The 144,179-nt window shown below is 37.5% G+C and overlaps 1 protein-coding gene and 1 non-coding gene across 2 annotated transcripts; one reads left to right on the top strand and one right to left on the bottom strand.

The window, feature by feature from the left end:
- Window positions 1–21,615: 21,615 nt before the first annotated feature.
- LOC111751862 (U6 spliceosomal RNA) lies at window positions 21,616–21,722 on the bottom strand. The gene has a single exon (XR_002786923.1). It is a non-coding gene; the product is annotated as a U6 spliceosomal RNA (small nuclear RNA).
- A 16,682-nt stretch (window positions 21,723–38,404) lies between these two features.
- SLC27A6 (solute carrier family 27 member 6) lies at window positions 38,405–104,395 on the top strand. Its single transcript, XM_003404463.3, has 10 exons — window positions 38,405–38,915; window positions 48,932–49,135; window positions 62,186–62,344; window positions 68,351–68,475; window positions 86,552–86,746; window positions 92,362–92,452; window positions 95,377–95,572; window positions 97,492–97,589; window positions 99,390–99,520; window positions 103,841–104,395. The coding sequence occupies exons 1-10, from the start codon at window positions 38,435–38,437 to the stop codon at window positions 104,015–104,017; spliced, it is 1,857 nt and encodes a 618-aa protein (XP_003404511.1). The 5' UTR covers window positions 38,405–38,434; the 3' UTR covers window positions 104,018–104,395.
- Window positions 104,396–144,179: the final 39,784 nt, after the last annotated feature.

The raw sequence follows: 144,179 nt of genomic DNA, 5'->3' as shown, positions 1-144,179 counted from the left end.
GTGTTTATAGAAATTTAATAGTTCTAATATACCAGAAATTGATGAAAGTGAATTCATTCAGAAAAAGGTTTTTATGTTTTGTAATACGTTGACTTAAAAGTAGTTTCCAAGATCTTTTCAAATAATTTAGGCTAGATTAAGTATATGGGATATGTTTGTTCAGGGAAAAAGAGTAATTTTGTCCTAAGGTTTAAAAAAAAAAAAACTGGTTGTTCCAGAATGAGAAAAAGAGAAGCATAAGACACAACCTAGACGAAAATAAAAGTTAGAAGGGTTAAAAGGTTAAAAGAAAAAAAGAAAGGTAGGTTTATCTATAAGACTGTTAAAGAAAATATTGTTTTTAAGAAGAGAAGGCTAAAATGATTACTAAGAGAATAGTAAAGAAAAGAAAAAGCCAAGTGATATCTCCCAACAGGGTAAATATCTTTTAAGAATAATAAAAAATAGGGTAAATGAGATGAACATTGATGAGTGTTAAAATAAGAATAAATGCTGTCTTGATACAGTTAACAGAAATTGGATGGGTAGCCAGCATTAAAGAACCATAAACAAGTTCTTTCTATTGCAGAGAAATCTTAAAAAGCCAGAAGATAAAAATCACAATGAAATACACCTGAAATTGCCTGGGGGAAATATTTCCATCTGTAGCCAAAGATTTAATGCTATATCTACACCAAAGAATTAGTCAGGTTGAGCAGTGAGTTTGAGTCCAAAGATCACTTGATAAAAATCTTAAAATGTCTAAAGTTAGACTGGAAAAAATGGGACAAGGTAAAAGTTTAAAAGAAGATTTAGAATAAACAAAGATTATTTCAGTAGTAATTATGTTTCAAGATCTTTAGGTAATTTACTGATATTAAATTGAGTTAATGGCTATTCATTATAATTTAATTTTATATACTTTTTACTTTTTCTGACGCAGGGAAAGGGTGTATATACATTTGGGTCTGCAAAAGAATGTGTTCATTTTCCCACTTAGAAGGTTGTACTTGAGGGATACGTGACAAAGAAAAAATCTGAAAGGTTTATGAAAAAAAGGGAAATTCTATTTGATATGTCAAAGTTTTTATCTGGCTAAAATTTCATGGGTCAATTTATGAGATTTTTAAGAAGCTTTAGTGCCAAATAGTATATAAAGGTAAAAAAAAAAATTTTCTGTTAAAATAATGAAATTTTTTTAAATTACTGGATTGAAGGGTTAATTTTATCTTCTGTGTAATCTGTCTGGAAGGCAGAGGGTCTATGTCACATTAGAATAAGGTCCTGAGTTCATGTTGAAAACTAAATCTCATGACTTTGACTTTGAAAAGCTAAAATTTTACTTTTTAAAATCTTTTTCTGTCACTTTTGTTGAATAGCTATCCAAGTATTGTCTCACAGTGACCTACGATAAACTCCTGACAACTTTGAAACTTCATAAAGAGCCACAAAAAATTTGTCCCTGGTTTTATAAGGAGAATAATGCTAGAAATAATAAGATTTATTAAAAATGTTATGGGTTGCATGAGAAATGTTGCTAAATCAAGAGAAGTATCTAATTTTCTTTCAGTCCAAAATTTATATGAATTTTAGTGTCTCATGTTTTGTTTAATATTAGACAAGATTTTTAAGCTGCTAACTTGGTTGCAGCTTTATTTCTTTCATTTAAATCTAGCATCATAAGTTCCAAATGAGGATTTATTGTTATTTTTACACAAATAACGTAGGTGTCATATGGTTTTTTGCCAACTGCACAACACCCTAGTGCATTATTTTCTATGACGTGCTAGTCGTGTTATACGTTTGGGCGCATTATCTACGCAGGCACATTATTTTTGAAAAATACTGTATTCTGCTTGCCAATAGAACTTTATTGACATTCAGATGTTTGGAAATTTGATAATCTTCATATATTCTTGGTATGTCCTAACTATATGCTTTATATTCACATTATGCTGTGCCTCAGGGTTATTATATGTTGTACCTAGAGTTCTTTTCTCTCTCAGGATTGTGGTCATCCATTTTAATAAATTAGATGTAACATCCACTTTGAAAATAAGGTTAATCATAATGTTTAGAAATATTTGGCCAATTTTGGGGGGGATGATTTTGCTGTGTAGTTCACTGCCAATGTACTGCTTCAACCACTTTTGAACTATCTTCAGCAAAATTTTTCTTGGGTGAGATATTAATGATGTTGTTTGATAATTTACACATTCTGTTGGATCACATTTCTTAGGGATGGGCACAAATATGGATCTCTTCAGTCATTTGGCCAAGTAGCTGTCTTCCAAATTTGTTGGCATAGACGAGTGAGTGCTTCCAGCATTGCATCGTTTATTGAAACAATATTAGTATTCTGTCACTTTCTGGAGCCTTGTGTTTCACCAATGCCTTCAGTGCAGCTTGAAAGTCCTTCAATACTTTTCATTTTTGATCATATGCTACTTTCTGAAATGGTTAAATGTTGACAATTCCTTTTGGCACAGTGACTCTGTGTATTCCTTCCATCTTATTTTGATACTTCCTGTTGTTCGATATTTTACCCATAGAATCCTTAAATATTGCAACTTGAAGCTTGAATTTTTTCTTCAGTTCTGGCAGCTTGAGAAATGCGGAGTGTGTCCTTCCCTTTTGGTTGTCTAACTCCAGGTCTATATACACACACACACATTTCATTATAATACTTCATCTTCTCGAGCTGCCCTTTGAAATCTTCCGTTCAGCTCTTTTTCTTCATTATTCCTTTTGCTTTGTCTACTATACATTCAAGAGCAAGTTTCAGAGCCTCTTCTGACATCAATTTTGGTCTTTTCTTTCTTTCCTGTCTTTTTTAATGACACCTTTCTTCATGTTTTATGTCCTTGATGTCATTCCACATCAGTCATTAGTGTTCAGTGCGGCAAATCTATTCTTGAGATGGTCTCTAAATTCAGGTGGGATATACCCAAGGTCGTACTTTGGCTCTCACAAACTTGTTCTAATTTTTTTCAGTTTCAATGTGAACTTGCATAAGAGGAACTGAGAATCTGTTCTGCAGTCAGCCACTGGCCTTGTTCTGATAATATTGGTCTTCTCCATTGTCTCTTTCCGCAGATGTTGATTGGACTTCTGTGTATTCCGTCTAGCGAGGTCCACGTGTATAGTCACCATTTATGTTGTTGAAAAAAGATATTTGTGATGAATAAGTCATTGCTTTTGCAGAATTCTATCATATGATATCTGGCATCATTTCTACTACCAAGGCTATATTTTCCGACTACAGATCTTTCTCCTTTGTTTCCAACTTTCATATTCCATTCACCAGTAATTATCAATGCATCTTAACTACATGTTTGATCAATTTCAAACTGCAGAAGTTGGTAAGTGTCAATTTCTTCATCATTGGTATTAGTGATTGGTGTGTAAAGTTGAATAATAGTCACACTATACGCCTTCCTTATAGGTGAATCAATATTATCCTATCATTGACAGCTTTGTATTTCAGGATAGATCTTGAAATATTCTTTTTGACAATGAATGTGTTGCCATTCCTCTTCAGTTTGTCATTCCCAGTATAATAGACCATGTGATTGATTCAAAATGGCTAATACCAGGTCATTTCAGCTCACTGATGCCTGGAATGGAGCTCTGGTGGCGTGGTTAAGAGCTCTGCTGCTAACCAAAAGGTCAGCAGTTTGAATCCACCAGCCACTACTTAGAAACCCTATGAGGCAATTCTACTCTGTCCTATAGGGTCACTATGAGTCAGAATCGACTGGATGACAATGGCTTTTTTTTAATGCCTAGAATATCGATCTGTATGCATTCCATTTCATTTTTGCTGATTTCCAATTTTTCCAGATGCATACTTTGTACATTCCATGTTGCAATTATTAATGGATGTTTGCAGCTGTTTCTTCTAATTTTGTGTCATGCTACATAAGCAATTAAACATGCCAAAAGCTTTACTCCATACCTGTCATTAAGGCTGACTCTACTTTGAGTCTTCAGAATATGATTGTTCCCCAGTCATATTTTGGATGTCTTCCAACCTGAGGGCCTCATCTTCTGGCACTATATCAGACAATGTTCCACAGCTATTCATAAGTTTTCACTGGTGAATTTTTTAGAAGTAGATTGCCAGGTCCTTCTTCCTGGTTTGTCTTACTCTATAAGCTCTGCAGAAACCTGTCCACCATGGGTGACTCTACTGGTACGTGAAGTTCCAGAGGCATAGCTTCCAGCTTCACAGCAACACACAAGCCACCACAGTATGACCATCACTTGTCTCTCAGGCTGTGTTTATGCAAACCAAAATGAAACATTTATTTTTTCTCCCTGTCTGATCCCTCCAGAATGGGAAAACTCTTAATGAGTGTTCTTATTTTTAGGGAAATATAATTATTTTCATATTCTCAATAAGAACTTGCCCTCCTTGTTAATAGGGCATTACAGGAAATCTTGGTTATATAACCAAGCCTTGACTGGAACATCATGTTTGAGAATGGTACTCAGAGAATCATGTCTGACCAGATATTTTTTAGAAACCAAGATTGACTTTATGGAGCCAAAGCATACAAAACCTTCCCAGGAAATCTAAGCTGGTATAAGATTCCCAGTCTTACAGGTCAGTTAGCAATATCACTTTCTGGAAGGCCCAGAAACCTTATGATATTTTGGGACCTCAAAAAAAGAGGAACTCACCCAAACCTTGGGTACTATTGGTGAAACTGAGTGGCAATTCTTGGCTTGGCTTCCTGGCCTTGAGAGACTGTTAGAAGTTTAATCTGAAGATCCTTAAGAGAACTTCCAGCAAAGCAGATTTAAAAAGGCTATAAGTTACCACTCTTGCTGCACCAATGTAAATAATAATGAACAGCCATATTTTAGATCAAGAAAAACTTTGTTTTGAGATTGACTCTTGATTTTGAGGGAAGTGATGCAGAAAGAAATTTTATGTTTCAGTAGGAAATTTTGGCAAGCCATTGTGTGCTATAAAATTCTGATTTTTGTTCATTGTCTTTGAGTCTGGTTTTTTTTTTTTTTTTGGAAACCATAGACAACTAATGAGCTTGCTCTTTATTTGCAGCTTGGCCTTATTCTTATTACATAGTTTATGCTGTTCTTTATGCGTGTAGACATTGTCAGTTACCCAAAGGGAAAACTATAAATATAAGAGAGGCAGAAAATAATAGGACTGTGAACAGCCCATCAAAGAACTGACTTAGTGGATATCAAATCATGGTCCATTGACAAAGGGAGCATTACTGTATTTTTACGAAAATAATGTACACCTCAAAAAAAAAAAAACTCACATGGTGGTGCTTATGAAAATACCTCACCAGGGGAGGGAGCAGCTGGCAAACAAATGTAAATGGTGTGCGTTACTTATGTAAGATATGATCGTTGCCTGTTTTATAACAGTCATGGTCCCCTTAGTTACTGGAATTGGTTTAACCTATGTAAAAATATATATATATTTTAAGGAGGCAAATGATATTAGACAAGTTAGCTCTAGAATTAGATGGCTCTGTTAACAATCTAGGCAATGCTATATCCTGTCTTTCTACTGAAGCAGCACAGAAAAAGATAATTAAAATATAGACTAGCTTTTGATTATTTACCTGCTTCCTAAGGAGAAGTTTGTGCTTTGGTAAAAGCAAATTGCTGTGTTTGTGTTAATGACACCTAAACAGAAGTACATTGAGATATAGTTTTAGCAGAAGCACATGCTAGAGATGCAGTGCGTGCTGCAGATGCTCCTCTTGCATCTTCTTGCGATTTGTTTTCATGGTTAGGAAATTTGGGTTCATGGGCCAGACAAGCCTTTCAGACCATACATCTCCTCATTTTAGTCCTTTATATTATTTAGCTACTAAGATGCTTGGTGTCTGGCATCTTAAAATCTTGTAAACAGCCATCTGAGGTACAGCAAATGGTCTCCATCTGACTAGATGAACAATGAAGAGAAGAAGCTAAGAAACCAACTGAAATAACATATGTTTCACAAAAAAGTACACCATAAAGTGGAACCTACTAAAATGCAAAGATGATGCCCAGCCAACTCTTAGTTGATCAAAGAGTCTAACTGAATCATGATCAACAGGGGGGATACATGAAAGAAAAAAAATTAATAACAGACATCTTACTTTGATTTTAAGGTTTTTTTTTTTTTCTTACCCATGAAACAAAGAATTAACAGTAAAAGCCTGATCCCCAAAAGTGTATAACTATGACTTGTTTCTTTTTTTATCACTTTTTATGGGTTGTTAATAATAAGGAAACTGAGACCCAGTTTAACACAGTGATTAAATATCTGCAAACCCCTTTGTGAAAAGATATTTGCTAACCATAAGTTAGCTCAGAGTTTATCTAATACCAAAAAAAAAAGTAATTTTAGGCTATTTCTCTTGCTTCCTGAGAGATGAAGTAGCTTTTATGATTTTAAACCTCCAGACTACACTTAATGATTTCTGCAAATGAGTGAGGAAGGGGCAGCCAGGCAGAGACCACCTAGTAGTAACCTGATATCAGCTGATCTAAGTAAGAGGAGACGTTGTTCAATCAGTCACATTAAGATTATCCAAAGGTTGATTTTCTATTCTTCTACCTCGTCTTTATAAGCTCCGTTGCAATTAGCCTACATCAAGCCTTTTGTTTTTGTTGTTGTTTTAGAATTAGAATGGCCTCTCTATATGCATATAGAATAATTGTTTGAAATAAACCTTATGTTTTGATTTCTTTGAGTTTTGATTTTTTTTTTTTAATAACAGGTGTCATAGTTTCAAAGTACATGATGACTCCCAAATTTATATCTCCAGCTAGGACTTCCTCCCTCCAGTTCAAACCTCAGTACTCACTGAATACCTCTAACTGAAGGTCTCATAGGCTTCTCAAACCTAGCATGCTTAAAACTGAACTTCTGTCAATTCCATCTTTCTAGTCATTTGGGTCAAAAACCTTGGGGCTGTCCATGTCTTCTTTCTTTCTCTCACTCCCTACCTCTATTTCATCAGCATCTACTGTCAACTCCATTGTCTTAATAAATCCAAACTCTGATCACTTTTTTATCATCTCCACTATTGCCTGCCAGGTCTAAGATTCTCTCATTGCTGGAGTATATGGATGCAACAGCCTCCTAACTGGTTTCTCTGTTTTGCCATTGTTCCATCAGTCTATTCTTAACCCAACGACCAAGGTGAACTTGTTAAAATGTAAGTATGATCATATCTGTCTTCTGCCTTCAAACCTCAGTGGCACCCCATCTGACTTAAAAAAAAAAAGTTAAAGCCCTAAGAATAGCCTCAGTGCTCTATGACATGTGTCCCTGTCCCTTACCTTTCTAGTCTCATCTTGTTCTAATTCCCTTTCCCCTCTCCTCTTTCACACACTGGCTCTTCTTCTTTTTCACAAACCCAGCTTTTGCTGTTGTTTAAGTATACCAGCCAAATATTTCCACTGGGGCCTTTGCACCTGCCTGGAACAGCCTTCCCTTGGATACCTTCTTTGCCCATACCACACCCTCGCCTCCTTCATGTTGATGCTGTTTTGTCACACCTTCAGAGAGTTCTTTTCTGACCACCCTATTTAAAATTTAAACTCCATTTCCTGCATTATTTTTCTCTAATTCACGTGACCACTATTTAACTTGGTATGTATCTTACTTGTTTATTTTTTTTATTGTTTTTCTTTTGTCCACCAGAACAGAAGCTCCATAAGCATAAATGGTTACTTTTGCTTTCTTAACATAGCACTGGCGATCATTGAAAAGGCTGACACTCTACTTCCTTCATCTGCCAAGAAAAATCACAAATCAAACATTAGAAATTTCTGTGTACAGTTAAACATACAACATTTTATTACAATTTATCGTATATGTATATGTTTTTCTTACTAGAGGTGAACTGCTTGAGTTATTTTATTTCTATTTCTGTCCCCTGCATGGTGCCTGGAGGGTGATAGTACTGTGTTTTTGCAAATAGCATACATGTGCATAAAACGCTCACAGCACTCATAGGAAAATAATGCTCAAGGGGGTTGTGTAGTTGGCAAAAATGTATAGTGTGTGTTATTCGTGTAAAAACACAGTAAGTATTTTAACCAAAAGGGACCAAGTAAAAACACATGCAGTCATGGCATATGTCTGGAATGTAACCATAACGTTAATAAACACACCAGAACACACGAGTATTTCTTTTTTAGTCTTTAATAAAGTCTCCTTTGGAAGCCAGAAGCATTCTCACAATGTGTCTTTGCCCTTTTTTTTGGAACTCTTCCATTGAAATTGCCTTCAATGTCTGCAACAATTTTTACAAATATTGCCAATAATGTCATATTATCTTTTGAAAGTAGATTCGTTTAGGGAAAAATTCAGTTTGGAGCTAAGGTTAGTGAATTAAAAAAAAAAAAAAATTTTTTTCTTTTTTTTTTTTTTTTGTGGCTGTTATTTGGAGTCCAAAATGAATTATGATGAAAATATAATTTTTTTTTCACATAACATGGAAAATGGCTCTGATTACGTATTTTAAAAAGCTATTTCAATGATGGTGTCTGGGCAATTATAGTCTCTCAAAGAAAACATGTGACAAGAAAAGACTTAGTTGGAAGTTTAAATCTATTATTATTTCCTTAAAAGTTGGTAGCAGTATTTCAGGCACAACTTGAAACAATTTTATTTTTTTCCAAATAGTCAAAATGAGGTGATAGCAGGCACGATTAAATGTTATCTGCAATCTCAAGGGAAAACATACTGAAAACAGTAGATCCTGCAGAAAGTAGTCTCATCCAAATATTTATTGAGATACTGAAGATGTGCGATTTCCTACTAGTATACATTGCCTCTGGTCTTACATATAGGAAATCAATAGCTATTGTATGTTGTATATTTCATGGACCTATAATAAGTCAGAGATCTAACATTACTTTTAATTTTACTTAGATCACTGTGCTTGAACTTCCTCTCTCAAAAGAATATGAGCAAAATTATAAGGTGGAAAGCAAATAAAAGTTCTCACATACGGCAGTTATTATCATTTAAAAATCTAGTTAACCCTCAAATAATAACAAAATAAGGACATATAAAATTAGATGCTAAAATAAGCAGACAAGAAAACATGTGGTACAAGAATTCAGATACGTGTATGCTTAAAATACTGTTTTTTGGGTTTTTTTTTTAAGAAATTGGACTTGAGCTAATTAATTGACAGTTTGGAAAGGGTCAGTGGCATGAAAACATGAAGAAGACTTGAAGTTGGAAATGGGCGGTTTGGGGCAAAAAGCAGTACTGGGAATTCATGGAAGATATGATTGAACAGTTGTGTGTGTGGAGAGGGAGCAGTTTAGAGAGCATGATGTAGCCAGGATGAGAGGTTTGAGTGCTATCTTACACAACATGGAGGGTGGCTGAGCATACTTGAGGAAGAGAATGACCTAGACTTGTTGTTTTAAGAATATTAATATGGCTGAAGAATGAGAAATGGATTGGAATAGGGAGAAACTATAAAAAGGAATTCTAAGTAAGAGACTATTGCTGAAATCATTGATTGCCCTTGTCTGACTCCACCAGTTGAGCCTCCACAACCATGACTATGCATGTTTAGGTTCTGTTTCATCTTTCATTAAAACGTGACACGCACAGATGTTTCCCAGACCCTACACTAGAAGTCTGAAACACAGGCAGTTTTCAAAAACGTGTAGTAGATTGGGTAGCACATAAGACTAGGTTGGGTGATGCATTTTGTATTTATAGCTGACTCTGTCTACTACTTACCTTGTTGTTAGGTGTCGTAGAGTCTTTCGACTCATAGCAACCGTATGTACAACAGAACAAAACACTGCCTGGTCCTGCACTCTCCTCACAATCATTGCTAAGTTTGAGCCTATTGTTCTAGCCACGTGTCAATCGATCTCATCAAGCGTCTTCCTCTTTTTGGATGACCGTCTACTTTACCAAGCATGATGTCCTTCTCCATGACCGGTCCCTCCTGATTACATGTCCAAAGTACGTGAGATGAAGTCTTGCCATCCTTGCTTCCAAGGAGCACTCTGGCTATATTTCTTCCAAGACAGACATGTTCATTCTTCTGGCAGTCCATTCAATAGTCTTTGCCAACACCATAATTCAAAGGCATCAATTCATCTTTGGTCTTCCTTTATTTATTGCCCAGCGTTCACGTGCGTACAAGGCAACTGAAAATATCATGGCTTGGGTCTATTTACTTTAATTCTTAAACATAAAAAAGGGACTCATCTCTATTCATTAATCTAACTTATTATAAAGAGTGATATTCATCTGATGAAATTAATATACTCATTTCTCATAAGAATATTTTCTAAAATCCTTAGACTTACCATTGCCTTCTTGGTACAAAATACATTCATTAAACATGACCAGTATTTGTGTAACTTGAGATCAATGATTAAGTTAAATTATACTTTTATGAGAAGAAAGAAAAGGATACAAGATACAGCAATGCTGATTAGAAAAACTGTCAAATAATCATAAAGTCGTAGTGATTTTTTAGATTCTGAGAATTATTCCCATGTGCCTTGGAAATATCATGATAACAATTATAACCGAACTTGGTCAAAAATGATTTTCTTGTAGCTTTCCTTTGTTAAAGAAGAGTTGACTTTATTAGATTCATCCAAATAATAAAGTGGCCCAGATGTGACATCTGGATTAAATCCTTTTGTTGTTAGAATTTCTTTCAACACTTGAAAGTTGGTGTTGTCTTCATAAGTTCCCTAAAATTACAGTTAACAAAAGTTTTAAAATTAGCAATATCTCTTTCAGTATTGCTTTTGTAGCTTTAAAAAAAAAAAACAACTTTATTTTAACCCACTTTCTTGTGATCCTTACCAAACTGAAAACTGAAGAAACGAGTTTAAGTTATTCCAACAAATGATAGACAGATCTGGAGCATACCTGTAGTACAGGGTACTAGGGCAATGGAGATTCTCCCTCAAAAAGCAGCTAGGACTGAATTATTATGCATTCTTTAGAAAGCAGGAGATTAGTTACAATGTTAAAGCATCCTGTGTTTCACCTCTACTTTTTAAACCTGCTAATTTATCTAATTCAGTTGTGCAAACAGACATAAGGACAGCCATCTTGGGTTGTGTGCCAAGTAAGGTAACTTTATAAACACAACATTAGTACACATGAGAAAAGACTGACAATCATAGGTCATCCACACTAAGGTGGTTGATGGACATTAAGACATGGAGACCAAGAGAAGCACTGATATTGCGGGTATTAATAATTTATTTTGACCACTCTGATTTACTGTATTTCTTTGAATAATTTAACCTGTAAGAAAGCTCTTTTTTTCCAAATAGTGTGCAGAAATGTTTCCCATGGCCAAACTTACATGGTAGCTGAAATATACCAGACTTGTATTTTGTGACTTCACAGTTAATGAAAATGTCTACAGTTCCCAGACGTCTTCTAGTCTAAATTAGACTTAAAAAAAAAAAAAATACACATGAGCTTTATATTTTGGTAAAAAGCAAACACTAACTGCTGCATAGCACTCCACAGAGTACCTCCAGTGCGTTCCCCATGATAACCAGTTGTCCCTGTCCTCACATAATGCCGTAGTAAACATCCTTGTAGATGATCATTATAGACCTTTGAAAGAATTCTTTTGGGCTACAATTCCAGAAGCCCCACTGTGAACTGATGCTGCCAGATGGTTCTCCAAAATGGCTGCTGTGGTGGTTATGGTTTTGTGTCAACTTGGCTGGGCCATGATTCTCAATGGTTTGGCAGTCGTATGATGTTGTGATTACTTTTGTGATGAGATTTGATATAATGTGATTACCTCCATGATTGTATCTTCTGTGAGTAGCCAATCAGTTGAAAGGGAGTTTTCTTGGGCATGTGGCCTGAATCAAATATAAGTGGACATTCTGGCAAGGCTCGTGGACTTTTTGCTTGTACCAGATCCTGCAGCTGGCTCCTGTTCATCTGACCGCCAGTTCTTGGGACTTGAGCTAGCAGCTTAGCTTACTTGTGGTCTTGCCTGCCAATCTTGGGATTCATCAATCTTCACAGCCTGAGAGCAAGAGCCCTGCTCTATGATCTGCTGATTTTGGGTTTGCCGGCCCCTGCCGCTACATGAAATCAGGAGAAGCCTCCATACTGACCCACAAACTTGGGATGTTTCAGCCTCTACAATCATATAAGCAATTTCCTTGATATAACTCTCTATATATTTATATGCTTTACTGGTTTTGCTTCTTTAGAGAACCCAGCCTAAGAGAGCTGTCCAGTAAAGACACCTGCTGGAGTACACGCAAGCTCCTATATCCTTGTACCTCAACCAGTTTTTTTTGCCCTAGTCATCATTTTAAATTTTACCAGTCTAGTAAATGTAACATTTTATCATATTGATTTTTAGTTGGTTTTTTTTATTACAAATAAATTTGAAAATCTTTTCACGTGTTTTCTAGTCTTTTCAGTTTTCAATGTTTCTAACATTGGATCATTTTTGAACTGTAATTTTAGTCTTATATTTGTTGACTTGCAGTGTCTTCTTGTATACACAAGATATTAGTTGCCTATTTGTTTTTGTCTATTCAATGCACATGACTTTGTCTGGTAATGTGTTTTGAATAGATCCTAGTCAGTAACCCTGCTGGTGACTTTAAGGGAAGGAATGAGCTAAATGTTACCCAAAGCACCACCAAACCATTTCTGCTCAAACCATTTGCTGTCATACCAATAGAAGATGGGTGGGAATTCACTAGGAAACTCTTAGAAAGATGAGCATCCTGGGGAAGCTCTTCAGGTTTGCATTCACCAGGCCTGGGTTAGGTGGAATGGGAGATGACTGAGGGTGAGTAATACAGCCCATGCCTATTTTCATTAAGAACTTCTAGTACCCTCATATACCCCAGCAGCACAATGTTACTCAAATGTCCTCATTTTTCTCCTGTGAAAAACATTATAAAGGGGAGAGACAAGGTTGCCTTTTGTTTAACCTCTTGGTGCAGTGGTTAGGCATTTGGCTGCTAACTAAAAGTTTGGCAGTTTGAATTCACCAGCTGCTCCTTGGAAAACATATGGGGCGGTTCTACTCTGTCCTATAGGGTTGCTATCAGTCTGAATCGACTCAATTGCAAACAGTTTGGTTGTTTTTGGCTTTAGAAAAAAAGAAAAGAGACTTATTCCCAATAAAGCAGTAATGCAGCAAATGTCTTAATATGAGTTCTGTATTTTGGTGATTCAAGTTCACTTGACCTAGAATTCTTCCTCTTGTACAGATCAAGTAAATATTTAGTAGGTTTCCCATCTATTTCACTCATAGGGACACCATGACTAAGTAGCCAATGTCATAAGTCCATGCAAGTCAGGCTATTCTGACTACTGCTTTGACTCTGCTTCAGTTGGCACTGTAATTCAGCCACTCTTAGGATAAGACTCTGGGTTTGGTTTTCAGCAATATCAGCTGTTACTACAAGAAATAAGGCTTTCTTTCAGGACACAAATAACAACCTTCAGGTCTTTTATGAGGCACTTGAGCTGGGACTCTGAAGCCCTGAGCTCATCCTCTTCTTTCTCTACTATGTCTAGCAAAAGTAAGACCAACCAGCCAGCTTCATTATACTTCTCAGTTTGACAAAAATGTTGAAAAATATCAAATACACAATCGCCCAAAGCCTTGTCTCTCACAAATATTTGATCCAATGGTGGTGATATTTTGTGTATTTTTATTGCCACATCACACGATACTGCCCTCTTTACAACTAGAAACAGCAGTTGTTGTTGTTGTCAGGTGCCATTGAGTAGGTTCCAACTCATAGGGACCCTATGCACAGCAGAATGAAACACTGTCTGGTCCTGCGCCATCCTTACAATCTTTGTTATGCTTGACCTCATTGTTGCAGCCACTGTGTCAATCCACCTCGTTGATGGTCTTCCTCTTTTCCGCTGACCCTGTACTCTGCCAAGCATGATGTCCTTCTCCAGGGATTGATCCCTCCTGTCAACATGTCCATAGCATGTAAGATGCAGTCTCGCTATCCTTGACTCTAAGGAGCATTCTGGCCACACTTCTTCCAAGACAGATTTGTTTGTTCTTTTGGCAGTTCGTGGTATATTCAATATTCTTCGCCAACACCACAATTCAAAGGCATCAACTCTTCTTCGGTCTTCTTTATTCATTGTCCAGCTTTCACATACATATGCTGTGATTGAAAATACCATGGCTTGGGTCAGGCGCACCCTAGTCTTCAGGGTGATGTCTTTGCTCTTCAACACTTTGAAGAGGTCCTTTGCAGCAGATTTACCCAATGCAATGCATCTTTTGATTTCTTGACTGCTGCTTCCATGGCTGTTGATTGTGGGTCCAAGTAAAAAGAAATCCTTGACAACTTCAATCTTTTCTCTGTTTATCATGATGTTGTTGCTCTTTGGTCCAGTTGTGAGGATTTTTGCTTTATGTTGAGGTGTAATCCATACTGAAGGCTGTGGTCTTTGATCTTCATTAGGAAGTGCTTCAAGTCCTCTTCACTTTCAGCAAGCAAGGTTGTGTCATTTGCATAATGCAGGTTGTTAATGAGTCTTTCTCCAATCTTGATGCCCCATTCTTCTTCATATAGTCCAGCTTCTCGTATTATTTGTTCAGCATACAGATTAAATAAGTATGGTGAAAGAATACAACCCTGACACACATCTTTCCTGATTTTAAACCAATCAGTATCCCCTTGTTCTGTCTGAACAACTGCCTCTTGATCTATGTAAAGGTTCCTCATGAGCACAATTAAGTGTTTTGGAATTTCCATTCTTCGCAGCGTTATCCATAGTTCGTTATGATCCATACAGTCGAATGCCTTTGCATAGCCAATAAAACACAGGTAAACATCCTTCTGGTATTCTCTGCTTTTAGCCAGGATCCATCTGACCTCAGCAATGGTATCCCTGGTTCCACGTCCTCTTCTGAATCCAGCCTGAATTTCTGGCAATTCTCTTTCGAAATACTGCTGCAGCCGTTTTTGAATGATCTTCAGCAAAATTTTGCTTGCATGTGATATTAATGATATTGTTCTGTAATTTCCACATTTGGTTGGATCACCTTTCTTGGGAATAGGCATAAATATGGGTCTCTTCCAGTCAGTTGGCCAGGAAGCTGTCTTCCATATTTCTTGGCATAGATGAGTGAGCACCTCCAGTGCTGCATCTGTTTGTTGAAACATCTCAATTGATATCCCATCAATTCCTGGAGCCTTGTTTTTCGCCAGTGCCTTCAGAGCAGCTTGGACTTCTTCCTTCAGATTTGCCCAATGCAATGCATCTTTTGATTTCTTGACTGCTTCTTCCACAGCTGTTGATTGTGGATCCAAGTAAAATGAAATCCTTGACAACTTCAATCTTTTCTCCATTTATCATGATGTTGCTCATTGGTCCAGTTGTGACGATTTTTGTTTTCTTTATGTTGAGGTGCAATCCATACTGAAGGCTGTGGTCTTCGATCTTCATTAGTAAGTGCTTCAAGTCCTCTTCACTTTCAGCAGCGGAACAGTCATTAGTGCCTTTAAATCTAGCTAGATTTGAGAATCAATTCAGAAAACTCATCCTTAAGATTTTGTTACTCTAGACCCACTCTCAGTACCACTCTCGGCTTTGGCATGGTATAATTTTAATTGAAGGAGAGAAAAAGAGATCAAAGTCTATAAGAGTCTGGAAAAGACATAGTGGCTTCCAGATAGTGAAAACAAAGATCAAGAGATGACACTTATCAGCTAATGAAGAAGATTGTGCCTAAGAACAAAGAAGAAAAGAACAAACAGACTAGCTTCTGTTGAAAAACTACCCTGTGAGCCTCTCAAATATTTGAATTCCTGTTTGAAAACTACACTGTGAAACAGAAAAGAGTTGGCTGTTCCCAGTGAATCCTTTTTAAACACAGCTTATTCAAACTATTAATGGTCTGTATCAACTGAAAATAAGAATAGTGTTCCTTATGGGGTGGTCATTGCTGTGAGTAGTACTTGACTAAACTTATCACAAAAGGAAAGATACTGAAATAGAAAGAACTTTATTATATAATGATCACCCCAAGAGGCAATCACGTGGCTGGGACCTCAGCAAACATGATATGTGGAAAGATTATGGTTTAAGTTTAGGCTTATGCACGACATGTTGAATATAATTTTCAGAAGGCGCATGATACCATTATTTCTAAGAACGTCTCCAGTTCTATCCTTCCTCATCTCTGTACTTTTAGAGAAAATGAATTACCTGAATCGACCCCCCAGTCAGTTCCTGTACAGAAATCCATCTTGGGTTATCAAGAACAGGTCCCTGGAATTCTAACACTAATCTTCTTTCACAAATACATTGTTTAGGAGTTTGCTTTAAGTATCCTTCTCATTTGTATCATATCTGAGGAATGGGTGATTTGGGATAACTTGGGATCTGCAAAAGCCAATCTATCCTAAAAGATTCGCCTTGGAAGAAGTACAGACTGATTCCTATGAGGCAGAGGTCAGACGTGTCTCCACCCTCCAAACTTTTTAGCAATTCTCATACCAACCATTCCTTCCACTTTCTACTTATCTGCTTAGTTTGATAATTCATTGCAATGGCCACACAGAACTCACACACAATACTCACGGTTATGGGGTTTATTAGGGAAGTAACAGGTTACAATTTAGATTCAGGAAATCTCAGAGATACAGTTCTTCAATCAGGGCAGCCTTTTCTCAGCCATTCCCACAGGCAAGCCTCTCTCTGGGCCCTCAGCCTCTCCCCCGCTCAGGCAAGTGTTACAAAGCTCTTTTAGTTCTGCGGATAAGTGTCCCAAGACATCCTACTCCACCAGTAAGACTCAGTCAAAGGTGCTCAGCTCTAGCTCAGTGTGCCAGCAAACCTAGCCCCACCAAGTGCCCTGAGACACCCTACTCCATCAGCAAGCCTACTCCTTGAAGGCACTCTGCTTTTTCCAAACCGTAAGCCTGGGGAGCTCACCACACTATCTTCCACCTTTGCTGCCGCGATTTCTCTCTGTCTTCGGTATTACAGCTCTCTCTCTTTTGGTCTCCTGGTTCTAGGAACTTCTAGGTGCAGGGACCCTGGGTTTAAAGACACACTCCACTCCTGGCTCTTCTTCCTTGGTGGTGGTGAGATCCTCTCCTCCCACCTCTGGGATGGCTCATTTTAAGCCTAGCAGGATGCCAAAATTGACCAATCCCTTCAATAGGGTTCCATATAATTTATTTTCATAGTCCCACTAATCACTGAGTATGAGTCACAAAGACTAGAGCTAGAAGGAGCCATATTAAGCAAGTCATTGCACTGCAGATAGCGAGATTTTGTCTCATTTACTTTTTCTTTTATTGTGTTTTAAGTGCAAGTATACAAATCAAGTCAGTCTGTCATACAAAAACTTATACACACCTTGCTATGTATCCCTAGCTGCTCTCCCCCTAATGTGACAGCACACTCCTCCTCTCCACCCTGTATTCCCCATGTCCATTCAACTAGCTTCTGTCACCCTCTGCCTTCTCATCTCATCTCTAGGCAGGAGTTGCCCAGATAGTCTCCCGTGTCTACTTGAGCCAAGAAGTTCACTCCTCACCAGTATCATTTTCTGTCTTATAGTCCAGTTCAATCCCTGTCTGAAGAGTTGGCTTCAGGAATGGTTCCAGTCTTGGTCTAACAGAGGGTTTGGGGGTCATGACTTCCAATCTCAGTCAGACCATTAAGTCCGGTCTTTTTATGTATCTCACTTACTTTGGACATGTTATCAGGAGGGACCAATTCCTGGAGAAGGACATCATGCTTGGTAAAGTAGAGGATCAGCAAAAGAGAGGCATACCATCAATGAAATGGATTGACACAGTGGCTTCAACAGTATGCTCTAGTGTAGCAATGATTGTGAGGATAGCACAGGACAAGGCAACATTTTGTTCTGTTATACATAGGGTCATTATGAATCGGAATGGACTTGATAGCACCTAACAACAAAAACATCCTGAGAGATAAAAGAAAAGAAAAATAATATTTGCCATCTTATCCTTGCCATATAGGAACTTACAGACTGAGATTTCGAAAATGCATTTTTCTCATTAATCCTAAAGGAATCATTGTCATCATTAGTAAGAAATAGTCCTTGTTGAAATTGCACTAAAGTGAAGGACTATAACTAATCCCAGGATATTTAATAAGTTTGCCATAGACAGAAAACCAGTTGGCTTACACATTAAACAGCTTTAGTGCAACTTCACATAATCCTTCCATTAGGGATAGGCTCGTCATAGTAGAAAAATCTCCTTTAGGAAATGGGTCATATTTGGGCACTACAGTTTTAACAGGTATCTGGTGTGAAGGTGGGAAACCTGATGGAAGCAGGAGAAAGAGTCATAGAAATTCTCAATGTCCTCTTGCCCTGTGATTCTATTATTCATGAGAATATATAGGGTCACTACGAGTCGGAATCGACTTGACGGCATTGACGGCACTGGGTTTGGCTTTTGGTTTTGGATCCTCTAGGAAGAAACGGTGACCAGAACTTGAGGCCCTCAGGTATATTTGCCAAACATTACAGAATTATAATACATTTCAAGTTGTTAAGATTTGTTTACTAGAAACTATATAGTGAATATATTTGTTATGTATATATATTTTTTGGAAAGTGTTTTTGTTTCTTAGGGCAGCCATGACAATTAGTACAAATCTGGTGGCTTAAAAGAATAAAACTTTATTTTCTCATAGTTCTGGAGGCCCCATCCACTTCAAAAAAAGTTCTGGAGGCCAGAAGCCCCAAGTCAAAGTGTTAGAAGGGCTGCACTTCCTCCAGAGGCTCTAGGGGTGAATCTGTTCCATAACTCTTCTAACTTTTGATAGTTGGTTGGCTTCCTTGGCTTGTGACCACATCACTCCAATCTCTGCCTCCATCTTCACACTGCCTTTTCCTCTGTATTTGTGTGTATCTTCTCCTCTGTGGGTTTCTTATAAAGACACTTGTCAGTGGATCTGGAGCCACGCAGATGATCCGGGATGATCCACTCATTTCAAGATCCTTAGCTTAATTATATCTACAAAGATCCCTTTTCCAAATAAGCCTACATTCACAGATTCCTGGGATTAGGAAGGACATGGAAGATATGAACATATCTTTTTGGAGGTCACCATTCAGCCCATTACAAAAAAGGAGATATTTCACTTGTAGTGTTTCTTTGTTTTTTTCCTTTTTGGCATTAGTTTTACCATTTTTTTTTAGACTTGTGTTTATGTCATTATTGCCACAATAATACTATATAGTATTTTACTTTGATCTGAAGCAGACAACAATGGCATGCTGGAAAGGAAGCCATTTTATACCCAATTTGCCCTTTCCCTTGCTTTCATAATACTTTCCACCTCCATGTCAGATATGCTGTTAAAATCGTAGTGCCTAAATATGACCCATTTCCTAGAGGAATTATTTCTACTATGATGAGTCTATCCCTAATGGCAGGATTATGTGACATTGCACTGAAGCTGTCCAATGTGTGAACCAGCCGGTTTTCTGTTTATGGCAATCTTATTAAATATCCTGGGATTAGCTGTAATCCTTTACTGTAGTACAATTTAAAGAAGGACTGTTTCCTACTATTAAAAACAATGACAGTGATTCCTTTAAGATTAATGAAACATATTTCCAAACTCAATATGTAAGTGCCTGTGTGGATGAGGGCAAATATTATTTTTCTTTTATCTCTCAGGATGTTGTTGTTGTTAGGTGCCGTCAAGTTGGTTCTGAATCATAGCAACTTTCGTGATCATCTCTAATGGCCGTTTGTGATCACCTCTAATAGGTTCATTCTTTTTGCCATCAAATTTCAACAAGTTGAAAGGACTGTGAAAGTAAATGAAGCAAAAACACCGTTTGCTAAAATCATGGTTATTTTGGTAAACACTGAAAGAAGTCCAAATTAAACCTGTAGTTCTCCATAGGCAGGGCTTGGGCAGCCTGTCTATGCAAAAGCATGCTAGTGTTTACCTTAAAGAAAACACTGACATCCCACAGTCTCAATGACATTTGTGTGGATGAAGACAAATTTTCTCTCGGGATCCATAAACCTCAAACATTTTAGTTGGACCAAACTGAGAATTCCTTCCAAGTCTCAGACCTTATTCCATTTCCACTGACAGGCCTTTCTTTCTGAAGATATTATATATGACATTTTTTACATGGGGGATAATTAAAAGATGTTATTAAAAAAAAAAAGTGGAAAGAAACACTAATGAGACCAAAAGTACTAGAGTCACAGTTTGTGTTGAGGACGAAAAACAAAGCAAAATGAAAAAACTCATTGCCATCAAATTGATTTTGACTTATGCCTTCCCCATGTGTTATAGAGTAAACCATAGGGGTTTTTTTGGCTGTAATCTTTATGCAAGCAGATCACCTTTTTTCCACTGTACCTCTGTGTGTGTTCGAACCACCAACCTTACAGTTATAGTCAGGAGCAAACCATTATAATATGCTTCCATTCAATCACTAGGTTATGAAAGGAATGAGTCTCATAGTGTGTGATAACTTTCTTTACTAGCTTTCAGGATCTTAAAAATAGATTTACCATGATTTTATTGAGGAAAGCCTAAGCCATTCTTATCTCAGGGTAAATTTTTATGCACCCTATGTGTGGTAAACAGGATACTTCGTTTTTTATTAGTTACTTTCCTGTAATTAATAAGAATTCTGTCCCTTGGTGATAAAAGAAACAAAACAAAACAAAACAAAAACCTTTTACTGTGTGGTCAATTCTGACTCACAGCAACCCCATAGAGCAGAGTAGAATTGCCCCATAGGGTTTCCAAGGCTGTAATCTTCATGGAAGCAGACTGCCACATCTTTTGCCCATGAAGTGGCTGGTAGGTTGGAACAGCCCACCTTTCTGTTAGCAGTCAAGGGCTTAACCACTGAGCCACTAGGGCTCCTAGTCCCTTGCTTATAAACAAATACCAAACCAATCCCATTGCCGTCGAGTTGATTCTGACTCATAGTGACCCTATAGGACGGAGTAGAACTGCGCTACAGAGTTTCCAAGGAGTGCTTTGCAGATATGAACTGCCAACCCTTTGGTTAGCAGCTGTAGTAGCACTTAACCACTGCACCACCAGGGTTTCCCCCTTGGTGAGAAAAAAACCAAAAACCAAATCTGTTTCCTTGGAGTCGTTTCTGACTCATAGCGACCCTATACGGACAGAGTAGAACTGCCCCATAGGTTTCCAAGGAGTGCCTGGTGGATTCGAACTGCCGACGTTTCGGTTAGTAGCCCCAGCACCTAACCACTACACCATCAGGGTTTCCCCATTGGTGATAGTGGAGGACAATTTGAGGATTCTCTCGAAAACACTGTGTGTTTATATGTCTCATAGTTACTCTAAAACTTTGACATTAAGATTTTAGAGGTGAGGTCTGATGGCCTCAAGATAGGCATTGCCATTCTTAACATGGCCTATCTGAAACAGACCCTAATCTAGCTGAAACTCATACTCATACTGCCAGCCTTGAAGGGTTTCGCTACAGAGAGGCAGAGAGGGAGAATGGCTGCTATGGCAAAGAAAATAGCACTCTATTGAGGGATTTTATAATTTTACCTTTATTCTTATTTTGATTTTTTTAATATAATTTTATTTTGCCGTTGTTGAGAATATACAGAAATATGCAACACTTCACAAATTTGCGTATCATTCTTGCCCAGGGGCCGTGCTAATGTTCTCTGTATCATTCCAGTTTCGCTATATGTGCCGCCGAAGCGAGCATGCTTATGATTTTTTTTTTTTTTTTAAGCCTCTAGTAATATCCTTTGTGATCCTCATTCCTTTCAACAAACTTTGACATCAAGAGAGCAGTCGAGCTCAGTAATTGAGAGTATGGACTCTAGCATCAGACTATGTAGGTTAGTATCCCAGCTTGCCCTCTTATGAGCTGTGTGATTTTGAACAATTATTTGATCTTTTTGAGTTTCTCATCTTCAAAATAGAGATAGTGATAACACTCACATCATAGGGATCTCGTGAAGATTAAATTAGTAAAGCATGGAAAACTCATAAAAACAGTGCCAGGTTCATAGTAAGTGCTTAAGAAATGTTACAGAGAAATGTGGCTCCTGCATTCAAGAATGCTGTGTTCTCAGTTGTATGTTAATGTCTATGCTCAATCTGGGAACACAGTTAAAGAAATGACATTCTTACCCTCAAGAGGAGTCCCTGGGTGGTGCAAAGGGTTAAGTGCTTGACTACTAGCTGAAAGGTTGGTGGTTCAAACCCAACAGAGGCAACTCAGAAGAGAGGCCTGGTGATCTGCTTCTGAAAGGTCACAGCCTTGAAAACCTTATGGAGTAGTTCTACTTTGCACACATGGGTCCTCCATGAGTTAGAATTGAATTGATGGCAACTAAGAACAACACTAACAACCCTCAAGAAGTTCACAGTCTAGTGACCTATGGTAGAAAATAGATTTGAATTTGGGTGATGATTCCTTTTGTAGCTGTCTGTCCTGTGAACCATCCCACACCAAGCAAGTATGAGTTCAGAACTTAATCGGCAGGTAAATTTCACAGTTTAACGCACCCTCTATTGCGGAGAAGAGATTCCCGTAGCATGGCACACAGGAAAATTCTAGTAGAAATGTCATGAGAATGTCCTCCACAAAAAAGAAAAATACAGACTGGCTCTCAGTATCTTCAAGTTCATGGTAACTGCGCTTTAGGGAGACCTGAAAATGAATAATCACAGAAGATAGCCATGTTAAAAGTATTGATATTATTGCAATTTGTGCAAGTGTCGAATTATATTTTATAAGCTTTTAGAAGGAGTTTCTGCACTATGGAAAAAAAAGTGACTAAGCAATTTCAACACAGATTCTACTTCCTATTCATATGTTTATATTGAGAGATACTTCTTTTGTTGTTCATGTGGCTTTTCATCAGTCCCCACTTCAACTTAGAAATATTAGAGGAAATTACCAAGTTATTAGAAGTTTGTGAGTCTTTGAAAAAGGAAACTATCTCCTATTCAAAAAATATGATAAATGTAGCCTACCTAATATACAATATTTCTGAACATAGGACTGATAACACTGTAGACATCAACACTGTGCTCCAAGCTCTCACTGGGAAAATGCATAAAGAATTACAACTTGAGAAAGATGGAATCATGTTCTCTTTCTAACACACTCTCAACAATCACTAGCAATCATTGCTGTGACCTGGATAAAGAGTTCTAGCTACGTCAGACTCAGGCTAAGGACAATAGGAAAAGGATGAGGGGGCCTCAAAATGTCTTGGTTCTACATCAGCTCCTAAATACCTTTCTTATAGGATCCCAAGAGCCACTCATATATTCCAGTTCTACTACCCTTACTTGTTGCTCATGACCAGGATTTGTCTCCTCCCTAAGGCCACTGCCATGTAAAACAGAAGTTTCCCCCAGTCTCTAATCTCTGAATGAAGTGTATAGTCCTTTGGAAGGGTGGTTTAAAAAAAAATTTTTTTTTTAACTATTACTGTTATGGGTTGAATTGTGTCCCCCCAAAAGATATGTTAAGCTCAAACAGATATTTGTATACCAATGTCTCTTGCAGAATTATTCACAATAGTCAAAAGGTAGAAAAAACCCAAGTGCCCATCAACAGATAAAATGTGGCATATACATTAAATGGGGTATTATTCTACCATAAAAAGGAATGTGTCCCCCAAAATGTGTGTCATTTTGACTAGGCCACGATTCCCAGTATTGTGTGATTGTCCACCATTTTGTCATCTGATGTGATTTTCATATGTGCTATATATCCTACCTCTACGATGTTAATAAGGCAGGATTAGAGGCAGTCATGTTAATCAGGAAGCACACAGTCTAAAAGATTAGGTGTATATTGAGTCAATCTCTTTGGAAATATAAAAGTGAGAGGTGAGCATAGAGACAGGGGAACCTCATACCACCAAGAAAACAGCACTGGGAGCAGAATGCATCTTTTGGACTTGGGGTTCCTGCACTGAGAAGCTCCCAGACCAGAGAAAAATTGTTGACAAGGATCTTCCTTTAGAACTGACACAGAGAGAAAGCCCTTCCCTGGAGCTGGCACCCTGAATTTGAACTTCTAGCATGTGAAAGAATAAATTTCTCTTTGTTAAAGTCATCCACTTGTGGTATTTCTGTTTTAGCAACACTAGATGATTAAGACAATGTCCAAAGTACGTGAGATGAAATCTTGCCATCTTTGCTTCTAAGGAACATGATGGCTGTACTTCTTCCAAGACAGATTTGTTCACTCTTATGGGAGTCCATGGTGCATTCAATATTCTTCACCAACCCCTTAATTCAAAGGCATCAATTCTTCTTCAGCCTTCCTGATTCATTGTTTTGCATGCCAAAGCTGACCAATGAATAAGGAAAATGAATAATCGAAGGGTTACCACAGTTAAAACAATTTAAAGATTTTAATATTTTAATCATTTTAATGGAAGCCTAGTGGTAAAGTGGTTAAGAGATTGGTTAAGAGAGGGGTTAAGGCTGCCAACCAAAAGGTCAACAGTTATAATCCAAAAGCTGCTCATTGGAAACCGTATAGGTCAGTTCTACTCTGTCCTATTTGGTCATTATGAGTCAAAATCAACTTGATGGCAATGGCTTTATTCATTTTAACATTTTATCAGTTGTTTATAATTCTAAGTTCTGCCTTATTAAGAATGGTAAGCCCAGAGTCTAAGCAGATTTAGAGTCTCAAGAGATGAAAAGTGGAATAATTTCTATTTTCAGAAGAGTCATATGTTAACTTTAGAATTACTTCAGGTGATTAATTACCTGTGTGGCTATGGCTGACCAGCTTTCCCACATCTGCTTTTCCTCACTGGTAGTTTGTGAGTGCTGGACCAGATGACAAGAAGGCAAGAATAGATCATATTTATTAGAAACTAATGCAAAAGTACCACCACACATTTGCCAGTTTGTCATATTATGATGCCTCGCGTGTTGCTGTGACGCTGGAAGCAATGCCACCAGTATTTTAAATACTAGCAGGGTCACCCATGGTGGATAGGTTTCAGTGGAGCTTCCAGACTGAGAGTAGGAAGAAGGACCTGGTGATCTACTTCTGAAAAAACTGGCCAATGAAAACCTTATGAATAACAGCAGAACATTGTCTGGTATAGTGTGGAAAGATGAACCCCTCAGGTTGGAAGGCATTCAAAATATGCCTAGGGAAGAGTGGCCTCCGCAAAGAAGAATGGATGTTCAGGATCTTCATTTGCTGTTGTGGTGCAACTCAAAATGAGAAGAAATAGCTGCAAACATCCATTAAAATCAGAATGTGGAATGTACAAAGCACTAATCTAGGAGAATTGGATGTTGTCAAAAAATGAAATGGAACACATAAACATTGTTATCCTAGTGAGCTGAAATGGACTGCTATTGGCCATTTTGAATCAGATGATCATATGGTCTACTATGCTGGAAATGACAAATTGAAGAGGAATGGCGTCTCATTCTTTGTCAAAAAGAACATCTCAAGATCTATCCTGAAGTACAACGCTGTCAGTGATAGGAGATGGTATCCATCAGCCGACCAGGAAGACCAGTTAAGTGTGACTATTATTCAAATTTTCGTACCAACCCCTAATGCCAAAGATGAGGAAACTGAATATTTTTATCACTTCTGCAGTCTGAAATTAATCAAACATGCAACCAAGATGCATTGATAATGACTTGTGATTGGAATGCAACAGTTGGAAACAAATAAGAAGGATCAGTAGTTGGAAAATATAGCCTTGGTGATAGAAATGATGCCAGATATTGCTTGATAGAATTTTGCAAGAATAACAACTTCTTCATTGCAAATACCTTTTTTCAACAACATAAGTGGCAGATTATACACGTGGACCTCATATAATGGAAAACGCAAGAATCAATTCGACTACTGCTTTACAAAGAGATGATGGAAAAGCTCAATATAGTCAGTCAAAACAAGGCCACCATCCTACTATGAAACAGACCATCAGTTCTTCATAAGCAGGTGTGAGGAATTGACTTGTTTTCGGGTGGGATCTGTCCCTGGAGAAGGATATCATGCTTGGTAGAGGGTCAGCAAAAAAGTGGAAGACCCTCAACAAGATGGATTGACACAGTGGCTACAACAATGGGCTCAAGCATAACAACGATTGTGAATATGGCACAGGACAGGGCAGTGTTTCATTCTGTTGTACATAGGGTCGCTATGAGTCGGAACCAGCTTGACAGCACCTAACAACAACAAAGAAATCTGAGGAGAAACAGATAACCTAAATAACCCTATATCTTTAAAAGACATTGAATATGTAGTTACAAAACTTCCAACAAAGAAAAATCTAGATCAAAATCACTTCATTACTGAATTCTTCCAAACATTTAAGGAAAATAATATCAATTCAACATAAACTCTTCCATAAAATTGAAGAGGAAAGAATACTCCCCAACTCATTCTGTGAGTCCTGTATTACCCTAATACCAAAACCAGACAAAGACATTACAAGTAAAGAAAAATGGAGACCATATGTAAAAGATTTAACATGCCAAAAGTTGGTGAGCCTGTGGAGCAACTGAAACTCTTATTCACTGCTGGTGAGAGTATAAAATCACCCAAGCACTTTGGAGAACATTTTGGGAATTTTGTAAAAAGTTAAATCTATCCCTACCATACGGCCCAGCCATTCTACTCCTACGTATTTCCACAAGAGAATTAAAAGCATACTCCCATGCAAAGATTTGGACACTAAAGGTCATAGCAGCTTTATATATAATAGTCAAAAATTGGAAACAAATGTTCATCAAAAGGTAAATGGAAAAATAATTGTGATATATCCATTCAGTGGTATCCTACTCAACAAGAAAAAGCTAAACTGTTTCTACATACAACAGGGATGAAATTCTAAGTAATTACGTTGAGTGAAAGAAGTCAGACACGCAAAAAGAGTGAACCCTGTAGGATGCATTTATATACAATTATAGAAAATGCAGACTAATCTACAGTAAAGGAAAGCACTATTAGTACTTGCTTGGGGACAGGGTGGGGCAGGTATGGTGGGGAGTGGCAGGAGGGAGGGATGACAAACTGGTTTGAGGAGATCTTAAGGATGATGGATATGTTAATTATTTTAATCGTGGTGATGATTTCATAGGTATAAAAACCCAAACCAAACTCATTGCCATTGAGTCGATTCTGACTCATAGAGACCCTATAGGATAGAGTAAAACTGCCCCACAGAGTTTCCAAGGAGCGCCTGGTGGATTTGAACTGCTGACCTTTTGGTTAGCAGCCGTAGCTCTTAGCCACTATGCCACAAGGGTTTCCACTTTCTTTAAGCATAGACATATGTAAAAACTTGTTAAATTATACACTTTAAATGTGTGCTGTTTTTTGTATATCAGTTATACAACAATAAAGCTGTTTAAAAAGGGGTATCTATGAGATACGGAGTCACTTAAAGAACACTTAACTTTGATTAATAATAAGATTTCTTACTATAGACATTGAAAAAATATACATACATATATACCCTAATTCTGAATTATTTACCTTGTGATATCACTAAAAAAAAAAAAAATCCATACGCTACTGTGAATGCCTCAGAAATAGATGCTGGCGTATCTAGACCCATACTTAAATACAGGATATCGATGAATCTCTATTTTTAGTCTAGTGAACCTGCATAAAATTTTCTGTAAAATCTCCTGCAATCCAAATCTCCCCAGAAGCCAAACAGCTCATAATAGCATATCAGAAATCAATCTACTGACCCAGTGCCTGGGCTTTGCTAAAAGTAGAAGAGGAGCTGCCTGCTGAAGCAAGTGAGACAGTAAGTGGGTGGGTTAGCCTCAGCCTGACACTTTTGAATAAGTCATAATTCCTAGCAATAAAAAAAAAAAAAAATTTTTTTTTTTAGCAATAAGCTACGAAGAATTAATTTTTATATTCCAGTCCTTTTATTCTATCTTCCAAAACCTGTTGAACCTGTCTTATAACCCTCAAATGCATTATCAAATAATTAAGAGCCTTTAAGGAAAAAAAAAGGAAACTGTGGTTGTGTAGTGGTTAAGAGCTACAGCTGCTAACCAGGAGAATGGCAGTTTGAATCCACCAGGCACTCCTTGGAAGCTCTATAGGACAGTTCTACTAGTCTTATAGGGTTGCTATGAGTTGGAATCGACTTGACGGCAACGGGTTTGTTTTTTTTAGTTAAAAAAAAATCCTCCTGAGAACTTGTGAATCCATCCCACATTCTAGCTCCATAATGAACCTTCATTAAGCTGTAGACTTACCCCACCCTTTTCCTAATCCAGTGTGAGAAAATAAATATATCAAGCCTTGTGCCCGAGAAGAAAAAATTTCCGCTGTAGGAAAAGTTTCCATGTTGGTGAATGGGGCCCCAGCCTGGCCCTACATCTTCTGCCTGATTATACTTGTCCCTGTGCTCACCATCCTGTGTTAGAAGGAAAAGATTGGCCCTCATTCCTCTCATTCCACCAGTTACTACAACTGACCATTGTGGTTGTGTAAGTAACCACATAGTTCAGTCCTTTACTCTGAAGAGAGAGATGCAACCAGGTGAGATCCTGTAGGAAAACGATAGGAGGGAATGATGGTGGCTAGGGTTCAAGGCTTGGGAGAAGGAAAAAGAAGCTTAGGCAGAAGTTTTTCTGGTACTAGCTTGTCTCGGAGAATTAGCAAAAGAATCTGTTCTTTATGTAATGAAAGGTCCAAGTGGAGTTAACATGGAGAGATGAGAGCTTTAGTTTACCTCTGCCAATGCTCCTTGTCATGTTTTAGACGTTAAGAATGTATTCCTTGCTGGCCATGGTTTTGTATCTATGGTTTACTTGCCCTAAGCCCTTTTATTTGGAATGAAGTTTCTCTAAATCTTAGTCTACTTTTGGAATAACCACAATGGAAGTGAGAGGAGGGGGCAAAAGCTGTTATAATGAGGAATGTGCCTGGATTAAATGCCTGGAGAGAATTAGAGTGTGGTAGTTTTGTCCCAAAGAAGTAAGTGATACACTAGTGATATAGCACTGGACATACACCTCAGCTTATACTTTTCTTTGCATTTGCTATCAGAGCAGAAGTGGGATACTGTAGAAAAGTATATATATATATTAAAAAAAAAAAAAAAAACATTGCCATCAAGTGGATTTCGACTCATAGCAACCCTAAAGGACAGAGTAGGGTTTCCAAGGAGCACCTGGTGGATTCGAACTCTCGACCTTTTAATGAGCAGCCATAGCTCTTAACCACTGTGCCTCCAGGGTTTCCAGAAAAAGCACATAAGTACCTAAAATTACTGAAAAGAGCCCATCAAGAGAAGAATATGAATTCGGATTCTTTAGTCTTAGGTGGCACAGTGGTTAAAGTAATCTACTGCTAATCGAAAGGTCAGCAGTTCGAAACCACCAGTGGCTCTGCAGGAGAAAGATGTGGCAGTCTGCTTCTGTAGAGAGTTACAGCCTTGTAAACCCTATGAGTTTGATTTGACCCGATGGCAGTGGGTTTGGGCTTTGAGAGTCTTAGATCATGTGATCTTGGAAGCCAGAAAATAGAAAGATCTACGTGTTCGTGACTGAGGATGGTTCATAGCAGTGGCTTGAACTGGACAAACTTAACCAATATGAATGAGAAGACCAATATGCAAACTCACTGAGATCAGATCCCAGGGTGCTTAGACACAAGAGCAGATCTACCTGGCCTAGATAATTATATTCTGTACAATGTCGGCCATTATGTCAGGTAGGTATCACCACATGACCCTGACAATCAGATTCTGTGTACTTAATATTCCTGGTGGTCCAGTGGTTTTATGTCAGGACACAAGTAGAGTGTCTGACCTAAGCTTCCCTGGAAAAAAAGGACTTAGTTAATTAAATTCCCTCTAAAACCCTGGTGGCTTAGTGGTTAATTGCTATGGCTGCCAACCAAAGGGTCGGCAGTTCAAATCTGCCAGGCACTCCTTGGAAACTCTATGGGGCAGTTCTTCTCTGTCCTATAGGGTCGCTATGAGTTGGAATTGACTCGATGGCACCGGGTTTGGTTTTTTTGGTAGAGCCTTGTCAAAAATGATCCTGAGTTGTGAGAGGCACTGCTGGCCAGATGAGAGAAGCCAGGTCCAACTGTGCTTCTACCCTCTCCCAGGTAAGTTCCCTGGTCCAAGTTTCTTCCAGAATGTTATTGCTTCAGTGCCCCTTGTACTCTGTTTTCTAGAAGAGAGTGTCAGTTACCATGTTTGTTCTGGTTCTCAGTTTGTTGGAACAGGAATCTCATCTTAACTCTGCTTCTTGGAGACCATAGCTGTGAAGGGGTCGTAGGTTTTCTCTGGATGTTTTTAGGTGTCTTTCATTGGCAAAAGACGCTATTACCAAATTTGTAACTCTATTAATGACATTGCCACATCAAAAAAGTTCCAGGTTAGGTCTTCTAGAATCTTTCTTTGGTTCAGAAGCCAGTTTTCAAGAATGGACAAGTTTTTCCTGTTGGTATGCATCAGAAATTCCTTTTCTCTAGCTGCTAGGTTTCCCCTGATATTATATCAGGTAGTTAAATGAGCCAAATGTTGGGTGTGCCTCCTGTAACAAATCAGAACGCACATTCCTGTTCTTTGGAAAAGTATCTCTTTAATGTGTGTGGTCCAGATTTTGAGACCATGCTGTTGTCATATTTCTCATTTCTGAAAAGATCTGTTAGTTTAGTTTAGCTTTTGTTTTAAATTTGTTTTCCTAACCTGCTGTATTCAGTATCATAAAAATAAGATTTTGAATTATACACTTTAATTTCATGTCAAATAAAACAGGTTCAATAGTCATGAAACACTTTAATAATGATATTAGAAGACATTAGAAGAACCAAACTTTACCATAGACAATATAAATTAACTTGTACATGTTTGTGGGAACATTGTATACAGTCCCTGGTATTTCAAATTTAATGAAAAGTAGTGTTATTAGGAACTTATTTTTACTTCCCATCACTCTCATACATTGGTGGTGGGCATAGCAATAATACAACCATACAGAGGGGACATTGTATCCAGCAAAATCACAGATGTGTTTACTCTTTGACTTAGCAATCCCATTTCTAGGAAGCTATCCTAAAGTTAAAAAAAAAAAAAAATAGTGCTATGCCTGCAAAAAAGTTATGCCTGCAAAAATATGATAGACGTGTTCACAGACTCATTCACTGTAACACTATCTGCAATGGCAAAAGGTTGAACAAGTTTAAATGTACATCAGTAGTGAGCTAGTTGAATAAGTTCTGGTATCACCACACAATAGAGTATATGCAACCATAACACAAAATGAGGAAGATCTCTACATATCAATAGGTTATGAACAGCAGGATGCATTAAGTGAAAAAAGCAAGGTATATTCAATGTATACAGTAAGCTACATTTTATAAAATAAAGCAGAGAATAATATATTTGCAGAAAGAAACATTGGAATGATGAACTAAAAACAAAAATTATTACTATAAATGCACCATGAGGAGAGGGGATAGAGCTGAAAACAAGATTTATAGAGTATGTGTTTTTATAGAGTTCTAATTTCTAAACCGTGATAATATCTTACATATTTAAAATACAAAATTTAGCTAAGAAACAAAACATATTTGTCAACAATAGAAGTGGTTATTACACAGATTCTTTTTTTGAAATTTGGTTATTAAAGGGAAAGAATTAAGCATTTATCCTTCCTTTTTTGTACAAACTCTATTTCAGAATACAGCTCTACACAATAAAAGAAAGCTCTTCTTTACAGAAAAATATCTGATAGTAATGTTGAAGGAATGATAGAATTAAAGAATCATCATTTTTCAATCCTGTTGAGTAAGTTGTTCATGCAAAGAACCATTGTCATCGTGCTTGGGTGCTGTTGAGTCAATTTCCGACTCAGAGAGACCCCATGTGACAGAGCAGAACTGCCCCACAGGATTTTCTTGGCTGTAATCTTTACAGAAGCTGATCGCCAGGTCTTTCTTCTCCAGAGCAATGGGTGGGTTCGAACCACCAACTTTAGGTTAGCAGAGGAGCTCTTAACTGTCGTACCACCAAGTCTTCTTAAAGAACCATTACAAAAAAAAAAAAAAAAACCCACTGCTGTTGAGTCAATCCCCACTGATGGCAACCCTATAGGACAAGGTAGACCTGCCCCATGAGGTTTTCAAGGAGCAGCTGGTGGAATGAGCTGCCAACCTTTTGGTTAGCAGCCAAGCTCTTAATCACTGCACTCCAAAGAACCATTAGTGGATTCTAACACTACACTATTGAGTGAAAGAAACTGGATAATTACAGGTGACCAAAATACCGCTTGCTGTACTCGAAAAGCACCACATTGCAAAGGAAAAAGCATAACCTGACATCATCATATGAAACCTGTGGTTAGTTTTATCATTGTCAGTAGTGATGTGTCTTATTTGCATTAATCAGATATTATATTTGTCCCAATGTAATGCAGCATGGAGTACATAGCATTGCCTATGAAGCATTCTTGACAAAAGTGTTTAACCTGAATCTTAAGTCTTTTCTATTAAAAGACACAACATACTTTTGACCCAAATTGATTCTGGTTTGACCAAACATACCCTGAAAGATATTTTGGGATAATTAAATACGGACTAAGTATTAAAAATTAGATTAGATTAAAGACTTTTAATTTTATCAAATGTGATCATGGTATTGTAATTAGATAGGGAAATGTCCTGGATATTTACAGGAGAAATGCCACATCTTCCATTTACTTAAGCTACCTCAGGAAAACAAAATAGATGAAACAAATAGAGGAATATATTAACAATTATTAAATATAGGTGATGAGTGTATGGGGGAGTCATCATTATTCTATTCTTACTACCTTTCTGTATGTTGGAAAATTTTCATTTGTGAAAAATAAAACCAAAACAAAGAACCACCAGTGGGCATGACTTCTTGGATGCCCTTTCACCATCCTGACAACGGGGGGAGGGTGAGTTGGAGCAGCCGCCTTGAATCCACAGGTTGAGGACTGCAGAGTCGTACCAGCCCTGGATCACCTGCCTACCTAGCAAGAAATAAACTTTTATAATCAAGTCAATGGAAAAAAAAATAAAATAAAATAAAAAATTTTTAAGTATGTAAATTTGTGGGCTCTCTCAAGAGAAAAGAAACACCTTCTGAGCCTCAGAACTCTCAGTCTCCCCTCTTACCCCATGGAGACAAAGCCTTAGACCTCGTGAGACAACTCTTTGCAACATTCAGGGCATTTTTAATTCCTAATAAAAGTTGCCAACGAGTTCCTTTGATTTATCTCACTAATGATCAAAAGTCTTGTCTTCATGTAGGTGGCTTATAAAATAGAAATGAAGCTGCCCTGAGGACTCAGAGTCAGCGATAGAACTTTGTTTACATAAACATCTTCTCCAAATAGTCGATGTCCCCAGTTATGAGCAAGGGGCAATTGTCATAACCACAAGTGCCTGGATATAAGAATGCTCTTTTCAGAGACCATGAATAAAATACATGCATAAAATATTTTCTTGGCAAGATCCCGACTGGCATAGATTTCTGGACATAATTTGTAATTTGTGGAAAAAATCATAGTTACATATTTAATTTGTTTGATACTTGTTCCCAAGACTGTTAATATAGAGTCACATTTGTTGCTATAAAAATTTGATATTTTAAGAAGTGTTTGATGTGTCTAAGGCAACACGTGTAGTAATGGTAATACCTCCCAGCTCTCTAACAGCACTCCTTGTCTTTAATGTTGAGTTTGCTTCACGAGTCCTTGTGTGGAATAACACTCTGGGCAATGATTACGCATTAATACAAACATTAAATTGTATGATGCCTATGAAGAACCAAGCTACGATCAGAGACTAAAGCAATGATGAAAAATTGAGCAGGACCCTGCTCCTGTACAGAATTGTAAAGTGGGTGAATCTTACATTCAGCACATTCTCATCCTCCTTTTTAGAGGTATCCATCTCCTTTAGGAGCCCTAGTGATGCAGTGATTAAGCACTCAGCTACCAACTGCAAGGTTGGTGGTTCAAACCCACTAGCCATTCCTTGGGGAGAAAGATATGGCAGTCTGCTTCTGTAAAGTTTACAGCCTTGGAAACCATATGGGGCAGTTCTACCCTGTCCTGTAGGAATCAGCTTGATGGCAATGGGGTTGGGCCATCCCTCTTACATATCTAAATCCTCCATCCAGTTCCCTAAGTCCCAGCTGCAGCTAGGTACCAGGGCTTCTTGGCCTGTAGCAAACACTCATAGTGGTGTATTGACAGTAACACTAGCATCGCTGAGGACCTGTGTGAACCTCTTCCTTCTCATCCAAACCTCTCATAATCCCGAATAATGAAATTCTGTGAACTTTCATCAGAAGACTTCCAGACAAATGATTTGACTGCACGGAGTCAAAGTTCTTAAGTTACGATGATAAACAAAATCCTTAAGTTCCAATAGCATAAAGATGAGTTGGTGTCCCTCATACAGTGTTACTCAGTCTTACTTTGGTCAACTCACTAAACAACTCATCCTCAACAGAGCTGAGAGTACAGAGGGTTGGGAGTGGGTTAAATAGGAAAGTCAAATCAGAAATGGGAAGGCACTGAGAAAAGCATATGTAGATTAAAAAAGAAAAAGCAAGCTTTTTTCCTTTTGCTTGATTTGCAATTAGTTACAATATTTTTATTTTCAAGTAACATTAAAAACATAAAATTCCTATATTTCCTAAAGGGGACCTAAAAAATACTGCGCTGTCCCCTATTAAATGTAATGCTAACAGAAATATATAGATTTTATGCATGTGTTTATTTCTTTTCACTTTAAATGATAAATTCACTCACAACTAATTTTTACTGTTTTTTCTTTTTCTTTTTTTGGTCCATTTCACTATAACTAACAACTGTAACTAAAAATTATATTCTCTTTACTTAGCTGTCTTTGGCAGTATTTGAGAATGAATGCAAAACTTCTGGAAAAAAAAAATAGGGACAGGCAAATGGGCTAAATAGAAATACAGATGATGCTGCTAAGTATCCCAAGATTTTCCAAGATTTTCATTGATTCCCTTTTTCATGGTGAGATTTCAGGCACAAAATTGGTTTCGGCTAATACAAATGTTGGCAACATATGCTTGTATTTCTTCCTAATAAATCAAACTGTCTCACATTTACGGTGAGTTGCTCTAGATTTATTTATACCAGTAGCTGCTAAAAATTTAGTTCCATGATTTGGAATGGCTTTAAAAAAGGTCCATAATAAAAATAGAAGTAAGTATAACATAAGACTGAAGAATAATTGATGCCTTTGAATTATGGTGTTGGCAAAGAATATTGAATATGCTGTGGACTGCCCGAAGAATGAACAAGTCTGTTTTGGAAGAAGTACAGCCAGAGTGTTCCTTGGAAGAGCGGATGGCAAGACTTCGTCTCACATACTATGGACATGTTATCAGGAGGTACTAGTCCCTGGAGAACGACATCATGCTTGATAAGGTAGAGAGTTAGCAAAAAAGAGGAAGACCCTCAATGAGATGGATTGACACAGTGGCTATAACGATGCAATGCGCTTAAGTTTAGCAATGATTGTGAGGATGGTGCAGGACTGGAGAGTGTTTGGTTCTGTTGTACACTAGGTTGCATGAGTTGCAACAAACTTAACAGCACCTAACAACAACAACAACATAACGTGAGTTTTTCATGAATTTAATTTTATTCATTTTAAAAGACTATCTTTTATGATGGAAACCCTGGTGGTATAGTGGTTAAGAGCTATAGCTGCTAACCAAAAGCTCGGCAGTTTGAATCCACCAGGTGTTCCTTGGAAACCTTATGTGGCCGTTCTACTCTGTCCTATAGGGTTGCTATGAGTTGGAATTTACTCAAAAGCAATGGGTTTGGATGCTTTTTGAATCCTTTAACGGTATGCCCTTTTTTTCTTTTTAATATTAAAGTAAATTCTTCCCTTTTATGAAACAATGGTGACCAAACCATACCAAACTCATTGCCATCGAGTTGATTCTGACTCATAGTGACCCTAGAAGATAGAGCAGAACTGCTCCATAGGGTTTCCAAGGAGCGCCTGGTGGATTCTAACTGCCAACCTTTTGGTTAGCAGCCAAACTCTTAACCACTATGCCACCAGGGCTCCAGTACAATGGTGACAGTAGATGGAAATTACTGTAATGTTGTGCTTGATGTTTTAACAAAATAAAAAGATGGCAAACCTACATTGCTTTCCCCACTCCTTTTCTCCCTCACACAGTGGGGCAACAACAGATTTTACTCATACTGAAAATCCCAAAATCTGAGGCTGACTGCTCCTTATTTCACTCTTTGCTTCAAATGTTTTCCAGGAGGTGACTGAATCAGACTAGAGCTAGCAGAAAAAAGATGGAATTTCAAAAATGCATTTCTTGATGCAAATACTTATTTTTGGTAGTAGAAAAATACTACTGAATTGAGAAGACCAGAACTTGTCAGTAAATTGAAAAGAATTTCTTCAATTACACAAAACAGTTTCAAGAGCCTGTGTCATTTCTGGGATCTTCACTGTGACTTCAAAGTAATCCTTTCTCAGATTAATGGATCCATCTACCTTTGGAATTATCAAGTTTCCTTTTATTAGGAAATCTGAAGGTAGCTAGAACTCAGCTGTAGAACATAAAAGAGGAGGAAGAAAAGCTTGAGCAATGCTTAATTATTGCCACACATGCAATTAACCATTTATACACACTTTTATAAAAGCAGGAAGCTGGGATGATGGCCTTTGGTAGGAAAACATATGTAATTAAATAGCCCTCAGTCCTTTTATTATTAGTAAAATATCAGCTTTGTAGAAAATTTTGTTACTCTTTCCATTTAGTTCTGTTTTCTCTCCACCACCACCCCCAACCTATACAATCCTTAGTTTGAAGTCCTGATAATTCTTCAAAGGACCTAGCTGGAAAAAAAAAAAAAATCTTGCTATTTTTAAGGACAGAGAATAGTCAACATTTTACACTTTGTTTTTATTTTTAATATGGTGCGAATGTGGACTCAAGCTCCCCAAGCAATATTTTTGGAAAACTGACTCTGTACAAAGCACTGTCTAAACACTTTAAGGATAGAATTCCAAGTACAAATTTATAAGTTTTTGAAAATACTTTTTGGGATAAACAAGCCAATATTATAATGTTTTTACACACAAAGAGTTCCTATTCCTTTCTCCTTCAGAAAATTTCATTCCTGGATCTTCCAATTCATAAATATCATAATTTTTACCATCTCTTTCTCACACACACACACACACACACTTTTGGGACAGTTTTTGTTGTTGTTGTTTTGTGCTTTAATTTTTTTTTTTTTTTTACAAATTTTCACCTTGCGTCTCCATCATCTAATTTGGCTCCATTGTTTGTTGATTAATGAATGACCTCTTGTGGTAACCTTCCACCTTCTCAGCCTTGCCAGGGCCCCCAAGCAGATGCGCCCCCACCCCCCAATTCCTGCAGCTTGGTGCCCTCACTCCCCGCCTCCCATGCTACACATTCCGGGATCCCTGACAGAGGGTAGGACCCCGGACCTTGTCCCTGGAGTTTCAGCCGGCCTGAGGGCACAAGTGCCCAGGTGGTGGGACGCGCGCTAAGGGAGGAGCTGGCGAGGTGGCGCGGGCGGTTCCATCTGTTACGCGCCTGGGGCTGGGCCGCTGTTCGGAGGAGGGGGAGTTGCGTCCGGGCTGGCAGGCAGCCTCTTTCCCCAAGCGCGGCGGTCACCCGGGAGCAGTTTGCAGGGACACTGTGCGTCTGAGAGGAGCTCCAGGACTCGGATGGGGCGTTGCGAGCCGGGGGCCGAGGAGCAAGGGCGGGGCGGAGGCGGCGCTGCGGGGCCGGGTACCCTGCTGGATCTGGGGGCTCCCCGGCCGAGGCGTGGCCCCGAGACCCTGCGCGGTTTCTGGCTGTTCGAAACGAGAAAGGGCTGCATTTCTCAGCAGTCGCCACCTCCAAGTTCAGCCTCCAAGTTGCAGCTGCCGAAAGAATCCCCCGAGGGAGGAGAACACCTGCTTGAGCTGCTTCTCCTGAGGGCGGGGGCTTTGGCCTAGGGCCGCAGAGGAGCCCGGACTGACCGAGCCCGCTGGAAAGTGTCTAGAAAGTTTGGAAGAACCCGGGCAGGGTACTGGCCGCCGTCGGGGCTCACGAGAGGTGATCGGGCTGGTAAGTTCCGAGGCCCCTGCGAGTGGCTGTGTTGATTTCGGGCAAGAACCTGGCCCTCTTTGGTCTACACGCCCCCCCCGCCCCCCGCCGTGTCCCGAGTCTTATCTCCAGCGCCCCGGGGTGCTTTCTCAGAGCAAACCTCTGATTCTATTCCGCTGGATACCCCGCAACTGCAGGTGCCGGACCTGAGCGGTGAGGGGCGTTCTCCGCAGAGAGCTGCTCCTGGAAGAGAAGGTCGGTGGTAGGACTGGGGTCAGAGTTGTCTTTTGGCTCTGCGGCATCCATGCTTCTATCATGGCTAACAGGAGTCGGGGCTGGAATTGCCTTCCTGCACTTCATGCAGAAACTCTTGTTCCCTTACTTCTGGCACGACTTCTGGTACCTGCTGAAGGTAGCGCGCGTTGGACTGCGGATCGAGATGTTCGGACTGAGAGGGGAGCTGGTCACTGTGCTGGATAAATTCCTGAGCCATGCTAAAAGGCAGCCCCACAAACCTTTTGTCATCTATGAGGGAGACGTCTACACCTATCAAGATGTGGACAGAAGGAGCAGTAGAGTGGCCAGTGTTTTCTTGAACCAGTCCACGCTGAAAAAGGGGGACACGGTAACCCTGCTGATGAGCAATGAGCCCGACTTTGTCCACGTGTGGTTCGGCCTGGCCAAGCTGGGCTGCGTGGTGGCCTTCCTCAACTCCAATATCCGCTCCAAGTCCCTCCTGCATTGCATCTGTAGCTGTGAACCCAGGGCCCTCGTGGTGGGCGAAGGTAGAGTATGGGGTTTGGTGGGCGTGTGCAGACTCTGCCTTCCCTTCCTGCCCTCCTTTTTCCTTAGAACAGTTCACAATTAATGCTTTGGGTGTGTGATGTAGTGTGCATGTTAAGGGTATAGAGTGGTTTTAAAGTTCCATTGCTGATTGTAGAGTAGTGAATATCAAGATTGTTTCAGTAAACTTTTATGAAATCTGTGCTTCCTACTCTTTTGGGGAGGGGCAGTTTTCCAATCAGTACCTTCAGTGAGTTCAAGAACATGGAGAGGTAGAACTTACCAAGTTCTAAATTTTATCAGTTCTGGCAAAATACTTGATGAGTACAAAAGTTGCCTTGATTTCTTTTTGGAACATCTATCTGACTCTCATTATAAGACTAACAAGGTTTACTGCCTTTGCAGAAGAAATACGTTTACTCTGAAATGCACGCATTCCTATCTTCATGTCCGCTCTTATTTTACACTGCCTGCTAGGACGCCCAGCAAGGTTGGGCTCCCACCTCTGAGCCAGTAGGAAGGCTGTTGGCCACTCTAGGCGCTTCTCTCTTCCTTCTCCCCCAGCCTCTCCATCATTTTCTTCAAGTTCTTACCTTTGTTTTGCCCCCAGTGGAGTTAGGATTGCTTTGGATATATACATTCACAGTAATTATGAAGAAAAGTCTTTGGTTCAGTGCCTTGTTTAACATTTTAAAAGAACCTAGGAAAATGAGTTGCTTAACAAATGGGATTGAATTGTGAAAAATGATACTTATTTGGTGTAATCTAAATAGTTTATGTGTGTTCTTGGTGAAATCTAAATGGCAGGACAAGGACCTTAGTGAAAATATTTGAGTATTTTGGATTAACAGATATATACTGATACCTAATACAGAGGTTTTAAATTCACAGAGCGATGTGGAAAAATACTTCTATATGCCAGTGATACCTAAAGCACAGAACACTAGATAATATTTATCATAATATTTGCAGGGCACATGAAAACGAGTTAGGCAGGATACAGAAAAAGGGCGAGTTGTTCAAGGCAATCACTCTTCCTAGTTCCTGTTGTCCTTCCAGCTCAGCTTGTGACCTTACAAAGTAGCAACATCTTTATTCTTGAACACTGATTTTATCTTATTTAAAAAAAAAAAATTTTTTTTTTTTTTTTTAAGCTATAGGAGTGGAGGAACCAGAAGCCTCCTTTGTGTACTTTTTGTTCATTCTTTCACTCAGCAGTCATATCCTCCAAGGCTGAACTTCAGCCTCTCACCTTGGAAAGAGGCTAACTGATGGAATAAAGCTTCAGTGCACAATTACAATGAGTAGAAAAAAAAATGAGTCCCATAGAGTTTTGATAACTTAGTGAAACAATGTTTACCACTTGTGCAGAGGAAGTGAAAATGTGAATGCATCAGGAGAGAGCCTCACAGTTCATCTCTGGATATATTCTGACATTTCATCCCACGGCTCGCATTTTTGCTCAATCTAATTTAGATCGCTGAGTTTCTGGAGCAAATGTAAATCCCAAATTATGCTTAGAAGCTAATAAAGTCAGAAATTCTCCTTAGAAGAGCAAACTAAGAGGACCACAGTATCCCTGAAGTGATTTCTGTGGCAATGATGTTGAGGCCAACCTGAGAAGCATCCCTTAGCCAGTCTCCTGAGGGATTCTTCCTGAAGTTTGTGAGGCTAGTTACCTCTCAAAATAGACCACTTACACTTTGCTGTTGACTGAGTTGTTGCTTAATTAGAACCAATTACTTTCACAGTTTGACTTCTGCCAGCTCTCACTTTTCTTGCCAAATACTAATTGCCTTCTTTCCTTGTTTATGTTTTTAACACCAAAAGCCAGTTTTTATATAAAGAGCCACTTTGGGTTGCTGGATTTTTAGTCCATTTGCTCAGTAAGTCAGTAGCTGGAGAAATCAACCTTAAATCTTACTATTTTTAGAGTGTCTCCAAAACATATAAATTACATATGCTTTTGAAGATGAGACAATTATATTTTGGTCAATTAGTAGATTTTTTTTTTTTGTAAGATATGGCCTAAATCACATTTACTTTTTCAGTATTTAAACTCTCGCTCCAAAATATTATGTTCTTGGCATCCTGAGTCTATAATCAGTGAGCAATATATATATACACACACATATATAGTTTTGAGAACTGTAAATTTTAGAATTCTTAGATTCTCAGTAAACCAAACCAAACCTGTTGCTGTTGAGTCGATTCTGACTCACAGCGACCCTCTAGGGCAGAGTGGAACTGCCCCATAGGGTTTCCAAGGAGCACCTAGTGGATTTGAACTGCCAGCCTTTTGGTTAGCAGCCAAACTCTTAACCACTATGCCACCAGTGTTTCCAGATTCTCAGTGAGAATTATTAAATCATTATATCCCCAGGGAGAATGTACTGGTTTCATTTGTAATCTAACATTTCTTAGTTATGTGATGAAAACAAGAGTATCAACCACCTGGGTCTCACTTTATTTGTAAAATGGTGATGATATCATCTAATTTATAGGTAATTCTGAGGATTAAATTGCATCACTTTTGCAAAGTGGCTAGTATAGTGACTGGTATGTGCCACATAGATCCTTGGTGAATTGAAATAATTGCTATTATTATTATAGAATCATCCTGGGGCTGTCAATAGGCAATCGCATTTGGATTTTGCTGGTACAACTTAATTTGGTGTTACCCGTAAGAAGGACTGGTGGCATGGTAGTTAAGTGCTATGGCTGCTAACCAAAAGATCAGCAGTGCTATTCACCAGCTGCTCTTTGGAAATCCTATGAGGCAGTTCTGCCCTGTCCTATAGGGTTGTTACGAGTTGGAATCGACTCGACGGCAATGGGTTTATAAGACTGGCAAGTAGTATGTTTGGAATAGGACCTTAAGCACTTTATTTTGGTATGTTTGAGCAAAATTTTTGTTTTTCAGAAATTACGTGAAACCAAATTCAAGCAGATTTTACAGGCCAGATAATATCTGTGGTGATAGGTGAAGTTTCAGTCATGACAGGTGTCTGCTAATTCTGTTTCTGGGAACAGGGAAAAGGAAAGGTATCAGCTAAGCCACTTGGTGAATGTTATTCTTGTTTTGTCGTTAACAATAATATAAACAGTTGCCATTTACTGAAGGCTGACTATGTGTAAGGCACTGGTAGTGATTCTGAGGGGGAGGTTCAGTAGTATGTTATGGAAAGTGAGGGGGGAAATTAAGTAACTTATCTAAGGTAACACAACTAGTAGGTTGCAGAGCAGGGACTCAAAGTCTAGTCTCTGATTTAATACTCTGCTGTACTATATACTGTATATCTGGTTGCTTCTGGGGCTGTCAATCCTGTTTTGATAAAATTATGAAAAAAATGTGCATTCAGGTTATATAAAAATAGTAAAAAATAAAACAGTTGCCAATATTAAGTCATTAGGTTTGTTATACGCAGATAACCAGAAAATGTTAAAAGGTTATAAAATGATTATTTCCTTCCCTTGTAGTCTGAAGACTCAAAAATACTTGCAAAGAAGTCTTATATCTGTGTAGTTTGGTTTAGAAGGTGTATCAAGTGGCCACCCAAATTTCAGTGTTTACTGAAAATTAAATAGTTTTAGGTTAAACCTAGTCTTTCCCCCCACAAACCTTTCAACTCTGATATTGCGAGTAGTATCTGCTTCCAAGATTTTCTACCTATTTATGCTTTTTTCTTTACTTACAACAACAACAACAAAAAAAATGTTGGGATGCTTGTATATTATTTTAAAAATTGTGTGTAATTATCTCTATACGGTTTGACATGTTTATCATCACCACCATCATCATCATAACAACAATCCCTTCCATTTTTAAAGTACTTGATAGACTACAAACTGTTTTTACACATATTATCTTATGTGATTTTCACCACAACCGTAAGAGGTAAATATTAGCCTTTAATTGGGGAAGCATAGTTTAAAGTAGATTAGTTATCTTCTCAAACTCGTGCATCTAGAAGAGGCAGCCTGAGGACTGGAATCCAGATCTTCTGACTCTAATCCATAAAGCCTGTTTAGTTCAGCTTTGTCTTTGTCCTACCTTCTACTCCTGATCCTTATTTCCATCTTTTCCCTTCCCTTCTGTTTCTCTCTCTTGCTTCCCCCTTCTCTATTTTCCCTTTCTCCTTCCATCTACCTCATCACCCTCCGTTTTCCTTCTCTCAGTGCCTTTTCCACTGAACCCCTAAGTCTCAGGTGTGCTAGGGTTATCCTCAGTGACCCAGTGGAATGGTAAAGTTCTGTTAGCCAATTTGCAAACAGATATTTGTGCAGCCTTGAGGAATAGGCCCAGAACTAGACTATATGTTCTTTGAGCTTAGTAAATTTGGTTTGTTCGATGGTAAATTCTCAGGGCTTAGCACAAAATAAGTGCTCAATAAATATTTGATGAATGAATGAATGAATGACCGAACTAAAAACTATGCAGTACATATGGGCATTTGCTAACTTGCTATTTATTTGCATATTTTTGCTAATAAATTGTCCATTCTCTGCTATCCATTCAGTAACTAGTTTTGAGAGTAGTGATAACATTGGGATTTTCTTTGTTGTGTTACTTTATATCAGTGTTGCCAAGTGTTAAGGGTCGTGACTCTCTAAAAACACAAGGTGCTTTACGTATACTAGACATCTACACGGTTTCAGATTTGCTTGCATGTATATATTTTGATCTCTCTCATTTTTTAATATACCACATCTTAAATAGTATAACTAGAAAACTAAAAAGACTATTCATATTACCCTGAACACTTTGACTTTAGATCTGATAGTATTTTAAAGGGAGGTTGTGTCTCCTCAGATATGTGCCAAGGCTGATTGGGAGAAATACACATTTTCTAGTCAGCCAGACATAGCCTTGCATCTTAACTCTGATGTAAACTGACTGCAAGCACACAGCAACTGCTCAGTGAATATCACCAGTCTTGTGTGAGTTAAATATAAAGGACCCAACAGAGTGTCTGGATCATATAGTCTATATTCAGTAAGTGGTGGCCATCATTATTTATTTTTTTCCCTTTGAATAGTTAAAAAATGTATTGTGGCAAAATATACACAAAAAACATTTGCCATTTTAACCATGTTTAAGTATACAATTCAGTGACATTAATTACATTCGCCATGTTGTACAACCATCACCACTATCCTTTTCCAAATTTTTTCATCATCCTAAACAGAAACTCAGTGCCCTTAAGTAATAACTCTCCATTTACCTCTCCCCTAGGCCCTTTTTTAGGCCCTTAGTAACCACTAATAAACTTTTGTCTCTGTGTATTTGCATATTCTAGATATTTCATATAAAGTGGGATCATACAATATTTGTCCTTTGTGTTTGATTTATTTCACTCAGCATAATGTTTTCAAGGTCCGTCCATATCGTCATAGAATTTCATTTGCATTTATGGCTGAAAAATATTCTATTGCTTGTATATGCCACATTTATCTATTGACGGACACTTGAATAGTTCTTTTTTAAGTGTACTTTAGATGAAGGTTTACAGAACTAGCTTCTTATTAAACAATTAGTACACATATTGTTTTGTGACATTGCTTACCAACCCGACATGTCAGTACTCTCCCTTCTCAACCTTGGGTTCCCTATTACCAGCTTTCCTGTTCCTTCCTGCCTTCTTGTCCTTGCCCCTGGGCTAGTGTGCCCGTTTAGCCTTCTTTTGTTTTATGGGCCTGTCTAATCTTTGAATGAAGGGTGAATCTCAGGAGTGACTTCATTACTGAGCTAAAAGCGTGTCTGGGGGCCATATTCTCAGGGTTTCTCCAGTCTTTGTCGGACCAGTAAGTCTAGTCTTTTATTGTGAGTTAGAATTTTGTTCTACATTTTTCTGCAGCTCTCTCCAGGACCCTCTACTGAGATCCCTGTCAGAGCAGTCAGTGGTGGTAGCCAGGCACCATCTAGTTGTGCTGGACTCAGTCTGGTGGAGGCTGTGGTAATTTTGGTCCATTAGTCCTTTGGACTAATCTTTCCCTTGTGCCTTTGGTTTTCTTCATGCTCCCAATGGGGTGAGATCAATGGAGTATCTTAGATGGTGGCCATCATTATTTTTAATGGCACGTTGGCAAATAAGAGATCAGCCTTTGCACTGGGCCTCTTTTCTGTGGGCACAGTGCTGTTTATGTAGGGAGGGTGTTATGGATTCAATTGTGTCCTCTCAAAATGTGGGTTGAAATTCTGACCCCTATACCTGTAGAGGTAATCTTGTTTTCCTTGATATGTTAATTAGATCATACTTGAGCAGGGAGGGTTATAAATCTAATCATTTCTGAGTCATAAAAAGAGCAGATTAGATACAGATATGCACTCATGGGGGAAGATACATGCCATGTGAGATTGCCAGGGAATCAAGGAACACTCAGGGCTACTGTCAAAGAAGGAATTGGCATGGCTGAAACCCCAGAACTGTGAGAAGATTTTTTTTTTTTCCTTTAAAAAGCCACCCACTTGTGGTATTTCTTACAGCGGCACTAAGATACTAAGACAGAGGGAGGGCCAAATGGGTGTTAAGAGCCTTGATGAATTGACTTTAAGCAGCTGTCCTGTCCTTCCCAGTAGCAGTGCAGACACACCTACTTCTCAACCTTCAGTGGCTGGGCAGAAAGGTTGTCAGGCACATGTTAGGAGTTAGTCCCATCCTTAAACTCCCTTCTTCTCTACTATTGCCTACTTCTAAACAGATGATGTTTTCTCCTTTATTACATCATGATTGACCACATTGAGGTCCTGTTCAGTCTTCTGGATTAGCTCAACCTAGTCTCACCTCAACAGTTGCTCTTTTGTTATCCTTGCAGTAGGTACTTTTTGAGAGAAGTATCCCTCTTCCTCTCTGAAGACTGAATTTCGATCTAGACCCTTGGTCCTCTAAGGACACGAAAGTCCTTCAGGCCTGAAGACCCCAGTTCTTAACAGGTGTTCCTACTCCCCTGCCTTTTTCTCTGCTTGGCTTTTGGGTCTACCCAGGCCTTGGATGCACCTGTTCCTGATGGTGGGTCAGCACTCATCAGCCCTCTCTCACCTGTCCCATCAACATGCCCTCCTCTGTACTGTGAATCCTATTGACTTTTCTGGAAGTCAGCCTTTTTTCTTAGTTGACTTTCAAAGGCTTGTAGTGCATTAGAGGGAATTTGGGGTTGATAAGGAAAAAGATAAGACCATGAGATAGCAGCTTTGCACAACCAGCTATTTAATGGGGCAGATACTTTGACAGACATATGCAGGGAGGGGTTTCCCACAACAGGTGGTTTTCTGGAGGCAATTGGGAGCAAAGAGCCTACAGAAGGGGAAGAGGGAAAAGAAAGGGGAGAAAGCTTACATGTCCATAGATGATGTCCCTCTGCAGTAAGGTGGGGAGTCTCCAAGTCACAGAGCTCCAAAGGCAGCAACTACAGGGTCTTATGCCTACCAGATGTTGGGTGCAGTTTATTGTTGTTGTCGTTTGGTGCTGTCGAGGAAGTTCGAACTCATAGGGATCCTGTGTACAACAGAATGAACCATTGTCCTGTCCTGCCTCATCCTCACAATCATTGTTATGCTTGAGCCCATTGTTGCAGCTACTATGTCACTCCATCTCCTTGAGGGTCTTCATCTTTTTCACTGACCTTCTACTTTACCAAGCATGATGTCCTTCTCCAGAGACTGGTGCCTCCTGATAATGTGTCCAAAGTATGTGAGATGAAGTCTCGTCATCCTTACTCCTAAGGAGCATTCTGGCTGTACTTCTTCCAAGACAGATTTTCTTTTTTTTTTTTTTGGCAGTCCATAGTATTTTCAGTATTCTTCGCCAACATCATAATTTAAAGGCATCGATTCTTCTTTGGTCTTCCTTATTCATTGTCCAGCTTTTGTGTGCATATGAGGTGATAGAAAACATCATGGCTTGGGTCATGCACACCTTAGTCTTCAAGGTGACATCTTTGCTTTTTTTTTTTTTTTAACACTTTAAAGAAGTCTTTTGCAGCAGATTTACCCAGTGCAATGTGTTGTTTGATTTCTTGACTGTTGCTTCCATGGGCATTGACTGTGGATCCAAGTAAAATGAAATCCTTGACAATTTGAATCTTTTCTCTGTTTATCATGATGTTGCTTATTGATCCAGTTGTGAAGATTTTTGTTTTCTTTATGTTGAGGTGTAATCCATAATGAAGGCTGTGGTCTTTAATCTTCTTCAGTGAGTGCTTCAAGTCCTCTTCACTTTAAGCAAGCAAGGTTGTGTCATCTGCGTAATGCAGGTTGTTAATGAGTCTTCCACCAATCCTATGCCACATTCTTCATATAGTCCAGCTTCTCAGATTATTTGTTCAGCATAAAGATTGAATAAGTGTGGTGAAATGATATAAGCCTGATGCACACCGTTCCTGACTTTAAGCCATGCAGAATCCCCTTTTTCTGTTCGAATGACTGCCTCTTGGTCTAAATACAGGTTCTGCGTGAGCACAGTTAAGTGTTCTGGAATTCTCATTCTCTGCAGTGTCATCCATAATTTGTTGTGTTCCACACAGTCGAATGCCTTTGCATAGTTAATAAAACACAGGTAAAAATCCTTCTGGTAGTCTCTGCTTTCAGCCAGGATCCATCTGACATCAGCAATGATATCTCTGGTTCCATGTCCTTTTCTGAACCTGGCTTGAATTTCTGGCAGTTCCCTGTCAGTGTACTGCTGCAGCCGCTTTTGAATGATCTTCAGCAAAATTTTGGCTGTAGTTTAGTGGGATATTGTCTTTAGTCATCTAGTGCTGCCATAACAGAAATATGACAAGTGGATGGCTTTAACAAACAGAAATTTATTTTCTCGCAGTCTAGTAGGTTACAAGTCCAAATTCAGGAGGTCGGCTCCAGGGGAAGGCTTTCTCTCTCAGTCAGCTCTGGAACAAAGTCCTCGTACTCAATCTTCCCATGGCCGAGGAGCTTCTAAGGCACAGGGACCCCAGGCCCAAAGGACGCCCTCTGCTCCTGGTGCTGCTTTCTTGGTGGCATGAGGCCCCCAACTCTCTGTTTGCTTCCCTTTCATCTCTTGAGAGATAAAAAGTGGTGCAGGCCACACCCCAGGGAAACTCCCTTTACCTTAGATCAGGGAGGTGACCTGCATAAGCATGGTGTTACAATCCCATCCTAATCCTCTCAACATAAAATTACAATCACGAAATGGAGGACAACCACACAATACTGGGAATCATGGCCTAACCAATTTGATATACATGTTTTTAGGGGGATAAAATTCAATCCATGACAGATATATAAAGGAGATAGGCTCTGGCTCTAAGTAGATAAAAATCAGCCTTATTTGGGTATTTTTAAACAACTGGATGTGTAGAAATTTGAGCTTGGTGCCAGTAGCCTTCTTGGGCTATCAGGCCTCAGCTTGCTGTGAAGAAGTAAACTTGTGGCCAATACACAGAGGCCATTTTTGATTCATTTATATAACTAGGCGTTTACACTTATTTGTCCTGGTTCAGAGAAAGAGGGCATCTTTTAATCTCCTTACTTGTCTTTTGGCTCTGAGGTGATGTGCAAGTCCCAGCAATTCTGGCATTACAGAGTGGCCAGGGGCTTCCCCCAAATGTATTACATTCAAGTAGAACTAAGCAATGACAGATAGATGGCTTTTTGGAATAAATAGATGTTTTGTTGTATTGCAAGGAAAATGTATAGTATAGTATTCTGAATTTAGATTCAAAGGAAAGAATAAAGAATAAAGCTTAAAAAATAGAAAAAAAAATCTGCATAATAGAGTTCTCAAAGTTCAGTCTAACTTGGTCTGTTTGTATTTGATTCAGTCAAGTGATAACCAGATTTCCCTTTCAGTTAGTCCTGTTGAAACAACCATAAAATGACTGTGATATTACTGATCCAAATGAGAAGGAAATCAGCATTGCATTTACATTTTATCTCTGTTCCCACTGGCCTTCCTTTCAAAAATACACAGAAAACCAAAGAGAAGCCAAATGATTTGAGATTTATGTTTTGTTTATTTGTCCCCAAACCTTTGTTTTTCAGATTTGCTTGGAACTATAGAAGAAATCCTCCAGAGTCTTCCAGAAGACATTACTGTTTGGGGGATGAAAGATTCCGTTCCACAAGGCGTGATTTCACTCAAGGAAAAACTGAGCACAGCGCCTGATAAGCCTGTGCCACGCAGACACCATGTTGCCTCAAACCTCAAGTCTACTCATCTTTATATTTTTACCTCAGGAACAACAGGTATGATCAACTTCTTCCTGTCAGTTTTCTGTCATGTGTAGTCACCAAACATCTGAGAACGCATGTATCTGAGAAGATCTAAGCTGCTTAGATCCTAGAACTTTCAAACTTTGACAAAAAGTTAATTGCTTTAACTTGGGAAGTCACCACGTTTACATGGGCCTTGTCTCATTTGAAAAGATATTCTTAAAAATTTGGAAGTACAAAGGGTAGGAGTCCCTGAGTGGTGCAGACAGCTAAGCGCTGGGCTACTAACCGAAATGTTGGCTGTTTGAACCCACTCAGAGGCACATTGGAAGGGAGACCTGGTGATCTGGCTCTGAAAGGTCACAGCCATGAAAACTCTATGGAGAGCAGTTCTGCTCTGAAATGTGTGGGGCTGCTCTATGTCAGAATCCACTCAATGGCAACTGGTTTGGTTTAGTACAAAGAGTACCAGGATGTCTGATGAGTTGAATCCAGCTCAGTCACTCAGCGTGCAATCTTTAGTAAATGTGTCAGCTTCTCTGGCCCTCAGATTCCTGAGTATAAAATTAATTAGTTTAAATAGTTACTAATTTTCCTTCCGGATTTAGAAATCTGTTAATATGCTTTAAAACAATTCTCTGTATGCTTGTGTAAAATCTTAAACCCTAAGAAAAATTCAAGGGTAGCTGCAATTTAAGCCCCTATAGCCTGCTCTACTGGTTTTCCTTAGGGTAATTGGAACATGTGACAAACAGAAAACTTTAAAAGCATTGTAAATTTAAAAAAACCCAATGCCGTCAAGTCGAAGAAAATAAAAAATAAAATCATGTAACTATATATTTTTTTTACTAATTGAAGTCTAACAATGAACTTTTTTAGACTGGAGAGCAGACTGTGTTTTTGACTATGATTAGAACGGCTTTGATAAATCAACTGGAAAATGCTAGTATGTATCAAAATGTCAGCATAAATTCAGTCTGTTGTTGGACTTTGAGAGAACAAAGTTTTGAAAATGAAGTGTTTAAAAAGTCCAATAGAAGATACTTAACTAGTTTATCTTTATGGCAGTTTACTTGGGAAAAATCAAACTTGACTCTGGTTTTCAAAACAATATTTTATCTCTCCACCAGAGAACAGGCTGGAACTAGTAACAGCTTCTTATTCTTCAATGTTAACACCAGGGTGTTTTAGGTCTTTGCAGAACAGGCTGAAGCAAAAGCACTGCTAATTTTTTGTTTGGCATTAATTTATATCAATGTTATATAAGCACAGAATTGACAAATTCTAATAATTTTATATTTTTAGTGGAAAGTACCCTGATCACTCTATTTCTGTTTCCCATAAGCATCTATATTTAGTATTTTTAGCTCTTTTTATAAATACCTCCATATCTCTAAAGGCAATGAGTATCTTACTAGATACATAATAAATGCTTACTAGTAAATACTAGGAAGTGTCTATTGATTTTTCTGAATGGAAGATGGTTTTGTCTTCTTTTATTTCCATCATCTCCCTCTACTCATGTTCTTTCTGGTGAACTTTCTCTTCCCAGAATCATCCTAATATTGTTACACCATAAAATTTGGTTTGATCAGTATCATCATTTAGTAAACATTCATGTACAAATCTCCTTACCCTGGGATTGACACTTGTTTTTGTTTGCTTGCCTGCTGGCTTGGTTTTTTATCTACCTCTGACTGGTCATGTGCAACCTTTTGACAAAAGGGTAATTTACCTTTTGGTATTAAAAAGACAGTCTGTGTTTTGTCAAGCCCATCTTCTTGGCCATCTCTTTATGACAGCCTTCTTCCCTACTGCTTCAGTCTTGACCAATTCCTTAGCTACTGTCCTGGGTTTATTCTTCACCATCATCCTCGGAACCCCCACAACTTTCCATTTTCTGATCTCCTCGATTCTAAATTCATTTCCTTGGTTTACTCTTCCTTTTGTCAGTGTACTACTTTCAGTAGCTGTTTGAAAAAGTACATGGGAGGAAAGTATTTTTGAGCCCCCAAATGTCTGATGATGTTTGTTTTCTACCCTTACACTTGAATGATAGTTTGTATAGAATTCTGGGTTAGAAGTGATTTTTATACAAGGTGTTGAAGGAATTGCTCTATTTTCTTCTGACTTGCAGTATACATATTAAGAAGTCTTTTGTCTCTCTAATTTCTGACACTTTATGTGCCACCTCTTTTTGTTTTGTTTTCTTACAATTTTGGAATTTTTAGAATTTTTTATGGGTTCTCACTAATGTGTAATTTAATGAGGACTTGTCTTAAGACTGGTCTTATTTATCCATTTTGCTGGGAAATTTGTGGGGCTTTTAGTCCAGAAACTCCTGTTTTGAAGTTCTGGGAACTTCTATATTGTTTTGAAGATAATTTCTGCCTCCCCTCCTCTTACCCTTCTTTCTTTCTGTTCTTTCTGCCCATTTCCTCCTCCTTCGGTTAATTTTTTTTGCACGTTCATATGTTCATCCTTAGAACTCATAATTTTTAAATTGTCCCTCCAGGACTGAGTCTCTAATTTTCTAATCTTTTCTACCTCATTTTCTTTCTCTTATATTTTGATTTATTTTTGAAGATATATATCTTCCAACCCTGTGTTCTCTGAATATTCCTTTTTTTTTAGTTTATTATTCTTTTTTTTAATTGAACTTTAGGTGAATGTTTATAGAACAAACCAGCCTCTCCTCAGTCAGTCAAGTGCACACATTATTGTATGACATTGATCAACAACCCCGCTCTTTTTTTTTTTTTAGTTAGAATTTTGTTCTACGTCTTTCTCCAGCTCTGTCCGGGACCCTCAGAGCAGTCAGTGGTGGTAGCTGGGCAACATCTAGTTGTGCTGGACTCAAGTCTGGTGGAGGCCATGGTAGATACGGTTCATTAGTCCTTTGGACTAATCTTTCCCTTGTGTCTTTAGTTTTCTTCATTCTTCCTTGCTCTCGAAGGGGTGAGACCAGTGGAGTATTCTATGGCCGCTCACAGGCTTTTGAGTCCCCAGATGCTACTCACCAAAATAGAATGTAAAATATTTTCTGTATAAAATATGATATGCCAATTGAGCTAGATGTTCCCTGAGACCATGGTCCCCACAGCCCTCAGCTCAGCAATTCGGTCCCTCAGGGAGTTTGGGTGTGTCTGTGGAGCTACCAAGACCTTGTCTTGTATAGGTTGTGCTCACTTTGCGAGTATTGTGTACTGTCTTACCCTTCACCAAAGTTACCACTTACCTATTGTCTCTTAAGTGTTTTTCCATCCCCATCCCACCCCTCCCTGATAACCATCAAAGATTGTTTCTTTTTGTATGTAAACCGTTTTGGGAGTTTTTACAGTAGTGGTCTCGTACAATATTTCTCCTTTTGTGATTGACTTATTTCACTCAGCATAATGCACGTCAGATTCATCCATATTAGGAGATGCTTCACAGATTCATTTTTCTTTATCATTGCATAATACTCCATTGTGTGCATGTACCACAGTTTGTTTATCCATTCATCTGTTGATGGGCATCTAGGTTGCTTCCATCTTTTGCTACTGTGAACAATGCTGCAGTGAACATGGGTGTACATATATCTATTTGTGTGATGACTCTTATTTCTTTAGGATATATTCCCAGAAGTGGGATTGCTGGACCATGTGGTATTTCTATTTCTAGCTTTCTTAGAAAGTGCCGTATCATTTTCCAAAATGGTTGTATCATTTTGCATTCCCACCAGCAGTGCATGAGAGTTCTGATCTCCCCACGTCCTCTCCAACATTTGTTATTTTCTGTTTTATTGATTCATGCCAGTAATGCTTGGGTGAGATGGTATCTCATTGTGGTTTTGATTTGCATTTGTCTGATGGCTACAGATCGTATTTCCTCATGTGTCTGTTGGCGGCTTGAATGTCTTCTTTGGTGAAGTGTCTGTTCATTTCCTTTGCCCATTTTTTAATTAGGATTATTGGTCTTTTTGTTGTAGAAGTATTGAATTGTCTTATAGATTTTAGAGATTAGACCTTTGTCTGATTTGTAATAGCCAAAAATCTTTTCCCAGTCTGTAGGTTCTCTTTTTATTCTTTTGGTGAAGTCTTTTGATGAACATAAGTGTTTAATTTTTAGAGGATCTCAGTTATCTAGCTTATCTTCTAGAGTTTGTGTGTTGTTGATTATGGTTTGTATCCTGTTAATGCTGTATATTAGGGCCTCTAGCATTGATACTATTTTTTTCTTCTATAAACCTTATAATTTTTGGCTTTATATTTAGGTCTTTGATCCATTCTGAGTTAGTTCCAGTTTTGCCAGCGCCATTTGTTAAAAAGATGGTCCTTTCCCCATGTGGTGGACTTTGGGCCCTTGATGAAGATCAGGTGACCATAGGTGGATGGATTTATATCTGGGTGTCTCAGTTCTGTTCCATTGGTCAACTTATCTGTCATTGTACCAGTACCAGGCTGTTTTGACTACCGTAGCTGTACAGTAGGTTCTGAAGTCAGGTAGAGCTAGTCCTCCTACTTTATTCTTCTTCAGTAGTGCTTTACTTATGCAGGGCTTCTTCCTTTTCCATGTAAAGTTAATGATAAGTTTTTTCATTTCTTTAAAGAATGTTGTTGGTATTTGGATCAGTATTGCTTTGTATTTGTAAATCACTTTGGGAAGAACTGTCATTTTCACAATGTTGAGTCCACCTATCCATGAGCATGGTATATTTTTCCATTTATGTAGATCTCTTTTGGTTTCTTCCAAGTAGTGTTTTGTAGTTTTGTTTATATAGGTCTTTTACATCCCCGGTTAGATTTATTTCCAAGTATTTTATTTTTTAGGGGCTATTATAAATGCTATTGTTTTCCTGATTTCCTTTATTCATTCTCTATTGGTGTATAGGAATCCAACTGATTTTTGTATGATTAGCTTGTATCCTGCTACTCTGCTGAATCTATTAGTTCTACTAGTTTTCTCATGGAGTCTTTTGGGTTTTCTACATATAGTATCATATCATCTGCAAATAGGTACAGTTTTACTTCTTCATTACCAGTTTGGATGCTCTTTATTTCTGTTTCTTGCCTTATTGCTCTAGCTAGGACTTCCAACACAATGTTAAATAGGAGCGGCGATAAAGGCCATCCTTGTCTTATTACTGTTCTCAAGGGGAATGTTTTCAGCCTGTCTCCATTAACAATGATGTTGGCCATTGGTTTTGCATAGATGCCCTTTATTATGTTGAGAAATTGCCCTTCTATACCTATTTTATTGAAAGTTTTTAGCAGGAATGGGTGTTGGACTTTGTCAAATGCCTTTTCTGTATTGATTGAGATGATCATGTGATTCTTTTCTTTCTTTTTATTTATGTGGTGGATTAGGTGGATTGATTTCTAATGTTGAACCATTCTTGCATACCTGGAATGAATCCTGCTTGGTCGTGGTGTATTATTTTTTGATATGATGCCTAATTCTTTTGGCTAGAATTTTGTTGAGAATTTTGCATCTACATTCATGAGAGATATTGGCCTGTGATTTTCTTTTTTTGTGATATTTTTGCCTGGTTTTGGTATCAGGGCTATTCTGGCTTCATAGAATGAATTTGGAAGTATTGCTTCCTTTTCTATGTTCTGAAATAGTTTGAATAGTACTGGTATAAGTTCTTCTCTGAATCTTTGGTAGAATTCTCCAATGAAGCCATCTGGGCCAGGGCTTTTTTTGGTTTGGAGTTTTTTTTTTTTTTTTTACCTTTTCAATCTCTTTTCTTATTTTGGGTCTGTTCAGATTTTCAATGTCATTTTATGTTAGTTTGGGTAGGTAATGTGTCTCTAGAAATTTGTCCATTTCTTCTAGGTTTTAAAATTTGTTGGAGTGTAGTTTTTCATGATGCTCTGTTATGATCCTTTTTATTTCAGTTGGGTCTGTTGTAATGTCCCCTATTTCATTTCTTATTTGGGTTATTTGCGTCCTCTCCTGTTTTTCTTTTTTTGCATCTTGACCAGTGGTTTGTCAATTTTTTTGATCCTTTCAAAGAACCAACTTCTGGTTTCGTAGATTCTTTCTATTGTTTTTCTATTCTCTATTTCATTTATTTCTGCTCTGATCTTTATTATTTCCTTTCTTCTGGTGGCTGTAGGCTTCTTTTGCTGTTCCCTATTTGTTCAAGTTGTGTAGCTAATGTTTAGATTTTGTCCCTTTCTTCTTTTTTTTGAGGCGTGCACCTATTGCTATAAATTGAGCTCTGAGGACTGCCTTTGCTGTGTCGCAAAGGTTTTGGTATGATGTGTTTTCATTCTCGTTTGATTTTGGGAACTTTTTGATTCCATCTCTGATTTCTTCTATTACTCAGTGGTTTTTAAGCAAGGTGTTAGTCAGTTTCCATGTAATTGATTTTTTTTTTTTTTTCCTTATTCTTCCTGTTGTTATTTCTACTTGAATGCCATTGTGGTCAGAGAAGGTACTTTGTATTATCTCAATGTTTTGGATTTTGTTGAGGGCTGTTCTGTGGGCTAAGATGTGGTCTATTCTGGAGAACATTCCATGGGCGTTGGAAAAGAATGTGTACTTTGCAGCCGTTTAGTGCAGTGTTCTGTATATGTCTATGAGGTCAAGTTGGCTGATTGTGCTCTTTAGCTCTTCTGTATCTTTGCTGACTTTCTTTCTAGATGTTCTGTCCTTTACCAAGAGTGGTGTGTTGAAGTCTCCTACTAGTATTATGGAACTGTCAGTTTCTCTTTTCAGTGCTTAGAGTTTGTTTTATGTATTTTGGAGCCCTGTCATTGGGTGTGTAGCTGTTTACTATGGTTAAGTCTTCATGATGGACCATCCCTTTAATCATTATATAGTGCCCTTCTTTGTCTTTTATGGTGGATTTTGTTTTAAAGTCTATTTTATCTAAGATTATTATTGCCATTCCTGCTTTTTTTGGTAGTTATTTGCTTGATATATTTTTTCCATCCTTTGATTTTTAATAAATTTACGTCTTTGTTTCTAAGGCATGTGTCTTGTAGACAGCATATTGATGGATCCTGTTTTTTTTTTTTTTTTATTTTATCCATTCTGTCACTCTATGTCTCTTTATGGGTGCATTTAGGACTTTTACATTCAGTGTAATTATTGATAGGTGTGAGTTTATTGCTGTCACTTTGTAGTGCTTTTTTTTTGTGGTGCTAACATTTTCTTTGTTACTGTTACTCCCCTGTGCAGAGTTCCTTTTATTTGTGGATTTCTTTCTTATTTCTTTTGTTTTTATTGAGACTATGTTTTTCTTCTTTATTTTGATGGGTAGGTTTGCTAACTTTCTTTGTGATTACATTGAAATTTACCCGTATCTTCTTAGCTTTGAACCAGTCTTGGTATTGCCTTGCATTCCTCTCCATTGAAAAGTTTTATACCTATACTGTTCATTCCTTCTTTTATTGTTCTGACGATGTTGTCATTTACAGATTAACCTCTCTGGTTCCCTGTTGCAATTCTTTTGATTTTGGATAGTCCTTGAGAGTTCATTGCCTAGGTTGGTATCTGGCTGGTACAGTCTTACATCCTAGATTCAGGCTGTGGTCTGATGTTGTTTGTTCTCAGACCAAAGGACTCTCTTTAACAATTCTTGTAAGTTTGGTTTGGTTTTTATATATTCACTTAATTTTTGTTTATCTGGGAATGTCCTAATTTCACCATCATATTTGAATGAAAGTTTTACAGGACATATTATTCTTGGTTGGCAATTTTTTTCTTTCAAAGTTTTACATATATCATCTTAGTGCCTTCTTGTGTGCATGGTTCTACCAAATAATCAGAGCTTAGTCTTATTGTTTCTCCTCTGTATGTGACTTTTTGTTTTTCTCGAGCTGCTCGCACGATTTTTTCTTTGTCTTTGGTTTTAGCAAGTGTGATTATGATATGCCTTGGTGTTTTTCTTTTGGGGTCTATCCTAAATGGGGTTTGTTGAGCTTCTTGGATGGTCACCTTTTTATCATTCATGATATTAGGGAAGTGTTCTGTCAGCAATTCTTCAGTGATCCTCTCTGTGTTTTCTCTTTCTCTCCGTTCTGGAATTCTGATCACTCACAGATTTTTGCTTTTGATTGTATCCCACATAATTCTCAGGGTTTCTTCGTTTTTCTTTGTTTTTTTTCTCTGATTTTTCCTCAAACAGAGTTGTATCCAAGGGTTTGTCTTTAATTACACAGATCCTGTCTTCCATCATTTCAGACCTCTTCCTCAGCCCTTCCATGACACTGTCCATTTCTAAAATCTTGTTGCTTATCTTTTGGATTTCTAATTGTTGTTTTTGTATGATTTGTGGCTGTTAATTTATTTTGGCATTTTGTTTCTGTATTATTTTCCTGAATTCTTCCATTTTTTTGTCCATATTTTCCATGAATTTGTCTGCCTTTTCCATAAATTTGTCTGTTTTTTCATCATTTTTGTCTGCTTTTTGCTTTGACTCTATGATTGCTCTGAATAGTAGAGATTGCATTCTTTGTCAGGTAGTTGTAGTCCCTTTTCTTCTACTGGAAAGTCATCTGGTATTTTATTTTGGATGCCTACTGGAACCATCCTGTCCTGTTGTTTTATATGTTTTAATATGGTCTGTTGTCTTTGGGACATTCAGCAGTTTTCTTCATTTCTTGTTCGTAGTTTTGTTTGTTACGTCCTGCTGTTTTGTTTTATTCCTTTATGTCTGAGTAGGCGGGCTGTGTGTTCTCTGTAGTTTGCTTGTCTCTAGTCATGATACTTTTCACCTCCTTGTCCAATGGGCAGAGCCAGTCACTGAGGTATGGTCCAGCTGGGCAGGCCTAGCTGAAGGGGAGGGGCTAGATGGGTTGTTTGTGGCACATACTAGGGCTGACAGGGTGGGCCAGGAATCAGTGCTGAGCAGGTTCCAGTAGGCTATGCCTGTGCTGCTCGGGGGTTTGATGTTCAGCGCATGGTGTAGGTAGGCAGGAAAGAGGGGTAGGTTGTGATGTGTGGACCTGTGGGGGAATGGCGTGGTGCTTCTGTCTATGGCGCCGTGTTGGCCCAGTATATTATTCTTGAATTATTGTCACAATATTCTCTTATATCTCTCAGAGTATTAATGATAATATTCTTTAAAATATCTTCCTTCTGCATTGTCTCTATTTTCTTCAACATTCATTTCATTTGTTGGTTTATATTGATCTATTTTATTCCAGAGGATTTCCTCAAATATATCATGACCCTTGGCTGTTGGTTCATATTTAAAAGTTCAGGCACAAAAAAACAAACAAAACAAACAATGAAAATACTGGCTAGAAGCTCTGTGTACCAGAGTAGGGCTTGTTGGCCGGTTGGCTTCATTTTATGAGTTATGCATGACGGTCAGTTATCTTTCAGCTTGTACTTGTGAGCTATTCAGACTCTTCAGGCAAGAATCTTGAAAGGTAAAAGCCTGCCAACAATGTCTTCGTAGCCAAGTTTTAGAAAGGAGTTGGAGATTATGTAGACTTTCTTCTATTTCCCCATTTTTTTTCAACCCTGTTCTTCCTGGTGCTTCCAGAGGTTCATCTTCTCCAGAAAATATACATCAGGTCTTCTTCTGGGAGAAGGAAGCAATTCAAAGGTCTGATTACTTTTTACATAGAACTTGCACCAAGCCCCTTATTTATAACTCCACATTTATCTTCTACTGTCTGAGTACCTGGTACCTCAGTTTCTGAGCCTTTCTGGAGTCCCGAGGGGACAGATCAGCTTTCTTCTGGGCATCACCTTAAGTTTCAGCTTCTTGGGTCTGCTTTCTCTGTTACTATACTCACACATCTGCTTTTCTAAAATTTTGCTGCTGCATCTTCAATTCCATTTTTTTTTGTTTGCCAAATTCTACTTCCATTAGTACTTTTTGGACTTAATTAGGTAACCTCAAGAATCTATATCAAAGGTCCCCCTAACACTGCACAAAGTAGCTACACATTTACCTATTCCTAATTTTTTTTTTTTTTTATAAGTAGTGACCACCACTACCAGTTGCCAGTGAGTCGATTCCAACTCTTGGTGACCCCTTGTGTGTCAGAATAGAATTGTGCTCCATAGGGTTTTCAATGGCTGATTTTTCAGAAGTAGACCACCAAGTCTTTTTTCCAAGGTGCCTTTGGGTAGACTGGAACGTCCATCTTTTTGGTTAGTATCCAAGTGCATTAATGGTTTGCACCATCCGGGGGCTCCCCTGTAAGTAGTGGGAGGAAGAAAACGAGGTGTCTGCCCACTATAGTTATGTATCAGAGCCAGTTGCCATCACCGTCTAAATCTCTATTTCCTTTTGATTTTTCTTCTCCTTAATTTTATGAACTCTTTCTTATTTCAAAATTATCCCTACTTTCCACCTCTGACGTTTTCTCTCTCTCCTTGACTATGTTACCATTGCCCTTGGCATTATCTCTTCCTCCTTTGTTCTAATCCTGGAATCACCTGACACAGCCTCACTTCAACCTGTCTGCCTGAACTGCATCCTAATGGCCTACTCAGATTTGGGGACACGTAGAGTTCTAATGTCAGGGAATTATGAAAGTTTAGAAGAGCAAAGGACTTTAGAGACTGTCCAAGGTAGCATTTCTCAAAGTGTGCTCCACAGCATATCTCTTCCTGCCTTCAAAGAAATAAAATAAAAGTTGAGAAGGGGTTCTATGGCTCCATAAGTTTGAGAAAGACCAGTAACATAAACATCAAGGTTTCTGAACTGCTGGGCTTCTCAATGTCTTTAATATGTTAATGTGCTTTTTGAATTTTTAAGAAGAAAATCTAAAATGTAGTTTTACATCATTTATTCTTCTGGTTTTTCTTTCCTTCTTGCAAACTCTAAGCCCCGTTAACCTTTGGTCAACCTTATTTGTCAGACAAGCTCATATCTGTTGTCCCCTTTATCAAAAAATTCAACTGAGTTCTTAGGATAGTATATAATAAGTTAATGAGATCATTGTTTACTAAAAGATTACCAAATTAGGAAGGGAAACATACCAAATTAACTTATTAAAGTGCCTTGAAAGGGTGACATAAGCATATAAGTGAAGAATAACTAGATCAAGTATCCCCCCCCCCTTTTTTTTGGGCACGTTTCCACTGGAAAAGTTAAAGTTGAATTAACATGAAATACAGGAACATTGCAAATAGTAGAAAATATGTGAATGAAATTGCATAGGTGGGAACATCTCAGAAGTGGGGAAAGTATAAATATTGGCTCCTCTGGATGTGGAAGAAAAAAGGATTACATTCTCAACAATCAAGGCTAGAGCTAGTCTCACTCAAAATACTTATACATGACTTTGAGCAGAAAGTTTGGAGAGATTCTCTATGCATGTGGATGACAATAAACTCTTTCAATAGCATGTGCCTTTCAGAAATAGCCACAGAGACACTTTCTGTGAAAATAAATAAATGAATTTTAGTTAGGATAATGGGCAAAGTAATGCACACTTCATATATGAGATGAAGTCTGATCCAGTTAATGAAGATGGACCACAAACCTGTTGTAACATGTCAGAGCAGGTGCAACAACAAGGTGGACTTTAGGCTCACCTTAGTAAAACAGTTACTTTTGAGTCAGTTCTGACTTGTGGTGATCTCATGTGTGTCAGAGTAGAACTGTGCTCCATAGGGTTTTCTTGGCTCTACAGTCTGCTAGTCACCATTCCTGTTCTATTTGCTTGCTTCCTGTGGCTTCCCTGACATTGGGCTTTGCTCACCTCTGGACATCTAACAAGTACTACTTGTCACCATAGCATTTCATGAAGCACAATAACTTTACTGATGAGGTAGATTTGGAGTGGGGCCTCTTTGAGCTGAAAAAAGATATGACTAACATACCAATTAAATGAACAAAATTAATTTAAGAGATGATACTTATCATTGTGAAAACAAGTTGTGTTCCATGGTAAGGAAATATAGGTTGAATCATATTAAACTGCTGATATGCAAACATAAAAATGGCAATTTTAAGTGGGTCACCCTATTATATACTAACTGAATGAACTTATTATGTTGACATTGTAAATATTGAAACTAAGGCCAAGTAATAAAGACACTATGAGTCTTAGTTATCTAGTGCTGCTATAAGAGAAATACCACAAATGGATGGCTTTAACAAACAGACATTTATTTTTTCACAGTTTAGGAGGCTAGCTTCCGAATTCAGGGTGCTCGTTCTAGGAGATGGTTTTCTCTCTCTGTTGGTTCTGAGGGAAGGTCCTTGTCTCTTCAGTTTGTTTTCTAGTTCCTTGGAGATCTTGTTGCTTGGCATCAATCTTTCCCTATCTCTGCTTGCTTGCTTGCTTGTTTAATCTCTTTTGTATATCATAAGTGATTGGTTCAAGACACACCCTAGACTAATCCAATGGGATTATAACCACAGGCATAGAGTTTTGGATTTACAGTACCTATTTTGGGAGGACGCAACTGAATCCATAACAGTATGGAAAGCTTTTTATATACTAACTACAATATAAATTTTTATAAGAAACCAATGATACGTGGAGGAATGCTGGAAGGGAAAAAGAAAAATAAACACCTTTTGCATTAAGATCATGAATGTATGGAGCAATTTCTACATGATAAATATAATGGAATCTAATATTCTATAATGATCATATTCCAGGAGTGTTAAACATGACAAAATAAATGGCCCATAATCAAGAGAGTTATATTTGCAGTTGGAATTGTCCAGTAGAAAATTTTTATTTTAAATATGATTTATTTTTATGTTGTGATTTGCCTCATTTTGAGTCATCTTTGGAGTTGGAATTATGCAGTAGAAAATTTTTATTTTAAATATGATTTATTTTTATATTGTGATTTGCCTTATTTTGGGTGTACATTTTCAGGTTTGGGGCATTTTTGTCATTCTTACAGCAGAAAAGGCTCTTTGAAGCTTATAGTATCTCAAATGGTATATAATTTTTTAGTTTTAGTCTTTCTGGATACATCTACAAATTGATAATAGTAGTAGCTCACATTTGCATAACTCCTTATACAAGGCATACAGAATGCTTTAATGTATTCCGTCTCATTGTTGTACTTGATATCAGCATAGCCTTTTCTTTCTATTAAACACACACACACACACACACACACACACATATATATATTTTTCTTCTTCTTCTCTTCCAGGTCTGCCAAAAGCAGCTGTGATCACTCAGCTGCAGGCTTTATGGGCTTCTGCTCTGTTGTGGGCTTTTGGTTGTACTGCTGATGATATAATTTATATAACCCTTCCTCTGTATCATAGTTCAGCGTCTCTCCTGGGAATTGGTGGATGTATTGAGTTAGGTAAGTTTTTATTTTTTGTTTGATAAGCTTTCAAAATGCCCAATAATTACAGTTTGTGTTCATTAAAATTTAAAATTCCACCATAGAATTCAGAGTTATTGTATTCATATTATATAATTGCAACATAATATTTATTAAGAGAAGTTGATTTCATGGCATACTCAGTGTGGTCCTGAAGTGGGAAGATCAGTACCTTGGGACTTTGGCCATGTAGGTTAATGTGTACAGTATCTTTGCCTGTGGGTTACTCATTTCCCGGACCCTGCTGATTTTTACTAAATTTAAACTAATTTTCTTACTTGGTTCTTGTTGTCAGAGTGTAAGAAATAACAGTTCCTTAGGGGAAGAAAAATATCTCTAATGTGTGGCATCCTTATGTACACAAAACAATGTTCTCAATAGTATTCCTGAAACAAATAAAATAAATGGACTGCATCAAGCTGTTTCTTGCAGCATCCTTTATTGAAAACCAAGGGCATAACTCAATGCAGATCAGTGATGGAATTTCTCTGCTGGTCCAGAAAACAAGGCTCAATAATGGAGCTTTCTAATGGTTCCGTTTGATCCGAGACAGAGCTGGGAGTACTTGGAGGAATAAATCAATTCATTCCTTTTATACAATCCTCCATAAAACTCAGGTATCATCAGTGGGACTATTCAAGGTGACGTTCTCTTCAAGAGCATGGAGGACAGGTATTCTCTGTTCTTCATTGTAGGTCACTATAGGCCACTGATATGATGAGCATTCCCCAACAATGAGGAAAAGTTCTGGGATAGCAAGAAATTTACCTATCTTGTTCACAGTTTTATTTCCAGTATAGAACACCTGGCACATAGGGGCCCTTCGATAATTAATGCTTGACCTAGTCAGTGAGTGTTATGGATTACATTGTGTGCCCCCAAAAATGTGTGTTGGAATCCTAACCCCTATATCTGTGGATGTGATCCTGTTTGTAAATAGGGTTTTATTTTTTAGGTTAATTAGATCATACCCAAGTAGGATGGGTTCTAAATCTGATCACTTCTGAGTTATAAAAAGAGCAGATTAGACACAGAAATATGCTCACACAGGGGAGGAGAGATGCCATGTGAAAATCATCAAGGAACCAAGGAACCCCAGCACAACTGACAAGGAAAGAATCTACTTTAGCCTCTAAAACTTTGAAAAAATAAATTTCTGCTCTTTAAAGCCAGCCACTTGTGGTATTTTGTGTTATGGCAGCACTAGGTAACTAAGACAGTGAGGGAATGCATTAACAGTCTTTTTATGGAAATTAAGGTACTTAACCAAGTCTTTAGCATAAATGGATGGTCTCCCACTGTCATATGAAAATTGACCAAGAGGGTATGTATATAAGCAAAGTGACTTTATCGTCTTAAAGAACATATCTGGTGCGTGAATATCAGTTATGTATCTAGTGTTCTTCACTGGAGATCATGCTAAGGTAATTATGGCCTGGACATTTTTAAAGAGGGCACCAATAACTAGTATCTAAAGCTTCTAGGAAATTACCACTTTTGAGGAACATAGCTTTGTAATGGATAGATCTACCAGCATATATTAATTGATAATTTTATACCTCTTAAACTAAATACATTGAGTTATTCAATATGAACTTAATTACATTTAGAATGTTTTTTAGAAATGATTGTTCTCAATAGATAGATGGTAACTTGGATGAAGGGTAAGACAGTACACAGTGATGGAGGTGCCAGCACAGCTTGATGAAGGCAAGGTCATGGAAGCTTCATATACACATCCAAACTCCCTGAGGGACTGAATTACCAGGCTGAGGGCTGTGGGGTCTATGGTCTTGGGGGAACATCTAGCTCAATTAGTATAACATATTTTATAAAGAAAATGGTCTACATTCTACTTTGGTGAGTAGCATCTGGAGTCTTAAAAGCTTGTGAGCAGCTATCTAAGATACTTCACTGGTCTCACCCCTTCTGGAGCAAGGGAGAATGAAGAAAACCAAAGACACAGGGAAAGATTAGTCCAAAAGACTAATGGACCACAAGTACCCAGCCTCCATAAGACCGAGCCCCAGCACAACTAGATGGTGCCCAGGTACCACCACCTACTGCTCTGATAGGGATCACAATATAGGATCCTGGACAGAGCCGGAGAAAAATGTAGAACAAAATTGTAACTCACAAAATAAGACCATACTTACTGGTCTGACAGAGATAGAAACCCTGAGCGTATGGCCCCTGGACACCATTATAGCTCAGTACCGAAGTCACTCCTGAGGTTCACCGTTTAGCCAAAGGTTAGACAGGTTCATAAAACAAAATGAGACTCAATGAGCACACCAGCCCAGGGGCAAGGACAAGAAGGCAGCAGGGGACAGGAAAGCCGGTAATGGGGAACCCAAGGTTGAGAAGGGGAGAGTGTTGACATGTTGTGGGGTTGACAATCAATGCCACAAAACAATATGTGTATGAATTGTTTAATGAGAAACTGGTTTGTTCTGTAAACCTTCATCTAAAATACAATTTTAAAAATTAAGGAAAAAAAATAAGAAATGATTGTTTTCCACTTTAGAACTTAAGATGGTATTAAGCTTTATGTTCTTTATTTGAAGATAGATAGCAGGACAAGTTTTATATTGGAACCATTTTTACTTCAGGCAATAAAACAATATAATCAGACTATAAAAGTATACCTATCCCCCAATTTTTTTTTTTTTTTAAGGCTGGCATATATCCAAATTACATTAAAAGCAGTTTACATTTAAAACAACAAGCAATCTTAATATTCTTACAGACTCCTCTAGAAGGTGATAGTGTGGGTGACCTTACTGCTGAAATACCCTACTTAATGTCTGATTATAGCAATTTGACGTAAAGAGCAACCCAAGCCCATTGCTTGCCGTGGAGAAAAGGGACATATGTTTACAGGAAGTATCCAACAAAATAACGGGCCTGCAATTTTGAAGGATATCGATTTGCCTTTCTGAAAATAGAATAGACTGTACTATAGAGTCTACTGAAATGGTAAAATACCAATAGTGAGGTGACATTTATATGTCATGACATATAAATTACATCTAGAAGTAGTAAAAAAAAAAAATTTTATCTAATTGATTCTTGTTCCACTTACCTAAACTTTTCAAAGGGCTGCTTTAAAGTTTATAATTTGATGATTTTTTTTTTTCTATATAAACAAGAGTTAGGATGCCTAAATTTGGGCAAAAACAGGTAAAAGCAATCCAGATAATATTCTTGTAATAATTGAGATTATTTTTTTTTTCCTAATGGGCTTGTGTTCTAATCAAAGAAAACATGTTTTGTAGATAATTTCTCTCACATGTAAGCATATTTTGTAGATAATTTCTCTGACATGTAAGAACCATACTTCCCCTTTAACGTGGATTGGAAAATGATGGGCCAGAGCATATAAAGCTTTTAAAGCAGTACCTGGCACATAGCAGTCACTATATTTCTTGTAACACCTTCATTTAAAACCCAAAATTGCAAAATTAGTAGCTAGCTGCTATGCCAAGGAGCCCTGGTGGTGCAATGGTTAAGTGCTCAGTCAGCAATTCGAACCCAACAGCCACTCCGTCTTCACAGGAGAACACACCTGGTGATCTGCTCCCATAAAAATTACAGCCAAGGAAGCCCTATGGGGCAGTTCTACTCCATCCTATTGAGTCATTATGAGTTAGAATCAACTTGATGGCAAACAACAACAGTTGCTATGCCACTGAAGATGATAAAAATATGTCTCTTTGCAAGCTTAGGAAACCCTGGTGATGTAGTGGTTAAGTGCCACAGCTGCTAACCAAAAGGTCGGCAATTCGAATCCACCAGGCGCTCCTTGGAAACTCTATGGGGCAGTTCTACTCTGTCATATAGTGTCTCTATGAGTCATAATCGTTTTAACAGGCTTACAAGCTTATGTGAAAAGTAAGACTATAAATCAGACATGGGTTTGTAGCAATTTAAAAAAAACTTAAGTAACAAATCGATAGTGAAAATAATACCCCTAAATACTTAGTCTCTGGCTCATTTTAACTCACTGTAATAATCGAAGTCTTGACATTGTTTGAGAAGAGTTAGAAGAATTATATGCATTTAAGATATAATGGAAATTAAAAACATTTTATTTGTCGAATTAAGTAAAAGGAAACTTGTCAAGAATAGCTCATTATATTGGCCCAAAAGGTAATAGCGGTTTTATTCAATTTAGATTATACATTTCCACAAATTTAGATTATGAATCACTGTGTTAGTTATCCAGTTAGTTAGTCATTTACAACAAGGATGATTTATCATTTCATGATTCTGTGGGTTGACCAGTCAGTACTTCTGATGTTCTCTCATATGCTTACTTATGTGTCAGCTGGCTGCTGGGCAGGGGTTAGATGGACCAAGATGGCCTCATTCACACGTCTGGTACCTAGGATTTGGCTGTTGACTAGGCTTCTCTATGTGGTCTCTCACCATTTAAGGATCTACCCGTGGCTTCCTTAAATGGCGATAGGAGCATTCCAACTGGGTAGATGTGTAAGCCACGTGGTTTTTAAGGCCTACCTTTGGAAGTCACGTGGATCACTTCCTCTGTATTCTGTTGATCAAAGCAAGTCACAAGGCCAGCCCAGATTCTAGATTGGTGGGGTGCAGAAATAGACTGCCTCTTGATGAGAGGAGTGGCAAATTCACATTGCAAAGAGGGATGCGTGGAAGGAACTAGTGGGGCCATTTTAGCAAATAGTCTACCCTAGATGCCCAACAAGTCAGTTGGTAGAGCTAGTGAGTCAATAAATTCTATTCCAGTAGCTTCTCTACATGCTGAGATAATGTACCAGTTACTAGCCCTAAAATAATATATAAAAAGGGATCAGTCACTACTACTTGTATATGCCTAAAATATTATAAATACTATAAAAGGATGGTGTATTTAGAATATGATTGTCTTAGTCTTCTGGTGCTGCCATAACAGAAATACCACAAGTGGATGGCTTTAACAAAGAGAAATTAATTTTCTCACAGTCTAGTAGGTTACAAGTCCAAATTTAGAGCGTTGGCTCCAAGGGAAGGCTTTCGCTCTCTTTCGGCTCTGGAGGAAGCCTTCCTCTGGTCGAGGAGCTTCTCAGGCGGAGGGACCCTGTGTCCAAAGGACACGCTTTACTCCTGGTGCTGCTTTCTTGGTGGTATGGGATCCCCAGCTCTTTGCTTGCTTCCCTTTCCTTTTATCTCTTGAAAGATAAAAGGTGGTACAGGCCACACCCTAGGGAAACTCCCTTTACATTGGATCAGGGAGGTGACCTGAGTAAGGGTGGTGTTATAATCCCACCCTAATCCTCTCAACATAAAATTACAATCACACAATGGAGGACAACCACACAGTACTGGGAATCATGCCCTAACCATGTTGATACTCATATTTTTGGGGGGACATAATTCAATCCATGACAATGATTAATGTCCATAATAAATAAAGACGAGGGCCAAGACATTAAAATTGTCCTTAGAACATATACACACTGTTGTTAAAATTAGATTCTGCAGTCATAGGAACTTTTTTGTTGGTACTACCTTTAACTCTGGACCTCAAGCATGTTATATGGCTGCTTTAAGCTTTAAAAAAAAAAAAAAAAAATACACACTATATGTTCAAGGTCAAATAAAGTGAGTGTTCTTGGTCTCTGTGAAGAGTCCCTTCATATGATTTCTCAAGCTGTGGTCATGCTTTAATACTTGTAACTCCCCTACTTATTTTGACTGTCACTTTCTTTCCATTTATTGCAAAAAGTATATTTGCAGTCAAAATGGAGAATTACAATGTGAATGTTTTAAAAATATTTATTAGGCCTTACAACCGTTAACATCTTATAAGCTGGTGTTTGCAAATAGTTTGACCTAAGTGGCTCATGATGGATTATAAAAACCTTGAAAATGAGCAAAAAGTGTTCTGGACAGAGCAACATCATTTGTATTTTGTACCATTTCTGCCCTTGAATTTTGTCCCTATTTCCTGTTTTCTCTTTCTTATAGGTGCCACTTGTGTGTTAAAAAAGAAATTCTCAGCAAGCCAATTTTGGAATGACTGCAAAAAGTATAATGTGACCATATTTCAGTATATTGGAGAACTTTGTCACTACCTTTGCAAACAACCTAAGGTAAAAAGAGTAACCTCTATCCGAGAGAAAAAGTATGGAGAGAGAGAAAGTAATTTTATTCATTTGTTTATATTCCACTTTTTCCAGAAAACAGTTTAGCTGGCTTACAGGGATGCGTGGAATACCACAAGATAAAATAAATACAAAACAAGTCAGAGAAAATAAGAGAGAGCTATCTGGGATTGTATTAATACGATTTGTATTGTGCCAGGATGGAACAGACCTATAATTGAGTCTACTTTACATTTAGAATAATTAAAATTTCAGGTTATGAAATTACTTAGGTGTAATAAATAATCTCTTAAAATTCTATATTTAGAAAAGTGTCTATTCATCTAGACACTTATATTTTTTCTTCTTTTGAATTAATGATTACATTTTTAGAATAGACTTTTTTGTTTTATGAACTTAAAAAGAAATTTTGCTTTGATTTTCACTTCTCTCCTTACCTAAAGCAGCCACTTTCATATACTTTTGATAAATTACCACCATCTGAAAAATAGACAAGTAGAGATAGTTGCAACAGTCTGAAGTTTGTCTTCATTAGTTTGTTTGCTTTTTTGCCCTCAGAAGTTATTTTCCTTTTCTTGGTCTCATTTGTCTTTCCAAATGCTCATTTTTTAAATGTCTGATTTTCTAAACATTCTTGAGGCTACAAACAAGTGACACTTTCTTTAATAAAATCAATACCAGACCTTTCAAGAATGGAAACAGATGTGCCCACATGGGGCAGGGGAGCAGAATCTGATGTGATCCGCTTTGCCTAGGCTAGGAAATCTCTCACTCATCATCTTCGCCATCACCACACCTGCTTAGGGCGTGGATAGTGGACTGGAATATCTTCTCTTTTGTTCTCTGGCTAAAAAGCCCTCTAAACATGCAATCTTCCTTTAATTAATTACCTTCAGCACCAAACCCCTGCCCCCCCGCAAAAAGAAATAGTCACCATCTAGTTGATTCTGACTCATGATGGCCCCATGTGTGTCAGAGAAGCACTGTGCTCCATAGGGTTTTCAGGATTGTGACCTTTTGGAAGCAAATCACCAGGCCTTTCTTCTGAGGCACTGCTGGGTGGGCTCAAACTACCAATTTTTCTGTTAGTAGTCCAGTGCTTAACCATTTGTACCACCCAGGACTAGCCATAGCACATCTGAGAGTAAACTAGAAGCATTTAAACAAGACTTTATTAAGGATCTGAGATTGTACAGGGGACATGTGCCGTTGAGTTGATTCTGACTCATAGAGACCCAATAGGACAGAGTAGAACTGCCCCACACAGTAAGAAAGATGAAAGTGGATAATCTGGCTGACACAATGCTTTTATTCACTTTGAGCGTGGGGTTTAGCATGGAGAGACCTTCTGCCTGGGTCCTGATCCACTTCCTTGTGGTGAAAGCCACCTTTATACTTTTTCAGTCAGAGTATTTCAAATAACTTTGGATTCCCTGAGATCCACAGCCAAGACAGGGAATCCCAGAAAAATGTGCTAACTTTTTTATCTTCCTTCTCTTCAGGGAGACTTTGCTGAAATCAAGGTTGTGGTCTTAACTGAAGAGCCCCAGTAGATCAATTATAATGCTACAGTTTCACATATTTTCCCTTATAGACTTCATCATATTATTTGGTAATGTGATATCTGGACTAGATTTATTTAGGGAAAATCCCCTCCTTTAGGAAAGGAGCCACCTTCAGATGAGGTTCCGTGACTATAATTAGCTTTACTCGGGGCATAGTACCAGTACCGGTTGCCGTTGAGTCAGTTCTGACTCGTGGTGACACTTTGTGTGTCAGAATAGAACTATGCTCCGTGAGGTTTTCAATGGCTGATTTTTCAGAAGTAGATCACCAGGCCTTTTTTCCAAGGCACCTCTGCGTGGGCTCGAACCTCTAAGCTTTCAGTTAGCAGCTGAGAGCGTCAACCGTTCATACTACCCAGGGACTCTAAAAGCAGAGCAGACACTTACTAATAAAGTTCTTCATCATTCTAAATCCATTCCTGTTTCTTCTCATCCTTTAGTAGCTGTATCAGCTCTTGCAAGCTAATTTACTCAGTAAATATTATGGTTGAATGCATGGTTTTATTTTTTTCTAAAAATTTATCAACTTACTGGTGCTTCAATTAGTATCTTCATGCAGAATAGCGAAGGTAGGTCTCAGAAGTGAACGTAAAGGTTCAAAAGATAGGGATATATTTTTAGTGGTGTATTTCCAGATTGCTTTCCAAGGTGATTGAATGCCATCTACGGCATGGGGTCATGCCCGTTACACAGCCCCTTATCAGTGCTGGGTTATATTAAGCATAGTGGCTGTCAGTTATGTTTCATGGAGTACTAGAACTTCCGTCAGGCTCTCTCAGAGGTCCTTGAAGGATGGAGAGTTTGGGAAAAAGCAGACCAAACTTTATGGCCTTTCAAATATGGTAGATGAAACCCAATTTGCTTAGGCTTCTTAATAATATTTTGTTAAAGCAAAGGAAATCTAAGTTTTCTTTTTAATGGGAAAAAGGTGATTTAATTTTACTTATAATTTTTAGCTTAAAAACAAACATACCTTTTTAATTTGTTAAGATTACTGACAAGTTTGAATAGTTTTCTAATTGTATTTCTTTTTAAAAATTTCTGTTTTGAGCCTTTTACTGACTTATCTATTTGGCACTTCATGTCTTATCTGTTTGTACTCTCACCTCGTATAATAAAGGCTTTAAAGGTTTGTCATATTTGGTACAAATCGTTTTCTCAGTGTCTTTTCCTTTTCACCTCACTGAGCTTGTATTGCACTAATTTGGGGAAAATATTATAGGTACAGAGAATTTGAGAGAACTGATAATTAAAAATAGAATTCCTGACTGCTTTTAATTAATAAAGATTAAAGCAAATATTTTAATTCTTAGCTAAATCTCTTTGAAGAAAATATTTTGCTGTGAGTTAATCTCTAAGAATTTACCTTGATGCAGATTGAGGTTAGGAGAGGGAAATAAACATCTCTCTGCCCAAAAGAAAACTTTTTTTTTAACGCACAGCTGCATTGTATTACCTAATCTCCTGGTTGATTTTACACAAAACCAAGACAAACAGTTCTTGGCTTCAGAGAGTAGGAAAAAGAGACAGACGTAATTCTATTATGGCATCTTATTTCTTCAAGGACACCTTGCTGTTTTGCTGTCCTAGATTCCTCTCAGTGAACATCCCTTGAGGGGAGGCATCTGCTGGGCAGGCAGCACGACAGTGGACTCAGGTAGGGCCAGAGAGTGAACAAGTGACAGGGTCCTCACCCTCAAAGAATTAAAATCAGTGTCTCATAAGGCATGATTCGAAGTCCCATAGACATTTATTGGAAAGGAATCCTTAGAGAAAAGAAAGTAAAACCACATGTGCTCTAAGCAAATCCAGACATGTTGTCAGTGTCAGGGTTAAGTCGTATATTCCAAAGGAGACTTACCTCTAGGCAAAGGTCCTGCTCTGAGGTGAGTGTTTATACGTAGTCACATAAAAACTCCCTAGGGTTGTCTTTCCCCGCCCCAAGGCTTTTTCCCCCTTCTCTCTCTCTCTTTTTTTTTTTCCTTTTTTCTAAACTCCAGTTGCAAAATATCCTTTGGCAAAAACATTGGACATGCCTCTTTAAAACTGCTGGCAGCTGCACTATCCTTAAAAAAGCCAGAGCAACTGACTCCCCTTAGTCCCAAGGGATGGGACAATTATTCTCGTCTCCTGAGATGAGGAAAGCCGCTCTTCCAGACTTTCTGATCTCCCAAGTTTTCTACGTTGCTGAAGCACCATCATATTATTTCTCACTGGATCTAGTTCTACATTTGCTAATATTAATGCTGCGTTTAATATTGGTAGGTGAGGAATGTGGTAGGACTCTAGTGATCCTCTGGAGGGATCCTGCTGCAGAACTTACATATACATATCCATTGCTCTCAAGTCAATTCCGACTCATAGCGTCCGTGTAGAACAGAGTAGAACTGCCCCATAGGGTTTCCAAGAAGCGGCTTATGGATTCAAACTGCCGACCTTTTGATGAACAGCCAAACTCTTAATCACTTCACCACTAAAGCTTTATTTAGATAACTCTACTTTTTTTTTTTTTTTACTTAAGGTAGGCAACAATTAGCCATACTTCTAGTCAATCTAGGAACAGGACCATATACATCACTCACTCATTCATTCATTCATTTTAACAATATTACAGGTTCTGGGTATAGAGGACTAGATAAGACTATCAGATCCCTTCATTCATGGCATTTACACTCCAGTTGGAAAGAATAAAAAAAAAACCAGCAAACAAACACAGAGAGAAAAGTAATTACAGACAATATGTGTTATGAAAAACAAAACAGGATGCACTGATGGAGAGTGAAGGGTGGTAGAAGTGGAACATTGTTTTTTAGATTGAGTGTTCAAGAAAGGCTTCACTGAAATGGTGACCATTGAGCTGAGGACCTGGGATAACAAGTGACAATGAGCCATCAAAAGAGCTGGGTGATTGTGGTTGAGGCAGAAGAAACTGCAGATGAAGAGGCCCACAGAGAGCATAGCCTGAATGTATGAAGAAAAGGAGAGTATGGCTGGGCTAGTCCATAGACCAGATCTCACAGGGCTCTGGAGGAGAAAATTTATAGACCATGGAGGAAAAATTTGGATTTTATCCCCCTCCGAGCATTTGGGGAAAGATGGAGGTGAAACTGGAAAAAATTATACCAATTTGGGATGTATTTTGAAGGAGAGCCACAAAGACTTCTTATTAGATCAGGGATAGTGAGTGAAGGAATGGGTGAAGGAATTTGGTTCAAACATCTAGGTAAATTATGAACCATTGATGAGTTAAGGAAAAAACTGAGATTTGAGGAATGAAAATTAAATCTTTCAAACCTATTAAGTTTGATACGTGAGTTAGGCATTCAGGAGGAGAAGCCAAGTAGGCAGTTTGATGTAGGAATCTGGAGTCCAGAAGAGTGCAAAAGATGGGGGGACCTAGTTAACAAGCAAGAACCTATATTATGATGCATATGTGTGATGTGTATTATTCGAGTTAATATTTAGGCTATATGATTTGCCCATAGCTCTCAATAAATGGTAGAACACACATTTTGACGTGTTAAAGACATAGCCTATAATTTTTTTGCTTCTGGAAAAAAAAAAAAAAAGGGTTACACTCAACTCCCATTATGAAAGGAGAGGCTTTTTAAAGCACCTGGATACTTGATAACTATTTATTAAAATTGTTTAAAAACCATACAAATTGCACTAAATTTTTCACAAATATAGACAATAGCAATTGCTTAGTATCTTCTTGAAAGGTAACAAAATGGAAATGTTGAATGAAAGAATCAAATGATGTCAGAGTGAGTTGTTTTTTAAGACATCAGTTTAAAAGAAAGACTCTTGCTCTGTTTTCTCCAAAGAGAGCTTATCATTCTTTTCAAGTTTTTAAGAGTTCCTTATCAGTTTCATCCTATGAGGATGAGGGAGATGTAAAAGAACCAGATATTTAGTACAATTTGTATGGCTTTAAATCAACAATATTTAAACAGTTGTTTAATAATATTCAATGAATAGTTTTCAAGTATCCAGATACTTTAAAAAGCCTCTCTTTTCATAATGGGAGTTGAGTTTAACACATTTTTTCCCCCTAAGTTTCGATACACTTTAGGGAAGGTATTCAGAACCATAAGAATTCTAATAGAGAGACTGAATGATGCTGAAATGGCCTAGGTTTCTTGAACTTGTTTATCAGTTACGTTTAAATGAATCTGAAGACAGTTCCAGGCTAAAAGCATTGGTATTATCTTCTCTCTGGTTAAGTGTATTCCTATTTATTTGTTCTTTCCTACTGAAAATGGATATATTAAAAGCATTCGCCCTTTTCTCATATTTTTATTTTCTTAGTTTGTATAAAACTTCAAAGGTTTTTCCCCCTTTCCATGTCCTGTAAAAGTGTAGTCTGTCAAAGCATTAAGATTTGGAAACTTTCTCAACACACCTAGAAACCTTTAATGAATGGCATTTTAAATTACGAAAACTTTGTTACTGAAATGCTCCGATTTGGTTTCATTATGATTTTCTTCTCGGTACTACTCAAAAAAAGATTATTTTATCTCTAAAAACTAGTAGTTTAAGTTACTTATAACCTTTTTTAAAATTATTTCTTTACTGCAAATATTTGAAGCACATTGTTATATGAGTTGAGAAAATCACCTGCTCTTTGAAATGTAGTTTTCCTGATGTAAATCAAAGGTGAGTTTAGTATTCTCATAATCGCTATGGAAGCATTTAGAAAAGCTGGCAAGGTACCAGACCCTCCTTTACTGCTTAGAAACTATAATTGTAGAAATATGAGGGACTAAAATAAGAAATGACTATTAGTAGCTATTAGCAACATTAATGTTAGCAGCATTGGAAGGGGATTCATGAATAGTTTGGAGTGTTTTAAAACCATGATATAAGTACTAATTTTAATATTTAACAGTTCATAAAAAAAAAAAAATTTTTTTTTTTATTTCATGGTTAGTAGTGCACGTAAAATACACACATCTTTTTCTATGTCTCTGCTTATACCATTTATGTTGGCAATCCCACTTAGAATACAAATATCCGTTATTTATGAAATATCCCAACGAAGTCAGCCAAAGTAATGTGTGGCTAAGAAATTCAAGAATCAAAAGACACAGGCTCAATTTCAAGCTCTTGTTATGCATGACGTTGTTCTGATTCCCTTCTCTTTGATCCATAGGTCCTGTCTTTGTGTAAGACAGGTAACAATACCTGCTTCTCTTAATTGGCTCTTGATTTTCATAATCGAGAGATGAGATACATGTGGAAAAAAAAAAGTATACCAGGAAGCCCAGTGCAAATAGAAACATTTTGCTTTAAAATAAAATTTAATGTTTTCCTTGCATAAAATTAGAGGGGTTTTTGTGGATGTTGAAAAATAATTGGTCTTTGACTTAATAAAAAGCACACGACACTGATTATAAATCCCATTTAAATAGAAATGGTAATTTTTAAAATACAATTTTAATATTAAAAACTAACAATTTAATGGTATACACGTCACAAATAAAAGTGACTAAAAATAAAATATAAAATCAGAAACTAAAAAATGTACACCTGCCTTCTCTTGGGTTCTGCCTGTATCTTGTTGATATTGTACATGTGCTAGCTGAGTAAAGCTTTTTTCCCTTCCAAATTGATTTAATACTTTAAAATTTACACCCAAGGTTATTCATTTGCTTTTTTTTTTTTTTTCACATTGCCTATTCCTTTAATAGGTCTGTTTCTGACTTCTTTACCTCTGACATATAAAATCAAGGTCAGAAATAGCCAATTTTTGCCCTGTAGGAAGGGCTTATTCTGTTATCTGCTAGGATTGGCTCATCAACAAATACAAGAATCTTCAGCAAATGACAAACAATTAGAATTTTCCAGTGTAGATCATTTTATTCCCAATGGAAAAATAATTATGAATTTAGATTTTAAAAAATCAAGCTTTTCCACCATTTTACCATGCGACATTGGACCAGTCATTTAGCTTCTTTGTCCCTTGGGGTCACAGGCTGAAATTCAAGCCTAACCTCCATGTCTTACAAGCTCTTCCATCTTGGGCAAGTTACGGTGCTTTTCTGAGTTTTCTCATTTATAAAATAAGTTAATAACAATTACATCCAGAGTTGGAAACCCTGCTGGCGTAGTGGTTAAGAGCTACCGCTGCTAACCAAAGTGTCGGCAGTTTGAATTTACCAGGCGCTCCTTGGAAACTCTATGCGGCAGCACTGCTCTGTCCTATAGGGTCGCTGTGAGTTGGAATAGACTTGACAGCAATGGGCTTGGTTTCGTTTGGACATCCAGAGTTGAGATGAGGATTAATGAGTTAAATGTAGAAATTGAAATGGAAATAGACTCACTACAGTTGTCAGTGTTCTCTGGAATAGGAGAACGTAAACCATTAGGATGTATAGTTGTGCTTATTATTATATAGGGTGTATTGGTGTGAGCATATGTGTGCATATAATTATCAATAGGTTTTAGAAAAAAAGAGGCCTTACACTAGATAGAATCAAAATGGAAGAATCAGAATCACTCATAGGTTGTTGTGTATTTTAGGTGATCCTTTTGGAATTAGACCAGACTTTTGTTTTGGTCATTAAGCAGCTAGTTATTCAGGACTGAAGGCACTAAGTGGTCTGCCTTTTTGTTTTCATTGTGAATTTACATTTCTCCATCTGCCAACAAACATTTCTTTTGTTTTCTGAGAAATTAAGGTTAATACAAAATTACTTGTATTTAAACCCAGCCTCCAGAGTTTCACTTTTCTTGGACATGTAAGGGGGCTATTCAGCCTGAGTGTATTAGGGATTGTTTGAGTAGGATTAAGCACATGTTCTGGAAGAAGGGGACTTTGTTTCTAAAAGGACATTGTTAGAGGCTTGCGTATTTTGGCAAATGAAGAAGTAATTCTGTGACTTGAGTGGGTGATAACTATATAGTTCAGCCACCACCGCCGCATGTATTGCAGCTCAGAAATGACACTGGTGGGAAAACAGATCCCAAAGAACCTTTTGAAGAAACGAGAGCCTTAGTTCAAGCTGATGTGGCTCCTTCACGGGTATCATCGCCATCAATCTGCTGCCTGGTACTGAAAGCCAGAGGGAAACTTGTCTACCGAAATCTAAGACCTTGGGATCTCTGAGTCAAAAGCTCTGTCCCATTCAGCAAATTCTATTTTAAATTGTGAAAGATATTTAAATGTCTGAAAATGAAATATGTATTTTCTGTGTATTGTAAAATATCTTTATTTATCTGTGTGTGTTTGTGTCCACAAAAGCATTTAAGCATTCAACAAATAAAACATCAAAATGTTCTGTATGTTTTTTGAGATTCATTGAGTAAAGGTCAGAACTACTGAATTAGAAACTCTTGTTTTGAAGGTTTCCTATTATTGAAACTGTGGGGACAGGCTTGGCAACACAGAGCATGGACTTTTGAGGGTGTTTAGAACTTGTTTCCTCCCTCCTACACTTCTGTCTTCCTTCCTTCCTTCCTTCCTTCCTTCCTTCCTTCCTTCCTTCCTTCCTTCCTTCCTTCCTTCCTTCCTTCCTCCCTCCCTCCCTCCCTCCCTCCCTCCCTCCCTCCCTCCCTCCCTCCTTCCTTCCTTCCTTCCCTTCCTTCCTCTAATATTCTGTGAGTACCTCCTACACACCAGGCCCTGTTGCAGGCACTGCTGTAGGCACTGTTCTAGGCAATGGTCTACAGCAGAGGACAGAAAAGGCAAGAACAGTTCCTGCCTGCAGAGAGCTTACATTAAATTTTCCTGAGTTCAAATACTGTCTTCTCTACTTATTTGGTGTGTGACCTTGGATCTGAACTTCAGGATCCCCACGTGAAAAATGAAATAATGATTCTTATAGGGTTAATATGATGATTAAAATAAGACAATGCAATAACCTGGACATGGGGATTCAAACATATCCCCTCTTTGTCTCTCTTTATTTGGCTTCAAATATGGCGTTATTCCTGTCCCACACTCTCTGACCCTGCCCACATCCTAGCTCTCTTTCTCTCGTTTCTGTTTGTGTATGTATTTGTATGTATTTCTTTCTATGTGTCTCAGCATCAGTGTCTCCATATGCATCCGTAGGTATCTCCGTATTTGTCTCTGTGCACCTCTCTCAGTCTCTTTCTTTGTCTCTATCTCTGTGGATGTGTGTTTGTGTCTTCATATGCATCTCTCCCTGTGTGCATATGTCTCTGTCTCTCTTAGGGTGTGGATCTCTGTCTCTGTGTGAAGGTATCTGTGTCTGTATATGAGTGTGTGTGTCTCTCAGTGCCTCTGTGTCTTTCTCAGACTGTGGATCTCTGTCTCTGTGTATGTCACTCTGTCTCTATGTTTCTGTGTATCTCTATTTCACTCTCTATCCCTTTCTCTGTCTTATTCATTTATTGCTCTCCCTTGCTCTATGGCATAATACAAAAACCAAGTATAGTCACCAAAAGACCCTCCACTCAATGTCCAGATATCCCAAGATCACCTTTTTAAGTCCCCTCCTTCAATCCTGATGATTTGTTTTTCCGTGCTTTTGCTGACCCTCTCTGTTTCCATGACCTCAACTGGGTTCTTGCCCTTGTCATCTCCTTTCTGAACCACTTCTGCTGAAATCCTTGACCCTCCCAACTGCCCAGTCCATCATGCCAGTTGATGCCAGCTTAATGGTATTACATCAGGCTACTGCTTAATACCCTCCTCTGGCTTCCAGTCATCTTCCAGGGGCCACCAAGAGAGTTTCACAACATTGATAGCTTAGTCATCTTTTTGAAAAAGTTCATCTGACCAGTATTTTGCCTATCTACCAACATGCCCACAGTGCATAAACAGCCAAGTCTTTGATGCTTTGACCAGGCTATTATTTATTCTGCTTATACAAATGAAACCAACTCTGAGTTATTTCCAGTGGGATAAAGCTCTTCCTAAGAAGAAAACGGAGCCCTGGTGGCACAGTGGTTAAGAGCTCAGCTGTTAACTCAAAGGTTGGCAGTTTGAATCCACCAGCCGCTCCTTGGAAACCCTATGGGGCAGCTCTACTCTGTCCTGTAAGGTCGCTATGAGTCAAACTGAGTTGTCAGCAATGGGTTTGGTCTGGTTTTTTAAAAAGAAAATGTAAAATGTAGACATGTAGGAGTTGGGATGAGGATACTTTGTGGGCCAATATTTGTAGTATCGGTGTGTTGTGCAGCTAATCAGATGGTTATTTGTGTGAATATTAAAAAAGTGTCACTTTATATTTTTGATTAAAAAAATTTTTTTTTAACTTATAATTTAGGCCAAATATCAGCAAACTTTTCTTTAAAGGGTCAGGTAGTAAATATGTTAGTCTTTGTGGGCTTCAGTGTCCCTGTTCCAACTATTAAACTCTGCCCGTATAGCCTAAAAGCAGCCCAAAAGACAATACAGAAACAGGGGGGCTGTATTCCAATAAAACTTCATTTACAAAAACAAAATATGGGCCAGATTTGGCCTGCAGGCCATAGTTTGGGGACCCTTAATTATTTATTTTTCTTTTTAGTTTTTTTGGGGGAGGGTTCCCCATTAGCAGCTTTGCTATCCCCTCCTGTGTACTCGTATTTGCCCCTTGGCTGGTATGCCCATTTAGTCTCATTTTGTTTTATGGGCCTGTCTAATCTTTGGCTGAAGGGTGAACCTCAGGAGTGACTTCAGTACTGAGCTATAAGGATGTCTGGGGGCCATGCTTTCGGGGTGTCTTCAGTCTCTGTTGGGCCAGCAAGTCCAGCCTTTTTTTTTTTTTTTTTTTTTTGAGTTAGAAATTTGTTCTACGTTTTTCTCCAGCTCTGTTCAGGACCCTCTATTGTGATCCCTGTCAGAGTGGTCAGTAGTGGTAGCTGGGCATCATATAGTTGTGCTGGACTCAGTATGGTGGAGGCTGTGGTAGTTGTGGTCCATTAGTCCTTTCAACTAATCTTTTCCTTTTGTCTTTGGTTTTCTTCTTTCTCCCTTGCTCCAGACAAAGTGAGACCAGTGGAGTATCTTAAGATGGCCACTCACAAGCTTTTAAGACCCAGACACTACTCACCAAAGTAGAATGTAGAACATTTTCTTTATAAATATGTTGTGCCAATTGGGGACCCTTAATTTAGGCTCTATCTTATTGCATATCTCTTTTAGATAAAATTTCTACTTCTGTGCAAACTAGTTTTTCAAAACTTGTTTCTTCTCTCTTTCCCTCCATGTGTGTGCATGTGTGTGTATGTGCCAAAAACAATGCTATCTTTTAGACTTGTAAGAGGGCTTCATATAATTTTTATGTTATTACTCTATATAAAGAAATCATGTTATTTTCATGACCATGTATTTCCATGCTAATGATTTGAATCAAGCAAATAAAAACCTGAATAATGTCACTGGAAATTTTAGATATTATCTGAATAAATTATAAAATACCCACAGTAACCTATGTCAGTTATGTAAATTATGTTATTTATATTTTACTCTTTCAGAAGTGCTTACTTTTAGATTCCCAGTTATCTTTTAAAGAAAGATTCTGGAAAATTGTTTTAAAGTATTTTGTATACATGTGCCTACTGAATCAGCTTAAAAATGTCTGTAAAATTTTAACTTGTGTTAGTTGAGGATCTTCTATTTGCAAGTCTTTGGCTAAATGCAGTTGAATAGATTTACAATTAAACTTCCGTGAAATCTGAATTGGTCATAAGTGATGGGAGTCATGATATAAAACCGAAAAGTTTCATGTTTCTCATCATATTAGTTCTAAATGTATGTAGTAGTTAAATGTAAAAAAGAGAATAAAAAAAACCTATGGAAATTTTTTGGTTTGTGGGATGAGAAATGAGTTTTTAATCACAAATTAAATGAAAATAGTAGCACAGGAGAATTATGTATTTAGTTATAAAAATTAAACACTGAGTAAAAATATAAAAATTAATGTGAAATTAAATGGAAAAAAATGCTTGGAACTCTTAAAGCAAAGGATTAATCTTTTTATTATTATATGACAAGCGTCCAATTTGCTTAAAATCAAAGAAAAAGCAAATCAAATCCCCAAAAAGGATATACCATGTTTTCTTAGTGTATCTTTGAAACCACTAGTTACACAGCAATTTCAAAACTGGCACAATATAAAACCAGTTACAGTCACCCTCCTCTCAGTGTTCAGATGTCCCAGGGTAACTTTTTAAGCCCTCCCCCCGCCCCCCCCCGGCCCTTTGTCAATCCAGATAATTTGTTCTTCCTTATTTCTGGCACTGGGTTTGTTTCTGCTGAACCAGTTTTTCTGTTTCCATGACCTCAGTGTTTGTAGATGTTTGGTGATATCTAATGGCGTTTTACTTTGCAGTTCCCTGATTAGCTAATAACGTTGGTATACTTATTGGGCATTTGGAACCAATCCTTAAGCAACAGCATAGCTGTTTGGTTAGCTCACTGAACTTCAGTGCAATCAGCTGGTAAAGAAACAATGAGCCCAAATGGATATTACTCACAGCACAGAAGGCTTGTCCACCATCGTTTCCCTTCCCCCCGCATCTCATGGGGGCAATGCAGAGGTGGGCCCAGGTGTATGCTGTACACAGAAGTCTGTTCCATGGCTGAAAAATACTCCTTAGAAACCTCCCAATCAACTAAGGGGCTCCTGGTAAACCTGTTCCTCCTCTACCTTCAAAGAAGATGTTATCTTTATTACCCTTGAATAAAAGCAAATTACCAGGTGGAGGAGGGAGGTTTTAACATCACAGAAATAAATCTGCTTTGTGACCCAGGAGCTATCTCTAGCTTACAAGGTTATTTGCTATACAAACATCCTAGAAAAGATTGTCTGATATATATGTATAAATTCCATGGCAAATTGTCTCCCAACCTACTTTTGCACATTTTTTAAATTGTATTGTCTATATTTTTTTATTGATTTAGAGAAGTTTATTTGATAAATATCTGTGGTAAATGTACTTTAAATACACACACACACACATACATATATATATATGTATGAGTCCTGGTGGCACAGTTGTTAACTCGGCTGCTAACCAAAAGGTCAGCAGTTCAAATCCACCATCCTTGAAAACCCTGTGGGGTATTTCTACTCTGTTCTATAGGGTCTCTATGAGTCGGAATCAACTCTTAAGAGCAACGGGTTTTATATATATATTTGGTTAATATATATTTTAAAATTTGGAGATATTTAATTACCTCGTTTAAATTTCTATAGTTTTATATAACAGATGAACACTTGTTATATCAGTACCCAGAGAGAAAAGTTAAAAATAGATTTGTATATGTCCTTTTAAGTCTGTCAGTTTTTGCTTTATATGTTTTGATCATGTTAGTAGGTGAACAGAAATTTAGAGTTGCTACGTCTTCCTGTTGAACTGATGCTTTTCGTCTTATCAAATATTCTTTTTTATCTTTTCAGTAATTTTTTTTTTACTTAAAATTTAGACTTACTTTGTCTAATATTAGTATGGATATACTATCTTTCTTCTGGTTGTTGATTACATGGCATATCTTTTTCCATCCAACTGGTTTCGACTTTTGTGTAGTGTAGTATTTATGATGTGTTTTTTAAAGCAGTATATAGTTAGATTTTCCATCTGTATGTGTTCTGACAGTCTTAGTCTTCTGCATGGGGTATTTAGTCCATTTAAATTTAATGTATTTACCAATTTGTTTGAGTTTAAATGTTCTATCTTGACATTTGTCTCATTTGTTATTTCTTCTTTTTCCCTTTTATTTTTCATTAATTTTTTCATTGATTAGCTCTTTAGCTGTATGTTTTAGTCTAGTGTTGTTATAATGGAAATACCACAAGTGGATGGCTTTAACAAAAAGAAATGTATTTCCTCACGTTAAAGTAGGCTAAATGTCCAAACTCAGGGCATCAGCTCCAGAGCAAGGCTTTCTCTCTCCGTGAACCTTCTCATCAATCTTCCCCCAGAATAGAAGCTTCTCTGTGCAGGAAACCCACGTCCAGAAGATGCGCTCTGCTTCCAGCACCACTTTCTTTCTGGTATGAGGTCTCCCCTCTCTGCTCCCTTCCCTTTCCTTTTCTTCTCTTGAGAGATATAAGGTGGTGCAGGCTACATCCCAGGGAAACTCCCTTTACATTGGATCAGGAACGTGACCTGGGTAAGGCTGTTACTATCCTACCCTAATCCTCTTTAACATAAAATTACAATCACAAAATGGAGGACAACCACACAATACTAAGAACCAAGGCCTAACCAAGTCGACATATATTTTGGGGGGAGCACAATTTGATCCATTGACACTATACACCTTAATTTTTCTATTCTTTAAATATCTTGGTTACTAGAGTGACTACACATTCATTCTTGACTTATTCCATTTTATTTTAAAATAGTACTTTTTCTACTTCTTTTACAATGCAAGAACCTTAAAACAATTAAATTTCATTTACCTACATTTAAACTTTTATGTTTTTATTATCATCTGTTGTAATTCTATATACTTTAAATCTTAAAGCATTATTAATATTATTTTTATAAGTCAGTATTCATTTACACATGTCAATACATTTCAATATATTTACCCTTTCTGGTGCTCTTCTTTCTTCCTGCCTCCCCCTTTTTTTTCTTTTATATGGGTTTGTTTTTTGGTGTGTGTGTGTGAAGACCTCCCTTTAGTCTTTCATTTAGTACATTTCTACTAAAAATAAAAGTTTAGCTTTTATTTGTCTGAGAATGATTTTGCCTTTAGTTTGGAGTAACGTTTTCATTTAGTATGCTAGGTTGACAGTTATTTTCTTTTAATAGCTTAAAGATATTACTCCATTTTCTTTGTTTTTTTTTTTTAGTTACCCTTGAAAAGTCAGATACACTAAGTCCCCAGGTTAGGAATATCTGATTTACAGACAACTGGTACTTGCCCTTTAACGTTATGTAAATTTATCCCCACTTTGAAAGAATAGAACCAACCCTATGGGCAACAAATTCTTCATCACAATCACCTTCACTTGCTGCATGTGTAGCTTTTAAATTATTGAAAAGTCTTCAAGCTTTTTCTTGCACTAAAAAAAGTAAAGCTAAATAAGAACTCTATGCACCCGTTCCGACCTGCCTACAAATTCTTAAAGACACGGTTAGGAACAGATCTCCTTTGCAACCTGGGGACTGCTTGTATAAATATTTGTGTCGCATCATTAAAAATACCGTATTTATTTCTCTCTGGATGCTTTTAAAATTGACCCTCTCATTTTTGTAGTTTGTTTTTCATTCTTAGAGGTTTCACCCGAAAACTTTCAAGAGTGTTTTCCTGGTGATTATCCTGCTTGAGGTTCTTAGATATTGAATCCATTGTTTTGATGTTTTCCTATGACTTTTGGAATATTCTCAGTTAAAATCTCTTCAGATATTACTTCTCTGTTCTGTTTACTCTTTTCTAGGATTCCACTCATAAGTATTTGAGATATTTTCATTGTGTGCCATATGTTTTTTTCCTTACTTTTATAAAATTTTTATACTTTTTTATTCTGTGCTTTAATTATATTTCAGAATGAGGCACTAAAAATCTGATTGCACATGGCTAGAATTTGTTAACAAATGGGCCCTATTTAAGGATGATTAGGTGGGAACTCAGATATTTTACTGAAGTACTTCCAAATGACAATAATTGCAGTCTTCTCTTTTATAATGACCAATTTCCCTAATAACTGTTTCCTGCTCAGATTAAGTCTGGGTGTAAGAGCTCTGAGGTTCAACAGCAGAAGAGTTTAGTGATCTCACCATTTAGTATGCAAACTTTCATTTAACTCTCTGGTTTTCGGTGGGTTTCTTAACCCGAACTGGTGTCTGTCTGGTTGGACTACTCCAGAGAATTAAGTCTCCACTCTTTGACCAGTGTATAGAAGGGTCAGGCTTCCGGCTGATTTGTCTGTATTAGAGAATCTAGGGCAAAACTGCTTCTTAAACTTACAGCCAAGTCTTCTGTTTTCCTTATTTTTTTTTGATGCTTCTGAATCTTGACACTTTCCCAGACACTTGTTGGTTTCCCTCCTGCAGGCTTATCTACTTTACACAGTCAAATACCTCTTATCTATTCACTTATCAGTTTGCAAAATTACCTCTCATGCCTATTCTCTTTGTTCTTGAGAGTTCATAGATTAAAATGCTGTTTTCTTTAAAATGATTTTAGTAGTGTTTATCTTATGTGAATTACATCTTTATAAGTGTAAGGGCCACTGATTTCTCTATTTTCTTGTTGATTTATTATTATTATTATTATTATTTGCATTACCCTTGATGAGTATGAACGTAGATCATAAGGAATCATGGATTTATCAGGATCAGCCGCTCCTTGGAAACCCTATGGGGCAGTTCTACTCTGTCCTATAAGGTCATTATGAGTTGGAATCGACTCAACAGCAATGGGTATGGGGTATGGGTACACTGATAATATATTTTTACTCTAATTTTAGGGCAAAGTATAATTCAGGTTAATTAGCACCGTGATTATTGAATATAGAATAAAATATAGGAATATTTTCCTTTGGAGTCCCTGGGTGGCGCAAACGGTTAACACTGTCACTGCTAATCAAAAAGTTGGTGGTTTGAGTCCACCAGAGCAACTTTGGAAGAACAGTCTAGTGATCTACTTCCAAAAAATCAGCCATTGAAAATCCTGTGGAGCACTGTTCTACACTGACATACGTGAGGTTGCCATGAGTTGGAACGACTAGACAACAACTGGTCTGGTTTTTGGTTTTTTTAAATTTTCCTTTACCTCCAAAATATGAACTAGATGTAAAAATGTAGGAGTAATACACATTCTAAAATAGTTACACATGGTTGTCATAATATTTGCAAGCTAAATACTCTGGTGATTATATGCCCTCCATTTATTGTTTACCATATGCCAATTGCAGTGGTTAAGAGTTCAGCTGCTAACCAAAAGGTTGGCAGTTCGAATCCACCAGCTGCTCCTTGGAAACCCTGTGAGGCAGTTCTACTCTGTCCTGTAGAGTCACTGTGAGTTGGAATTGACTCAACAGCAACAGGTTTGTTTTTGGTTATATGCTTATCACTGTATATTAATTCTAGATAGCCATATGTAAATAAGATAGGTATTATTCTTTTACAGATAAATAAATGGAGAATCAGAGTGGGGTTTAGCATCTCATTCAAAGTTATAGAGATAATAAATTATAGAACTGTTAGTACAAAACCAAGTCTAGTTTATAATTTTTTTTAAGTAATGCTTTTTCCTAAAGTATGATGTCTTCAGCACCAGATCTCTATCCTCCCACCGCCCCCCCCCCCCACCAAAAAAAAACCTTCAGTAGTCTGGAATTTAGGAAGAGCTTTTCCCAGATATGGGGATATAAAAAAAAAATATGTAACTCTGGTCCAGGCTTATTTATATTAGTTATTAAACCCAGTTCTTCAACAAGCTTACTTGATTTTCTTTTTTTTAACTTCAGTTATTACACATATGCAACTTACTTCTGGCTATTCTTCATTTAAATAATAATAGTAATTATAATAATAAGTATCAGGAACTGAACTTAACCAATTACAAGTAAAATCTCTTCTAACAGCAAGAAGGAGAAAAGGATCATCAAGTGCGTCTGGCAATTGGAAATGGTGTACGGAGCAATGTATGGAGAGAATTTTTAGACAGATTTGGAAATATTAAGATGTGTGAACTTTATGGAGCAACTGAAGGAAACATTTCTTTCATGAATCACACTGGGAAAATTGGATCACTTGGGAGAACAAATTTCTTTTACAAAGTAAGTATAGTATTTTTTTTTTTTTACAAAAGAAATACGTTGAGGTCTGCTAACCCCCTTAAAGACTTTGTACTTTAAATTATGGTAGAATTGTCACTTTTTGTTTTAAGTTGAGAACCTCTGTACATAAGGTGGTTACCTCTAGGTGAAATCCGGTGCTACAGGTAAAAAAAAAAAATGGTTTGCATAGGTAAAAATGGTTTGCATCTTCTTTAGCTTAATAACGTTAGAACCATCTCCTATGTGTTCCCTTTATAAAATAGGGATAATAATACTTAATTCTTTCAGTCAGCTTTGAAATTTAATGACATAATATATAAACAAGCATAGGCCCAGACATATGTTAATTTGATTCTTTCCATTTTCCTTGAATATTTTCAATCTACCGTTTCTACTTATCCTTCATCTTTTATACCAGTCAGCACTATATACAGAGGCTTCTAATTTTTTTTTCAACTATGTCAAGATGCCACTGAAATCTTAAACATAGCCAAAGAAATCTTCTTTATAGTAGTACAAGATTGACAGCTGATTTTTCAATAGCAAATATGGAAGATAAAAGGCAGTGGACAGTGTTTCTTTTACCTGTTTGCAGAAAATAACTGTCAAACTAGAATTTATACTCAATAAAAGTATTTAAAAAAAATGGTGAAATAAAAATAAGAATCTCAAAATTTATAAAGCAAAATTAATAAAACCTCAAGGGGAAATAAACAAATCCAAATCATAATAACCCAGTGCCATCATAATAGCATATTTTATTACAGCTCTTTCAGTATCTGATGGAACAATCAGAAAAAAATACCTTTAATAATATAGAACAATTTAATAACATAATAAGAAAACTACCTGATATAATGGATATATATAAGACACTGCATCTAACAATTGAAGAATACGCATTCTTTTCAAGCAGGTGTGCAACATTTCAGAAATTTACTAGGCCACTTAAGGAATTCTAAAAAACATCAAAGGATTGCATACATATGAACTGCTTTCTGACAAAAGTTCAATTATGCTAGAAATAAATAAAAAGACAGCTAGATAATATCCTATGTGTTTGAAAATTAATACCTTTGAATTTCCACAGTCAAAAAATCATGATAGAAATGAGAAAATGTTTTTAACTGAATCATAATGAAAATACTGCATTTCAGAACTTATGGATTCAGCTATGAACAACTGAAAATTAGTGAGCTAAACATCTCTGTAAGTTAATTTTTAAAAGACACTAAAATAAGCTCAAAGAAAACAAAAGGAAAGGAATCATAAGGAGAAGAAATTAATAAAATTGAAAAGAAACATTTAGTAAGAAGTGTCCAAAAAGATAAAATATAATTTTTAAGTACAAAATAATATTGATTGATTGATAAGGAAAAAGAAGGCACAAATAATTAATATCAGGAATAGAAAAGGAGACATTGCCACAGATGCTTTAGACATTAAGACAATAATTAGAGGATATGTTGAATTACTTCATATCAATAAGTATGTAAGTTTAGATGAATTGGATAAAATTCCTAGAAAAATACAACTTACCAAAACTGATTCCAGGTTTATCTTATCACACTAAAATGAATACTCAAAAATTTTCCCCTGGTTCCAGATAGCTTCCTCAGTAAGTCTGCCAAATATTCAAAAGGCAAATAATTCCAATCTGATAAAGTATTCCAGACAGTAGGAAAGGAGAAAAAAATTCTCCACTCATTTTACGACTCTCAACCCTGACACGGACAGTGCAAAGACAGAGTTGACAGGCTGGTGCCAGTCATAGACATACATGTATGAAGATAGTCTTTTTTGGTCAATAATCTCTCTCTTTAGCTATGCTTTCTCAATGGCCTCACATGAGCCTTGAGAGTAGAATGATCCCATCACATTGCTCATGAGGTTTCCAGAGCATGCTACCCAAGGAGATATTAACAATTTCCATTTGTAGAAGTGCTTTTGAAAATATCTTTAAGAATTCCACAGTGCAAATCTTGGTTCATCTGAATTACTCACATTCCCAGCTTCTTTAGTTTTATAGAATAAGTTTTCTGTATAGTAAACTGACAGACATCAAAGAATACCTGGAAGCAAAGAAAAAGAAGTATTTGTCTTCTAGTCTGTGGTAATTTTCTTTTTTTTTTCAATAGCTAGAAGTAATTGACATATATATGTTTTCCATGCTGCAGCTGCTCACCTTCTTAGTCAGGCTACTTATTCAAATCTGGTGTAAGCTGATCTAATGTTATGAACCTAAAGAAGATGCAAACCATTTTTATAATGCATTCTTTTGGGATTCTGAGGGAAATTCCAGAAATGCATCTGCATTCTGAGCAAAAAGTATTTGGGGATGTAAGTGGTGATATTACTGAGTTTTACGTTCCTTGCAGTTAATTTTCTCAGTTCATCACACTGGTTCCAGTACAAATTTGGTATTTATATTAAGGCCCTTTACGGAAGCTGAGTCATTGCAAAGTAATCATCTAACAGGAGTACAATGAAGATTTGTAATTTATAGTATTGGCTTGACTTCCAACTTGATTTTCTAATATTTTCAGTTCCCTGTCAGGCTGTGATAACTATGACTAATACAAGATGTCATGATTGTTTCCAATTTAGCTGGAAAACTTCTGACTGTTCAACTCATCTTTTTTTTAAGTTTGGAAATGAAAAAAAAAAAAAAAACAATTGTTCCTAATGCCATGTGGACTCTAGCCTCTGCGTTATCGTTTCTTTGGCATGTTGTTTTGTTATATAGCAGGTAGTCAAAAAAAATTGGACCAAGAACTTTGTTTCCTAAGTAGATGGGGAGATTTAATAAGTGTTTCTCCCAAAAATGTATATACCTGATGGCAGATTCCACTTACTGTTTCAGAGGGGAGTCAGCTTCCAAAGGGATAGAGAATGTCACAAATGAAGGAGAAAGATAAGGCAGCAACAGTTTCTGTGACTTTAAGGTCCTTCCTGTGTGCTACACTTACTATTTAAATACATAAAACTAAAGGGACAGGTACTCCATATGTGCCCCCAAGGCAAACAATATAGAAAATTCATTAACAGTGTATTTGAGAGGCAAACCGAAGTACAAGTTATGGACTGCTTTCTCCTTTTTTACGGTATTTCATCTGGGGATAATAACTCAGAAGTGTATTCATTTCCCAGTGCTGGCATAACCAGTTACCACAGACTGGGTGACTTAAAACAACAGACAGTTATTTTCTCACAGTTCTAGAGGCTAGAAGTTCAAGATCAAAGTGTCAGCAGGATTAGTCCCTAGTGGAGAGCCTGAGGGAGAATCTGTTCCACACTTCTCTTCTAGCTTCTCGTGTTCCTTGCCTTGTGGAGACATCACTCCAATTTCTGCCTCTGTTTCATACGGCATTGCTCGTTTGTGTGTCTGTCTGTGTTTCTTCTCCTCATCTTGTAAGCACACCAGTCCCATTACATTAGGGCCTACCCTAAGCCACTATAACCTCACCTTAACTTGATTCGAACTGCAAAGACCCTATTTCCATGTAAGGTCATATTCACAGGTACTGGGGGTTAGAATGTCAGCGCATCTTTTGGGGGCACATGATTCAACCCACAACAGGAAAGAACGAAAATGAAACCCATAAAGGACATAAAACTTGAAAAAAGTGAGATACTGAATTTAAATGAAAGGCAGGTGAAAAAAATATGAGTATACATTAAAATACGAAGTATTCTGAAATGCCCAGAAAATGTTTAGAAAACCAACTTCCCACAGGCTCAAAAATTGTACCATTCTTTTTAAGAATAAGAGATCACAGAGGAGGAAGATTCAAGGAAGATATAAATCAACATAAGCAGTTGAAAAGTAAGCACGCCCAGCTCAAAGAAAAGAAAATATTACAGGGATGAACGCACACCACATTAAAGGACTTAATAATAAAAGGGAGTATAGACATTGTCAGGGAATGAGACAGATAGGCTTAAAGAATCACACAAACACAATAAAATGTACAGGCAAATAATAATTTTACCCGTTTTCTAACCATGACGTCTACTATAACAGACACACTGAAGGGAGAGTTGGTGTATAAAGACTCTCACCTACACACATGGGTTCAAATGAACCGAAAAGAAATAACATTACAGCTGATATCATCAGTTGCTGGCAAATTTTCTAGAAAACAAAGCATGTTAAAACAGGAGAGAAAAGAATGGGTAATGAACAGGGCTTTTGTTCTTGTTTGGCCAAGATGATAAATGCAGTTCCGGAGCTTCTGGAATGTCTTTCTGCTGGCCTTTGGGCAAGTGGCCAATATCCTGTCACCCCAATTACAGACAAAGACCAATGACATGCAAGCTTGCATATTAATAAAGAATCTTTATGTTCAGAAAAACAATATATTTTATTTTGCTGTTTCCTTGCCCTCGTTTTAAAATAGGATGATAGTAATTCCTACCACATAGGGTGTTTTGATGATTAAATTTTGTTCTTATGCTCCTAGCACAGTGTCTGGCATACAGTAGTTGCTCAATTGATATTCGTTGTTCTCATTCATATTTTAATTCAAATAATTGTGATTCTAATTACACCCTAATTTTTCTGAGATTAAGCCCAGAAGCACTCTCTCTCTTGCTTTCTATATTTATTCTGTCCTTTTTCATTTATTCTAATTTGTCCTTTTTTAAAAATCATTTTTCTCACTTCATTTTATTGCTTGCATGTTAATTTACTACTTTCTAATTTAGTATGATTGCACATTTTTTGATATGTAAAACCTCAGTTTTCTTCTATGTAAAATGAGGGGGTTATACTAAACCAATCTGCAGGTTTCTACCAAGGTCAGAATTAGCAGATCTATGAATCTGAATGACATCACAGGGGCTGGGGAGTTGGGAATGTTGGGGAATGAGGGGAGATGGGGCTTGCTTCCCAACAGGATGAGGATGTTCTGGCAAATTGCCATCTCATGTCCACAGCGTACAGAAATGCTAAGTGTTAGTTTGAGGGCATTAAGGTGAAACGCCCAGAGGAAAACGTCAAAGTAGGTGTCAAGGTAAGAAATACTTTTTAGGTGTCTGGTCATTTTTCTAGGGACTGTGAGGAAAGAATAAACAACAAAGTTCTTGCATTCACATAGTGTACAATTTAGTTGTATTAAAACTTTCCACTCCATGGGGATATTTTGAATGACCGCAAAAAAGAGATGGCATGAAAAGTGGTCTAGTAAGCCTATAGCTACTGGAGTATGCAGTTGAATATATGAATTGCTTCTTATGCTTTGATATCATTCTTTCATCGTTAAAATTATTAGTGTTTTGCTAAGGTAAAGTACAACATAAAAAAATGAAAATAAATGGCAATAAATGCTGTTTACTAATAACTTCTAGAGCCCTGGTGGCATAGTGGTTAAGAGCTTGGGTGCTAACCAAAAGGTCAGCAGTTCGAATCCACCAGCCTGCGTCCTTGGAAACCCTATGGGGCATTCCTACTTCAGTTTTTACTTTCATATATTTATTTAATTTTTCATCAGCTCAAGTTACTTGCTTTATTAAATCCACATTCTAATTATTTAATTGACAGCACAAAATCTACTACCAGTAGATGTCATTGCACAAATAAATAACTAAATACTCATTTTTGTTTGTTTTTACAGCTTCTTTTTGCTTTTGACTTGATAAAATATGATTTTCAGAAAGATGAACCCATTAGAAATGAACAGGGCTGGTGCAGTAGTGTGAAAAAAGGTAAGATTCTTGTATTTGAAATGTTCCTTCAAGCAAACTTATTGAATATCTATTTAATTACTACTAAATCTAGAAAAAATGGTTATTTCAACTGTGTAATTTGACTTATTAAGAATTTCAGTGCAGGTAAATTGTTTAATTATTAGATTTTAAGAGCCCCAATGGGGTCACTCAGATGGTAAATTATTATAATTTGAAAGTGATAACTATTTGGCTCATATTTTCCTTAATATATCGCTTCTAGTTTTGCAATAATGGCATGAGTCTAATGTCCTATATCAATAAAATATAATGTTAAAAAAATGATAATTTATCATTCCAGTTATTCTAGGTATAGTGAAAAGTCAGGCAGACTTAGGTTTAAATTTGGACTCTGATACTTATAAACTGTGCAACTTTTGGCAGGTTACTCAACCTCTCTGGGTGTTCTTTTCTTCACATACTAGAGAGGTGACAATATTTATTTCATAAGGTTATTATCGACAATTAAATGAGATAATATATGCAAAGCGCTGCAGAGGGCCTAGAATATGACCTGTTCCTTTCTCTACTTCTCCTCACCCCTCTTCACCCACCAACAGAGACTTTCTCACAATTTTAGGTTAGAAATGTTAATGAAAGAAAGTGCTCCAATTAACTTTCTTCTGCTTATAATCAAGCTAGAAAGTAAAATGCAGAGACACGCACTAGGAATCATTTGAAGATTCAGGCTAAGGTCCAATTTACTTTTTTCTGTCTTCCAGCATGTTTAAACTATATTTCAAAGATAATTTCCTAAATTTTTACTTCATATGTGGATGTAAGATTTCCAACCAGTTTTTATTTTCTGGTAGCTGGCAGGTTGAAAAAATATATAAGTCTTACCTATTAAAAAATAAATCTCCCAATTGTCTGAATTTCAAGTCTAAGGACATTTATCAAATATGCATCCCTAACTCAACTTTACAGACAATGTTCAAATGACCAGCAATTCCCAAAGAGATGCAAATAACTTTATTTAAATACTTTTCTATGGTGTTTTATTTATTATGATTATAGTGATATCTGATAATTGGAAGTCAAATCCCAGAACAATGCTTACGTAACCTCAGGGTTTCTTAAAAAGCTTGTTAACCCCAAATATTCACTTTGCTGTTTGGAATTCTCATTATGAGCTACACAGTATTTTTTTTTCCATTAAGGTGTTGTGTAAATTTATAACATACATGATGCCTAGATGGGATAGATATGAATACACTATGACCTGTTTAAGCTTTTGCAGTATTTAATTTGTCGGGGAAGCAGCTATCCCATATGTACTGAAGAAGAAAAACAAAACAAAAGCCGAAATTTTAAGAAGATTTAACAGGCTTGGAAATTTTCAAAATGTAGGGAATGTAGACCAACAGAAATGCAATGAGGAGTGAGGCTTTGGAATCAGATGGACCTGGGTAAACTCCACCTCTGACACTTGGTATCTATATGATACCGGGCAAATTACTTTTCTGCCTCTGTTTTGTCACCTGTAAGATGAAGATAATGTCAGTGCCTACCTTAAAGGTTTGTCATGAAGATTAGACTGGACATATATAAAACTCTCAAAATAGTGTCTGGTACCTAGGGAGTACTCAATAAATATAACCACGGTAATGATTATTATTATGATAGTGATGGTGATGACAATGATGTTAACAATGATGGGGCCTCTGCTGTAGCAGAGAAGGCTTGTTTGGACCAGTGGCCTGTGTGCCCTTGGAAGCCAGAATGCCAGGAGGAATGGGAGCAATGGAAGATAAATACAGTGTTAAAATGACATAAATTGCTTTATGGCTTGCTAGAATCCAACCCTGTCTAACCCACCACATGGATATTATATCTCTTTACAATAAGCAAAGCAAATAAACAATGGCTTTGACAATTTGGGGCAGTGAGTCCCCCAAGGAAACCGTGGTGGTGTAGTGGTTAAGTGCTATGGCTGCTAACCAAGAGGTCGGCAGTTCAAATCTGCCAGGTGTTCCTTGGAAACTCTATGGAGCAGTTCTACTCTGTCCGATAGGGTCCCTATGAGTTGGAATTGACTCGACAGCAGTAGGTTTGGTTTTGGGTTTTGAGCCTCCCAAGGCAGCTTTTTACCTTGCAGATTGCTGGGTAAAATCTTTATTAATTTGGATGTGTTTGATTGGAAAATTATTTCAGAAGCTATGTCTATGTATAAGTAAAGCTAATAAGTTTCAGTGAATGGGAGATTTTTTCAAAGTATCCTCTCTTTCTTATTGAGGATTCCTGGAATAACATCCCACAGGAATAAACATTTTCTTAAACTTTAATAACATTTTAATTGGATCAAAGATAGTATTACACAGAAACCTTGTTGCAAAATCATAGTCTTAAGTTAAATTCTAGGTACATTCTCCTCTCTTTGGTTTGGTCAACTTACTTCACCCTAGTTACTTCCCTGTGAAAGAGAAATTATAAAAGGTTTTCTGTGAAGAATAGACAAGAAGACAGTTGCAAAGTGTTCATGGTGCTTGACACATATTAAGTGCCCAATAAGTATGGCAACTACCATCATTTTATTAAAATTATTATTAACATTGTTCTTTATATAGTTGTCTTATTAACAGTGTTAATATCTATACAATCCAAAACCAAAAATAGCTATTGCTTTATGCACCCAGAATGTAAAAGAAACTTAATACATCTTTCCTTTTATTCAATTCCCTTTTGGTTTGGAAAGTAATCTGTGATTGTGGCAAGCTGTGAAGGGATGTGCTAGTAACAGGTACCCAGCGTTAAGTGATATCAAATGTAATAAAAATAAGTTCAGGGGAAGGAGAGATGAGCAACATTGGTTTTGTTGGCCAGATATAATTCGGTTACATGCTTGTGTAATGTAGCAGCCTTAATCAGATGGCTGAAGAAACGCCCTTCTCTGTCTCTCGCAGGAGAGCCTGGACTTCTGATTGCTCCAGTGAGTGCGCAGCATCCATTCTTCGGTCATGCTGGGAATAAGAAGTATACAGGAAAGAAATTGCTTTATGATGTCTTTAAGAAGGGAGATGTTTACTTTAACACAGGAGACTTACTAGTGCAAGACCAGGATTTCCTTTACTTTTGGGACCGTACTGGGGACACTTTCAGGTATGAAGTACCAGATGCACTGCTTATTCTGTGCTGGAACTGCACGCCGAGCAAGGCTCTGTGGAAATGTTGGAGACCACACGCTCTTTAACCTTCAGGAGCCAGTCAGAGCTATTTTATGTATACATTCTCTCCCCCATTTAAAAACTCATTGGCCATCTGTTTCTAGATTGAGCGGTAAATTTTATGTCAATTTTTATAATCATTTTAGGGAATCATTTTGGTCCAAATCAGTGAGCTGTTTTTATAGAATATATAACAGGTTGGCACACATAAAGTGCTATATGGTAGGCTTAAAACAGAAAACCCAATTTGGTCTAATTCTTGACCTAATGACAAAAAAAATTGAAATAGCAAAATTTCCTTTTCTTATTTTTCCTTGTTTAACTCCTTAAGATTACTTTATGTCTATTAAATTATTTTGCTTTACTAGTAAAGAACTTTTTTAGTAAAGAACTATAGAACAGTGAAGGGCATACACTAGGAATTCAACGAATGTTTGAATGCATGAATTATACTTCCTACTTCCTTGCCTTCTTGTACCATGTTATAAACAAGCTCATTTTATGTAAAATTATTCTAATTAAAGTAAAATATTCATTCTTAATGCACTAAAGGAGCCAAACTGATTAATAGTTAGGAATTAGAAGGGGTCAGTATACTGAAACACAACTATCCTTTTTCTTTTAATTTTTTTATATCCCTGTCACTAGAGATAGGGAATGCTTTGTGCTTTAAAGTTATGACATTACAAAATAAAAGGGGATTTATCATTATTTATTTATTTTATTTTTATGGAATATTATAAAAGCCATTTTATTGTAACCAATTTATAATAGCTAAACATGGATAAAATAATTTTAATTTAAAAATATATATATATACTCTTTGGAGAAGGGTAAGACACAGTACTGGGGAAGCCAGCACAACTTGACCAAGGCAAGGTCATGGAGGCTCCACAGACACATCCAAACTCCCTGAGGGACCGAATTACTGGGCTGAGAGCTGTGGGGACCATGGTCTCGAGTAACATCTGGCTCAACTGGCAAAACATAGTTCATAAAGAAAATGTTCTACATTCTACTTTGGTGAGTAGAGTCTGGGGTTTTAAAAGCCTGTGAGCAGCCATCCAAGGTACTCCACTGGTCTCACCCCATCTGGAGCAAGGGAGAATGAAGAAAACCAAAGGCACAGGGAAAGATTAGCCCAAATGACTAATGGACCACAAGTACAATGGCCTCCGCCAGACTGCGTCCAGCACAACTAGATGTTGCCCAGCTACCACCACTGACTGCTCTGATGGGGATCACAATAGAGAGTCCTGGACAGAGCTGGAGAAAAATGTAGAACAAAATTCTAACTCACAAAAAAAGAAAAAAAAAAAGACCAAACTTACTGGTCTGTCAGAGACTGGAGAAATCCTGAGAGTATGGTCCCAAGACACCCTTTTAGCTTAGTAATGAAGTCACTCCTAAGGTTCACCCTTCAGCCAAAGATTAGACAGGCCCATAAAACAATGTGAGACTAAATGAGCACACCGGCCCAGGGGCAAGGATAAGAACGCAGGAAGGGACAGGAAAGCTGTTAACGGGCAACCTAAGGTGGAGAAGGGGAGAGTGCTGACATGTCGTGGGGTTGGCAGCCGATGTCACAAAACAATATGTGTACTAATTGTTTAATGAGAAGCCAGTTTGTTCTGTAAACTTTCATCTAAAGTACTGTATATATATACGTATTTGTTTTATATATGTTGAATTACCAACAAAATGCTTCCTTAGAAATGTGTTTCATTTTGCAAGCTGGCATTGTTTTTGGTCACTGGGTCCTTGCACAGAGCCAAAAATTCAAGGCACTGAAAGTAAAACTGGGAATCTACTTCTTCAAATACAGTTCACTGACTGGAATATGCTTTTGTTTAGATGGAAAGGAGAAAATGTTGCAACCACAGAGGTTGCTGATATTGTTGCAATGTTGGATTTCATACAGGAAGCAAGCGTATATGGTGTAGTTGTACCAGGTATGAATAGATTTCAGGTTTTGAAAGGATATTTGAGTACAGTGTAACACCCTTCTTTAGTTGTACAACTATCTTACTGATTAAACATTTTAATTTTAAATATTAAAATAAATATCTTTGTCTTGGCAAGTAATGCCATTGACAAGGCTGACACACCAGGAGTCACATCAAGAGAAAGGTACAAACAGAATTGTAATGTCTGTGTGTTTTTTTAAGCAGAACTTGAAAACTCTGGTCAGTGACTCATTGGTTGAAAATAGTTACCCACCTTTTCAATAGTCTATTACTGTTTTTCTTGATGACTGTTGTTTATACATACCACTAAACACACACATATTGTAGTTTAAATGTCTGATAGCACTGATTTGTACTTAAGGTGGGTCTTTGTTTCAAGAAATTTCACACCTGGGTTCCTTGTTAAGATTATTTTTAAGTCTGTTTTGCCTCATTTATCTTTATAAATATGCATGTGAGGATTTTCTCATGATGGTGAAAATGCAACAGAGGACTGACCGTTCTCAAGTCACAGGACAGCTGTTCCCTTCACTGTCTTTTTATACAAATGACAATCCTTTCCAGCTAATGCTTGAGGTGCAGAGGACATTGAGGGTGGGAATGTGTGGACAGGAGGGTGGAGGAAGGGGATGTTTATTTAATAGACTAGACGGTCACTGGGTGTTAAAAAAAAGTATATGGGGTTCTGATCCACTGTAAAGAGCCCTCGGTAGCATGATAAGCAGTAAATAATCTATGAAATTCGTTGTGGAGATACCAGTTGCCAGTCTCTTAACTTAAAAATATGTTTTTAAATTAATGCTTAAAATAGACATTTATGCTGGAATATTTACCCCCCCCAAAAAAAAAAACCTTTGCTGTCGAGTTGATTCCAACTCATAGTGACCCTGTAGGACAGAGTAGAACTGCTGCATTACGGATTCCAAGGCTGTAATCTTTATGAAAGCAGACTACCGTGTGTTTCTCCTGAGGAGCAGCTGGTGGGTTCAAACCCCTGACCTTTCAGTTAGCAGCCAAGCACTTAACCACTGTGCCACCAGAGCTCCTTTGCTGGAATATATCTACCTTTAAATAAGTGTCTTAATATTTTTCACTAGTGGTGGTTGGATGCAAATTATGGGTCATTTATGATGTTTTCTATTACATCTATTTCATTTCTGTGGTATAGGCAATTTGAAAGCAATTTTAGCATTCCCTGTTCCTAAATTTCTAGGGAGTATATAAGATGCTAGGTCCCTGGGTAGCTCAGATGATTTGTTCTCTATTACTAACCTAAAGATCGGCAGTTTGAACCCACACAGCAGTGCTGCAGAAGAAAGGCCTGGCAGTCTATGTCTGTAAAGATTTATAGCCAAGAAAACCCTATGTAGCAGTTCTGCCCTGTGACACATGGGTTACCATGAGTCAGAATCCACTCAGCGGCAGCAGGTTTGGTTTTGGTTTTATGTAATATGCTCAGGGAAGGACACAGACTCATTTACGTAGGCTACAACTGAGTTGCTGTTGCTGCAAGATTTAATGTCTCTACCCTGGTGGCGTAATGGTTAAGTGCTACAGCTGCTAACCCAAAGGTTGGCAGTTCAAATCCACCAGGCGCTCCTTGGAAACTCTATGGGGCAGTTCTACTCTGTCCTATAGGATTGCTATGAGTCGGAATCGACTTGACTGACACAGGTTTTTTTTTTTTTTTTTTGGTTTATTTGTGGCAATTAGTATGCATGTGCCAGGATTCTAAAAAAAAAAAAATCTTATAAAATTGACTCTGTTTTGAACTTTATTTTTCAGATTTTGAAGGAAAAACAGGGATGGCTTCGATTATTTTAAAACCAAATAAGTCGTTAGACCTGAAAAAATTTTATGATCAAGTAGTAACATTTCTGCCAGGTTATGCCTGCCCACGGTTTTTAAGAATTCAGGTAATTTTACTGTTTGAATTTACACATCAAAGTTAACTCCAGGAAACCAGGAAAAAAAAAAAAAAAAAAGATGGTTTAATTACAAAACACTATTGTATCCTTTAGATAATGTGTACATTTTATTCATATTGGAAAATTTCAAGATGCATAGTGAGAAGCATTGGGATGTAGAGTTGATGCTAATTTATTCCATATTTGAAGCTTCATTATAGAAGAGATCATGATGAAATGCTAGGATGTCTTTGAGCTTTGACTATAAAATTGCCCTCTTCCTCTTCAGTCAGGACCTCATAGCAAAATGATGGTCTCAGTGACAGTGGCAAGCCAAAGCCACAGGTTACACGAACCGTGTTATGACATTTGATGTACTGTGCCTAAAATTAGGTTCCACCACAAGCATACATCAGGGCATCTTCGGAAGTGTGCAGAACCTAAAGGCAATTGGCTTTAAGCAATCTTGCTTCCCCTTGGGGAATTTCGAGCTCATTTGTTTTGGGAAGAGGGCTTTCTCCTGTTAGAAAACAAATTTACTCAGCTACTGAACTAACTTTACTTGCTCATTTAGTCAGTCTTACATTTATTTAGTCTTGTGCCTCAAATATAATTTCCCAAAGCTACTAGTATTCATCATCTGTCAATATCCAATTACATGGACTTTTTTTTTTTGGATACATTTTTATATTGCTATTAGATGTCTGTCTTAGTCATCTAGTGCTGCTTAAACAGAAATACCACAAGTGGATGGCTTTAACAAACAGAAGTTTATTCTCTCACAGTCTAGTAGGCTAGAAGTCCAAATTCAGGGTATCAGCTTCAGGGGAAGGCTTTCTCTGTCAGCTCTGGAGCAAAGTCCTTGTCATCAATCTTCACCTGGTCTAGTAGCTTCTCAGCACAGGGACCCCAGGTCCAAAGGACATGCTCTGCTCCCGATGCTGCTTTCTTGGTGGTGTGAGGTTTCCCTGTATCTCTGCTTTCTTCTCTCTTTTGTATTTCAAAAGAGATTGGCTCAAGACACAATCTAATCTTGTAGATTGAGTCCTGCCTCATTTTAAGGTAACTTTCGCCTATCCCACCTCATTAACATCATAGAGATTGGATTTATAACACATAGGAAAAGCACATCAGATAACAGAACGGTAGACAATCATACAATACTGGGAATCATGGCCTAGCCAAATTGATACACGTATTTTTGGGGGACACAATTCCATCCATGACAATGTCTAAAGGAGCAAAGAAGGTATCATATTCCTTTTTAAAGCATTTGCTGAGTAATCTTCATGTACAAATCATTGTTTGGTCAATGGGACACATTATCTGAACTGTAATAAATATGTATTTTATTTGCATAGCATTTTTTATTTTTAAGAGCTTTTGTATACATTGTCTCAGATTATTTTTTATAGCATACCTCTGAAATACTAGAGGTAAGTAAATTAAAGCAGGAATAATATATTTTAATAGGAATTTTTATTTGGATAATTATAGATTCACACGCAGTTGTAAGAAACAATACAGAGTGATCCTGTGTACTCTTTACCCAGTTTCCACCAGTGGTATCATTTTGCAAAACTATAGTATAATATCACCACCAGGATATTGACATTGAGGCATTGATACAATCCACCCATGTCTCCAGTTTTACTTGTACTCATTTGTGTGTGTGAATGCCTGTGTGAGTACAGTGAGTTCTATACACTTTTATCACCTTTGTAGGTTCATATACTCACCACCATAGTCAAGATACCAAACAATCCCAGCACAAGTATCCTTCATGTTGCCCTTTTATAATCACACCCAGCTCCCACCTGCTTAGCTGTCCTCTCCCCGACAAGTAATATATTTTGACGGAGTAGAAAGTTGATTGATTGAATAATATTTGAAACATTTTTCCCCTAAGGTAACCTAAAATTGACTTTTATTAAACAGAAGAAATATTTTGGCATAGGATTGATGACTCTAGATGACTAGACCAGCCTTGCACAAATTTAGAAAATATTTTAGGGTCATTAAGTACCTAAAAAGAACATGGGCCATGACTATTTCGTTCATTTTAGTATTAACTATAATTAGCACAATGCCTGACACTTAGTGGCAGTCAAAAATATTTATTTGATAAATGAATTAAAATAAATATAAGTGATGCAAGGGTAAAAGTTACTTCTGGCAAAATTACTAAAACAATGATCTTATTAGAAATCTATTTAGCACAAATAAAAAAGAAAAGATTAAAAAACAAAGGATACTTTTGCCTACCAAATTTACAGTTTTTTTAAAATGTGATAATATTGACTATGGCTGGGATGAAATTAAATTGGCCCTTTTATTCTGCTATAGAAACACAAATTGTAAGTTCTCTAGAAAACAGTTTAGTAATATGTAATCAGACTCTTAGAATTTGGATTTATTTTGACTTAGTGATTTCACTTCCAGAAATTTATCCTTAGAAAGAATTCAAAGATGCAAAAATGTTATACAGTATATGGAGAGGTTTTTCAAAGTGTTATTTATCATAATTATTTTGAAATTCTGCATATGTTTAAGAATAAGGTCAAGGTTAATTAAATTATGATAATTAAATGAGATTTTATAAAGCCATTAAAATGTGCTATTTTAAGAAAATTGTGTGACCTGGGAAAATCTACCTGATATATCATTAAGTTAAAAACAAGCAGAACACCAAACTATATAAATACCCTAAGATTCTACTTTCTAAAAAAGAGAAAAGAATCTGTGTGCCCATATAACCACTCTGTGACGGTACTGACGAGGAGGTGGGGAAAGCAGGGAAGGGAGTCAAGAAGAAGCTGAATCTTGAATGAGTCCAGAAGTATGAGTAAAGATGTCAGAGGTACTCGTAGAGCCTATAACGGCCTCTTCCTGTCATCTCAGTTAAAACAAGGCTGCTTTTCCATACCTCAGACTCTCACAAAGAGATACGTTCTCTACCTCCCTTAAGATCCTTAGACAGAGATTCCCAAACTTTCTAGATTCATGGCACCTTTAGTGTCCTGTAATTCTTTGATGACATTCTTGGGCCAAAACAAATCCCTAACTGTTCTGTTTATTCACTAATTGGGTGCAAACAACTTAATAAGCATTTATATTATAACAAATTAATAGCCATTTGAAAAAATAATGTGTATAAATCAAAAGAAAACAATAATACATTTATTTCATTTTTAAATAACCATGGTTACTAAATAATGAGATATATACTTTTCAAAACTTGGAATTAGATTTGACTAGACAGAATCAGCCTAATTTCATGTTCCACACTGACTTTTGGTGGTACTTGGTTTCTATCACAGCTATCACCAAAAACCTGGCTTCACAAAGATGCAGATGATATCATTGAAAGGATATATCCCAAACTAATGTGGAAGTGTGAACTACCGTGAGCTAGTTTGTGAGTGGTGACCAACAGATGTTGCTGGGTCTTCCCTGAAAATTTAAAATGTTCCATGGGGGCCCTGGAAGTTCATGGAGGTACTACAGAGCATAGTTTGAGAACTGAGGTTTTACGAGCGCTCTCTACCCAGAGGCACCTTGGAGTAAAAGCCTGGTGATCTGCTTCCAAAAGATCATGGCCCTGAAAACCTTATGGAGCACATATGGCATTGCTGTGAGTTGGAATCCACTTGACTGGACAGCAACAGATTGTTTTGTTGTTGTTGTTCTGCCCCTTTGGTGGAGCACATTTGTGTGTACTTGTATTAGAAATTGCTGTCTTTCAGAGCTAATATCTCCTCGGTGTCTAAGAACAATCCCTATACATAGTATTTAATTGACTCTGAATTGAAGAGATAAGCCTATGTGTTTTAGACATACTTGTAATCAAAGGGCCCTGGTGGCCCAGTGGTTAAAGCACTCGGCTACTAATGGAGAAAGGTCAGTGGTTGGAACACACAAGCTGCTCCATGGGAGAGAGATGTGGCAGTCTGCTTCTGTAAAGATTTACAGTTCTGTTCTTTCCTATAGGGTTGATAAGAGTCAGAATCGACTCAATGGCAATGGGTTTGGTTTGGTTTTGTAATCAGTTTATTGACTTATGTTCATAATTCTTAAATATCAAATAAGTTAATATTTGAACAAAGTTTACAGGTAATCCCTAGTATAAATCAAGCTAAGGATTTAAATGTTCTAAACGGCATTTTTAGTTCTAACGTTTAAAGAAATTATTAATAAATATAGAGATGATAATTAGATATAAAAATGTTACAATTAAATATTATAGTCTATATTTAAATATTTTATTTATATATCATAACTACAAGATAATATTAAATGATTCTACTCATCATGGTCATTGTTTTATAGGGAAAAATGGAAACAACAGGTACCTTCAAACTACAGAAGTTCCGATTGGTAGAAGAAGGATTTAACCCACTGAAAATTTCTGATCCACTTTACTTTATGGATAACTTGAAAAAATCTTATGTTCCACTGACCAAAGAACTTTACCATCAAATTGTATTAGGGGAGATAAAACTTTAAAATATTGTATATAGGGGATTTTCATATGCTTTATTAGAAACAGTGAGAGGAGAATATGTCATTTTTCATTATGAAATGGGAAACAGGAACTAACATTAATTAAACAAGTACTGTGTTTCCTTAATCTGCAAAAACTTTAATTAAGAATTTTAATATGTTTTAATTGATATAAATTTTAATAGATTATCCTTTTTACCCATTTTGGGATTCAGTTCATACCTAAATATTTGCCATAATTTTAAAGATTTTAAGTAGATAATATAAGTGATTAACAGTATAGACACTAAAAATATAGTTTTATAATATTTAAAGATTCTAACTTTGAATAAATGGTTGAATTTTATTCAAATATTTGATTTTTATGCATCCTGTAATTTAATAAAAACCATCTACAATAATATTGTGTTTTAATTTTTTTCTGTTGTTTTTTAATTGTAAACGTAGTCAAAGGAAGCTGACTAAATGCATATCTCCTTTCCCTTAAACTCACATTAAAATGATAGAAAAATGATAAAGATATGAAAACACAGAGCAGGAAAACTTGTAAGCCCAAAGGACTTAGGAATATTTAGAAGATATTTAAATAGGATCAAATTGACAAAAAAAAAAAAAAACCGAGGTATAAAAAAAACAAACCTATCGCCATTAAGTCAACTCTGACCCATAGTGACCCTACAGGACAGAGCAGAACTGCCCCCATAGGGTTTCCAAGAAGTGGGGCTGGTGGATTTGAACTCCTGACTTTTTGGTTATCAGCCGAGCACCTACCCACTGTGCCACCAGGGCCTCTAAAAAACCCACTAATAATACAAGGAAAGAATATACTAGAATACAACCTTGGTATTAATACCAAAATCAGAGGCAGAAAGGGCTTGGAGTTTGAACTGGTTTGTGAGTAGTAGACTGGGAAAGTTATTATAAGGATAGTGTCATACAACTGTGCTTATCCCAAGCTGGAAGAGCCAGAATCAAGTGCTTCCTTAAAGCTAGAACTACAAGAATGACTCTCTTAATAAAATGAACTATCTTCTGTAGGAGGGGATTGTGGGGCTGGATTGTGAAGTGAAAAAGTGAAAAGAAAAAAAAAAAACCATAAAGAATCTCCTGTGCCTATAGACCTACCTTCCTGTACAATCAAGAAGAAAGTTTGCCTTGCCTTTGTTAGCTCCTCCACAGTAAAGAACTTGTTTGGAAGAGAAGTTGAAGATGGTAATTTTTATCATTGTTTGGAAAATGAATGTTATAATGTTAAAGCATTTTTAAAATGTAAAGCTTAACCACAAGGAGCATAGCACAGAAATTGAAGGTCAAACTTTAGAATTAAAAAAGAAAATGTAATCAATTTTGCAAAAATCAGGAAATGAATTAAAGAAAACATGATAAATAGAAGAATAAAAGTCATTATCCTAATATTAAATGTGAATTGATCAATTTCTTTTACTAAAAAAAAGTTCTAAAATGAATAAATTGGCTTTTAATTTTTATATAGATGGTTTGGCTATTCTTTACTTTTCCCGTTTAAAAAATCATCTCTGTGTTTATATATAGTTTAACTTATCCTCTTTAAGCACTACTACAAATCTGGATGGACATTTTTCTCCCAATATCTAGCTCTTTAAACACTTTGGAGATTGGGTCATTATGGTGAACTAAACAAATATCTCAACCTTCTTCGCCACCTTCCAGCTAAAATCCATTAAAATGAAAAAAAAAAATTATAAAGAGAATAATTAAAGGAAAAACAAGGAAGTGTCATCAGTACATGAGAAATTACTGGAAAATAGAGAACAGATGAGGTCAAATTATCAAAACATGATGCAGGAAGGAGGGAAAATATAAAAAGCTTCAAACTTAGGCAGATAAAAATTACTTCACAGGCAAAATTAATGCCAACCGCAGAGTAAACACAGGCAAAAACCAAGTGGGGGCCTCTGTGTAATTATCATTGTAATTAATGATAGAAAATTGAGGCCGTGAGTTTCCTTCCTTTTCCCTTGCTTATAGAAAACTTCTATAAGCAGACAAAAAAAAAAAAAAAAACACCCTGCAGAAGCCATAAAAGATTGGAAAATACAATCACATGAAATTAAAAACTTCTGAAAGACAAACCCAAACCAAACCAAACCTAGCACCGTCGAGTTGATTCCGACTCATAGCGACCCTATAGGCCAGAGTAGAACTTCCCCATAGAGTTTCCAAGGAGCACCTGGCGGATTCGAACCGCCAACCCTTTGGTTAGCAGCCGTAGCACTTAACCACAACGCCACCAGGGCTTCCTGGAAGACAAAAGATGCTAGAAATTAAGATTTTTATAAATCTAGAAACAAGGAGAAATAGCTAGAAACTAGGAGAAAATCATTCACATTTATAGTATGTAAAGAATACTTACAATATAAAAATATACAAAGGTAAAATAATTTTTAATGGGAAAAGTACAGTGAAACCTATAAAAGCTGGAACTTGTGTAAGGTAGAAACCTGTCAGAGAAGGAAAACAAATATTTTCCACTGTAGATAGTGTTAGAAAAATGGTAACGTAACACTACGTCCTGTCAGAGGGGAAAACTTGCGAGACCTGGAAAAACAAGGCGCTCCATCGAGCTCCCACTCTCACAGCTTTCACTGTATAAGAAATGACCACCTAACAATACAAATATTAAAAACTCAGTTCATTCCGTCATTTAATATATGTATCTTAGCAGTTGCCCATGGAGTCAACTCAGTGTGCTCCATACGGTTTTCAATAGCTAAGTTTTCAGAAGTAGATCACCAGGCCTTTCTTCCAAGGCACCTCTGGGTTGACAGGAAGCTCTGAACTTTCAGTTAGCAGCCAAGCACATTAACTGTTTGCACCACCCAGGGACTCCTAAGAACCAAAGTGGGTAGACAGTGCTCTAAAACCTTGGTTCTCAAACTATGTTCTTTGGGTACCTCAGTGAACTTCTAGAGTCATCACAGGTTGTGAGGAATATAGAGAAGGTGGTAGAAAAATAAAATAGGATTCTAATTTCTTATTCCTTATACTTCAGTAGTATTTTTTATGAGAATACTTGTATCACCTGAGTAATTTAAAAATTAATAAATGGATAAGAATTATTTATTTCATTTACTTCATTATTATATGAAGTATTTCTCACCACATGTATATTATATTTACATTTGGAAAACTCCTTTAAATTAAAATAAATATTGAAGTAAAATGGTTTTTAAAAGTGGGAGAAAAAAATCAAAATCCACCTGCATTAGCATTACAATAAACCTAAACCTAACAAAATGGAAAATCACACTAAAGAAATGAACAATAAATATATTTCAGCTAAGTGCTATCCACAATGACAAGACAAAGGAGTTGTATTAATTTCTGACAAGCAGAATCCAAAAGGAAAATATGAAAGAAACAAATTTATATAAATAAAAGTTACTATCCCTCAAAAAATTTCAGGCACGAAACATTTGCTCTAAAAATGAAATAGAATTTGACTACATAAACAAACATTTTCAGAAAAAGATTTAAGCAAAACTTACATCATAAATATGTATTTATGTATGTGTACGTATGTATATCGGGGGGGCAGGGAGATTAACCTAGTTCCCAATGATTTTTCTTTAAATTCCAATGAGATATTTACCAAAATTTATTACATAATAGGACACAAAGAATATCTCAATAAATTAAATATATGTATTTGGCCACAGGTGCCTAGGTGGTGCAGTTTGCACTCAACTGCTAACCTAAGTTGGTGGTTCAAACCCACCCAGTGGTGCTGTGGAAGAAAGGCCCAACAATCAGTGTTTGTAAAGATTATAGCCACAAAAACCCTATGGAGCACAGTTCTATTTTGTAACACATGGGGTTCTCATGAGTCTGAATAGACATGACAGCAACGGGTTTGGGTTTGGTTTTGGTTATATAGGGCACATGCTCTGTTGACATTATAATAAAACTAGATATAAACTAATAAAAGTCTATCTAAAAATATATATCTAGCCAAAGTACAACCTTGAGTATACCCCACCTGAATTTAGAAACCATCTCAAGAACAGATTTGACAACTGAACACTAATGACTGAAGACCAGACGAGTTGTGGAATGAAATCAAGGACATCATACATGAAGAAAGCAAAAGGTCATTAAAAAGACAGAAAAGAAAGAAAAGATCAAACTGATTGTCAGAAGAGACTCTGAAACTTGCTCTTGAACATCGAGTAGCTAAAGCAAATGGAAGAAATGATGAAATAAAAAATCTGAACAGAAGATTTCAAAGGGGAGCTTAAGAAGACAAAGTATTATAATGACACGTGCAAAGACCTGGCATTAAAGAACACACTCGGTATTTCTCAAGCTGAAAGTACTGAAGAAAAAAGTCAAGCAATTTTGAAGGATTCTACGGGCAAAATATTGAATGACACAAGGAAGCATCAAAAGAAGATGGGATGAATACACAGAGTCACTGTACCAAAAAGAATTGGTTCACATTCAGCCATTTCAGGAGGAAACATGATCAAGAACTAATGGCACTGAAGGAGGAAGTCCAAGCTGCATTGAAAGCGCTGGTGAAAAACAAGGCTCTGGGAATTCACGGAATACCAATTAAGATGTTTCAACAAACAGTGCTGAAAAACACCCATATGTATGCCTGTTCCAAAGAAAGGTGATCCAACTGAATGCAGAAATTATCGAACAATATAATTAATATCACACACAAGTAAAATTTTGCTGAAGATCATTCAAAAACTGTTGCAGCAGTACATCAACAGGAAACTGTCAGAAATTCAAGATGGATTAAGAGAATGTAGAACCAGGAATATCACTGCTGATGTCAGCTGGATCTTGTATGTTTACCTGTGTTTTATTGATTATGCAATGGCTGTGTGGGTCATAACAAATTATGGATAACATTGCGAAGAATGGGAATACCAGAACACTTAATTATGCTCATGCAGAACCTGTACATAAACCGATAGGCAGTCCTTCAAACAGTACTTGCGTGATTTAAAGTCAGCAAAGTTGTGCATTAGGGTTGTATCCTTTCACCACACTTAATCTGTATGCTGAGAAAATAATCTAAGAGGCTGGACTATATGAAGAAGAATGTGCCATCAAGATCAGAGGAAGACTCATTAACAACCTTCATTATGCAGATGACACAATCTTGCTTACTGAAAGTGAAGAAGACTTGAAGCACTACTGATAAAGATCAAAGACAACAGCATTTGATATGGATAACACCTCAACATAAAGAAAACAAAAATCCTCACAACTGGACCAATAAGCAACATCATAATAAACAGGGAAAAGATTGTAGTTGTCAAGGGTTTCAGTTTATTTGCATCCACAATCAACGACCATGGAAGCAGCAGTCAAGAAGCCAAAGGACACAATGCATTGGGCAAATCTCCTGCAAAAAGATCTCTTTAAAGTGTTGGAAAGCAAAGATATCACCTTGAAGACTCAGGTGTCCTTGACCCAAGCCATGGTGTTTTCAGTTGCATCATATGCATGGGAAAGCTGGACAATGAATAAGGAAGATGGAAGAATAGCTGATGCCTTTGAATTATGATGCTGGTGAAGAATATTGAATATACTGTGGACTGCCAAAAGAATGAACAAATCTGTCTTGGAAGAAGTATAGCAAGAATGCTCTCACATACTCTGAACATGTTATCAAGGGGGACCAGTTCCTGGAGAAGGACATCATGCTTGGTAAAGCAGGAGGTCATCAGAAAAGAGAAGACCCTCAATGAGATGGACTGACAAAGTGGTTGCAACAATCAATAGGCTCAAGCATAACAACATTTATGAGGATGACACAGGACTGGACAGTGTTTCCTTTTGTTGTACATAGGGTCACTAGGAGTCAAAACTGACCAGATAGCACATAACCATAACAACAGCAACCACTTGAACATTTTAAAAAATAAAAATTACACATTATTTATTATAAATTCATTTTATTATTTATTCTACAAATATCATTTAATACCTACTAAACAAAAAACAACCAAACGTGTTGCTGTTGAGTCAATTCCGACTCATAGAGACCCTATAGGACAGACGAGAACTGCCCCATAAAGTTTCCAAAGAGGGGCTAGTGGATTTGAACTACCTACCTTTTAGTTAGCAGCTATAGCTCTTCACCACAGTACCACCAGGGCTCCTGAATACCTACTGGGTCCCCAGAATTGTCCTGATTATATAGTGCTGAACAGAAAAAGTGTAGCTTATTTTCCAGTGGTAGAAAATAAGCATAAAACGATTACAGTAACTTCAGATATTATATATTTAATAGTGATATGCAAATAGAGTGACTAAATAGAATGTAAAATTAGAAAGATTTGGAAATGAGCTTTAAACAATTGGGGAGCTAGACATGCTGGGAAAAGTACAATCCAGACAGGGGGCACATAAACACCCAAGGCCTGGAGACAAAAAAGAAACTTGCCCTTTTCCAAAGTCAACATGTAGGGACAAAATGATGGAGTAAATGAAGGGTGAGCAGTAAGAAATAAGATTAGGAAAGGTATGCAGAAACAATATCATATTGTTGTTTAGGTGCTGTCAAGTCAATTTCTACTCATAACAATACCATGTACAACAGAATGACACACTGCCCAGTCTTGTGCCATCCTCGCAATCATTGTTATGCTTGAGCCTATTGTTGCAGTCACTGTATCGATATCGTATAGGTGAGGCAAAGAAGACTGAATTTTATTTTAAGTGCAAGGCAAAGTGACTGCAAAGATTTTGAGCAGAAAATGGCATAAGAATTTTGTTTTAGAAAAACTACTTTAGAGAGTTCTGCTTCTGATAATGGCTCAGTAAGTTCCTATCAGACTGACCCTCCTACAAACAAAAAGAATAAACTGGATAAAATACAAAAAATAACTACCTGAAGGCACTAGGAAGCAACAAAAACTAGCAGACTCTGGAGCAAGGTTGATACTTGGAAGAAGGGAATACACTGAGTGGAATGCCCTTTTTTAAAAAGTCTTTCACTTGTGGGAAGGCTGCAGTCTTCCCACATCATGCTTGGTAAAGCAGAAGGTCAGGACAATTCTGGGGACCTTTTTTTTTTTTTTTTAAGTAGGTATTCAGGAGCCCTGGTGGTACAGTGGTTAAGAGCTATAGCTGCTAACCAAAAGGTAGGCAGTTCAAATCTACCAGCCTCTCTTTGGAAACCTTATGGGGCAGTTCTCTTCTGTCCTATAGGGTCGCTGTAAGTCGGAATTGACTCAACATGAGAAATGGCTAAAATCCTAATAAAACATATGGATTCTTAATGCCATGAAGACACAGAGGACAGAGCTGGAAGCAACCGCAGCCACTGAAAAATGAGTGGGAGACTTCCAGAAAAGAGGAAGCAAGCGAGGGAGACTTCAATTTGAAAGAAGCCAGCAAAAACATATCACATTACCAAAAAAAAAAAAGACATAAATTTTGAGTGACTTCTCTTTAAGACTGTGAAGACCTGAAGAAAATGCAATATCTTTAAAATGCTGAATAAACAAACTCCTGTGAAGCCAGAAATCTATATTCAGCAAAAAGCTGAGCCTCCAAGAATGAAGGGCAAAGCCTGGTACTGGTACAACGACAGATACATTGAACAATGAACCAGAATTGAGAACCTAGATGTACATCAATCCACCTAGGGTCACCTGATCCTAAACAAAGGCCCAAAGTCCATTAAATGGGGAAAAGACAGTCTTTTAAACAAATAGTGCCAGCAAAACTGGATTTCCATCTGCAAAAAAATGACACATGTCCTATACCTCACACCATACACAAAAACTAATTCAATATGAATCAAAGACCTAAATATAAAACCAAAAACTATAAAGATCATACAAAAAAATAGGATCAATGCTAGAGGCCCTGTAGTTGTTGTTAGGCACTGTTGAGTCAATCCCGACTCATAATGATGCTAGGTACTACAGAATGAAACACTGCCCAGTCCTGAGCCATACTCACAATCGTCCTTAAGCTTGAGCCCATTGTTGCTACTGTGGCTACTGTGTCAGTCCATCTTGTCGAGGATCTTCCTTTTTTTCCCTGACCCTCTACTTTACCAAGCATGATGTCCTTCTTCAGGGACTCATCCCTCCTGACAACATGTCCAAAGTATGTAAGACATAGTTTCGCCATCCTTGCGTCCAAACAGCATTCTGTTTGTACTTCTTCCGAGACAGATTTGTTTCTTCTTTTGGCAGTCCATGGTATATTCAATATTTTTTGCCAACACAATTCAAAGGCATCGATTCTTCTGCCTTCCTTATTCACTGTCCAACTTTCGCATGCATATGATGCGACTGAAAATACCATGGCTTGGGTCAGGCACACCTTAGTCTTTAAGGTGACATCTTTGCTTTTCAACACTTTAAAAGAGGTCTTTTGCAGCAGATTTGCCCAATGCAATGCGTCTTTTGACTTCTTGACTGCTGCTTCCATAGGTGTTTACTGCAGATCCAAGTAAAATGAAATCCTTGACAACTTCAATCTTTTCTCCGTTTATCACAATGTTGCTCACTGGTCCAGTTGTGAGGATTTTTGTTTTTTTTATGTTGAGGTGTAATCCATACTGAAGGCCGTGGTCTTTGATCTTCATCAGCAAGTGCTTCAAGTCCTCTTCACTTTCAGCAAGCAAGGCTGTGTCATCTGCATAATGCAGGTTGTTAATGAGTCTTCCTCCAATCCTAATGCCCCATTCTTCTTCATATAGTCTAACTTCTCAGATTATTTGCTCAGCATAGAGATTGAATAGGTATGGCGAAAGGATACAACCCTGACGCATACCTTTCCTGACTTTAAACCACACAGTATCCCCTTATTTTGTTTGAATTACTGCCTCTCGATCTATGTACAGGTTCCTCATAAGCACAATTAAGTGTTCTGGAATTCCCATTCTTTGCAATGTTATCCATAATTTGTTATAATCCATACAGTCAAATGCCCTTGCATAGTCAATAAAACACAGGTAAACATCTTTCTGGTATTCTCTGCTTTCAGCCAGGATGCATCCTTCATCAGCAACGATACCCCTGATTCCATATCCTCTTCTGAATCTGGCCTGAATTTCTGGCAGTTCCCTGTTGATATACAGCTGCAGCCACCATTGAATGTCTTCAGTAAAATTTTACTTGGCGTGTGATATTAATGACATTGTTCGATAATTTCCGCATCCAGTTGGATCACCTTTCTTGGGATCTTGTGGATCTCTTCCAGTTGGTTGGCCTGGTAGCTGTCTTCCAAATTTCTTGGCGTAGACAAGTGAGCACTTCCAGTGCTGCATCCACTTGTTAAAACATCTCAATTGATATTCTGTCAATTCCTGAGGCCTTGTTTTTCGCCAGCGCCTTCAGTGCAGCTTGGACTTCTTCCTTCGGTACTATCAGTTCCTGATCATATGTTACCTCCTGAAATGGTTGAACGTCAACCAATTCTTTTTGGTATAATGACTCTGTGTATTTATTCCATCATCTTTTGATGCTTCCTGCATCAGTTTAATATTTTCCCCATAGAATCCTTCAATATTGCAACCGGAGGCTTGAATTTCTTTAATTCTTTCAGCTTGAGAAATCCCGAACGTGTTCTTCCCTTTTGATTTTCTAACTCCAGCTTTTTGCACATGTCATTATAATACTTTACTTTGTCTTCTTGATCTGCTCTTTGAAATATTCTCTTTAGTTCTTTTATTTCATAATTTCTTCCTTTTGTTTTAGCTACTCGACATTCAAGAGCATGTTTCAGAGTCTCTTCTGACACCTGTTTTCGTTTTTTCTTCCTTTCCTGTCTTTTTAGTGACCTCTTGCTTTCTTCATGCATGGTGTTCTTGATGTTGTTTTACAACCCATTTGGTCTTTGGTCATTAGTGTTCCATGCATCAAATCTATTCTTGAGATGGTCTCTAAATTCAGGTGGAATATACTCAAGGTCATACTTCGGCTCTGGTGGACTTGTTCTAATTTTCTTCAGTTTTAGCTTGAACTTGCATATAAGTGATGGTCTGTTCCACAGTGGGCCCCTGGCCTTGTTCTGACTGATGATAATGAGCTTTTCCATCATCTCTTTCCACAGATGTAGTTGATTTGATTCCTGTGTATTCCATCTGGTGAGGTCCCTGTATATAGTTGCCATTTATGTTGGTGAAAAAAGGTATTTGCAATGAAGAAGTCATTGGTCTTGTAAATTCTGTCATGTGTTCTCCAGCATTGTTTCTATCACCAAGACCATATTTTCCAACTACTGATATGTCTTCATTTCTAACTTTCACATTCCAATCATCAGTAATTATAAATGCATCCTGATTGCATGTTTGATCAATTTCAGACTGCAGATGCTGGTAAAAATCTACAATTTCTTCATCTTTGGCTTTAGTGGTTGGTGTATAAATTTAAATAATATTCATATTGAGTGGTCTTTCTTGTAGGCTTATGGATATTATCCTATCACTGACAGCGTTGTACTTTAGGATAGATCTTGAAATGTTCTTTTTGAAGATGAATGCAATGCCATTCCCTTTCAGTGGTCATTCTCACCATAGTAGACCATATGATTGTCCATTTCAAAAGGGCCAATACCAGCCCATTTCAGCCCACTAATGCCTAGGATATCGATGTTTATGCATTCCATTTTGTTTTTGATGGTTTCCAATTTTCCTAGATTCATACTTTGTACATTCCAGGTTCTGATTATTAATGGATGTTTGCAGCTGTTTCTTCTCATTTTGAGTTGTGCCACATCAGCAAATGAAGGTCCTGAAAGTGTGGCTCGATCCACGTCATTAAGGTCAACTCTACTTTGAGGAGGCAGCTCTTCCCCGTCATCTTTTGAGTGCCCTCCAACCTGGGGGGCTCACTTTCCGGCACTATATCAGCAATGTTCAGCTGCTATTCATAAGGTTTTCACTGGTTCTTTTTTTAATTTTTATTGTGCTTTAAGTGACAGTTTACAAATCAAGTCAGTCTCTCACACAAAAGCTAATATACACCTTGCTACATACTCCCAATTGCTCTCCCTCTAATGAGACAGCCCGCTCCTTCCCTCCACTCTCTCTTTTTGTGTCCATTTTGCCAGCTTCTAACCCCCTCTACTCTCTCATCTCCCCTCCAGGCAGGAGATGCCAACATAGTCTCAAGTGTCCACCTGATCCAAGAAGCTCACTCCTTACCAGCATCCCTCTCCAACCCATTATCCAGTCCAATCCCTGTCTGAAGAGTTGGCTTTGGGAATGGTTCCTGGCCTGAGCCAACAGAAGGTCTGGGGGCCATGACCACCGGGCTCCTCCTAGTCTCAGTCAGACCATTAAGTCTGGTCTTTTTATGAGAATTTGGGGTCTGCATCATCCCACTGCTCTCCTGCTCCCTTGGGGGTTCTCTGTTGTGTTCCCTGTCATGGCAGTCATCAGTTGTAGCCAGGCACCATCTAGTTCTTCAGGTCTCAGGCTGATGTAGTCTCTGGTTTATGTGGCCCTTTCTGTCTCTTGGACTCGTAATTACCTTGTGTCCTTGGTGTTCTTCATTCTCCTTTGGTCCAGGTAGGTTGAAACAAATTGATGCATCTTAGATGGTCACTTGCTAGCGTTTAAGACCACAGACGTAGCTAATTCTTTTCAGAAGTATACTGCCGGGTCCTTCTTCCTAGTCTGTCTTAGTCTGTAAGCTCAGGCGACCGCTATAGGCGACCCTGCTGGTATCTGAATACCGGTTGCATAGCTTCCAGCATCACAGCAATATGCAAGCCCCCACAGTATGAACAACTGACAGATACATGGGAGAGAGGCCCTAATACACAGAACGAACAGGATATAAACCATTCCTAACAATACAAAAAGACCCAAAGATTAGCTAAGTAACTGGGATCTTCTAAAAATTAAGCACTTAAATGCTCATCAGAAGACTTCGCCAAAAGAGTAAAAAGGGAATCTACAGACTAGGAAAAATATTTTAGCTAGGTCAAATCTTTCAAAGGTATAATCTCCTAAAATCTACAGGAAAATCCAACACCTCTTCAACAAAAAGGCAAATAAGCCAATTAAAAAATGGGCGAAGGATATGAACATACACTTCACCAAAGAAGACGTTCAGGTGGATAACAGACACATGAGGAAATGCACATGATCATTAGCTATTACAGAAATGCAAATAAAAATGACAATGTGGTACCATCTCACCCTGAAATTACTTGCATGGATTAAAAAAAAATAACAAAATGTTGAAGGGGCTGTGGGGAGCCTGGAACTCTTAAACACTGCTGGTGGGAATGCGAAATGGTACAACTATTTTGGAAAACGATATGGGGCTTACTTAAAAAGCTAGAAATAGAAATACCATATTGTCCAGCAATCCCACTACTAAGAATATATCCTAGAGAAATAAGAGCCTTCATATGAACAGACATATGCACACCCATGTTCACTGCAGCATTATTCACAATAGCAAAAAGATGGAAACAACCTAAGTGTCCATCAACAGATGAATGGATAAACCAACTATGGTACATACACACAATGGAATACTAGGCAATGATAAAGAACAATGATGAATCTGCGAAACATCTCACAACATGGATGAATCTGGAGGGCATTATGCTGTGAAATAAGTCAGTCACAAAAGGACAAATATTGTATGAGACCACTATTATAAAAACTCATGGAAAAGTTAACACACAAAAGGAAGCAATCTTTGATGGTTACGAGGGAGAGAGGGTTGGCGAGGGAAAAATACTAAATAGACAATAGATAAGTGCTAATTTTGGTGAAGGGTAAGACAGTACACAATACTGGAGAAGTCAGCGCAACTTGATCAAGGCAAGGTCATGGAAGCTTCACAAACACTTCTAAACTCCCTGAGGGACCGAGCTACTTGGTTGAGGACTGGGGACCATGGTCTTGGGGGATATCTAGCTCAACTGGCATAACATAGTTCATAAAGAAACTGTTCCACATCCTACTTTGGTAAGTAGCATCTAGGGTCTTAAAAGCTTGTGAGTGACCATCTAAGATAGTCCACTGGTCCCACTCCATCTGAAGCAAGGGAGAATGAAGAAAACCAAAGACACAAGGGAAAGATTAGTCCAAAGGACTAATGGGCCACAAATACCACAACCTATACCAGACAGAGTCCAGCACAACTAGATGGTGCCCAGCTACCACCACTGACTGCTCTGACTAGGGATCAGAATAGAGGGTCCTGGACAGAGCTGGAGAAAAATGTAGAACAAAATTCTTACTCACAAAATAAGACCATACTTACTGGTCTGACAAAGACTTGGAGAAACCCTGAGAGTATGGCCCCTGGACACATTTTTAACTCAGTATTGAAGTCACACCTGAGGTTTACCCTTCAGCCAAGGATCAGACAGGCACATAAAACAAAATGAGATTAAGTGGGCACACTAATCAGGGGCAAGGACAAGAAGGCAGGAGGGAACAGGGAAGCTTATAATGGGGAACCCAAGGTAGAGAAGGGAGAGTGTTGACATGTGGGGTTGGCAACCAACGTCACAAAACAATATGTGTATTAATTGTTTAATGAGAAACCTTTTTTTTTCTGTAAACCTTCATATAAAGTACAAAAAAAAAAAAGAAAAGAATGAAGGGCAAATAAAGAAATTTTCAGATTCAAGAAACCTAAAAGAATTCACATTCAGGAGTCATGCACTAGGAACAATGCCAAAGAAAGTTTTTTGAACCAAGGAGAATTGCTACCGGATGGAAACACGCATCTTCAGTAAGGAATGAAGAGCATTATAAATGGTAAATTTGTTGAAATTTTTAAAACATTGTTTTATTTCTCTTAATTTAAAAATGCATATAATTGCTTAAAGGAAAATTTGTAGCATTGTCTCGTAAGTTTTTAATTAATGTAATTGTAATGGAGCTCTGGTGGCACAGGGTTAAGGGCTACAGCTGCTAACCAAAAGGTGGGCAGTTTAAATCCACTGGCTGCTTCTTGGAAACCCGATGGGGCAGTCTGCTCTATCCTACAGGGTCACTATGAGTCAGAATCGACTTGATAGCGGCAGGATTGGTTTGTTTGGTTTGGTAGTTGTAATACAAATGCCAACTATCGCCTAAGAATAAGGATGGAGTAAATAGACCAATAGAGTTACAAGGTTTCTACATTTTAAGTGAAGTAGTAAAATAGTAATAATAATAACTCTAAGCTGATTATGAAAAGAGTATTTATTATAATACCCAGGCCAAGCTCCAAAAAAAAGGTATATCTAAAAAGCCTATCTGTATTCATAAGGTTTTCACTGTCTAATTTTTTAGACCCTCAATTAGATGGATTGACACAGTGGCTGCAACAATGGGCTCAGTTATAACAATGATTAGGAGAATGGCACAGGACTGGGCAGTGTTTCATTCTGTTGTAATAGGGTCACTATGAGTCGGAACTGACTTGATGGCACCTAACTACAACAAAAAATCCTATAAATATACTAAAATGAAATTCAAAAATATTTAAATAATTTGTTTAAAAGTCAGAAAAGGAGAAACAGAGGAATAAAAACGATCGGAGGCAGGGTGGAACAAACAGAAAACAAATAGTACAACAGTAGACCTAAATCCAACAACGTCAATAATTACATCAAATGCTAATGGATTAAACACACCAAGTTAAAAATGTTGGTAAATATTTCCAGTCTTCTGATGGAAAACGCTTTCCTAAGGAAGACATGAAACTCTGAAACCATAAAAGAAATGCTATCAATCAAGGTTAGTACAAATAACATAAACAGTACAGAAAGAGTTTAAGTGCAGGGAATTAGAAGGAATGGAAAAGAAGTCAGAGAGGTGGTGCTGATGCCACAGCTTCCTGTTGTTAGGTGCCTTCCAGTCGGTTCTGACTCATAGCCATCCTAAACACAACAGAATCTTACACCGCTCGGTCCTGCGCCATCCTCACAATCGTGCTCTCAACCCACTGTTGTGGTTACTGTGTCAATCCATCTTGTCAAGGGTCTTCCTCTTTTTGCTGAACCTCCACCTGACCAAGTATGTGGTCTTTCTCCATGGACTGGTCCCTCTTCATAACATGTCCAAAGTATCTGAGACAAAGTTTCACTATCATCACTTCCAAGGAGCATTCTGTCTTTATTTCTTCCAAGATAGATTTGTTAGTTCTTATGGAAGTCTATAGAATATTCAATATTTTGCTTGCTAACACCATAATTCAAAGGCATGAATTCCTCTTAGGTCTTCCTTATTCATTGTCCAGCTTTTGTATGCATATGAAGTAACTGAAAATATCATGGCTTCGGTCAGGCACACCTTAGTCCTCAAAGTGACATCTGTGCTTTTCAACACTTTTGCAGCAGATTTACCCAATGCCATAAGTCATTTGATTTCTTGACTACTGCTTCCATGAGCATTGATTGTGGATCCAAGTAAAATGAAATCTTCTACAACTTCAATTTTTTCTCTGTTTATCATGATGTTGTTCATTGGTCCACTTGTGAGGATTTTTGTTTTCTTTACGATGTGGTGTAATCCACACTGAAGGCTGTAGGCTTTGATCTTTATCAGTAAGTGCTTCAAGTCCTCTTCCCTTTCAGCAAGCAAGGTTGTGTCATCTGCATAATTTTGATGCCACATTCTTCTTCATATAGTCCAGCTTCTCGGATTATTTGCTCAGTATACGGATTGAATAAATATGGTGAAAGGATACAACCCTGACACACGCCTTTCCTGATTTTAAACTTCCCAGTATCTCCTTGTTCTGTTCCAACGACCGCCTCTTGGTTTATGTACAGTTTCCGCATGAGCACAATTAATTGTTCTGGAATTCCCATTCTTCGAAATGTTACCCATAGGTTGTTATGATCCACACAGCTGCACACCTTTGCATAGTCAATAAAACACAGGTAAACATTTTTCTGGTGTTCTCTGTTTTCAGCCAGGATCCATCTGACATCAGCAAGATATCCCTCATTCCACGTCCTCTTCTGAATCCAGCTTGAATTTCTTGCAGTTTCTTGTAGATGTACTGTTGGAACCCTTTTTGAACTATCTTCAGCAAAATTTTACTTGCGTGACACCCTAGTGGCGTAGTCATTAAGAGCTACAACTGCTAACCAAAAGGTCGGCAGTTCGAATCCACCAGGCACTCCTTGGGAACCATATGGGGCAGTTCTACTCTGTCCTATAGGATTGCTATGAGTTGGAATCAACTCAGTGGCAACGGGTTTGGTTTGGTTTTTGGATATTAATGATATTGTTTAATAATTTCAGCATTCCGTTGTATTACTTTCTTTTGGTGTAGACATAAATATGGGTCTTTTCCAGTCGGTTGGCTATGTAGCTGTCTTCCAAATTTCCTGGGATAGACTAGTGAGTGCTTCCAGCGTTGCATCCATTTATTGAAACATTCCATTGGTATTCTATCAATTCCTGGAGGCTTGTTTTTCACCAGTGCTTCAGTGCAACTTGGACTTCTCCTTCAATACTATTGGTTCTTGATCATGTGCTACCTCCTGAAATGGTAGAACGTCAATCAATTATTTTTGGTACAGTGACTCTGTATCTTACTTCCATCTTCTTTTGATGCTTCCTGCATCGTTCAATATTTTGCACATACAATCCTTCACTATTGCAACTCAAGACTTGAATTTTTTTCTTCAGTTCTTTCAGCTTAAGAAATGCCAAGTGTGTTCTTCCCTTTTGGTTTTCTAACTCCAGGTCTTTGCACATTTCACTATAATACTTTACTTCGTCTTCTCGAGCTGCCCTTTGAAATCTTCTGTTCAGCTCTTTTGCTTAATCATTTCTTCCACTTGATTCAGGTACTTGACTTTGAAAAGGAAGTTTCAAAGTCTCTTCTGACATCCACTTTGGTCTTTTCTTTCTTTCCTTTTTAATGACTTTTTGCTTTTTTCATGTATAATGTCTTTGATGTCATCTCACAACTCGTCTGGTGTTTGGTCACTAGTGTTCAATGCATCAAATCTACTCTTGAGATGGTCTCCAAATTCAGGTGGGATATAATTAAGACACCTACTGTTCAGACACTCTACAACCCTATATTGTGGAACCCAGACTCCAGATGCTGTCAAAACTTATATCTGCCAGAGTCACTGCTCCACTATTGCTGATTCTGCTTTCCTTCCCCCATCCAAACCTTAACCAAATACATCTCCCTGGCAGAACTTCAACCACATCCAGATCCCTGGTGTCACGATATTTAGGGAAATGTAGTTTCTAGGTTTCAGTGCCAGGGAAGAACATGAAAGATGGAGGTGAATGCTGAGCTTCAATGAACCAAAAGCAGTTCAAAATATTTTGTAGGTGTGATTACCTAAATACTGAAAATATCTGCAAGTCTTGCCAAACTAAGTAAAAGACAATTTAAAGGAAATGCAATGGAAAATTCACAGATAGATATTGTTGTTGGGTACCATGAAGTTGATTCTGATTAATAGTGACCCCATGTGACAGAGTTTTGGCTGTAATCTTTACAGAAGCAGATCTCCAGGTTTTCTCAAGAGGAATGGCTAGGTGGGTTAGAACTGCCAACCTTCTGGTTAGTGGCCAAGTGCTTAACTGTTTGTGCCACCACGTCTGATGGGAAAAAAATCTTGAAACTTATCACTAACTAGGAAACTGCAACTTAAAAACAAAACAACCTTTACCAATCAGATTGCAAAAACTAAAAAATTGGATCTATCCAGACCTGGCAATGTCGTAGAGACAGAATTCTCACAAGCACTGTTGATGGGAGTGTAAATGGATTCAACTTTCTGGAGGATGGCATATATCAGAATCTAGAATCACGTAACTTTGACCCTGAAATTCTATTTCTAGAAATAAAGAAAGTTACTTTTGATAGTGAGCAAGGATTTATGTCAAAGTGTTCAGAAAAGCATTATAACAGTATCGAATTGGAGACAACCTAAATAGAAAAAAAGTTATATCAATATTGGTAGAATCCATACTTTGGTAAGGATCTGCAATAATTTAATAAGAGTGAGGTATGTACTGACATGGAATAATGTCTGTGCTATATTGCTAAGAATAAAGAGTTCTTATTTTGTGAAAAATACATTGAGAAAAAAATATTTGGAAGGACAGTTGTAGTTTTGACTAGTTAACTAAGAAGTTTAGCATTACATGGGGAAATGGGTGGATTTCTACTTTTAATTTTATATACTTTTGTACTACTTGAATTTTATAATTGCTGTATATTACATATGTTTTAAGATAATTTAAAAAGTAAAATGCACTCTTTTCTTTAATAAAGTGAACTCAGAGAGCAGGGAATTGAATGGAAGGAATTTAAGATACACAACCACTTCTCAGCAGAAATAAGTTTTTTTACTTCCCTGCAGATTTCACCACTTCTTGACATATTTAAGATGAATTATTTTAAAAATTTAAATAAAGAGTTAAAAAAAAAATCAGATACTTCCCATAAACCATGTGCTTAAGTGTTAACTTATTGGAGAAGAAAAAAAGAAAAAGTCTTTGGCTGTTAATTCTTCCCAAATTTCCAGTGCTTTCATTTGTAAGCAAAATGCTATGTTTGTAACAAAAACCAGAATTCAGGGTGCTCTTTCTTTATTTGAGGTGCATGTTATACCTTGGCATTTTTTACTTGTGAAGGGATTTATTATTGGGGACTGTGGCTGTCAGGCAGGAAGCTCTGGGTAATGTCTTCACTAAATTAAAAGTTAAAGTTAAAATATAGTACTAAAAATGCCTGTGAAGTTTACTTTATGAACTTCTTGCAGGAGCCCTGGTGGTACAGTGGTTAAGAGCTCGGCTGCTAACCAAAAGGTTGGCAGTTTGAATCCACCAGCCACTCCTTGGAAACCCTATGGGGCAGTTCTACTCTCCTATAGGGTTGATAGAAGTCGGAATTGACTCGGTGGCAACAAGTTTGGTTTTTTGTACGTTTGCTTTTCTCTAATTCAGAATATTGGTTTCTCAATTTAATCTAACTGACATTTAATCTTTGTAAACTATTTGAATCTCATCCTTTTGGAGACAGGAGCATAGGTGTGCAGTTACCATCTGTGTACTGTGTCACATTGCCAGTGAGCTAGAAAGAGTTTGAAAATGTAAATGGGTCTCTCAGTCAACACACTTGACCTTGTAAACAGTGATGATCTCCTCCCCATAAAATCACCGCACGAAGCCTTTGTTACTTTACTCCCCAGCCTCCAGCAAGAGACAAATAGGTCTCAAAGGCTAGGTACAAAAGAATCGTTTGTGCAGCTTTAAAAAATTCAGATTTCTGGGTGCTACCCCAATCTATTGAATTAGAAACTCTGATTTTTAGAACCCCCAAATTTGCAGAACAATCTCCCCAATTCATGTTACCTGTTTCCTCTTGAAACCCAAGACCTATGAACCCAAAATTCCCAATAAACCCCCAGGGTCTTCTCAATCCAATCCTCCGAACTATTTTCCTTACTGGAAACCTGGTTCTTCCTGGGTGCCACCTTTTCCTTTTGGTCCACTAAAGTCGAGGCAATAAACTCTCATTATATTTGTTAGTTGCTGGCAGGTCAGCTCTGACTCATGGGGACCCTGTGTTCAACAGAACAAAAGGTTGTCCAGGCATGTGCCATCTTCATGATCATTGGTATGCTCAAGTCTACTGTTGTGGCCACTGTGTACCTGGAGTGCTTTCCAACCTACAGGCCTCATGTGCCAGCACTAGGGTTTTAATTGGCTACTTTTTGGAAGCAGGAAAGTACTTCCTTTCTTCTTAGTCTTTCTTAGTTTGGAAGCTCCACTGAAACCTGTCCACCATAAGTGACCCTGTTGGTATTTGGAATACTGTTGGCATAGCTTCCAGTATCACAGCAACATGCAAGTCACCATAATACAACAAACAGACAGATGCGTGTTAGGTAAACTTTCCTACACTCCATATATTGTGGTCAAGAGGTAGTGTGTTCCTTGTACCCTATGTCCCCTTCTGGACTACTATTTTTCCTGCTCCTGTGAGGGCCATCTTGTTTTAATAGCTTCACCTCCTGGTACCTCTACCTCATTCTCTGAAGACTTCACTAAGGAACTCATAGCTTTCTTCTCTCCCCAATTCATGTCACCAGTCATTATCAGTCTTCATCCAACCACTAAGTGGTGTCTGAGTTTTTCTTCACTATGAATCTATCATATTTTTTCCAACTTTTCATTCCCTACCCACTCAACTACATTCAGCTGAGGGTTTCTCTTCATACTTAATTGAGAATATACAAATCATAAGTTGGGGATATCTCATTTTCACAGCACCCTAAACAACAACTCACCTACATATGCCAATTATCTTCATTCTTATCATGGAGTGAATGTCCTTTTTATCATCAAAAGCCATTCTCACCATATGTGTTCTGAAACTTACCTTCTCTCTCCCTCTCAATTATTGTTCCTGATTATTTCCTTTTCTCATCCGCATTTTACCTCTCCTCTCTACTAGGTTTTTCTCCTCATATATAAATATGCTCTATTATCTCCCATCTTTAAAAATCCTCTGCTTTTCTAGAACTAGACAATATGTTTTAAAATTCATGTGGAAAAATAAACAAGAAAAAATACCCAGGGTAACTTTGAAAAGATAAGAGCAATGAGGGGCAATGAGCCACATCAGATATTACAACATACTATAAACCCTCAGTAATTAAAGTACTATGGCACAATAAAGCAATTAAAGCCATTTGGGCCAGTGGACATAATAAGTTCAGAACAAACCCATAATATACAAGAATTTAGTATACAATAAGAGTGACATCAGTATCACAAAGATTCTAAATTTTAAATAAATGATCCTGGGACAACGATGCAACCATCTGGAAAAGATAAAGTTAAATTTATACCACACACTATATACAATAAAACCTGCGAAAGCCAGAACCTGTGTAAGGCAGAAACCTGTCAGAGAAGGAAAACTAAAATATTTTCCACTGATACTGAACCCTGTGAAAAGTGGAAAACTTACAAGATCTGGAAAAACAAGACAGTTCCACTGAGTTCTGGCTCTCACAGATTTCACTGTACCAGGATTACCTCTAAATACATGAAACATTTATATTATAATGACAAAATAGCAAGGATATCTGGAACTTACATCACAAATAAAAACCTAATCTCTTAAATAGAGATCTCTTAGATGTTGTTAAGAAAAAGATAAGCAATCCAGTAAAAGAAAATGGGCAAAGGACATGAACAGGCAGTTAAAAGAAAACATAAAAGTCCTTAAGTGAAAAACAGAATGTACCCGTATCTGCCTTAAGGGTGTAAAAAATAAGAAAAATACACCTTACTGTTTTTCACTTATCAGATTGGCAAAAATTTAAAAAGTTTCATAACAGTTGGCAAAGGTATAGGAAAACAGGCCCTCCCATATATTGTTGATAAGGATGTAAAATTATACAACCCCAAGGAAATTAATTTAAAAATATCTATCAATATTATAAAAAAAAAATCTCTTTGATCCAGAAATCTCATATATGAGAATTTATTCAACAGATACACCTGGCTACATACAGGAGGAAACATTTACAAGGTTCTTGATTTTAGTATTGTTTGTAGTACCACAATATTAGAAAAACCCAAGAGTCCCTCAACAAGAGTCTACTTAAACTATGGCATATACATAAAAATGGCTATGAAAAATGAGGAAGATTTCTGTCTACTAATTTTCCGTATGAGAACTCCTAGATATATTGTTGAATAGAAAAAAAAAAAAACAGGTATAGAATCTTATATTTCAAATGTGTGAAAGGGGGGAAAATAAGAACATACATTCATGTTTGCTTTATCTTCATAAACATTGAGAGTTTTCACAAGAAATGAATGTAAGTGGTAACTATAAAGGGTGGGAGATGAGGTTAGGATAAGGCCAAGACTTATCAATTTATCTCATCTCATTTCGTTTAAAACAAGACAAAATATAAGTAAAATATTTAAATTCTCTCTTGACACCAGATATCCCTCAAGTTATTTATTTCTCTATCCCCATTTAAAGCAAAATTTCTTAAAATGTTGTTTTCTACACATGATGTCTCTACTTCCTCACATACCATTCACTTTTTAACCCATCTGAATCTGTCTTGCTGCCTCACCACCAACCAAAGTCTACTCTTGTTAAGGTTTGTATTGATATCAACTTGCCACATTCATACAACTCATGACAACCCCATGCACAATAAAATGAAATGCTGCCCAGTCCTACACCATCCTCACAACCAGTTGGGGATCAGACTGTAGTGATCCATAGGGTTTTCACTGACTTTCAGAAGTTGATCACAAAGCCTTTCTTCTTAGCCCATGTTAGTCTAGAAGCTCTGCTGAAACTTGTTCAGCATCATAGCAACACACAAACCTCCACTGACAGGCAGGTGGTGGCTGCACAGGAGGTACATTGGCCAGGAATCAAATCCTGGTCTCCTACATGGAAGGCAAGAATTCTACCACTGAACTAACAATGCCTCTCGGTGGATGTCTTTAATTTGAATAGGGTCCCTGTTAGTTGTCACTGAAGTACCTTGATCTACTATGAAACACATCAGAGATTTCCAGGGAAACAGCTAAATTAGGTTCATATGTAAATCAAACACAAAGCTGGACACTATTAGCAGTAGTACTAAGCCATTACCAAAAGGAGAATAATTTTAGAGCTGGAATAATTTATAAGAAACAATGTTGCCATATATTACATTATATAAATGATACTTTTAAAAATGGATTAAATAGGCTTTCAAGAGCTCGAATATATTACACTGTAAGGATAACTCTACCTTGCTCTGGTACTCTGGCTACCTAGTACTCAAGTACCTAGTATCTGCTGGGGTCATCCTGTGGCCCAGGCAAGCATGACCAGATTGCCAGTTTCAGATTGCTCCCTTCTCTGCTGATAGCAATGGGCACCTGAACCCCATATGACTTCTGTTAGTGCAGCTTCCCCTTACAGAATCTTAGAATTTCATTCCCCACAGGGTTAAACAGATGATTTACTAATACCTTACGGGCTGGTGCCTGGATTATCTTCCTGTTAGTGTATAGAATAATATTTACACTGTCCATTTAAAAATACAACTGTTTAGTAATACTGGGTGGGTTTAGTAAAAACATTACTTTAGCAATAATACAAACATTTAAATTTAAGGAAAAGAGAAGAACTCCCTTTCGGAATATTTGGGAGCATGTGTGGTTGAGGTTGAAGGCCTTCAATAAGAAGCGGAGAAAGTAATGAGGATGAGTTCTCTATGTTATTTCTTTTCACTCTGCCCTGAGGTACAATTTTCCAGTATGTGACAGGAAGAGAACAGGCTGTAAAAGCAAGTAAATTCTCTTCTGCTCCAGCACAGAATGTTCCTCATAGCACTCTAAAGACATCTAAAATTTAACTTATATCAAGAAAAATTTAAAAAATAAAATTACACAAACATGAAAGAACTGGATAATTAACTAGGACTTTTCTGTCTCTCATCTTAGTGGACAAGTCTCTGTTCTAACCTGGATTTCACTCTCTAATCGTATCTCCTCTCAAGTAGAGCCATTTTTAACTTATAACATCAGAACTTAAGAACTTCTCCAATTATTCACTCTCCTATTCGTCCTTTTCCTTGTCTATATGATTTTGGGACTAAAAACACTTATATCCCTCCCTCAGTCCCCCAAAATATGTGTTGAATGCCTGGCCCTTGTAATTATGGACGTGATCTTATTTGGAAATAGGGTTTTCTTGTTATATTAATGAGGTCACAGCAGTGTAGGCTGGATCCTAAATCTAATCACTACTGAGCTATAAAAAGAGCAGCATAGACAGGGAGACACACATGGGAGAAGACAGATGCGTTGTGAGGATCCACAATCTAAGAAAGCAAGGAATGCCTGGGGTACCAACAAGAAAAGGAGGTTGGATGGTGCAATCAGTTAAGTACTAGACTGCTAGCCAAAAGTTTTGTGGTCCAAACCCACTCAAAGGTGCCTCAGAAGACAGGCCTGGAGACGTGCTTTCAAAAGACCACAGCCTTGAAAACGTTATGGAGCAATTTACTCTGCACACATGGGGTCACCATGAGTGGAAATCAACTCGACGGCAACTAACAACAATAACCAAGGAAGGAAGTGACACAGATGAGACCCTGATTTGGACTTTTAGCCTCTATATTTGTGAGAAAATAAATTTGTCTTTTTTAAAGCCACCCACTTGTGGTACTTCTTTTACAGCAGCACTACGTAACTAAGATACCCAGATTTCCCAGAAACCGTCTTTCCCACTCCCCTCCCTTCCCCCTTTGCTACCATCTTAGCTTGCTAGGACAAGAGATGTCCACTACCTCCTTATGCTGCTTGTTAGTTACAGCATTACACAGAACAAGGAAGTCAGTAACAGAAAGTCCCCGGGTTAGGAACTGCAGCTTAAGGACTTCACCTTGCCCTTTAATGCTGTGTAAATTTGCCCTTACTTTGAAAGGACTGAAGCAACCCCTATGCAACAAATTCTTCATCACAATCACCTTCAATTGCCGCATGTGCAGCTTTTGAATCATTGAAAAGGCTTCAAGCCTTTTCTTGCACTAAAAAAAAAAAAAAAAGCACTAAAAAAAGTAAGGCTAAATAAGCGAACGCACCTGGTCCGAGTTACCTACAAATTAAAGACACACTTAGGAACAGATCGGGGACTGCCTGTACTTAGCTGTTGAGCTTCAGAAGCTTAAGCTGCAAAGTCAAAAGTAAGAGCCAATGTTTCCTGTCTCTGGAGACAATATTCAAGTTTGCCAAGTTCTGGGGAGAATACAAAAGAGCTAGATGCTGCTGTGATTCCCAGAGAAAGGGTTCTGTGCCCTGGCTGATGTCTGAGACCAAACGCCAGGGAAGAGAAGAACACAGACACCCTAATTAGAGCAGTGGGAGGTCTGAACCCCAGAGTTGTGGTAGGCCGCATGATCCCAAGGGTACCTGCACCAACATGGTGTGATGTGGGAGCAGTAGAGTAGGAACTGCCTGTTGCATGTCCAGGCAAACAGAGTCTGAGGTAGCCTGAGAGAATTCTTCTTGTGCCAGTATAGATGGGGAGCAAAGCCAAGTATTTTCCAAGACCTCTAGAGAAGCATGGTAGTAATGAAAGAAAAAAACATTGAGACTGAAGAGGAGAAAGCCAGCAGTGATTAAGGCAGACGAATACCTTTGGAAAGGTGGGTAATAGAATCACGTGCATCTCAGCAGATGCCAGCACGAAGTGATCACAGTGACCAAGGATGGTTTCATTTCCTGCGCACCTCAGCTTGCCTGATATTTCACCAGTCACTGCTCGTATTTTTCCATCATGTCCCCTGCTCACTTTGCTGAAGGAATTACTTTTTTTTTTTTTATAAAACATTTAACATGAATAACATCTGCCTACTTATTTTTTTTTTTACTTATTTATTAAGTCAGAATTTTAGGAATATGTATATATCCAAAATATAATAATGAAACAGGGATTTAAATTTGATTCATGGAAAAGTTTGAGACAGTTTAGATCATCATCTACACAACTGTTTAAAATTAAAAAAAAAATACCTCTTTTACTAAATACTATGCAACTCTTATTGCAGTTTAAAATTGCAATATCTTAAATGTTTATTTAAAAATAATAATAGGTAAATCCTGTGAATAATTATAGTTCATAGTGAGAGATGCTCTGGAGGAAAATAAACAAAATTAAAAGAAAAAAAATGAGTTTCAAATGTTGCTAATCTTGATATTTTATTGAACATTTTGCGAAGCAGATGGTTCAAAGCCATAATATGCATGCGTGATAATAATGAAACAATTTAAATACATTTCTGCGAATACATCTGTATAACCAGATATAATAATTGGGAAAAATGGTTGTACAAGGAGATTATTGAGTTGAAAGTTTAGATATAACTGTAATGTGATTTTTTTTTTTTTCCTGGTCATAGGAACTTAAATTAAAAAAAAAATGAGGACTCAGTAGCAGTGCAAAGTAGAGAGTATCTAGCACAGTCCCTGGCACACAGATGATTTAAAAACAATGTTTTTTGAATGAATGAATGTCACCTCTTTTCTTAATATTATACTATCATTTCAGTTTAAAATTGCATCATCTTAAAAACTCATATTCAGCATGGAGTCAACCAAAAAACTGTCACATTTTATTTTTGAGAGTATTTCTATTAAACCATGTGTTATGGATTGACTTGTGTCCCCCCCCAAAATGTGTATCAACTTGGCTAGGCCATGATTCCCAGTATTATGTGATCGTCCACCATTTTGTCATCTGATATGATTTTCCTGTGTTGTAAATCCTATCTCTGCAATGTTAATGAGGCAGGATTAGAGGCAGTTATGTTAATAAGGCATGATTCAATCTAAATGATTTGTTTGTGTCTTAAGTCAATCTCTTTTGAGACATAAAAGAGAGAATTCAGCAGACATACAGGGGGACCTCATACCACCAAGAAACAAGAGTCAGGAGAATAGCGCATCCTTTGAACCCAGGGTCCCTGTGCTGAGAAGCTCTTCGACTGGGGAAGACTGATGACAAGGACCTTCCCCCAGAGCTAACAGAGAAAGGAAGCCTTCCCCTGGAGCTGGCACCTTGAATTCGGACTCTTAGACTGTGAGAGAATAAATTTCTCTTTGTCAAAGCCATCCGCTTGTGGTATTTCTGTTATAGCAACACTAGATAACTAACTAAAACACTGTCTTTTCCATTGCATGTTTACAGTGTTTTCACACCTAAGTGCAAGAACTTCGGCTTGATTATATCACGTACTTTAAAAAAAGCTTCCCATTAACTTATTCTTTTTCTCTCTCTTTTCAGTTTATCTTAAAATATAGGAAGATTTGGCCATATTGCCATAATATACAGTTTTCACATAAGAGGACTGGAAACAACAATAAACTTAATAACTTGTAGGTCTAAGTATCTAATTTTAGATGTTGTCATAGTTCATAGAAGGGCTATTGGAGTCATTATGTCCTATGAAATGTTAGAACTAAGTTAAAAATGCTTAACCGACATCCACAGTTATACTTAATCTTATTTGACTGATATTGAAAGTAAGGATGATCAACAAATAATTCATATGTATTAGAATTCATATGTATTAGAGATGATAATAAAATGGTCATTGTGGTAGAAAGAACGCTTCCCCTCAAAAAAAAAAATGTCCCTGCATTTATCCCTAGAACCTGTGGAAGTTACCTTACATGGCAAAGTGATTTTATAAAAAAAAAAAAAATAGAGGTGGTTAAATTAAGGATTTTGAAATAGGGAGATTGTGCTGGATTATTTAGGTGGAGTCGGTATAATCATAGGTTCCTTACAGAGTAATGAGGCAGGCAGGAGAGTCAGAGTCGGAGAAGGTAATGTCACGATGGAAGCAGAGAGAAATCTGAAGATGCGAGGCCACTGGCTTTGTGGATGGATGAAGAGGGCATGAGTCAATGAATGCACGTGGTCTCTAAAAGCTGGACATGGCAGGGAAACAGATTCTCCCCTAGAGGCTCTAGTAGGAATGCAGGCCTGTTGACACCCTGATTTTGGTGCAGTGAAAGGCATTTTGGGCTTCCGGCCTCTAAAGATAAATTTGTGTTGTTTTTAGCCACTAAGTTTGTGGTAATTTGTTAACAGCAGGAATAGGTATATATAGGACAGAAGAAGGTTAAGGCATATACATGGACTACGTCAGGTCAAGAGGGGCCTATTCCGTCCTATTTTTGAAATCCTCTCAGGAGTAGCCCTTTATATCATAAGATTGTGAGACTCTTCACTCATCGGGAAGCAATCAACCTGAAGCACCTAGAGCAGAGACGTTCTTGACTTGGAGAATATAGGTCCCTCGGGGTTAATCAAGGATCTCAGGAGATCTGTAACTGTTCTTCCAATAAATTGTGTCTATTTATCTGAGGAAAGTGTTCATACGTTACCCCAAGTCCTCAAAGTAAGTCTATGGCCTAAAACATGGTTAAGAAACACTAAATTAGAGCAATAGTTTACACCTTGTTTAATTTTATTAAAACCATTGCCGTCCAGTCAATTCCAACTCATAGCGACCATAAAGGACAGAGTAGAACTGCCCCATGGGGTTTCCAAGGCTGTAATCGTTACAGATCAGGCTGCCACATCTTTCTTCCCTCAAGTATGAGACTGCAGATGAGTTTTCTCTGGCTTGCCCGGGTGTCCAAGCTGTGCACACTTAACCATTGGGAATGCTCTCATTTATGCTGTTTGTCTGGTTCCTACTGTCAATTGTGTTGGTTACCAGTAGAATTTTGGAGTGGTTGGTGAGTTCAAACCACTAACCTTTAAGTTAGCAGCCAAGTGCTTAACCACTGTACCATCAGGGTTCCTTAATTTTTTTTATTATTAGGTAATCTGTTTTTGCTTAATTTTATTAAGTAATCTGTAAAACTGCAAATTAAAATTGCAATTTTATGAGGAAGTGAATGAAACTTATGTTGCAATGACAGATATAAATAAACAGGAGGGTGCTAATATAGCTAGATGAATCCCTGGTGGCACGATGGTTAAGTGCTCACCTTTCAGTTAGCAGTTCGAACCTACCCAGTGGCTCTGTGGTAGAAAGGCCTATCTGCTTCTGCAAAAGTTACAGTCTAGAAAACCCTATGGGGAAGTTCTACTCTGTCACATGGGGTCTCAATGAGTCAGAATCGACTCGATGGCACATAGCAACAACAGCAACATATTCAAAGGTAAAACACTGGAGCTCCTCAAGTTTGAGACTGCAGATGGCAGTCTCCAGCCTGCCCAGGTGTCCAAGCTGTGCACACTTACTATTGGGGGTATTCTCATTTATGCTATTTATCTGGCTCCTATAGTCAGTTGTGTTGGTAACCAGTGGGATTCTGGATTTCTGATCAGGCACCATGATAGCCATTTAACTTAATATACTCTCATTTAACTCACAAGAGTCTGCTGAGGGCCAGAAAGAGTCTCCCAAGGCACATGACTTATAACGAATGGGCTAGAATTTCAATGACAGCCAAAATTTTCATAGTCTAGGAAAAGCGATATGGTGGGCTAAGAATGGATCAGGGTTTCTCAAGCACCACACAAAGAAGAGGATATCTTGAGAAGCTGTCCTATAGGTAGGCAGTAATGTTCAAATGCGGTGCTGGGCCCATAGCATCAGCATTACCTGGGAACTTGTTAGAAATGCAACTCCCAGGTATCACTCCAGACCTACTGAGTCAGAAACTCTAAGGGCAGGGCCCAAAAATCTGCATTTTATCAAGTCCTCCATGTAATTCTGATGCCAAATTTTCAGAAATACACATCTGTCTGTCTACAGACTTCTTGCACTGGTTTTGTATTTGTGAAACAATATTCAGATTATAAATCAGTTTTTTAGGAGTGGGAGAAGGATAGGAAAGGAAAAGAAGAAAGGCAAAGCAAATTAACAGGAAATGAAGGAGAAATTGATTTGAATGTTTTTTGTTTTCTCCTTTTAAAAAAATATTAACTCACAATCCTGTCCTGCTCACTTGTAGCTTCAAATAATTATTTCTTTCTAGGGCATGGATTCTTAACCTAGGGACCAGTGGGAGACTTTGACAAACGTTCCAGAGGTTTATGGGCCTCTTAGGCATTTTTCCTGTGATTAGATGGTTATCATTAGGTCGATAGTTCAGCCTTAGCTAATGCCCTGTACTCTGAACAGCAAAACGTATAATGCCAAGAATGACCTCAACATCAAATTAGATTAAAGCAAAATACATTGACTGGGAGTAATTTAGGGCAAACACCAATGGACACATTACTCTGCTTCCAAAATTTCCTAGCCATCACAACTTGACATACTCACTTAAACCTCAACATGACCTTTCTTAGTTTAATGTTGAATAAAAAAAAAAAAAAAAATGTTGAATAAGGGGTGCCTAAATATGGGATTGTCATATAACAAATGCTAAATGGGACAGAATGCTGGGACAACCTGGCAAACAAGAAAGTAGGATCTCTGTCTGAAACCCACAGGCCGATATAAACTGGAGAAGATTAACAGGTTGAATGAATTATGGTAAATGCAACAAAACCATTTACTCAGTTCTTATTTTGTATCATATTTATAGATACGTACCCCTCTTTGTCCTCTCCTGCCATCTCGGATATTCAACCTGTCCTGAGCCCTGGTGTTTGCTTTGGTCGATAGACTGGATATCCTTGAAGTAGTCTAAGGGCAGCTTCACTGATAAGAATATGACCTTTCTAGAACATCAACAACTCCCTTCCATCTGATAATCATAATTCAAGTTCAGTCTTGCACTAGAGGTTCTTTTATTCTTTCTTCTTATTGGATTTGTTCACAACAATTTATCTTATTTAGAGGCTTCATTATATGGACGTTATTGTTGTTGTTAGGTACCATTGAGTCGGTTATGACACCTACTAACCCTATGTACAACAGAACAAAACACTGCTTGGTCCTGTGCCATCGTCACAATTGTTGCTGTTTGAGCCCATTGTTGAAGCCACTTTATCAATACATCTCCTTGAGGGTTTTCCTCTTTAATTTTTTTTTACCAAGCATGATATCCTTCTCCAGAGACTGATCTCTTCCGATAACATGTCCAAAGTACATAATACAAAGTCTCACCACCCTGGCTTCTGAGGAGTATTCTGGCTTTTCTTCTTCCAAGACATATTTGCTCTTCTGGCATTCCGTGCAAATGTTCTGCCAACACATTCACGTCTGTACCTTCATTAATCAACTTTTGCCTGGCCTCTGATATTGACAATGTTCTGTTGTGCCATGGCCAATGACTTCACATTACTTTCTATCATTATTCCTTCTTCTCACCTTGTATTTTCCTCATCAATTATGCCCATTTTCTCCTATATTTATCAGTCACCCTGAGTCTTTCTCAGTCTCTAAGTTTAGGCCCTTCTGTGGAGGGGGGGTAACTCTCCTTGGCTCTGCATCCCATTATAGCTACCATTCCATCTCACTATAGCAAAGATTATTGAAAGCCTACCATGCCCTTGATATTTCCACTTTCTACTTCCTTTGCATTTTAATTAACTGCATTAAGTCTTTAAAAATCAATACAGTATTAAGTCCAATGGATTTTCACCTTTTTTTTTTTTTTTTAGGTTGCCAAGCTTTATTTGACATCTTTGAGCACTTAATTTCTTCTTGAAACTCTCTGGTATCTTGACTTCTAGAATATTGCTTTCTCCCAGTTCTCCTTTATTTTGTCTCAGAGTTCTTTACCTGTTTTTTAATCAATTTCTGAAACACTATCTCAGGATTCCATCCTCCTACATTTCTGGTCACAGTAAATGGTGCCATATTATATCCACACAATTACTCAATTAGAAACTTTTATCTGACTTGAGTCAGAAACCACTCCCCTACCTCTCTTTCTCATATGATAAGATCTTAAAATGTATGTCCTAAATATCTGCCTTATTTACTCTTCCCCCATGGATTTCTCTACCTTGCTAATTCATGTTCATGATTTAATGGCCATCAGAGGCTTTGTCTTTACCAAGAATGTTCCTTACTCTTTAAGTAGCTTACAAACAGAACTGCATTAAACAATGCTTAAAGTATTAAAATAAAGTAACTGGGCCCCTCTCTTGCCAAATGACTACACATTTCTCCTTCACACTAAGAAAAGCAACTGCAAGTCTTTGTGTTATTTCAGGCAAATTTCCATTTAAGTTCTAGTCACTGTCTCAAAGAGCCTGTTAACTTGCCCAGACCATATGGCTCTGTTTTCATTATCAAGAATAATAACTATGAAACTGAGAAGGGAGGAATATTCACATCAGACCTCAATTCAATATTATTTGCATACTAGGATAACTGTCAGCTATTCTAGAACAGCTCCAGAGAGCAACAATAGTGGATTCTAGAAAAATTGTTGAAAAGGTCGGATTTGTCTTCTGTACATACTTACCTTGATTTCTGCACAGTTTCATAGGTGCTCTCATGGTGCAGTGGTTAAAGCGATTGGCTACTAACCAGAAGGTTGGCAGTTGGAACCCATCAGCCACTCCATGGGAGAAAGTTGTGGCAGTCTGGTTCCGTAAAGATTTACAGCCTTGGAAACTCTATGTGGTTGCTACTGTTGCAGGGCAAGGTTTCCCAGCTTGGGACCAAGTCCTGCCTAGGTTCTTACCTTCTACTGACCAAGAATGACCAGGAGAGGCTCAGAGGTTCCACAGAAACAAAGGTTTATTAGTGACAGAAAGAAAGCAGAGGCTTGCGAGGGAGAAATGGAGAGGGGCTTCCGCCTATGCTAGCCTCCAGTCTCTCTCTGAACGGAGGTTTTTCTGGAGTTTATAAGCGGTTCTAGGTGGGAAGGACCTTATGTTTTATTCATTTCTTTTTGAGGGGAAAGGGTGGGCTCTCTGGGAAATGGCTGGGTTAAAGAAATTAGGTGTGTGCACATTTGGAATCCAAGGTGGAGTCAGTTTGGACAATGTCACATCACTACTGCACAGTCTCGGTGGCCACTTGGCAAGGCTGTAAGGTCATGCCAATTTTCACTGTACATGCCCTGGGGATCTGGCTAACTCTGTTTATCTTTGGGCAAGAGCTTGTAAGGAAGACATGTAGAACTCCATGCATCAGGGTCCAGGATGTGGGCTATCTTGTGACACCACCCCCTATGGTGGAGTCCTGAAAAACAACTTACAAGACAGATATGCAAAACTTTGTGCCTCCCGGGCTGCATGTGTGGGTTATTTTGTAACACCACCCCCGGGATAGAGGGATAAAGTCCCAGATCAATGGGTCAGTTATTCCCGCCTTGAGACTGTCCAGCCTTCTGTCCCTGTCTCACTATGAGTTTGAATCGACTCAATGGCAGTGGGTTGATTTCAGATTCATGCTGCTTCTGTCTCTCTTAACTCTTTCAGGTTATAAATATTTGGAGTCCACTTGCCCAATATCCTTAATATTAAATCTGCCTATTATAACTGTGCTTGTTTAAGATTAGCTAAGTTAAAGGAAGTTGATATTAAACATGCTTGCACAAGACTTTAGGCCATTTCAATATTGATGGAATTGAGTACTGGGGCAATATATACAATGAATCTGTTGGATTCTTGACTTACAAATAACAAATAGTAATGATTGAACTTAGAGTTTTTCTGGCTTTTAATGAGATTTTTACTTTAAGTTTTATTAAAATTGTAATTTTTAAGAAGTTTAAGAACTGAAGAAACCATTTTAACTAGATTAAGGAGAGGTAATATGATACCTTATTATTTTAATCTTATGCACATAAAAAAAATAAATAAGACGGGAATTTCCTTTACTAGTAGCAACAAACTAGGTAATTAGGACTAGTGTTCCTGCTGAGAACAACTAGGAAATCTGCCTAAAATATGTTGTAGAAAATCTGCTTGGTGTGATCAGGATTTCTAACAAGGTAATAAAGAACTACTATAGGAAAAAGACAGAAATGCGGAGAATGGTGTCAGATGTTTGGAACTTCTTTGGCCCAGGGGCCTTTGGTCAACCCAGAATTGATGGTGGGGAAGCTGAGCAGCACTGTTGAAAGGCTTTTTTGAAGTAGGGACAAAAGTTAGATGCCAGAGCCTACTAAGGTGAAGACCCACATAAACCCACAATGCTTTAGGTTAGGGCCTCAAAAGATTACACTCTAGGAATAAGAGTAAACTGGAAATAAATAAAATCTTGTAGAAGCTGCAGAATAGCTTCAAGTCATCTGAGAAGCTTAGAAAAATCCAGGTCCTGGAACAGTACATTTACATTTAATGCAACTAATATTTAAGTTTATAACTAGTATAAACAGTATTTGAGTATAAACCTATAATCTTACTCTTTGCTTTTTGTATACCCTGCCTCTTTATTGTTCTTTTTTCTATGTTTTTGACTTATTTTACCTTCTTCCCATTTTCTGCTTCTTACATAAATTTTATCTTGATTGGGTTTTATTAAGTTTCATAAATCTATGGATTAAAATCTTTCATCAGTTTGAGGATATTCTTAGCCATTATCTCTTCAAATATTCTTTATGTCTCATTCTCTCTTTCTGGGACTCCAGTTAATGTATGTTAGACATTTTCACTGTATCCTAGAAAAATACTATTTACTTAAACTGATACAAAATGAAATAGTAGATCCGAATATTCTTCTACCTAATAAGCAAATTCAATGTGTACTTAAAGAGTTATTGTACAGCTAAAGTTTTTTTTTTTAAAGTAATTAGGATATTGTTAAAACATCATAAAAATAGAACAAGGAAGAGGTTAAGAAACTCAGAAACATACCAGTGTGCATACGGACATTTGACTTATAAGTAGCACTGGAAAGTGGTGGCAAAATGACGTTGGGTTTCTCAAAACATATGTTGGAAAAATTAGTATCCATATGGGAAAATAATGAAACTTGTTTTAACATCATGCTGTAAACAAAATCAAATACAGACTGACTGCAAATCTAAACATTAAGGGCCAAACACTAAAGTTTTTAGAAGACAGGAAGAGAGACTATCTTCATGAACTCAAGGTATGAAAATTTTTAACAGAACCAAAATACTATGCAGGAAAAGACTAATATTTCTAATTCAATTAAAATTAAGACCTCATATTTAAATTTATGTAGTTTATGTATGCGTAAATTATGTATAAATTTATGAATTAGTTCATCATTAAGATGATAATTCAAGCCTGAGTGTGAGAAAGTAATTGTTATACACACACACCCATACACATATGCACACAGTTTACTTTTTACTGAAAACAAAAATGTTATAAGTAAATGTCTAGAATAGCAAAATATATAACCCTATATGAGTAAAATAACCTTTTTTTTTTTTAACTTCATCTTCCATGTGCATGAATATTTTTATATTATAATCATGGTATACATATAATTTTGTTATCTTACTTTAAAATAAAAATACTTTAATTTTCTATATTCTCTAATATTAACATCTTCATAGAAACAAAGAAGGTATTACTTATGCATAATAAAAGTTGAAACTGATTTATGTTAATAATTAAAGAGAAGGAAAAAAATTATACCTGAAGATAGTTTAACTTCTACTGGTGCAAAAGAAATTCTGGAAAATATTTTTTCAGTAAATTCATTTTTACATGTTATATATTCTATGATTTCCATTATAAAAATAAAATAGATTAAATCCAATCAAATGTGAGAAAAGCTTTCAGATTTAAAACTCTGTGACAAACTTTAGTGAAATTAAAATTTCTCTGAGTTAAAATCTTGATGTGTAAATAAATTTTCCCTTTTCTTTTTTAGAAAGAGGAGTAAACTCATAATCATAAAATAATATGAAACATCAAAAATACATACGATTATAAATTATAAAAAAATATTTAATCACGAGATGAAAATTTCACTAGTTTAAAAATTCCAAAACAACAGGTGCATAAAACCATAACATTCAAGTTGTAACCTGATTCTTATTTAAAATTCATTATGGAATGCTATTGTAATTAATTTATATAAAAATATTTAAGCCTCAAAGTTATTAGATACAATGTAAGATTATGATCATGGGAGCTAGATTCTAGCCCATTCTCTGCCACTTACAAGTTTTGTGACCTTAGATACACTTTATTTCTGTGTCTAAAAAATTTTTATTTTTTAAGTGTCCTTTTTTGCAGGAAAATAAATGAGAAATGTTGCAAATTTTACCTACCTTACATTTTTTATGTTTGTATACATGTTTATGAGGGTACATGCACAAAACCAAAAACCAAAACCATTGCTGTCAAGTCGATGCCAACTCATAGTGACTCTATAGGATAGGGTAGAGCTGCCCCGTAGGGTTTCCAAGGAGTGGCTGGTGGATTCGAACTGCTGACCTTTTGGTTAGCAGCCGAGCTCTTAATCACTATGCCACCAGGACTCCAACAGCAATTCTTAATATATATGGTTATGCTTCTTCTATTTAAATTTGTTTTTTCAGCAATTAATTTTCTATGCAAAAAAAGAAGTGTTCTTGGTCAAAAATGGAAGTTTGAAATTAATAACAAGGAGTTACCAATTACAAACTAGTTGTTAGACACTGTTAGGTGCTGCTTTCTAAGTGCAAGAATAAATGAGTAATATTTCTTTTTTCAGAATAATAATGGACATAACTAATAATAATATATAATTAATAATACATTATATACTTATGTAATTATATTATTACACTAAACTTTCAGTAATTGCAACCTAGGTGACTGCAAGCATTAACACATATGAATCACCTGATGATACTGTTAAAATGCAGAATCGCATTCTGTCAGTCTTAGGATCCAAGACTGGGCATTTCTAGAAACCTCCCAGATGATGCCAATCAATGCTGGTGGTACCCAGACCACACTTTGATCACAAGGGTGAGTCTCTCCTTTCTCACTTCTGTATAAAAGCTTTTTTCTTTTCAGTTGCTTTTTCCCTTTGGTATTTGGCTTTGTATGCTACTTTTTAGATTATTTCACTACTTCCTGGTGTTATTCCTTTCAAAGTATAGTCTACATATTAAAAGATAACCCCCTTGCTCTCTCATTTAGACCTTTTCGTTCAGCCATTGGGCCACTGATTTTACTGAAAACAGTTGTGACACAGTCTTCTACCTTGACCAAAGTTTTCCATTCAGAAAAAAAAATATATATCTTTTTTAAAAGATTTATCTCCTGTATGTGGTAGGCTCATTTGGGACAAAACAAACTGGGTGCCAGAAGCACAGATATTAGAATTCAGCCCAAATGAGCTCAGGAGCTGCAAGTAGCACAGGCAGGAAGAAAATGGGGTAGAAATAAATGAGAAATGCATTTGCTAAAGGAGCTCTGGAGTTTAAAGTTAGCTATCCCATGAGGGAATTTAATTTGTAAGATCTAGAAACTGACGGACATGCCTGGAATAAAAGTAAACTGTGCCATCTCCTAGTGCCTATCTTTCTTTATATATGCTACATAGGTATTTAACTTCATCATATTAGTTTGCCAAAGCACTAAGTAATGTAAGCTTTTTGAATCTGTCTTTTCCAGGTATCATCCTAGGCCTACTTTTGGATGAATGAAATGCCAGGCAGCCTCATGATCCTGTTTATGGGTAAGGTTCAAAGAAATATCATGGAACTTGCAGATTTCAGCAGTGCTTACCTTCTTGGAGTCGTTTCCTGTTGCTTCCAGCCTTATCGTGGTTACCTGTTTCTGGTATAATAAAGTATGGTATATGTGTGCGTGCGTGCTTGTGTGCGTGTGTGTGTGTATGTTGGGGTCTCTTACCCTATCTTTTTAGTTGATGGGTTCCCACATCAAGAGTAAAAACAACAACAAAAAAATGAGTTGCTAGTGAGTTGATTCCAACTCATGGTGATCCCATGTGTTGCCCTCTGCACTCTATAGGATTTTCAAGGCTGTGACCTTTTCGGAGGCAGGTCACCAGGCCTTTCTACTGAGGTGCCTCTTGGGGGGTTCAAATAGGCAACCTTTTGGTTAGTAGTCCAGGGCTTAACCATTTGTGCCACCCAGGGACTAATATATCAAGAGTAGCCATATCCAAATTTGAGGTACAAATTGGTGCAAACAATGCAGAAGTCTAGGATATTGAGCTTACTGCTGTGACTGAGTGTGCTCAGGTTATCTTCCTTGGAGTGGACTAGATGTATTCTGTGTATAAAACAGTAAACCAAAATTTGGTAAACAAAATGGTGGTATTTGGTATATGCTGTTTACCAAATATTTCTAGTTCACTTTCTTCCAGGCACATCATGAAAGGCACTTCAGCTCCCCTCGAAGTTAGAGAGGTCACGGGATTTGCCTTTGGACAATGAAATGTGATGGGATGTATGTCATTTGGGAAGGAAGTGCTAATGATCATGGAAACTTCTACCTCCTGAGTACCTTCATTATGTAAAGCCCCCTCTGACCCATGCTGGACATATAATGTAAACAAGAAAAAAAATTTTTGTTGAGTTAGACCAATATTATTAGGGATTATTTGTTACTACAGCATAACCTAGCACCTATTCTGACTAGCACAGGTTTTTTTTTTTTAATTTTTATTGAGCTTTAAGTGAACGTTTATACATCAAGTCAGTCTGTCACATATAAGCTTATATACACCTTACTCCATACTCCCACTTATTCTCCCCCTAATGAGTCAGCCCTTCCAGTCTCTCCTTTCATGACAATTTTGCCAGTTTCTAACCCTCTCTACTCTCCTATCTCCCCTCCAGACAGGAGATGCCAACACAGTCTCAAGTGTCCACCTGATACAAGTAGCTCATTCTTCATCAGCATCTCTCTCCTACCCACTGTTCAGTTCCTTCCATGTCTGATGAGTTGTCTTCGGGAATGGTTCCTGTCCTGGGCCAACAGAAGGTTTGGGGACCATGACCGCCAGGATTCTTCTAGTCTCAGTCAGGCCATTAAGTCTGGTCTTTTTATGAGAATTTGGGGTCTGCATCCCACTGTTCTCCTGCTCCCTCAGGGGTTCTCTGTTGTGCTCCCTGTCAGGGCAGTCATCGGTTCTGGCCGGGCACCATCTAGTTCTTCTGGTCTCAGGATGATGTAAGTCTCTGGTTCATGTGGCCCTTTCTGTCTCTTGGGCTCACAGTTATCGTGTGACCTCGGGGTTCTTCATTCTCCTTTGATCCAGGTGGGTTGAGACCAATTGATGCATCTTAGATGGCCGCTTGTTAGCATTTAAGACCCCAGACGCCACATTTCAAAGTGGGATGCAGAAAGTTTTCATAATAAAATTATTTTGCCAATTGACTTAGAAGTCCCCTTAAGCCATAGTTCCCAAACCTCCACCCTTGCTCCGCTAATCTTTGAAGCATTCAGTTTATCCTGGAAACTTCTTTGCTTTTGATCCAGACCAGTTAAGCTGACCTTCCGTATATTGAGTATTGTCCTTCCCTTCACCTAAAGTAGTTCTTATCTACTAACTAATCAGTAAATAACCCTCTCCCACCCTCCCTCCCTCCCCGCATCGTAACCACAAAAGTATGTGTTCTTCTCAGTTTATACTATTTCTCAAGATCTTATAATAGTGGTCTTATACAATATTTGTCCTTTTGCCTCTGACTAATTTCGGTCAGCATAATGCCTTCCAGGTTCCTCCATGTCATGAAATGTTTCACAGATTCGTCACTGTTCTTTATCGATGTGTAGTATTCCATTGTGTGAATATACCACAATTTATTTAACCATTCATCCGTTGATGGACACCTTGGTTGCTTCCAGCTTTTTGCTATTGTAAACAGAGCTGAAATAAACATGGGTGTACATACATCTGTTCGTGTGAAGGCTCTTGTTTCTCTAGGGTATACTCCAAGGAGTGGGATTTCTGGGTTGTATGGTAGTTCTATTTCTACCTTTTTAAGAAAACGCCAGATAGATTTCCAAAGTGGTTGTACCATTTTACATTCCCACCAGCAGTGTATAAGAGTTCCAATCTCTCCGCAGCCTCTCCAACATTTATTATTTTGTGTTTTTTGGATTAATGCCAGCCTTGTTGGAGTGAGATGGAATCTCATCGTAGTTTTAATTTGCATTTCTCTAATGGCTAATGATCGAGAGCATTTTCTCATGTATCTGTTAGCTGTCTGAATATCTTCTTTAGTAAAGTGCGTGTTCATATCCTTTGCCCATTTCTTGATTGGGTTGTTTGTCTTTTTGTGGTTGAGTTTTAACAGAATCATATAGATTTTAGAGATCAGGCGCTGGTCGGAGATGTCATAGCTGAAAATTTTTTCCCAGTCTGTAGGTGGTCTTTTTACTCTTTTGGTGAAGTCTTTAGATGAGCATAGGTGTTTGATTTTTAGGAGCTCCCAGTTACCTGGTTTCTCTTCGTCATTTTTGGTAATGTTTTGTATTTTGTTTATGCCTTGTATTAGGGCTCCTAAGGTCGTCCCTATTTCTTCTTCTGTGATGTTTATCGTTTTAGTCTTTATGTTTAGGTCTTTGATCCACTTGGAGTTAGTTTTTGTGCATGGTGTGAGGTATGGGTCCTGTTTCATTCTTTTGCAAATGCATATCCAGTTATGCCAGCACCATTTCTTAAAAAGACTATCTTTTCCCCAATTAACTGATGCTCGGCCTTTGTCAAATATCAGCTGCTCATATGTGGATGGATTTATATCTGGGTTCTCAATTCTGTTCCATTGGTCTATGTGCCTGTTGTTGTACCAGTACCAGGCTATTTTGACTACGGTGGCTGTATAATAGGTTCTGAA

The sequence above is a fragment of the Loxodonta africana genome, chromosome 2 (genome assembly GCF_030014295.1).
Source record: "Loxodonta africana isolate mLoxAfr1 chromosome 2, mLoxAfr1.hap2, whole genome shotgun sequence".
Taxonomy (NCBI): Eukaryota; Metazoa; Chordata; class Mammalia; order Proboscidea; family Elephantidae; genus Loxodonta; species Loxodonta africana.
This window is presented reverse-complemented; position numbering and strand designations above follow the sequence as displayed.

Excerpts from the sequence above, each read along its gene's own strand:
- SLC27A6 (XM_003404463.3), top strand. The coding sequence starts at position 38,435 with ATGCTTCTATCATGGCTAACAGGAGTCGGGGCTGGAATTGCCTTCCTG. Across the intron at positions 49,136-62,185 it reads TTTTACCTCAGGAACAACAG|GTCTGCCAAAAGCAGCTGTG; the intron begins GTATGATCAACT and ends CTTCTCTTCCAG. Across the intron at positions 68,476-86,551 it reads ACCTTTGCAAACAACCTAAG|CAAGAAGGAGAAAAGGATCA; the intron begins GTAAAAAGAGTA and ends CTCTTCTAACAG.